General features: G+C 41.5%; 6 protein-coding genes across 7 annotated transcripts in view; 5 read left to right on the top strand and 1 right to left on the bottom strand.

Annotated features, from left to right (window-relative positions):
- The first annotated feature begins 49,242 nt into the window (after positions 1-49,242).
- On the top strand, positions 49,243-57,235 carry nus1 (NUS1 dehydrodolichyl diphosphate synthase subunit). The gene is made up of 5 exons (XM_084030520.1): positions 49,243-49,922; positions 50,894-51,025; positions 53,189-53,341; positions 55,503-55,602; positions 56,370-57,235. Exons 1-5 carry the CDS (start codon positions 49,523-49,525, stop codon positions 56,458-56,460), a joined length of 876 nt encoding a protein of 291 aa, XP_083886646.1. The 5' UTR covers positions 49,243-49,522; the 3' UTR covers positions 56,461-57,235.
- Positions 57,236-59,365: 2,130 nt separating this feature from the next.
- On the top strand, positions 59,366-67,550 carry slc35f1 (solute carrier family 35 member F1). The gene is made up of 8 exons (XM_084031280.1): positions 59,366-59,588; positions 61,558-61,733; positions 62,031-62,158; positions 63,703-63,862; positions 64,383-64,539; positions 64,991-65,043; positions 65,140-65,294; positions 66,174-67,550. The coding sequence occupies exons 1-8, from the start codon at positions 59,494-59,496 to the stop codon at positions 66,402-66,404; spliced, it is 1,155 nt and encodes a 384-aa protein (XP_083887406.1). The 5' UTR covers positions 59,366-59,493; the 3' UTR covers positions 66,405-67,550.
- Positions 67,551-69,533: 1,983 nt separating this feature from the next.
- On the top strand, positions 69,534-75,232 carry serinc1 (serine incorporator 1). The gene is made up of 10 exons (XM_084030953.1): positions 69,534-69,690; positions 70,402-70,563; positions 70,880-71,073; positions 71,283-71,362; positions 71,796-71,933; positions 72,127-72,296; positions 73,140-73,230; positions 73,503-73,644; positions 73,797-74,021; positions 74,221-75,232. Exons 1-10 carry the CDS (start codon positions 69,652-69,654, stop codon positions 74,357-74,359), a joined length of 1,380 nt encoding a protein of 459 aa, XP_083887079.1. The 5' UTR covers positions 69,534-69,651; the 3' UTR covers positions 74,360-75,232.
- Positions 75,233-80,169: 4,937 nt separating this feature from the next.
- Positions 80,170-128,581, top strand: nt5dc1 (5'-nucleotidase domain containing 1). The gene is made up of 12 exons (XM_084029953.1): positions 80,170-80,541; positions 81,446-81,537; positions 81,903-81,974; positions 82,336-82,445; positions 82,544-82,623; positions 82,716-82,797; positions 108,867-109,041; positions 112,740-112,837; positions 117,049-117,170; positions 124,346-124,519; positions 126,594-126,762; positions 128,468-128,581. Exons 1-12 carry the CDS (start codon positions 80,449-80,451, stop codon positions 128,578-128,580), a joined length of 1,380 nt encoding a protein of 459 aa, XP_083886079.1. The 5' UTR covers positions 80,170-80,448; the 3' UTR covers position 128,581.
- On the bottom strand, positions 82,908-88,365 carry col10a1b (collagen, type X, alpha 1b). The gene is made up of 3 exons (XM_084029944.1): positions 88,207-88,365; positions 87,640-87,772; positions 82,908-85,403 (listed from the first exon to the last, which is right to left on the bottom strand). The coding sequence occupies exons 2-3, from the start codon at positions 87,755-87,757 to the stop codon at positions 83,548-83,550; spliced, it is 1,974 nt and encodes a 657-aa protein (XP_083886070.1). The 5' UTR covers positions 87,758-87,772; positions 88,207-88,365; the 3' UTR covers positions 82,908-83,547.
- A 5,932-nt stretch (positions 128,582-134,513) lies between the features above and the next one.
- The window catches only part of dse (dermatan sulfate epimerase), a 19,451-nt gene continuing 9,785 nt past the window's right edge, over positions 134,514-144,179 (top strand). The window contains exons 1-3 of one of the 2 annotated variants that reach the window (XM_084029931.1): positions 134,514-134,669; positions 137,114-137,582; positions 142,182-142,435. In XM_084029931.1, the coding sequence (XP_083886057.1) occupies positions 137,158-137,582; positions 142,182-142,435 (679 nt within the window). In that variant the 5' untranslated portion in view covers positions 134,514-134,669; positions 137,114-137,157. Of the gene's footprint in view, positions 134,670-137,113; positions 137,583-142,181; positions 142,436-144,179 lie in introns of those variants that run through there. The other variant, XM_084029932.1, reaches the window with a different exon arrangement.

Genomic DNA, 144,179 nt, shown 5'->3' with positions numbered 1-144,179 from the left:
TCACTTTAATCATTAATACCTTGCTATATTAATCAACAGCTCCACTGTTATACAGTGCAGAGACTCCAAAAATCACTACATACACCAAGGGTCTCCTCATTGTCATACTACAACAGCTGTTTTGATAAAATGTGCCTTTTTATAATTTTGGTGATTTTTTTATGGTATTAAAGTGATGGATCAGAGTAAAATGCACCCTAGGTAATTTCCACCAAGACATCCATCCAAATACCCCCTCGGAAGCATTTTTAGCGATGGTCAGCATTGGTCAAGATAGGGCGATCAGCCGAATGGCTTAGTAATAGCGCAATGGTGCACAGTGTATATCTCGTAAATGTGTCCACTAATAATGCATGGAATGTTACCAAACTTCTGCAGTAGTACACATAGGGTCCGAACTCACAAAACGAGGCCTTTCAATGTTTGTAAGTACATCAGGAGTTTATTTAATTGAACACTTGCCTGATAGCTTCTACTGCTAAAGCTACCGCTGATGCGTAGACGGCACTTCCGTGTTTACCCAGCTTTTTCTTCTTCTTCGTTGGTGTTTAATGGCAGTTGGCGTTTACCCAGCTGTTTCCGTGACACGAGTTTCACGCCAGAGTATGAAAAAGTTTAGCAGATTTTTTATAAATGCTTGTATTATCATGTCAACACTTGTCGACCTGATAATAGAAGCATTTATTTTAAAAAAATTAAGCGAAACTTTTTCATGCTCTCACGTGAAACTCGTCAACACCAACGAAGAAGAAGAAGAAGCTGGTTAAACACGGAAGTACCGTCTACGCAACAGCGGTAGCTTTAGGAGTAGAAGCTATCAGGCTAGTGTTCTTTTGAATAAACTCCTGATGTACTTAATAACTTTAAAATGCCTGGTTTTGTGAGTACAGACCCTATGTGTACTACTGCAGACGTTTGGTAACATTCCATGCATTATTAGTGGGGAAATTTCCAAGATATATACTATGCACAATCGCGCTATTACTAAGCCATTCGGCTGTTCGCCTTATCTTCACCAATGCTGACCATTGCTAAAAATGCTTCCGAGGGGGTGTTTGGCTGGATGTCATGGTGGAAATTACCTAGGGTGCATTTTACTCCGAACCATCACTTTAATCATTAATACCTTGCTATATTAATCAACAGCTCCACTGTTATACAGTGCAGAGACTCCAAAAATCACTACATACACCAAGGGTCTCCTCATTGTCATACTACAACAGCTGTTTTGATAAAATGTGCCTTTTTATAATTTTGGTGATTTTTTTATGGTATTAAAGTGATGGATCCGAGTAAAATGCACCCTAGGTAATTTCCACCAAGACATCCATCCAAATACCCCCTCGGAAGCATTTTTAGCGATGGTCAGCATTGGTCAAGATAGGGCAATCAGCCGAATGGCTTAGTAATAGCGCAATGGTGCACAGTGTATATCTCGTAAATGTGTCCACTAATAATGCATGGAATATTACCAAACTTCTGCAGTAGTACACATAGGGTCCGTACTCACAAAACGAGGCCTTTTAAAGTTTGTAAGTACATCAGGAGTTTATTTAATTGAACACTTGCCTGATAGCTTCTACTGCTAAAGCTACCGCTGATGCGTAGACGGCACTTCCGTGTTTACCCAGCTTTTTCTTCTTCTTCGTTGGTGTTTAATGGCAGTTGGCGTTTACCCAGCTGTTTCCCTGACACAGGTTTCACGCCAGAGTATGAAAAAGTTTAGCTGATTTTTTATAAATGCTTGTATTATCATGTCAACACTTGTCGACCTGATAATAGAAGCATTTATTTAAAAAAATGAAGCGAAACTTTTTCATGCTCTCACGTGAAACTCGTCAACACCAACGAAGAAGAAGAAGAAGCTGGTTAAACACGGAAGTACCGTCTACGCAACAGCGGTAGCTTTAGCAGTAGAAGCTATCAGGCTAGTGTTCTTTTGAATAAACTCCTGATGTACTTAATAACTTTAAAATGCCTGGTTTTGTGAGTACAGACCCTATGTGTACTACTGCAGACGTTTGGTAACATTCCATGCATTATTAGTGGGGAAATTTCCAAGATATATACTATGCACAATCGCGCTATTACTAAGCCATTCGGCTGTTCGCCTTATCTTCACCAATGCTGACCATTGCTAAAAATGCTTCCGAGGGGGTGTTTGGCTGGATGTCATGGTGGAATTTACCTAGGGTGCATTTTACTCCGAACCATCACTTTAATCATTAATACCTTGCTATATTAATCAATAGCTCCACTGTTATACAGTGCAGAGACTCCAAAATCACTACATACACCAAGGGTCTCCTCATTGTCATACTACAACAGCTGTTTTGATAAAATGTGCCTTTTTATAATTTTGGTGATTTTTTTATGGTATTAAAGTGATGGATCGGAGTAAAATGCACCCTAGGTAATTTCCACCAAGACATCCATCCAAATACCCCCTCGGAAGCATTTTTAGCGATGGTCAGCATTGGTCAAGATAGGGCGATCAGCCGAATGGCTTAGTAATAGCGCAATGGTGCACAGTGTATATCTCGTAAATGTGTCCACTAATAATGCATGGAATGTTACCAAACTTCTGCAGTAGTACAAATAGGGTCCGTACTCACAAAACGAGGCATTTTAAAGTTTGTAAGTACATCAGGAGTTTATTTAATTGAACACTTGCCTGATAGCTTCTACTGCTAAAGCTACCGCTGATGCGTAGACGGCACTTCCGTGTTTACCCAGCTTTTTCTTCTTCTTCGTTGGTGTTTAATGGCAGTTGGCGTTTACCCAGCTGTTTCCGTGACACGAGTTTCACGCCAGAGTATGAAAAAGTTTAGCAGATTTTTTATAAATGCTTGTATTATCATGTCAACACTTGTCGACCTGATAATAGAAGCATTTATTTAAAAAAATGAAGCGAAACTTTTTCATGCTCTCACGTGAAACTCGTCAACACCAACGAAGAAGAAGAAGAAGCTGGTTAAACACGGAAGTACCGTCTACGCAACAGCGGTAGCTTTAGCAGTAGAAGCTATCAGGCTAGTGTTCTTTTGAATAAACTCCTGATGTACTTAATAACTTTAAAATGCCTGGTTTTGTGAGTACAGACCCTATGTGTACTACTGCAGACGTTTGGTAACATTCCATGCATTATTAGTGGGGAAATTTCCAAGATATATACTATGCACAATTGCGCTATTACTAAGCCATTCGGCTGTTCGCCTTATCTTCACCAATGCTGACCATCGCTAAAAATGCTTCCGAGGGGGTGTTTGGCTGGATGTCATGGTGGAAATTACCTAGGGTGCATTTTACTCCGAACCATCTCTTTAATCATTAATACCTTGCTATATTAATCAATAGCTCCACTGTTATACAGTGCAGAGACTCCAAAATCACTACATACACCAAGGGTCTCCTCATTGTCATACTACAACAGCTGTTTTGATAAAATGTGCCTTTTTATAATTTTGGTGATTTTTTTATGGTATTAAAGTGATGGATCGGAGTAAAATGCACCCTAGGTAATTTCCACCAAGACATCCATCCAAATACCCCCTCGGAAGCATTTTTAGCGATGGTCAGCATTGGTCAAGATAGGGCGATCAGCCGAATGGCTTAGTAATAGCGCAATGGTGCACAGTGTATATCTCGTAAATGTGTCCACTTATAATGCATGGAATGTTACCAAACTTCTGCAGTAGTACACATAGGGTCCGAACTCACAAAACGAGGCCTTTTAATGTTTGTAAGTACATCAGGAGTTTATTTAATTGAACACTTGCCTGATAGCTTCTACTGCTAAAGCTACCGCTGATGCGTAGACGGCACTTCCGTGTTTACCCAGCTTTTTCTTCTTCTTCGTTGGTGTTTAATGGCAGTTGGCGTTTACCCAGCTGTTTCCGTGACACGAGTTTCACGCCAGAGTATGAAAAAGTTTAGCTGATTTTTTATAAATGCTTGTATTATCATGTCAACACTTGTCGACCTGATAATAGAAGCATTTATTAAAAAAAATGAAGCGAAACTTTTTCATGCTCTCAAGTGAAACTCGTCAACACCAACGAAGAAGAAGAAGAAGCTGGTTAAACATGGAAGTACCGTCTACGCAACAGCGGTAGCTTTAGCAGTAGAAGCTATCAGGCTAGTGTTCTTTTGAATAAACTCCTGATGTACTTAATAACTTTAAAATGCCTGGTTTTGTGAGTACAGACCCTATGTGTACTACTGCAGACGTTTGGTAACATTCCATGCATTATTAGTGGGGAAATTTCCAAGATATATACTATGCACAATTGCGCTATTACTAAGCCATTCGGCTGTTCGCCTTATCTTCACCAATGCTGACCATCGCTAAAAATGCTTCCGAGGGGGTGTTTGGCTGGATGTCATGGTGGAAATTACCTAGGGTGCATTTTACTCCGAACCATCTCTTTAATCATTAATACCTTGCTATATTAATCAATAGCTCCACTGTTATACAGTGCAGAGACTCCAAAATCACTACATACACCAAGGGTCTCCTCATTGTCATACTACAACAGCTGTTTTGATAAAATGTGCCTTTTTATAATTTTGGTGATTTTTTTATGGTATTAAAGTGATGGATCGGAGTAAAATGCACCCTAGGTAATTTCCACCAAGACATCCATCCAAATACCCCCTCGGAAGCATTTTTAGCGATGGTCAGCATTGGTCAAGATAGGGCGATCAGCCGAATGGCTTAGTAATAGCGCAATGGTGCACAGTGTATATCTCGTAAATGTGTCCACTTATAATGCATGGAATGTTACCAAACTTCTGCAGTAGTACACATAGGGTCCGAACTCACAAAACGAGGCCTTTTAATGTTTGTAAGTACATCAGGAGTTTATTTAATTGAACACTTGCCTGATAGCTTCTACTGCTAAAGCTACCGCTGATGCGTAGACGGCACTTCCGTGTTTACCCAGCTTTTTCTTCTTCTTCGTTGGTGTTTAATGGCAGTTGGCGTTTACCCAGCTGTTTCCGTGACACGAGTTTCACGCCAGAGTATGAAAAAGTTTAGCTGATTTTTTATAAATGCTTGTATTATCATGTCAACACTTGTCGACCTGATAATAGAAGCATTTATTAAAAAAAATGAAGCGAAACTTTTTCATGCTCTCAAGTGAAACTCGTCAACACCAACGAAGAAGAAGAAGAAGCTGGTTAAACATGGAAGTACCGTCTACGCAACAGCGGTAGCTTTAGCAGTAGAAGCTATCAGGCTAGTGTTCTTTTGAATAAACTCCTGATGTACTTAATAACTTTAAAATGCCTGGTTTTGTGAGTACAGACCCTATGTGTACTACTGCAGACGTTTGGTAACATTCCATGCATTATTAGTGGGGAAATTTCCAAGATATATACTATGCACAATTGCGCTATTACTAAGCCATTCGGCTGTTCGCCTTATCTTCACCAATGCTGACCATCGCTAAAAATGCTTCCGAGGGGGTGTTTGGCTGGATGTCATGGTGGAAATTACCTAGGGTGCATTTTACTCCGAACCATCACTTTAATCATTAATACCTTGCTATATTAATCAATAGCTCCACTGTTATACAGTGCAGAGACTCCAAAATCACTACATACACCAAGGGTCTCCTCATTGTCATACTACAACAGCTGTTTTGATAAAATGTGCCTTTTTATAATTTTGGTGATTTTTTTATGGTATTAAAGTGATGGATCGGAGTAAAATGCACCCTAGGTAATTTCCACCAAGACATCCATCCAAATACCCCCTCGGAAGCATTTTTAGCGATGGTCAGCATTGGTCAAGATAGGGCGATCAGCCGAATGGCTTAGTAATAGCGCAATGGTGCACAGTGTATATCTCGTAAATGTGTCCACTTATAATGCATGGAATGTTACCAAACCTCTGCAGTAGTACACATAGGGTCCGAACTCACAAAACGAGGCCTTTTAATGTTTGTAAGTACATCAGGAGTTTATTTAATTGAACACTTGCCTGATAGCTTCTACTGCTAAAGCTACCGCTGATGCGTAGACGGCACTTCCGTGTTTACCCAGCTTTTTCTTCTTCTTCGTTGGTGTTTAATGGCAGTTGGCGTTTACCCAGCTGTTTCCGTGACACGAGTTTCACGCCAGAGTATGAAAAAGTTTAGCTGATTTTTTATAAATGCTTGTATTATCATGTCAACACTTGTCGACCTGATAATAGAAGCATTTATTAAAAAAAATGAAGCGAAACTTTTTCATGCTCTCAAGTGAAACTCGTCAACACCAACGAAGAAGAAGAAGAAGCTGGTTAAACATGGAAGTACCGTCTACGCAACAGCGGTAGCTTTAGCAGTAGAAGCTATCAGGCTAGTGTTCTTTTGAATAAACTCCTGATGTACTTAATAACTTTAAATTGCCTGGTTTTGTGAGTACAGAGCCTATGTGTACTACTGCAGACGTTTGGTAACATTCCATGCATTATTAGTGGGGAAATTTCCAAGATATATACTATGCACAATTGCGCTATTACTAAGCCATTCGGCTGTTCGCCTTATCTTCACCAATGCTGACCATCGCTAAAAATGCTTCCGAGGGGGTGTTTGGCTGGATGTCATGGTGGAAATTACCTAGGGTGCATTTTACTCCGAACCATCACTTTAATCATTAATACCTTGCTATATTAATCAATAGCTCCACTGTTATACAGTGCAGAGACTCCAAAATCACTACATACACCAAGGGTCTCCTCATTGTCATACTACAACAGCTGTTTTGATAAAATGTGCCTTTTTATAATTTTGGTGATTTTTTTATGGTATTAAAGTGATGGATCGGAGTAAAATGCACCCTAGGTAATTTCCACCAAGACATCCATCCAAATACCCCCTCGGAAGCATTTTTAGCGATGGTCAGCATTGGTCAAGATAGGGCGATCAGCCGAATGGCTTAGTAATAGCGCAATGGTGCACAGTGTATATCTCGTAAATGTGTCCACTTATAATGCATGGAATGTTACCAAACTTCTGCAGTAGTACACATAGGGTCCGAACTCACAAAACGAGGCCTTTTAATGTTTGTAAGTACATCAGGAGTTTATTTAATTGAACACTTGCCTGATAGCTTCTACTGCTAAAGCTACCGCTGATGCGTAGACGGCACTTCCGTGTTTACCCAGCTTTTTCTTCTTCTTCGTTGGTGTTTAATGGCAGTTGGCGTTTACCCAGCTGTTTCCGTGACACGAGTTTCACGCCAGAGTATGAAAAAGTTTAGCTGATTTTTTATAAATGCTTGTATTATCATGTCAACACTTGTCGACCTGATAATAGAAGCATTTATTAAAAAAAATGAAGCGAAACTTTTTCATGCTCTCAAGTGAAACTCGTCAACACCAACGAAGAAGAAGAAGAAGCTGGTTAAACATGGAAGTACCGTCTACGCAACAGCGGTAGCTTTAGCAGTAGAAGCTATCAGGCTAGTGTTCTTTTGAATAAACTCCTGATGTACTTAATAACTTTAAAATGCCTGGTTTTGTGAGTACAGACCCTATGTGTACTACTGCAGACGTTTGGTAACATTCCATGCATTATTAGTGGGGAAATTTCCAAGATATATACTATGCACAATTGCGCTATTACTAAGCCATTCGGCTGTTCGCCTTATCTTCACCAATGCTGACCATCGCTAAAAATGCTTCCGAGGGGGTGTTTGGCTGGATGTCATGGTGGAAATTACCTAGGGTGCATTTTACTCCGAACCATCACTTTAATCATTGATACCTTGCTATATTAATCAATAGCTCCACTGTTATACAGTGCAGAGACTCCAAAATCACTACATACACCAAGGGTCTCCTCATTGTCATACTACAACAGCTGTTTTGATAAAATGTGCCTTTTTATAATTTTGGTGATTTTTTTATGGTATTAAAGTGATGGATCGGAGTAAAATGCACCCTAGGTAATTTCCACCAAGACATCCATCCAAATACCCCCTCGAAAGCATTTTTAGCGATGGTCAGCATTGGTCAAGATAGGGCGATCAGCCGAATGGCTTAGTAATAGCGCAATGGTGCACAGTGTATATCTCGTAAATGTGTCCACTTATAATGCATGGAATGTTACCAAACTTCTGCAGTAGTACACATAGGGTCCGAACTCACAAAACGAGGCCTTTTAATGTTTGTAAGTACATCAGGAGTTTATTTAATTGAACACTTGCCTGATAGCTTCTACTGCTAAAGCTACCGCTGATGCGTAGACGGCACTTCCGTGTTTACCCAGCTTTTTCTTCTTCTTCGTTGGTGTTTAATGGCAGTTGGCGTTTACCCAGCTGTTTCCGTGACACGAGTTTCACGCCAGAGTATGAAAAAGTTTAGCTGATTTTTTATAAATGCTTGTATTATCATGTCAACACTTGTCGACCTGATAATAGAAGCATTTATTAAAAAAAATGAAGCGAAACTTTTTCATGCTCTCAAGTGAAACTCGTCAACACCAACGAAGAAGAAGAAGAAGCTGGTTAAACATGGAAGTACCGTCTACGCAACAGCGGTAGCTTTAGCAGTAGAAGCTATCAGGCTAGTGTTCTTTTGAATAAACTCCTGATGTACTTAATAACTTTAAAATGCCTGGTTTTGTGAGTACAGACCCTATGTGTACTACTGCAGACGTTTGGTAACATTCCATGCATTATTAGTGGGGAAATTTCCAAGATATATACTATGCACAATTGCGCTATTACTAAGCCATTCGGCTGTTCGCCTTATCTTCACCAATGCTGACCATCGCTAAAAATGCTTCCGAGGGGGTGTTTGGCTGGATGTCATGGTAGAAATTACCTAGGGTGCATTTTACTCCGAACCATCACTTTAATCATTAATACCTTGCTATATTAATCAATAGCTCCACTGTTATACAGTGCAGAGACTCCAAAATCACTACATACACCAAGGGTCTCCTCATTTTCATACTACAACAGCTGTTTTGATAAAATGTGCCTTTTTATAATTTTGGTGATTTTTTTATGGTATTAAAGTGATGGATCGGAGTAAAATGCACCCTAGGTAATTTCCACCAAGACATCCATCCAAATACCCCCTCGGAAGCATTTTTAGCGATGGTCAGCATTGGTCAAGATAGGGCGATCAGCCGAATGGCTTAGTAATAGCGCAATGGTGCACAGTGTATATCTCGTAAATGTGTCCACTTACAATGCATGGAATGTTACCAAACTTCTGCAGTAGTACACATAGGGTCCGAACTCACAAAACGAGGCCTTTTAATGTTTGTAAGTACATCAGGAGTTTATTTAATTGAACACTTGCCTGATAGCTTCTACTGCTAAAGCTACCGCTGATGCGTAGACGGCACTTCCGTGTTTACCCAGATTTTTCTTCTTCTTCGTTGGTGTTTAATGGCAGTTGGCGTTTACCCAGCTGTTTCCGTGACACGAGTTTCACGCCAGAGTATGAAAAAGTTTAGCTGATTTTTTATAAATGCTTGTATTATCATGTCAACACTTGTCGACCTGATAATAGAAGCATTTATTAAAAAAAATGAAGCGAAACTTTTTCATGCTCTCAAGTGAAACTCGTCAACACCAACGAAGAAGAAGAAGAAGCTGGTTAAACATGGAAGTACCGTCTACGCAACAGCGGTAGCTTTAGCAGTAGAAGCTATCAGGCTAGTGTTCTTTTGAATAAACTCCTGATGTACTTAATAACTTTAAAATGCCTGGTTTTGTGAGTACAGACCCTATGTGTACTACTGCAGACGTTTGGTAACATTCCATGCATTATTAGTGGGGAAATTTCCAAGATATATACTATGCACAATTGCGCTATTACTAAGCCATTCGGCTGTTCGCCTTATCTTCACCAATGCTGACCATCGCTAAAAATGCTTCCGAGGGGGTGTTTGGCTGGATGTCATGGTGGAAATTACCTAGGGTGCATTTTACTCCGAACCATCACTTTAATCATTAATACCTTGCTATATTAATCAATAGCTCCACTGTTATACAGTGCAGAGACTCCAAAATCACTACATACACCAAGGGTCTCCTCATTGTCATACTACAACAGCTGTTTTGATAAAATGTGCCTTTTTATAATTTTGGTGATTTTTTTATGGTATTAAAGTGATGGATCGGAGTAAAATGCACCCTAGGTAATTTCCACCAAGACATCCATCCAAATACCCCCTCGGAAGCATTTTTAGCGATGGTCAGCATTGGTCAAGATAGGGCGATCAGCCGAATGGCTTAGTAATAGCGCAATGGTGCACAGTGTATATCTCGTAAATGTGTCCACTTATAATGCATGGAATGTTACCAAACTTCTGCAGTAGTACACATAGGGTCCGTACTCACAAAACGAGGCCTTTTAATGTTTGTAAGTACATCAGGAGTTTATTTAATCGAACACTTGCCTGATAGCTTCTACTGCTAAAGCTACCGCTGATGCGTAGACGGCACTTCCGTGTTTACCCAGCTTTTTCTTCTTCTTCGTTGGTGTTTAATGGCAGTTGGCGTTTACCCAGCTGTTTCCGTGACACGAGTTTCACGCCAGAGTATGAAAAAGTTTAGCTGATTTTTTATAAATGCTTGTATTATCATGTCAACACTTGTCGACCTGATAATAGAAGCATTTATTAAAAAAAATGAAGCGAAACTTTTTCATGCTCTCAAGTGAAACTCGTCAACACCAACGAAGAAGAAGAAGAAGCTGGTTAAACATGGAAGTACCGTCTACGCAACAGCGGTAGCTTTAGCAGTAGAAGCTATCAGGCTAGTGTTCTTTTGAATAAACTCCTGATGTACTTAATAACTTTAAAATGCCTGGTTTTGTGAGTACAGACCCTATGTGTACTACTGCAGACGTTTGGTAACATTCCATGCATTATTAGTGGGGAAATTTCCAAGATATATACTATGCACAATTGCGCTATTACTAAGCCATTCGGCTGTTCGCCTTATCTTCACCAATGCTGACCATCGCTAAAAATGCTTCCGAGGGGGTGTTTGGCTGGATGTCATGGTGGAAATTACCTAGGGTGCATTTTACTCCGAACCATCACTTTAATCATTAATACCTTGCTATATTAATCAATAGCTCCACTGTTATACAGTGCAGAGACTCCAAAATCACTACATACACCAAGGGTCTCCTCATTGTCATACTACAACAGCTGTTTTGATAAAATGTGCCTTTTTATAATTTTGGTGATTTTTTTATGGTATTAAAGTGATGGATCGGAGTAAAATGCACCCTAGGTAATTTCCACCAAGACATCCATCCAAATACCCCCTCGGAAGCATTTTTAGCGATGGTCAGCATTGGTCAAGATAGGGCGATCAGCCGAATGGCTTAGTAATAGCGCAATGGTGCACAGTGTATATCTCGTAAATGTGTCCACTTATAATGCATGGAATGTTACCAAACTTCTGCAGTAGTACACATAGGGTCCGAACTCACAAAACGAGGCCTTTTAATGTTTGTAAGTACATCAGGAGTTTATTTAATTGAACACTTGCCTGATAGCTTCTACTGCTAAAGCTACCGCTGATGCGTAGACGGCACTTCCGTGTTTACCCAGCTTTTTCTTCTTCTTCGTTGGTGTTTAATGGCAGTTGGCGTTTACCCAGCTGTTTCCGTGACACGAGTTTCACGCCAGAGTATGAAAAAGTTTAGCTGATTTTTTATAAATGCTTGTATTATCATGTCAACACTTGTCGACCTGATAATAGAAGCATTTATTAAAAGAAATGAAGCGAAACTTTTTCATGCTCTCAAGTGAAACTCGTCAACACCAACGAAGAAGAAGAAGAAGCTGGTTAAACATGGAAGTACCGTCTACGCAACAGCGGTAGCTTTAGCAGTAGAAGCTATCAGGCTAGTGTTCTTTTGAATAAACTCCTGATGTACTTAATAACTTTAAAATGCCTGGTTTTGTGAGTACAGACCCTATGTGTACTACTGCAGACGTTTGGTAACATTCCATGCATTATTAGTGGGGAAATTTCCAAGATATATACTATGCACAATTGCGCTATTACTAAGCCATTCGGCTGTTCGCCTTATCTTCACCAATGCTGACCATCGCTAAAAATGCTTCCGAGGGGGTGTTTGGCTGGATGTCATGGTAGAAATTACCTAGGGTGCATTTTACCCCGAACCATCACTTTAATCATTAATACCTTGCTATATTAATCAATAGCTCCACTGTTATACAGTGCAGAGACTCCAAAATCACTACATACACCAAGGGTCTCCTCATTGTCATACTACAACAGCTGTTTTGATAAAATGTGCCTTTTTATAATTTTGGTGATTTTTTTATGGTATTAAAGTGATGGATCGGAGTAAAATGCACCCTAGGTAATTTCCACCAAGACATCCATCCAAATACCCCCTCGGAAGCATTTTTAGCGATGGTCAGCATTGGTCAAGATAGGGCGATCAGCCGAATGGCTTAGTAATAGCGCAATGGTGCACAGTGTATATCTCGTAAATGTGTCCACTTATAATGCATGGAATGTTACCAAACTTCTGCAGTAGTACACATAGGGTCCGAACTCACAAAACGAGGCCTTTTAATGTTTGTAAGTACATCAGGAGTTTATTTAATTGAACACTTGCCTGATAGCTTCTACTGCTAAAGCTACCGCTGTTGCGTAGACGGCACTTCCGTGTTTACCCAGCTTTTTCTTCTTCTTCGTTGGTGTTTAATGGCAGTTGGCGTTTACCCAGCTGTTTCCGTGACACGAGTTTCACGCCAGAGTATGAAAAAGTTTAGCAGATTTTTTATAAATGCTTGTATTATCATGTCAACACTTGTCGACCTGATAATAGAAGCATTTATTAAAAAAAAATTAAGCGAAACTTTTTCATGCTCTCACGTGAAACTCGTCAACACCAACGAAGAAGAAGAAGCTGGTTAAACACGGAAGTACCGTCTACGCAACAGCGGTAGCTTTAGCAGTAGAAGCTATCAGGCTAGTGTTCTTTTGAATAAACTCCTGATGTACTTAATAACTTTAAAAATGCCTGGTTTTGTGAGTACAGACCCTATGTGTACTACTGCAGACATTTGGTAACATTCCATGCATTATTAGTGGGGAAATTTCCAAGATATATACTATGCACAATTGCGATATTACTAAGCCATTCGGCTGTTCGCCTTATCTTCACCAATGCTGACCATTGCTAAAAATGCTTCCGAGGGGGTGTTTGGCTGGATGTCATGGTGGAAATTACCTAGGGTGCATTTTACTCCGAACCATCACTTTAATCATTAATACCTTGCTATATTAATCAATAGCTCCACTGTTATACAGTGCAGAGACTCCAAAAATCACTACATACACCAAGGGTCTCCTCATTGTCATACTACAACAGCTGTTTTGATAAAATGTGCCTTTTTATAATTTTGGTGATTTTTTTATGGTATTAAAGTGATGGATCCGAGTAAAATGCACCCTAGGTAATTTCCACCAAGACATCCATCCAAATACCCCCTCGGAAGCATTTTTAGCGATGGTCAGCATTGGTCAAGATAGGGCGATCAGCCGAATGGCTTAGTAATAGCGCAAGGGTGCACAGTGTATATCTCGTAAATGTGTCCACTAATAATGCATGGAATGTTACCAAACTTCTGCAGTAGTACACATAGGGTCTGTACTCACAAAACCAGGCATTTTAAAGTTATTAAGTACATCAGGAGTTTATTCAAAAGAACACTAGCCTGATAGCTTCTACTGCTAAAGCTACCGCTGTTGCGTAGACGGCACTTCCGTGTTTACCCAGCTTTTTCTTCTTCTTCGTTGGTGTTTAATGGCAGTTGGCGTTTACCCAGCTGTTTCCGTGACACGAGTTTCACGCCAGAGTATGAAAAAGTTTTGCTGATTTTTTATAAATGCTTGTATTATCATGTCAACACTTGTCGACCTGATAATAGAAGCATTTATTAAAAAAAATGAAGCGAAACTTTTTCATGCTCTCACGTGAAACTCGTCAACACCAACGAAGAAGAAGAAGAAGCTGGTTAAACATGGAAGTACCGTCTACGCAACAGCGGTAGCTTTAGCAGTAGAAGCTATCAGGCTAGTGTTCTTTTGAATAAACTCCTGATGTACTTAATAACTTTAAAATGCCTGGTTTTGTGAGTACAGACCCTATGTGTACTACTGCAGACGTTTGGTAACATTCCATGCATTATTAGTGGGGAAATTTCCAAGATATATACTATGCACAATTGCGCTATTACTAAGCCATTCGGCTGTTCGCCTTATCTTCACCAATGCTGACCATCGCTAAAAATGCTTCCGAGGGGGTGTTTGGCTGGATGTCATGGTGGAAATTACCTAGGGTGCATTTTACTCCGAACCATCACTTTAATCATTAATACCTTGCTATATTAATCAATAGCTCCACTGTTATACAGTGCAGAGACTCCAAAATCACTACATACACCAAGGGTCTCCTCATTGTCATACTACAACAGCTGTTTTGATAAAATGTGCCTTTTTATAATTTTGGTGATTTTTTTATGGTATTAAAGTGATGGATCCGAGTAAAATGCACCCTAGGTAATTTCCACCAAGACATCCATCCAAATACCCCCTCGGAAGCATTTTTAGCGATGGTCAGCATTGGTCAAGATAGGGCGATCAGCCGAATGGCTTAGTAATAGCGCAATGGTGCACAGTGTATATCTCGTGAATGTGTCCACTAATAATGCATGGAATATTACCAAACTTCTGCAGTAGTACACATAGGGTCCGTACTCACAAAACGAGGCCTTTTAAAGTTTGTAAGTACATCAGGAGTTTATTTAATTGAACACTTGCCTGATAGCTTCTACTGCTAAAGCTACCGCTGATGCGTAGACGGCACTTCCGTGTTTACCCAGCTTTTTCTTCTTCTTCGTTGGTGTTTAATGGCAGTTGGCGTTTACTCAGCTGTTTCCGTGACACGAGTTTCACGCCAGAGTATGAAAAAGTTTAGCTGATTTTTTATAAATGCTTGTATTATCATGTCAACACTTGTCGACCTGATAATAGAAGCATTTATTTAAAAAAATGAAGCGAAACTTTTTCATGCTCTCACGTGAAACTCGTCAACACCAACGAAGAAGAAGAAGAAGCTGGTTAAACACGGAAGTACCGTCTACGCAACAGCGGTAGCTTTAGCAGTAGAAGCTATCAGGCTAGTGTTCTTTTGAATAAACTCCTGATGTACTTAATAACTTTAAAATGCCTGGTTTTGTGAGTACAGACCCTATGTGTACTACTCCAGACGTTTGGTAACATTCCATGCATTATTAGTGGGGAAATATACAAGATATATACTATGCACAATCGTGCTATTACTAAGCCATTCGGCTGTTCGCCTTATCTTGACCAATGCTGACCATCGCTAAAAATACTTCCGAGGGGGTGTTTGGCTGGATGTCATGGTGGAAATTACCTAGGGTGCATTTTACTCCGAACCATCACTTTAATCATTAATACCTTGCTATATTAATCAATAGCTCCACTGTTATACAGTGCAGAGACTCCAAAATCACTACATACACCAACGGTCTCCTCATTGTCATACTACAACAGCTGTTTTGATAAAATGTGCCTTTTTATAATTTTGGTGATTTTTTTATGGTATTAAAGTGATGGATCGGAGTAAAATGCACCCTAGTAGACCTCTCAACGGGTCGGCCCAGCCCGACAAACCCGACGGGACCCGAAGTTTCGGGCCGGGTCCGGGCCGAAAAAATATGCAAATGAGCCGGGTCGGGTCGGGCCTCGGGCTTCCTTTTTTTATAAAACACATTTCATTAAAAAATAAAAAATAAAAATAAAAAAAAATTGTAGGTTGTAAATTATATATTGTTTGCTGTGAATCATCGCTGTTCACGTTTGGTCAATCTGGCTGCCTGCTTCATGGGGCAGAGTCAAGGTGCGTGTCCACAGGCAGCGGTGTTTCCCCGCGTCCCATTCATTGTCTATGTGAAAAGCTGTGCAATGCATTCTGGTAGCGTCGCGGCGAATGTCGAGAGACGGCGCGCGAGTTGGCCGCTCCTCATTTGCCTAAAGTTGAAGTCGAATCTACTTTATGCTAATCAGAGGCGCCGGGCTCGACTCGCCGCCTCGGGAACGCTCGCGAACGCTCGCAAAAAATTGTTGTTTAAAGGAGAGCGCCTGTCAATCATCCTCTAGTGGCAGCCTGCCAAGCTTGCAATACCGGGAAGCGGCGTGTCCACTCGCGTTTAAAATCGCCCCTGTGGACACGCACCTTAAGTTTCATTTGAATTCACGTCTGCTGTCTGTCTGATCGTGATAACAAGTGTATGAGGAAAACAATGCAGGCGCGCGGGGGGTCGGGTTCGGGTCGGGTTCGGGCCGACAATTCATGCTGGTGTGTCGGGCTGCGTCGGGTTCGGGTTTAAAAACCCGCGGGCCGGGTCGGGTCGGGCTGTAATTTTCAGGCCCGTTGAGAACTCTACACCCTCTGTAATTTCCACCAAGACATCCAGCCAAATACCCCCTCGGAAGCATTTTTAGCGATGGTCAGCATTGGTCAAGATAGGGCGATCAGCCGAATGGCTTAGTAATAGCGCAATGGTGCATAGTGTATATCTCGTAAATGTGTCCACTAATAATGCATGGAATGTTACCACACTTCTGCAGTAGTACACATAGGGTCCGTACTCACAAAACGAGGCCTTTTAAAGTTTGTAAGTACATCAGGAGTTTATTTAATTGAACACTTGCCTGATAGCTTCTACTGCTAAAGCTACCGCTGATGCGTAGACGGCACTTCCGTGTTTACCCAGCTTTTTCTTCTTCTTCGTTGGTGTTTAATGGCAGTTGGCATTTACCCAGCTGTTTCCGTGACACGAGTTTCACGCCAGAGTATGAAAAAGTTTAGCTGATTTTTTATAAATGCTTGTATTATCATGTCAACACTTGTCGACCTGATAAAAGAAGCATGTAAAAATTAAGCGAAACTTTTTCATGCTCTCACGTGAAACTCGTCAACACCAACGAAGAAGAAGAAGCTGGTTAAACACGGAAGTACCGTCTACGCAACAGCGGTAGCTTTAGCAGTAGAAGCTATCAGGCTAGTGTTCATTTAAATAAACTCCTGATCAGGGCCGGAGTGGGACTCATTTTCAGCCCTGGAGTTTCATACCTCAGACCGGCCCACTTTAGATCACGACCTATTATATTAAAATAATGTAATTATAACTTTACATGTTAAGCATACAATAGCGCACTGTTCTCTAAAGCCTTGTAATTCCGTGTATTTTCACACAGCCTTGTGGGCACAAGTGCCCATAGTTCGGCCGTGTTCAGCTGTCTGTTTCCTGGCTGGTTTGCGTGCGGCGCGTCTTGGCGTTTCGCGTTCGACGGAGAGTCCGCCTGTGTGGACTCTTGTGGACCTGGGCGGGCCGGTGTTTGACCGATGTCCGCGGGCTTTTCAGCCAGCTCTGAGGGTGATAGTCCCGACAGTTCGGCTGGGTTCTTGTGTCTATTTACCTGCGGGAATCCCCGCAACGCGTCCGAGTGTTTTACGTGTGTACGGACGCAGCAGAAGTCCGGCTTCGCTGTGCGTAATTGTGGCGTGGCGCGGACCTGGACCGGCCGGTGCTTAAGTGAGCTGCACGGGCTTTTCACACAGCCTTGGGGGCACAAGTGCCCATAGTTCGGCCGTGTTCAGCTGTCTGTTTCCCGGCTGGTTTGCGTGCGGCGCGTCTTGGCGTTTCGCGTTCGACGGAGAGTCCGCCTGTGTGGACTCTTGTGGACCTGGGCGGGCCTGTGTTTTAGTGAGGACCGCTGGCTTTTCACCATGGTCTGGGGGCATCAGGGCCGAGAGTTCGGCTGGGTTCTTGTGTCTATTTACCTGCGGGAATCCCCGCGACGCATACACGTGATACCCACTCCACTCAGTGCCATGACTGAACACCGGCACAAAAATAAATAAAAATAATAATTGAACACCGGCCCTCGCGGCCCAAAAGTCAGACCGGCCCACTGGGAATTGTCCCGGTCCTCCCGATTAGCCACTCCGGGCCTGCTCCTGATGTACTTAATAACTTTAAAATGCCTGTTTTTGTGAGTACAGACCCTATGTGTACTACTGCAGACGTTTGGTAACATTCCATGCATTATTAGTGGGGAAATTTACAAGATATATACTATGCACAATCGCGCTATTACTAAGCCATTCGGCTGTTCGCCTTATCTTGACCAATGCTGACCATTGCTAAAAATGCTTCCGAGGGGGTGTTTGGCTGGATGTCATGGTGGAAATTACCTAGGGTGCATTTTACTCCGAACCATCACTTTAATCATTAATACCTTGCTATATTAATCAATAGCTCCACTGTTATACAGTGCAGAGACTCCAAAATCACTACATACACCAAGGGTCTCCTCATTGTCATACTACAACAGCTGTTTTGATAAAATGTGTCTTTTTATAATTTTGGTGATTTTTTTATGGTATTAAAGTGATGGATCGGAGTAAAATGCACCCTAGGTAATTTCCACCAAATACCCTCGGAAGCATTTTTAGCGATGGTCAGCATTGGTCAAGATAGGGCGATCAGCCGAATGGCTTAGTAATAGCGCAATGCTGCATAGTGTATATCTTGTAAATGTGTCCACTAATAATGCATGGAATGTTACCAAACTTCTGCAGTAGTACACATAGGGTCTGTACTCACAAAACGAGGCCTTTTAAAGTTTGTAAGTACATCAGGAGTTTATTTAAATGAACACTTGCCTGATAGCTTCTACTGCTAAAGCTACCGCTGTTGCGTAGACGGCACTTCCATGTTTACCCAGCTTTTTCTTCTTCTTCATTGGTGTTTAATGGCAGTCGGCGTTTACTCCTCCTTGTCATACTACCACAGCTGTTTTGATCAAATGTGCCTTTTTTATAATTTTGGTGAATTTTTAATGGTATTATTAATTAATATCTTGCTATATTAATCAATAGCTCCACTGTTATATAGTACAGAGACTCCAAAATCACTACACACACCAAGGGTCTCCTCATGGTCATACTACAACAGCTGTTCTGTGCAATGCAGACTGCACAAACCATAAAGCATGACACCAGAGACAGTATATGTTGCAGGAAACTATTTAATTTAACAGAAAGAGTGAGACAAATAAGATTAGTGTCAGACAAGAAACTTAAATGCAAGATCAGAAGAGCTTGGTCAGATCAAGCAACAATCAAAACTGTCAGTGGAAGTAAAAACGTAGAACTGCAGAACAATTAGAATAAATTAGATGTAGACTAACAAAAAACAACAGAAACTACAGTTAAGCCTCTCAACTAGGTATAAAACTTAGGAATACACAGTCTTAGTGGCTCACTCCTCGGGTCCACACAGCTTCTTTGTACAGGGGTGTTGTTATTGTTGTCAGGGTAAACACACACACACACACACACACACCTGTTCCAGACCTAAACATTACAATCTCTGTAAGAGCTAACCAGACTCACTTTCAGTCTCTTCAGTTCGAGGTGTTACATAAGTCACAATACCATGCAGTATCTTCATTGGGTATTGCATCTGCGGTCATCCCCAGACAATCTGTATATAGCTCTTACCAGAGGTTGTAATGTTTAGGTCTGGACCAGGTATCCTTGAAAAGGAAGATTCCCATATGTTGCTAAATTGTTATTGTTAAATTTCGTTCCAAATGTTTCCTTTTATTAACTAACCTGTCATTTCATGCCCAGTCCTGGGTTCACCTGACACTCAGGTCATAAACAAATGTACCTTGTGTGTGTGTGTGTTTACCCTGACAACAATAACAACACCCCTGTACAAAGAAGCTGTGTGGACCCGAGGAGTGAGCCACTAAGACTGTGTATTCCTAAGTTTTATACCTAGTTGAGAGGCTTAACTGTAGTTTCTGTTGTTTTGTGTTAGTCTACATCTAATTTATTCTAATTGTTCTGCAGTTCTACGTTTTTACTTCCACTGACAGTTTTGATTGTTGCTTGATCTGACCAAGCTCTTCTGATCTTGCATTTAAGTTTCTTGTCTGACACTAATCTTATTTGTCTCACTCTTTCTGTTAAATTAAATAGTTTCCTGCAACATATAAGAGCCTGTCTCTGGTGTCATGCTTTATAGTTTGTGCAGTCTGCATTGCACAGAACAGCTGTTGTAGTATGACCATGAGGAGACCCTTGGTGTGTGTAGTCATTTTGGAGACTCTGTACTGTATAACAGTGGAGCTATTGATTAATATAGCAAGATATTAATGATTAATACCATTTAATTAATGATTAAAAATTCACCCAAATTATAAAGAGGCACATTTGATCAAAACAGCTGTTGTAGTATGACAATGAGGAGACCCTTGGTGTGTGTAGTGATTTTGGAGACTCTGTACTGTATAACAGTGGAGCTATTGATTGATATAGCAAGATATTAATGATTAAAAAATCACCAAAATTATAAAGAGGCACATTTTATCAAAACAGCTGTTGTAGTATGACAAGGAGGAGACCCTTGGTGTGTGTAGTGATTTTGGAGTCTCTGTACTGTATAACAGTGGAGCTATTGATTAATAGAGCAAGATATTAATGATTAATACCATTTAATTAATGATTAAAAATTCGCCCAAATTATAAAGAGGCACATTTGATCAAAACAGCTGTTGTAGTATGACAATGAGGAGACCCTTGGTGTGTGTAGTGATTTTGGAGACTCTGTACTGTATAACAGTGGAGCTATTGATTAATATAGCGAGATATTAATGATTAAAAATTCACCAAAATTATAAAGAGGCATGTTAAAAGAATTTTTCCGTAAACGAATAAATTCACCCAAGGAGGAGATCGGAGACATAAGTAAAGTCGACGTCTGACTTTAATCTTGTACAAGAGGAGCAGTTAAGTGCAACAACGTGTGAGGATGCTACAGAGGAAGTGCTCAAATCATTGTTGTGACTTGAGTCTTTTAAAGGCACAGGAGATAACGTGTCATTGAAAACATGTAATACAAGACATCATGTGCACAGGGCCCCTGATAACGGTTAGCTGTTCTGCAGGATAGCTTTAGGCCCTGTTTAGGTCATCAGTGGAAATACTAAAGTCATTAAAACACTAAAATCATGTGGTTATACAAAATTCTTATAACAAGGCACATTTTATCAAAACAGCTGTTGTAGTATGACCATGAGGAGACCCTTGATGTGTGTAGTGATTTTCGAGTCTCTGTACTGTATAACAGTGGAGTTATTGATTTTTGTTTGCAGCGTCTTGCTCTTGTCCAGCAATTTGCAGATGGTCCTTGCGCAGTCGACCGGCTGCCGGCTGAGCATAGAGGATGAATGTTCTCCGTTCCTCTCGGACTACAGCTTACTTTTGGTAAAGAAATCGGGGTTTTGGTCCTTGTACCTCGTAGTCTATGATATTACGGTGGGGCAGAGGCATCATTTGTGTTTTTAAAAACGTTTCACTTCAGATATATTGATCCCGGAAGTTCGAATCTGTGAATATTTTACCAACTTTACCGAACTCGAGAGCAGCGGGATTTGATCACACGTCTGCATTTTTATTAGAAAGTACCGGTCCGGTTCCGCTCCGGTTCCGGTTCCGCTCACACCAGAGTCTGAACAGTGCAACAGCTTATCAAAATACAGTGTCATTTTTCCGAGTTTTCAAAGTAGAAAGCGACATGGTTCAACGAGGCGGACAGTCATCAGTACAACATCAAGCGCGTAGTACACGAAGAAGAACGTAGCGGGAGCGCGCGGTGAGGATTGTTGTGGCCGCGCGTCTTGCGGAGCAAGTCTACACTGTGCTGCGCGGAGATGAGAGAGGGCAGCTCATGTCGGCCACTATACGACCAGCATTTTTTAATGTTTACCTTGTCACTTATGCTATAGATGTTTGGTCAGCATTACTTTGGTGTCATTTTGCAACATATTCTCACTCCCAACTCATGACATATAGACGTTTGGCCAGTGCCGCCTTGACATCAATTATTAATGCACTGCTACCCCCTATTGCTCCTTCTATTAGAGTCACACTGATAGCAACAGACCTTCCAGGTATAGAGGCAGAATAATCCTCTTAGGTATGGGGAATCAATGGCAAACTACCCATTGATTCTAGAAAGGGGAGATGTGATGTTTTTGTATTTTTCCAACCCATTCTCAGTCCCAACTCGTCACATATGGGCCTCCAGCCTGCACCCCCTTGGTGTGATTTTGCAATGCACTGCTACCCCTATTGCACTGTTTATTAGAGTCACACTGATAGGAACAGACCTTCCAGCTATAGAGGCAGATTAATCCTCTTAGGTCTGGGCAATCAATGGCAGTCTACCCATTGATTCTAGAAAGGGGAGATGTGATGTTTTTGTATTTTTCCAACACATTCTCAGTCTAAACTCGTCACATATGGGCTTCCGGCCTGCACCCGGCTTCCTCCCACAGTCCAAAGACATGAAGACTGGAGATAGGTTAATTGATGACTCTAAATCGTCCGTAGGTGTGAATGTGAGAGTGAATGGTTGTTTGTCTCTACATGTTGGCCCTGCGATGGACTGGCGACCTGTCCAGGGTGTACCCTGCCTTCGCCCAATGACAGCTGGGATCGGCTCCAGCCCCCACCGCGACCCTAAAAACAGGATAAGCGGTAGACAATGGATGAATGGATGAATGGATCCTCCTCTCCGTGAACCATCACCTTACCGTGGTGGAGAAGTTTGTGTGTCCCTATGACCCTGAGGGCTGTGTTGTCTGGAGCCTAGTGCTCCTGTTAGGTTTTCCCATGGCAAATTGGTCTCAGGTGAGGGGCCAGACTAAGAATGGTTCAGAAGACCCCATTGAAAATCGAGGAAGAGGAGTGACCCGCCCCGGAGGAAGATCGGAGCCCCGTCTGGAACCAGGTTTTATTGTATTATAATAATACGTTATCAATCCCATGCCGTCACATTTGGATGTCCGGCCAGCAACTCCTTGGTGCCACAGTTTAGTAAACTGCTATGCCCTGTTATACTTATTATTGAGCCACACTGATAGGAACAGACCTTCCAGCTATAGAGGCAGAATAATCCTAGTAGGTCTGGGGAATCAATGGCAGTCTACCCATTGATTCTAGAAAGGGGAGATATGATGTTTTTGTATTTTTCCAACGCATTCTCAGTCCAAACTCGTCACATATGGGCTTCCGGCCTGCACCCCCCAATTGTGATGGAGGCTCATGGGTAGGTCAAGCTCCTCCGTGAAAACGAAGTACTGTTGCTTAATGAACCAGATGATGTTAAGTTGTTACTGTAGCGCTTTAATGTGGAGCTCAAATACTATATGAAACAACTTTAACAGGTACGGTGGCTGGGCAGGAACATACGAGGCGAACTCGTACTAGTTGCTCGTACGAGGCCGCAGATATACCGGCCGCGCTGTGGGACGTCTCACTCGTAAAAACGTGCCCTCCACCTCCCCTGTTCTCCTCTCCTCTCCTTTCCTCCCCTCCTTTCCTCCTCCTCCTCTCCTCTCCTCCTCTCCTCCTGCTCTCCTCTCTCTGAAAAAAAATGTACGAAAAAGGGAGTTAAAGTCTAGAAAATCTCATAACCAGAAATGAAATGTTACTCACCTTTTTATATAAGGGTACAAACGTGCCCTCCACCTCCCTTGTTCTCCTCCTCTCCTCTTCTTTCCTCCTCTCCTCCTGCTCTCCTCTCTCTGAAAGACAAATATAAGAAAAAGGGAGTTAAAGTCTAGAAAATCTCATAACCAGAAATAAAATGAAGAGAAAAAAGAGAAAAGAAAACTAAATCTGGGTAGGATGTCAGGAACCCTCACCTTTAAAAAGACAAATATGCAAGTATTTATGTTATCAGAATTCTTACACAGTTAAATACATAATATAATACATTATATCTAAATATAAAAAGTGTTATACAGTACATATAATATGTTATATCTGCAGTCAGTTGTGATAATGTGACGTATACCGCTGTCACTGCGGGGGACTTGAATTCTATATATTGTGCCACCTTCCTCCACTCTGCCGCTCGCTTCTTGGCCACCTCCAGCTCCCGCTCAAAGAATTGAGATGCAGCAAAGTCCTTGAAAGATCCCCGGGCGCGTAAATAAAGGCTCAGGCCCATATTAGAGGATTTACGGTAAGTAATACAAGTGCTTGTGTAGTCTTCAGCAGTTTCCGTAGTGTAGTGGTTATCACGTTCGCCTCACACGCGAAAGGTCCCCGGTTCGAAACCGGGCGGACACATTCTTTATTTGCGCTTACCCCACACATGCCCAAAAGAGATCAGCAATCCTGAGGCGCCCATACTGGACACTCTACCACTCGTCGCTCATGCTTCAGATGTGTTGTCCAATGTCAGGATTTGATCAAAGTGCTGTTTCTGCCTTTTGACATTATCCCTGCAGGGTCAGCAGTTCTCCTCTATTGCTGAACACTGTCTGAAGCCACATTTACACATAGCCGAGTATTTACAGAAGATAATATTTCCCCCTCCTCCATTTTCAATAATAATGTTGTACACACCAGATCGTTTTCAAAAAAGTTTTCGTTGACATGAACCCGCATAAATATGCCGTTGAGCGCCATCATAACCATACCAAACCTATAGGTGGCAGTGTAACAAAAGGATAAAGCCGTGCAGGCCAATCAAAATCCTCAGAATCAACAACAACAACAACAATTGATGTGAGTGACTTGCTGAGGGCTTTTGCACAAAAGCAGAATTTAAATATCCAGGATAAATGATTAAGATGGGTTTGACTTTCCCGGTGAGAGTAGCCGGGCTTCATCGGTTGCACAAAGGCAGGATGAACAGCATCAACTAAGTCAAGCCAGGTGCAACTAATCAACTAACCTAAGATCGATCACTGATTCATTGATGCAATCCCAATATCCATAAGGATGACGCCTGCAGCGTTCTTCTCCCAAACTGAGCACATGTTTTTGATTGAGGCGTATGAGCGACGACATGATTTAAAAGAGGGCAGCAGGGCAACGTCATCCTCTGTGTCTCTGGTGTCGTTATCTCTCTGGCTCGGTGTGAAACAGCAACAGAAAACACCATGGAACAGACTAAAATCAGCAGCAACCAAGAATAATGTTTCCGCCCGGTTTTGAACCGGGGACGCGCGCGCGCTGGTGCTGTGTATACTAGTCCTTAACTCTCTTAAAGGAGTCATCACCTGGAAATCGCAATTTCTCTTGTTAAAACATGCATATCTGTGTTTGACCTCAGTTGAAACTTGCCTGAAAGGCTGGAGTTTGAAAGTGGCGCCGTTTTTTCGCTTCTGCTCTTTTTCCGAACAGGAATAGCACACAAGGGTGTGCATTCCTAAAGCACGAGATTTTGATTCTGCGCCTTCGGTGACGTCACCGTGGCGGCTACTTGCATAAGCCCACCCCTCTTTCACCACCCAACCCCGCCCCGTCCGCTACCTGAAATCGCCGAAGCGCCGCCATTATGTTTTGGAGTCTGCATGCAGGCAAGCCCCCCCCCCGGCTCTGTCCTTCCTGCGGCGAATCAACGCGCGCCTCATTACATATTATACAATGCACATCCGGACCAGTCAAAACCTCGCGCGTAATCTCGCGTGATAAAATCGCGGTACGAAAAAGGGTCAGAACAAGCTCAATGTTTGATTAAAATTTTTTTTTTTTTTTCTAATAAGTTTTACGAATTGATCCAAAGCGATCCAAGGGGGGCTGGATACGTATAAAACCAGGTGATGACTCCTTTAACTTTTCCCATTCATTCTCTATGGTAGTTCTTATCACTACCGATGTAATATACTTTTGGCCACAAGCGGGATTGTGGGGGCGCTGTTTTGCCCTTTGGATACAAGTACTTTTGACAGTAAAGACGCACTAAATGTCATATTAGCCTGAAATTTGATTACTTTTGTCAAATTTGACCTGTCTATTGGAAGGACTAAATGACCTAAATGTAAATGTAAGGACTACTGTGGGTCAAATCAAGGAAAATGGTGGCAGCAATCAAGAAAGATGTTTCCGCCCGGTTTCGAACCGGGGACCTTTCGCGTGTGAGGCGAACGTGATAACCACTACACTACGGAAACTGATGAACAAATCCTATCAGCATTTTCCACTATATACATATTATATATACATATATACATATATACATACACACATATACACACATTCACACACACACACACACACACACACACATATATATATATATATATATACCGGTATATATATACAGATATATATACCGGTATACACACACACACACACACACACACACAATGTGTGTGTGTGTGTGTATACCGGTATATATATCACAATATCCCTGTCAGGGTCAGCAGTTCCTCCTCCATTGCTGAACACTGTCTGAAGCCAAGGCCTGCTTTCAACTCTTAGCATTCAATCAGTTTATTTTCATACTGATGACTGTTTATTTTACTTTCATTTACCACAGGATGGAATTTATTTATTTATTTATTCATGTGAAGCACTTTAGTTTTTGCAAAAAGTCGTTATGTATTGCGTTTTGACCATTTTGAAGCACTTTCTTAGAAAAACTATAGTGCAATGTTTATTGAATGGTTTTTCAATACATTTTCAATATTATCATGTTATTAATGAGTTGTTGATTTATTCTACCACATGATTAAATACCATCTGATTAAAAAATGCCCTTAAATTGTAAAACACAGAATTCAGAAACATCTAAACGGAAAACACGGAACTTGGGGGGGGAAATAGAACAGACTTCATAGGGATCTACCATGAAATCAATGTACCATATGGATAATACTCACGAGAGTTGTCAATCAGTTTCCGTAGTGTAGTGGTTATCACGTTCGCCTAACACGCGAAAGGTCCCCGGTTCGAGACCGGGCGGAAACATTCTTCTTGTTAACTAAAATGCATGAAGCAGAACCTTCTCAGTGTGTGCTCAAGGTCACTGAAGGAGTTCTAATTTTGGGAAGAGAAAGTCCTTAGCACATACACTATACTCTGGTAAAATTAAAAACAATGTTCCACAACTGTCAACCCTGTGTATTGGTGAGATTGGTGTAATAGTCAGCACTCTGGACTTTGAATACAGTGATGTGCATTCACATCTCGGTGGAATCTGATAAATTGATAAACGGTTGTTTAATCTGAACTATGAGCCACTATAGCTTTGTGAGAATTACATTGGCAACTATTTGGCGCTTTGGCAAACGATGAGCCTTGAATTCATTACAAACAGCACTTTATTATATTGTTCCCACTGGTTACCCCAGTTTAAAATCAGGTTCCATTGAGATTTGAACTCAGATCACTGGATTCAAAGTCAAGAGTGCTAATCATTTGGCCATGGAACTGCGGGAAACGCCTGGCTCTCGCCTCATCTACGAGCTGATTGGCTCTTAGTTTTGACAACAAATAGCAAGTTTAGTCGAAAATGCTAATTTCCTGTGTGAGTCTAATATTTAACACTAGATCGTGGGCTGCTGGTCTCATGTTGTGCAATTAAAGTTAACATCTGTTAACAAACATCTCATGTGGTTGATAATAATAACTAGAAAATGCATTTCCTGCGGAAATACGTGGAAATGCTTTAATGCTGAAGCAACACTGAAAAAAAAGTAGAATATTTGAAGAAAATATTAAAAAAGCTGAATATTTGAAGAAAATATTAAAAAAGCTGAATATTTGAAGAAAATATTAAAAAAGCTGAACATTTGAAGAGAATATTAAAAAAAAGCTGAATATGTGCAAAAGTATGAAAAAGCTGAATATTTGAAGAGAATATTAAAAAAAGCTGAATATTTAAAAAGTTTGAAAAAGCTGAATAGCTGAAGAGCATATTCAAAAAGTTGAATATGCAAAAAGTTTGAAAAAGCTGAATAGCTGTAGAGAATATTCCAAAAGCTGAATATGTGAAAAGTATGAAAAAGCTGAATAGTTGAAGAGAATATTCAAAAAGTTGAATATATGAAAAGTATGAAAAAGCTGAATAGCTGTAGAGAATATTCCAAAAGCTGAATATGTGAAAAGTAAGATAAAGCTGACTGTGTGCAAAATTATGAAAAAAGCTAAATATTTGAAAATAATATTAAGAAAGCTAAATATCTGCAAACGTATGAAATAAGCTAAATAGCTGAACAAATATGAAAAACCTAATTATTACAAAAAATATGAAAGGCAAAAAAATGTTGAAGAAAAGTTGAAATGTCCTTAAAAAGCTGAACATTTTAATATTTGAATGTTCTTTTTGTTTGTAGTATTAGTAGGGTACTAATAGAAGTAGAAGGAGTAGTATCAGTAGTAGGCTAGTAGTAGAAGTATTAGAAGTAGTATCAGTAGTAGGCTAGTAGTAGTAGTAGTAGTACTAGTACTACTACAAGTAGTGGAGGTAGAATCAGTATTAGGCTAGTAGTAGTAGTATTAGTACTAGTACAAGTACAAGTAGTGGACATGGTATCAGTAGTAGGCTAGTAGCAAAAGGAGTAGAAGTACTAGTACAAGTTCAAGTAGTGGACGTAGTATCAGCAGTAGAAGAAGTAGTAGTAGTACAAGTACTACTATAAGTAGTGGAGGTAGTATCAGTAGTAGGCTAGTAGTAGAAGTATTAGAAGTAGTATCAGTAGTAGGCTAGTTGTAGTAGTAGTAGTAGTAGTAGTAGTACTAGTACTACTACAAGTAGCGGAGGTAGTATCAGTAGTAGGCTCGTAGCAAAAGGAGTAGTAGTACAAGTAAAAGTTTAAATAGTGGACATAGTATCAGTAGTAGAAGTAGTAGTAGTACTAGTACTACTACAAGTAGTGGAGGTAGTATCAGTAGTAGGCTAGTAGTAGTAGTAGTAGTACTATTACAAATAGTGGACATAGTATCAGTAGTAGTACTAGTACAAGTTCAAGTAGTGGACGTAGTATCAGTAGTAGAAGAAGTTGTAGTAGTATTACGCTACAAGCAGTGGAGGTAGTATCAGTAGTAGGCTAGTAGTAGAAGTATTAGAAGTAGTATCAATAGTAGTCTAGTAGTAGAAGTAGTAGTACTAGTACTACTACAAGTAGTGGAGGTAGTATCAGTAGTAGGCTAGTAGTAGTAGTAGTAGTAGTAGTACTTTTACAAATAGTGGACATAGTATCAGTAGTAGTACTAGTACAAGTTCAAGTAGTGGACGTAGTATCAGTTGTAGAAGAAGTTGTAGTAGTATTACTACTACAAGTAGTGGAGGTAGTATCAGTACAAGGCTAGTAGTAGAAGTAGTAGTACTAGTACTAGTACTACTACAAGTAGTGGAGGTAGTATCAGTAGTAGGCTAGTAGTAGTACTATTACAAGTAGTGGACATAGTATCAGTAGTTGGCTAGTAGTAGAAGTATTAGAAGTAGTATCAGTAGTAGGCTAGTTGTAGTAGTAGTAGTACTAGTACTACTACAAGTAGTGGATGTAGTATCAGTAGTAGGCTAGTAGCAAAAGGAGTAGTAGTACAAGTAAAAGTTTAAGTAGTGGACGTAGTATCAGTAGTAGAAGTAGTAGTACTAGTACTACTACAAGTAGTGGAGGTAGTATCAGTAGTAGGCTAGTAGTAGTAGTAGTACTATTAAAAGTAGTGGATATAGTATCAGTAGTAGTACTAGTACAAGTTCAAGTAGTGGACGTAGTATCAGTAGTAGAAGAAGTTGTAGTAGTATTACTACTACAAGCAGTGGAGGTTGTATCAGTATTAGGCTAGTAGTATACGTATTAGAAGTAGTATCAGTAGTAGAAGTAGTAGTACTAGTACTAGTACTACTACAAGTAGTGGAGGTAGTATCAGTAGTAGAAGAAGTTGTAGTAGTATTACTACTACAAGCAGTGGAGGTAGTATCAGTATTAGGCTAGTAGTATAAGTATTAGAAGTAGTATCAGTAGTAGTCTAGTAGTAGAAGTAGTAGTACTAGTACTAGTACTACTACAAGTAGTGGACGTAGTATCAGCAGTAGAAGAAGTAGTAGTAGTACTAGTACTACTACAAGTAGTGGAGGTAGTATCAGTAGTAGGCTAGTAGTAGAAGTATTAGAAGTAGTATCAGTAGTAGGCTAGTAGTAGTAGTAGTAGTAATACTAGTACTACTACAAGTAGTGTACATAGTATCAGTAGTAGGCTAGTAGTAGCAGTAGTACAAGTACAAGTAGTGGACGTAGTATCAGTAGTAGGCTAGCAGAATAAGTAGTAGTAGTACTAGTACAAGTATGAGCAGTGGACGTAGTATCACTAGTAGGCTAGTAGTAGAAGCAGTTGTAGTACTAGTACAAATACAAGTAGGGGACGTAGTATCAGTAGTAGGCTAGTAGGAGAAGTAGTAGTAGTAGTAGTCAGACAGACAGAGAGTGAGACAGAGAGAGATAGACAGACTTGTGTCTACATTTTAAAGTTTAAATGGAGTTTCTAGGTGAAAGTATGCCTGAACTACAAAGAACTACAAATCCCACTGACTGCTCCTGTCTGCTGCTCCTGTCAGCCAATCAGAGCACACCTGCTGTCACTTCTAAAGATCAAAGCCACAGAGATCAAAGCCCTCTATGCGTGTGTGTAACTGCCTCTCACTATCGTTCCATTCCGGCTTTGCGGGCGCTCCGAACAAAAGCTTGCCACGCTCACACCGAAACACCCATCGCCAAAATTTTCGCACCGTTAGCGCCACAAGACTCTGCTGAAGACAATGATCACTTTTATTTTTTCCTAGTGTCAGAAATGTGGACGCTAGGGCGAGTTAGAAATGGCCCTGCTTTCAGGTTTCTGTGAAAATCTGTTTCTCAATTTGTATGGCAGCCCATTGGGAGAAAAAACCGACATGGCCGCACTTAGAGGTTGCTAGTTCAAATTCTGTAAATCTCACAGAGTTTTTGAGCACATTGATAGAGACAGGACAAGTTTGTCTACAAAATTGGAAAATATCACATCTGTAACGTGAAAATTGTGGCCGGGAGGAGTTTGGAAAGGAAAAAAATCTGAAGTATGACGAGGAGCTCTCACACTCTAACGATGATGTCACACACTCTAGCAGGCGCAATACACACCCATTGTAAACTCTGATCAGGTCTTAAAAAACCATCAAACATAAACTGTGATTATATAAAAACTGTAAAAGATATAAAAAAACTGAGTAATAGTGTTATAGTTCAAAGTCTTGTAGGTTGTTTAAAGTTTAAATGGAGTCTGTAGGTGGAAGTATGTGAAAGTATTCGGAGTTCAAAGAGGAGGATGTTAAAGAGGTTTTCAGGCTGATCTCCATAGGAATGCATTGAAAAAAAAATATGGAAAAGGCTGAATATTTTGAAAAGTATGAAAGGTAGAAAAAAGGTTGAATTCAGCACAAAAGAGCTGAAAAAGCTGAACATTTTGATAGTTCAATGGTTTTTGTAGCTGAAAGTATGCAGAAGTTAGAGACGACCAAAAAACGTACGGAAGAAGAATAAAAAAAACTAGAAAATGCATTTCCTGCGGAAATACGTGGAAATGCTTTAATGCTGAAGCAACACTGAAAAAAAAGCTGAATATTTGAAGAAAATATTAAAAAAGCTGAATATTTGAAGAAAATATAAAAAAAACTGAACATTTGAAGAGATTATTAAAAAAAAGCTGAATATGTGCAAAAGTATGAAAAAGTTGAATAGCTTAGGAGAATATTCAAAAAGCTGAATATGTGCAAAAGTATGAAAAAGCTGAATATTTGAAGAGAATATTAAAAAAAGCTGAATATTTGAAAAGTTTGAAAAAAGCTGAATAGCTGTAGAGAATATTCAAAAAGCTGAATATGTGAAAAGTATGAATAAGCTGAATAGTTGAAGAGAATATTCAAAAAGCTGAATATTTGAAGAGAATATCAAAAAAGCTGAATATTTGAAAAGTTTGAAAAAGCTGAATAGCTGTAGAGAATATTCAAAAAGCTGAATATGTGAAAAGTATGAATAAGCTGAATAGTTGAAGAGAATATTCAAAAAGCTGAATATTTGAAAAGTATGAAAATGCTGAATAGCTGAAGAGAATATTCAAAAAGTTGAATATGCAAAAAGTTTGAAAAAGCTGAATAGCTGAAGAGAATATTCCAAAAGTTGAATATGCAAAAAGTTTGAAAAAGCTGAATAGCTGTAGAGAATATTCCAAAAGCTGAATATGTGAAAAGTATGAAAAAGCTGAATAGTTGAAGACAATATTCAAAAAGCTGAATATGTGAAAAGTATGATAAAGCTGAATGTGTGCAAAATTATGAAAAAAGCTAAATATTTGTAAATTAAATTAAGAAAGCTAAATATCTGCAAACGTATGAAATAAGCTAAATAGCTGAACAAATATGAAAAACCTGAATATTTGAAAAGAATATGAAAGGCAAAAAAATGTTGAAGACAAGTTGAAATGTCCTTAAAAAGCTGAAAATTTTAATATTTTCAATACTTTTTGTTTGTAGTATTAGTAGGGTACTAATAGAATTAGAAGGAGTAGTATCAGTAGTAGTAGAAGCAGTAGTACTAGTAGTATTAGTAGAAGTAGTATTAGTAGTAGCAGTAGTATTAGCAGTAATTATAGTAATGTTAGTACAAGTATCAGTAGTAGTAGAAGTAGAAGTACTAGTAGTAGTATTCCTAGTACTACTACAAGTAGTGGAGGTAGTATCAGTAGTAAACTAGAAGTAGTACCAGTACTAGTACAAGTACAAGTACAAGTAGTGGACATGGTATAAGTAGTAAGCTAGTAGCAAAGGAGTAGAAGTACTAGTACAAGTTCAAGTAGTGGACGTAGTATCAGCAGTAGAAGAAGTAGTAGTAGTACAAGTACTACTACAAGTAGTGGAGGTAGTATCAGTAGTAGGCTAGTAGTAGAAGTATTAGAAGTAGTATCAGTAGTAGGCTAGTTGTAGTAGTAGTAGTAGTAGTAGTAGTACTAGTACTACTACAAGTAGTGGAGGTAGTATCAGTAGTAGGCTAGTAGCAAAAGGAGTAGTAGTACAAGTAAAAGTTTAAGAAGTGGACATAGTATCAGTAGTAGAAGTAGTAGTAGTACTAGTACTACTACAAGTAGTGGAGGTAGTATCAGTAGTAGGCTAGTAGTACTATTACAAATAGTGGACATAGTATCAGTAGTAGGCTAGTAGTAGAAGTATTAGAAGTAGTATCAGTAGTAGTCTAGTAGTAGAAGTAGTAGTACTAGTACTACTACAAGTAGTGGAGGTAGTATCAGTAGTAGGCTAGTAGTAGTAGTAGTAGTAGTAGTAGTAGTAGTAGTAGTACTTTTACAAATAGTGGACATAGTATCCGTAGTAGTACTAGTACAAGTTCAAGTAGTGGACGTAGTATCAGTAGTAGAAGAAGTTGTAGTAGTATTACTACTACAAGTAGTGGAGGTAGTATCAGTACAAGGCTAGTAGTAGAAGTATTAGTACTAGTACTAGTACTACTACAAGTAGTGGAGGTAGTATCAGTAGTAGGCTAGTAGTAGAAGTATTAGTATTAGTACTATTACAAGTAGTGGACATAGTACCAGTAGTAGGCTAGTAGTAGAAGTAGTATCAGTAGTAGGCTAGTTGTAGTAGTAGTAGTAGTAGTACTAGTACTACTACAAGTAGTGGACGTAGTATCAGTAGTAGGCTAGTAGTAGTAGTATTAGTAGTAGTACTATTACAAGTAGTGGACATAGTATCAGTAGTAGGCTAGCAGAATAAGTAGTAGTAGTACTAGTACAAGTATGAGCAGTGGACGTAGTATCACTAGTAGGCTAGTAGTAGAAGCAGTTGTAGTACTAGTACAAATACAAGTAGGGGACATAGTATCAGTAGTAGGCTAGTAGGAGAAGTAGTAGTAGTAGTAGTCAGACAGACAGAGAGTGAGACAGAGAGAGATAGACAGACTTGTGTCTACATTTTAAAGTTTAAATGGAGTTTCTAGGTGAAAGTATGCCTGAACTACAAAGAACTACAAATCCCACTGACTGCTCCTGTCTGCTGCTCCTGTCAGCCAATCAGAGCACACCTGCTGTCACTTCTAAAGATCAAAGCCACAGAGATCAAAGCCTTCTATGCGTGTGTGTAACTGCCTGTCTCTATTCCTCCATTTCGGCTTTGCGGAGGCTCCGAACAAAAGCTTCTCACGCTCACAATGAGACTCCTATCACCAAATGTTTCACACTGTTAGCGCCACAAGACTCTGCTGAAGACACTGATCACTTTCATTTTTTCATAGTGTCAGAAATGTGGACGCTAGGGCGAGTTAGAAATGGCCCTGCTTTCAGGTTTCTGTGAAAATCTGTTTCTCAATTTGTATGGCAGCCCATTGGGAGAAAAAACCGACGTGGCCGCGCTTAGAGGTTGCTAGTTCAAATTCTGTAAATCTCACAGAGTTTTTGAGCACATTGATAGAGACAGGACAAGTTTGTCTACAAAATTGGAAAATATCACATCTGTAACGTGAAAATTGTGGCCGGGAGGAGGTTGGAAAGAAAAAAAAGCTGAAGTGTGCTGGGCTGCTCTCACACTCTAAGCGATGATGTCACCCACTCTAGCAGGCGCAATACACACCCATTATAAACTCTGATGAGGTCTGAAAAAAACATAAAACATAAACTGTGATTATAGAAAAACTGTAAAAGATATCAAAACACTGAGTAATAGTGTTATAGTTCAAAGTCTTGTAGGTTGTTTAAAGTTTAAATGGAGTCTGTAGGTGGAAGTATGTGAAAGTATTCGGAGTTCAAAGAGGAGGATGTTAAAGAGGTTTTCAGGCTGATCTCCATAGGAATGCATTGAAAAAAAAATATGGAAAAGGCTGAATATTTTAAAAAGTATGAAAGGTAGAAAAAAGGTTGAAAATCAGCACAAAAGAGCTGAAAAAGCTGAACATTTTGATAGTTCAATGGTTTTTGTAGCTGAAAGTATGCAGAAGTTAGAGACGACCAAAAAACGTACGGAAGAAGAATAAAAAAAATAAAAAAAATAACTAGAAAATGCATTTCCTGCGGAAATACGTGGAAATGCTTTAATGCTGAAGCAACACTGAAAAAAAAGTAGAATATTTGAAGAAAATATTAAAAAAGCTGAATATTTGAAGAAAATATTAAAAAAGCTGAATATTTGAAGAAAATATTAAAAAAGCTGAACATTTGAAGAGAATATTAAAAAAAAGCTGAATATGTGCAAAAGTATGAAAAAGCTGAATATTTGAAGAGAATATTAAAAAAAGCTGAATATTTAAAAAGTTTGAAAAAGCTGAATAGCTGAAGAGCATATTCAAAAAGTTGAATATGCAAAAAGTTTGAAAAAGCTGAATAGCTGTAGAGAATATTCCAAAAGCTGAATATGTGAAAAGTATGAAAAAGCTGAATAGTTGAAGAGAATATTCAAAAAGTTGAATATATGAAAAGTATGAAAAAGCTGAATAGCCGTAGAGAATATTCCAAAAGCTGAATATGTGAAAAGTAAGATAAAGCTGACTGTGTGCAAAATTATGAAAAAAGCTAAATATTTGAAAATAATATTAAGAAAGCTAAATATCTGCAAACGTATGAAATAAGCTAAATAGCTGAACAAATATGAAAAACCTAATTATTACAAAAAATATGAAAGGCAAAAAAATGTTGAAGAAAAGTTGAAATGTCCTTAAAAAGCTGAACATTTTAATATTTGAATGTTCTTTTTGTTTGTAGTATTAGTAGGGTACTAATAGAAGTAGAAGGAGTAGTATCAGTAGTAGGCTAGTAGTAGAAGTATTAGAAGTAGTATCAGTAGTAGGCTAGTAGTAGTAGTAGTAGTACTAGTACTACTACAAGTAGTGGAGGTAGAATCAGTATTAGGCTAGTAGTAGTAGTATTAGTACTAGTACAAGTACAAGTAGTGGACATGGTATCAGTAGTAGGCTAGTAGCAAAAGGAGTAGAAGTACTAGTACAAGTTCAAGTAGTGGACGTAGTATCAGCAGTAGAAGAAGTAGTAGTAGTACAAGTACTACTATAAGTAGTGGAGGTAGTATCAGTAGTAGGCTAGTAGTAGAAGTATTAGAAGTAGTATCAGTAGTAGGCTAGTTGTAGTAGTAGTAGTAGTAGTAGTAGTACTAGTACTACTACAAGTAGCGGAGGTAGTATCAGTAGTAGGCTCGTAGCAAAAGGAGTAGTAGTACAAGTAAAAGTTTAAATAGTGGACATAGTATCAGTAGTAGAAGTAGTAGTAGTACTAGTACTACTACAAGTAGTGGAGGTAGTATCAGTAGTAGGCTAGTAGTAGTAGTAGTAGTACTATTACAAATAGTGGACATAGTATCAGTAGTAGTACTAGTACAAGTTCAAGTAGTGGACGTAGTATCAGTAGTAGAAGAAGTTGTAGTAGTATTACGCTACAAGCAGTGGAGGTAGTATCAGTAGTAGGCTAGTAGTAGAAGTATTAGAAGTAGTATCAATCGTAGTCTAGTAGTAGAAGTAGTAGTACTAGTACTACTACAAGTAGTGGAGGTAGTATCAGTAGTAGGCTAGTAGTAGTAGTAGTAGTAGTAGTAGTACTTTTACAAATAGTGGACATAGTATCAGTAGTAGTACTAGTACAAGTTCAAGTAGTGGACGTAGTATCAGTTGTAGAAGAAGTTGTAGTAGTATTACTACTACAAGTAGTGGAGGTAGTATCAGTACAAGGCTAGTAGTAGAAGTATTACAAGTAGTGGACATAGTATCAGTAGTTGGCTAGTAGTAGAAGTATTAGAAGTAGTATCAGTAGTAGGCTAGTTGTAGTAGTAGTAGTACTAGTACTACTACAAGTAGTGGATGTAGTATCAGTAGTAGGCTAGTAGCAAAAGGAGTAGTAGTACAAGTAAAAGTTTAAGTAGTGGACGTAGTATCAGTAGTAGAAGTAGTAGTACTAGTACTACTACAAGTAGTGGAGGTAGTATCAGTAGTAGGCTAGTAGTAGTAGTAGTACTATTAAAAGTAGTGGATATAGTATCAGTAGTAGTACTAGTACAAGTTCAAGTAGTGGACGTAGTATCAGTAGTAGAAGAAGTTGTAGTAGTATTACTACTACAAGCAGTGGAGGTTGTATCAGTATTAGGCTAGTAGTATACGTATTAGAAGTAGTATCAGTAGTAGAAGTAGTAGTACTAGTACTAGTACTACTACAAGTAGTGGAGGTAGTATCAGTAGTAGAAGAAGTTGTAGTAGTATTACTACTACAAGCAGTGGAGGTAGTATCAGTATTAGGCTAGTAGTATAAGTATTAGAAGTAGTATCAGTAGTAGTCTAGTAGTAGAAGTAGTAGTACTAGTACTAGTACTACTACAAGTAGTGGACGTAGTATCAGCAGTAGAAGAAGTAGTAGTAGTACTAGTACTACTACAAGTAGTGGAGGTAGTATCAGTAGTAGGCTAGTAGTAGAAGTATTAGAAGTAGTATCAGTAGTAGGCTAGTAGTAGTAGTAGTAGTAATACTAGTACTACTACAAGTAGTGTACATAGTATCAGTAGTAGGCTAGTAGTAGCAGTAGTACAAGTACAAGTAGTGGACGTAGTATCAGTAGTAGGCTAGCAGAATAAGTAGTAGTAGTACTAGTACAAGTATGAGCAGTGGACGTAGTATCACTAGTAGGCTAGTAGTAGAAGCAGTTGTAGTACTAGTACAAATACAAGTAGGGGACGTAGTATCAGTAGTAGGCTAGTAGGAGAAGTAGTAGTAGTAGTAGTCAGACAGACAGAGAGTGAGACAGAGAGAGATAGACAGACTTGTGTCTACATTTTAAAGTTTAAATGGAGTTTCTAGGTGAAAGTATGCCTGAACTACAAAGAACTACAAATCCCACTGACTGCTCCTGTCTGCTGCTCCTGTCAGCCAATCAGAGCACACCTGCTGTCACTTCTAAAGATCAAAGCCACAGAGATCAAAGCCCTCTATGCGTGTGTGTAACTGCCTCTCACTATCGTTCCATTCCGGCTTTGCGGGCGCTCCGAACAAAAGCTTGCCACGCTCACACCGAAACACCCATCGCCAAAATTTTCACACCGTTAGCGCCACAAGACTCTGCTGAAGACAATGATCACTTTTATTTTTTCCTAGTGTCAGAAATGTGGACGCTAGGGCGAGTTAGAAATGGCCCTGCTTTCAGGTTTCTGTGAAAATCTGTTTCTCAATTTGTATGGCAGCCCATTGGGAGAAAAAACCGACATGGCCGCACTTAGAGGTTGCTAGTTCAAATTCTGTAAATCTCACAGAGTTTTTGAGCACATTGATAGAGACAGGACAAGTTTGTCTACAAAATTGGAAAATATCACATCTGTAACGTGAAAATTGTGGCCGGGAGGAGTTTGGAAAGGAAAAAAATCTGAAGTATGACGAGGAGCTCTCACACTCTAACGATGATGTCACACACTCTAGCAGGCGCAATACACACCCATTGTAAACTCTGATCAGGTCTTAAAAAACCATCAAACATAAACTGTGATTATATAAAAACTGTAAAAGATATAAAAAAACTGAGTAATAGTGTTATAGTTCAAAGTCTTGTAGGTTGTTTAAAGTTTAAATGGAGTCTGTAGGTGGAAGTATGTGAAAGTATTCGGAGTTCAAAGAGGAGGATGTTAAAGAGGTTTTCAGGCTGATCTCCATAGGAATGCATTGAAAAAAAAATATGGAAAAGGCTGAATATTTTGAAAAGTATGAAAGGTAGAAAAAAGGTTGAATTCAGCACAAAAGAGCTGAAAAAGCTGAACATTTTGATAGTTCAATGGTTTTTGTAGCTGAAAGTATGCAGAAGTTAGAGACGACCAAAAAACGTACGGAAGAAGAATAAAAAAAACTAGAAAATGCATTTCCTGCGGAAATACGTGGAAATGCTTTAATGCTGAAGCAACACTGAAAAAAAAGCTGAATGTTTGAAGAAAATATTAAAAAAGCTGAATATTTCAAGAGAATATTAAAAAAAGCTGAATATGTGCAAAAGTTTGAAAAAGCTGAATAGTTGAAGAGAATATTCAAAAAGCTGAATATGTGCAAAAGTTAGAAAAAGCTGAATAGCTGAAGAGAATATTAAAAAAGCTGAATATGTGCAAAAGTTTGAAAAAGCTGAATAGTTGAAGAGAATATTCAAAGAGCTGAATAGTTGAAGGGAATTTTGAAAAAGCTGAATAGTTGAAGAGAATATTCAAAAAGCTGAATAGTTGAAGAGAATTTTGAAAAAGCTGAACATGTGCAAAATTATGAAAAAAGCGAAATATTTGAAAATAATATTAAGAAAGCTTAATATCTGCAAATGTATGAAATAAGCTAAATAGCTGAACAAATATGAAAAACCTGAATATTTGAAAAGAATATGAAAGGCAAAAAAATGTTGAAGACATGTGTAAATGTCCATAAAGAGCTGAACATTTTAATATTTGAATGTTCTTTTTGTTTTTAGTATTAGTAGGGTACTAATAGAAGTAGTAGGAGTAGTATCAGTAGTAGTAGCAGTAATACTAGTATTATTAGTAAAAGTAGTATTAGTAGTAGCAGTAGTATTAGCAGTAGTACTAGTAATATTAGTACAAGTATTAGTATTATTAGTAGTAGTAGAAGTAGAAGTACTACTAGTACTAGTAATATTAGTACAAGTATTAGTAGTATTAGTAGTAGTAGAAGTAGAAGTACGAGTAGTAGTAGTCCTAGTACTACTACAAGTAGTGGAGGTAGTATCAGTAGTAAACTAGAAGTAGTACTAGTACAAGTACAAGTAGTGGACATGGTATCAGTAGTAGGCTAGTAGCAAAAGGAGTAGTAGTACGAGTAAAAGTTCAAGTAGTGGACGTAGTATCAGTAGTAGACGTAGTAGTAGTACTAGTACTACTACAAGTAGTGGAGGTAGTATCAGTAGTAGGCTAGTAGTAGTACTAGTAGTACTATTACAAGTAGTGGACATAGTATCAGTAGTAGTACTAGTACAAGTTCAAGTAGTGGACGTAGTATCAGTAGTAGAAGAAGTAGTAGTAGTAGTAGTAGTACTACTACAAGTAGTGGAGGAAGTATCAGTAGTAGGCTAGTAGTAGAAGTATTAGAAGTAGTATCAGTAGTAGGCTAGTAGAAGAAGTAGTAGTAGTAGTACTACAAGTAGTGGAGGTAGTATCAGTAGTAGGCTAGTACTAGTAGTATTAGTAGTAGTACTATTACAAGTAGTGGACATAGTATCAGTAGTAGGCTAGTAGTAGTAGTACTAGTACAAGTACGAGCAGTGGACGTAGTATCAGTAGTAGGCTAGTAGTAGAAGTAGTAGTAGTAGTAGTCAGACAGACAGAGAGTGAGACAGAGAGAGATAGACAGACTTGTGTATACATTTTAAAGTTTAAATGGAGTTTCTAGGTGAAAGTATGTTTGAGCAGACGATGTTTGACAAAAAAAACTACAAATCCCACTGACTGCTCCTGTCTGCCGCTCCCGTCTGCCAATCAGAGCACACCTGCTGTCACTTCTAAAGATCAAAGCCACAGAGATCAAAGCCATCTACGCGCCTGTGTAACTGTCTAGAGCCTGTCTCTATTCCTCCATTTCGGAGGGTCCGAACAAAAGCTTCTCACGCTCACACCGAAAGTCGTATTGCCAAAATGTTCGCACCGTTAGCGCCACAAGACTCTGCTGAAGACACTGATGACTTTTATTTTTTCCTAGTGTCAGAAATGTGGACGCTAGGGCGAGTTAGAAATGCTGTTCATATCAGGTTTCTTTGAAAATCTGCTTCTCAATTAACATTGGAGCGGATGAGGAGAAAAAAAGGACTTGGCCGCACTTAGAGGTTGCTAGTTCAAATTCTGTAAATCTCACAGAGATTTTGAGCACATTGTGAGAGACAGGACAAGTTTGTCTACAAAATTGGAAAAGATCACGTGTGTAGAGTGAAAATTGTGGCCGGGAGGAGTTTGGAAAGGAAAAAAATCTGAAGTATGACGAGGAGTTCTCACACTCTAACGATGATGTCACGCACTCTAGCAGGCGCAATACACACCCATTGTAAACTCTGATCAGGTCTGAAAAAACCATAAAACATAAACTGTGATTATAGAAAAACTGTAAAAGATATCAAAACACTGAGTTATAGTGTTATAGTTCAAAGTCTTGTAGGTTGTTTAAAGTTTAAATGGAGTCTGTAGGTGGAAGTATGTGAAAGTAGTCGGGGTTCAAAGAGGAGGATGTTAAAGAGGTTTTTAGGCTGATCTCCATAGGAATGCATTGAAAAAAAAATATGGAAAAGGCTGAATATATGAAAAAGTATGAAAGGTAGAAAAAAGGTTGAAAATCAGCACAAAAGAGCTGAAAAAGCTGAACATTTTGATACTTGAATGGTTTTTGTAGCTGAAAGTATGCAGAAGATAGAGACGACTGAAAAAGGTACGGAAGAAGAATAAAAAAAATAATAAAGATTAGGATAACATAGGTTGGAAATGCTTTAAAGCATTTCCACCAATAAAAAAAATAATAAAGATTAGGATAACATAGGTTGGAAATGCTTTAAAGCATTTCCACCAATAAAGATTAGGATAACATAGGTTGGAAATGCTTTAAAGCATTTCCACCAACTAGAAAATGCATTTCCTGCGGAAATACGTGGAAATGCTTTAATGCTGAAGCAACACTGAAAAAAAAGCTGAATATTTGAAGAAAATATTAAAAAAGCAGAGTATTTGAAGAAAATATTAAAAAAGCTGAATATTTCAAGAGAATATTCAAAAAAGCTGAATATGTGCAAAAGTTTGAAAAAGCTGAATAGTTGAAGAGAATATTCAAAAAGCTGAATATGTGCAAAAGTTAGAAAAAGCTGAATAGCTGAAGGGAATATTAAAAAAGCTGAATATGTGCAAACGTTTGAAAAAGCTGAATAGTTGAAGAGAATATTCAAAAAGCTGAATAGTTGAAGGGAATTTTGAAAAAGCTGAATAGTTGAAGAGAATATTCAAAAAGCTGAATAGTTGAAGAGAATTTTGAAAAAGCTGAACATGTGCAAAATTATGAAAAAAGCTAAATATTTGAAAATAATATTAAGAAAGCTTAATATCTGCAAATGTATGAAATAAGCTAAATAGCTGAACAAATATGAAAAACCTGAATATTTGAAAAGAATATGAAAGGCAAAAAAATGTTGAAGACATGTTGAAATGTCCATAAAGAGCTGAACATTTTAATATTTGAATGTTCTTTTTGTTTTTAGTATTAGTAGGGTACTAATAGAAGTAGTAGGAGTAGTATCAGTAGTAGTAGTAGTAGCAGTAATACTAGTATTATTAGTAAAAGTAGTATTAGTAGTAGCAGTAGTATTAGCAGTAGTACTAGTAATATTAGTACAAGTATAAGTATTATTAGTAGTAGTAGAAGTAGAAGTACTACTAGTACTAGTAATATTAGTACAAGTATTAGTAGTATTAGTAGTAGTAGAAGTAGAAGTACTAGTAGTAGTAGTCCTAGTACTACTACAAGTAGTGGAGGTAGTATCAGTAGTAAACTAGAAGTAGTACTAGTACTAGTACAAGTACAAGTAGTGGACATGGTATCAGTAGTAGGCTAGTAGCAAAAGGAGTAGTAGTACGAGTAAAAGTTCAAGTAGTGGACGTAGTATCAGTAGTAAACGTAGTAGTAGTACTAGTACTACTACAAGTAGTGGAGGTAGTATCAGTAGTAGGCTAGTAGTAGTAGTAGTAGTAGTACTATTACAAGTAGTGGACATAGTATCAGTAGTAGTACTAGTACAAGTTCAAGTAGTGGACGTAGTATCAGTAGTAGAAGAAGTAGTAGTAGTAGTAGTACTACTACAAGTAGTGGAGGAAGTATCAGTAGTAGGCTAGTAGTAGAAGTATTAGAAGTAGTATCAGTAGTAGGCTAGTAGAAGAAGTAGTAGTAGTAGTAGTAGTACTAGTACTACTACAAGTAGTGGAGGTAGTATCAGTAGTAGGCTAGTAGTAGCAGTAGTAGTAGTACTAGTACAAGTACGAGAAGTGGACGTTGTATCAGTAGTAGGCTAGTAGTAGAAGTAGTAGTAGTAGTAGTCAGACAGACAGAGAGTGAGACAGAGAGAGATGGACAGACTTGTGTATACATTTTAAAGTTTAAATGGAGTTTCTAGGTGAAAGTATGTTTGAGCAGACGATGTTTGACAAAAAAAACTACAAATCCCACTGACTGCTCCTGTCTGCCGCTCCCGTCTGCCAATCAGAGCACACCTGCTGTCACTCTCAAGATCAAAGCCACAGAGATCAAAGCCATCTACGCGCCTGTGTAACTGTCTAGAGCCTGTTTCTATTCCTCCATTTCGGAGGGTCCGAACAAAAGCTTCTCACGCTCACACCAAAAGTCGTATTGCCAAAATTTTCGCACCGTTAGCGCCACAAGACTCTGCTGGAGACACTGATGACTTTTATTTTTTCCTAGTGTCAGAAATGTGGACGCTAGGGCGAGTTAGAAATGCTGTTCATATCAGGTTTCTTTGAAAATCTGCTTCTCAATTAACATTGGAGCGGATGAGGAGAAAAAAAGGACTTGGCCGCACTTAGAGGTTGCTAGTTCAAATTCTGTAAATCTCACAGAGATTTTGAGCACATTGTGAGAGACAGGACAAGTTTGTCTACAAAATTGGAAAAGATCACGTGTGTAGAGTGAAAATTGTGGCCGGGAGGAGTTTGGAAAGGAAAAAAATCTGAAGTATGACGAGGAGCTCTCACACTCTAACGATGATGTCACGCACTCTAGCAGGCGCAATACACACCCATTATAAACTCTGGTGAGGTCTGAAAAAACCATAAAACATAAACTGTGATTATAGAAAAACTGTAAAAGATATCAAAAAACTGATAAAGAGTTTTATAGTTCAAAGTCTTGTAGATTGTTTAAAGTTTAAATGGAGTCTGTAGGTGGAAGTATTTGAAACTAGTCGGAGTTCAAAGAGGAGGATGTTAAAGAGGTTTTTAGGCTGATCTCCATAGGAATGCATTGAAAAAAAAATATGGAAAAAACTGAATATATGAAAAAGTATGAAAGGTAGAAAAAAGGTTGAAGGTGAGCATAAAAGAGCTGAAAGAGCTGAACATTTTGATAGTTGAATGGTTTTTGTACCTGAAAGTATGTAGAAGTTAGAGGCGACCGAAAAACGTACGGAAGAAGAATAATAATATGAAAAATAAAGATTAGGATAACATAGGTTGGAAATGCTTGAAAGCATTTCCACCAACTAGAAAATGCATTTCCTGCGGAAATACGTGGAAATGCTTTAATGCTGAAGCAACACTGAAAAAAAAGTAGAATATTTGAAGAAAATATTAAAAAAGCTGAATATTTGAAGAAAATATTAAAAAAGCTGAATATTTGAAGAAAATATTAAAAAAGCTGAACATTTGAAGAGAATATTAAAAAAAGCTGAATATGTGCAAAAGTATGAAAAAGCTGAATAGCTCAGGAGAATATTCAAAAAGCTGAATATGTGCAAAAGTATGAAAAAGCTGAATATTTGAAGAGAATATTAAAAAAAGCTGAATATTTAAAAAGTTTGAAAAAGCTGAATAGCTGAAGAGCATATTCAAAAAGTTGAATATGCAAAAAGTTTGAAAAAGCTGAATAGCTGTAGAGAATATTCCAAAAGCTGAATATGTGAAAAGTATGAAAAAGCTGAATAGTTGAAGAGAATATTCAAAAAGTTGAATATATGAAAAGTATGAAAAAGCTGAATAGCTGTAGAGAATATTCCAAAAGCTGAATATGTGAAAAGTAAGATAAAGCTGACTGTGTGCAAAATTATGAAAAAAGCTAAATATTTGAAAATAATATTAAGAAAGCTAAATATCTGCAAACGTATGAAATAAGCTAAATAGCTGAACAAATATGAAAAACCTAATTATTACAAAAAATATGAAAGGCAAAAAAATGTTGAAGAAAAGTTGAAATGTCCTTAAAAAGCTGAACATTTTAATATTTGAATGTTCTTTTTGTTTGTAGTATTAGTAGGGTACTAATAGAAGTAGAAGGAGTAGTATCAGTAGTAGGCTAGTAGTAGAAGTATTAGAAGTAGTATCAGTAGTAGGCTAGTAGTAGTAGTAGTAGTACTAGTACTACTACAAGTAGTGGAGGTAGAATCAGTATTAGGCTAGTAGTAGTAGTATTAGTACTAGTACAAGTACAAGTAGTGGACATGGTATCAGTAGTAGGCTAGTAGCAAAAGGAGTAGTAGTACAAGTGAAAGTTCAAGTAGTTGACGTAGTATCAGTAGTAAACTAGAAGTAGTACCAGTACTAGTACAAGTACAAGTAGTGGACATGGTATCAGTAGTAAGCTAGTAGCAAAGGAGTAGAAGTACTAGTACAAGTTCAAGTAGTGGACGTAGTATCAGCAGTAGAAGAAGTAGTAGTAGTACAAGTACTACTATAAGTAGTGGAGGTAGTATCAGTAGTAGGCTAGTAGTAGAAGTATTAGAAGTAGTATCAGTAGTAGGCTAGTTGTAGTAGTAGTAGTAGTAGTAGTACTAGTACTACTACAAGTAGCGGAGGTAGTATCAGTAGTAGGCTCGTAGCAAAAGGAGTAGTAGTACAAGTAAAAGTTTAAATAGTGGACATAGTATCAGTAGTAGAAGTAGTAGTAGTACTAGTACTACTACAAGTAGTGGAGGTAGTATCAGTAGTAGGCTAGTAGTAGTAGTAGTAGTACTATTACAAATAGTGGACATAGTATCAGTAGTAGTACTAGTACAAGTTCAAGTAGTGGACGTAGTATCAGTAGTAGAAGAAGTTGTAGTAGTATTACGCTACAAGCAGTGGAGGTAGTATCAGTAGTAGGCTAGTAGTAGAAGTATTAGAAGTAGTATCAATAGTAGTCTAGTAGTAGAAGTAGTAGTACTAGTACTACTACAAGTAGTGGAGGTAGTATCAGTAGTAGGCTAGTAGTAGTAGTAGTAGTAGTAGTAGTAGTAGTAGTACTTTTACAAATAGTGGACATAGTATCAGTAGTAGTACTAGTACAAGTTCAAGTAGTGGACGTAGTATCAGTTGTAGAAGAAGTTGTAGTAGTATTACTACTACAAGTAGTGGAGGTAGTATCAGTACAAGGCTAGTAGTAGAAGTAGTAGTACTAGTACTAGTACTACTACAAGTAGTGGAGGTAGTATCAGTAGTAGGCTAGTAGTAGTAGTATTAGTAGTAGTACTATTACAAGTAGTGGACATAGTATCAGTAGTTGGCTAGTAGTAGAAGTATTAGAAGTAGTATCAGTAGTAGGCTAGTTGTAGTAGTAGTAGTAGTAGTACTAGTACTACTACAAGTAGTGGATGTAGTATCAGTAGTAGGCTAGTAGCAAAAGGAGTAGTAGTACAAGTAAAAGTTTAAGTAGTGGACGTAGTATCAGTAGTAGAAGTAGTAGTACTAGTACTACTACAAGTAGTGGAGGTAGTATCAGTAGTAGGCTAGTAGTAGTAGTAGTACTATTACAAGTAGTGGATATAGTATCAGTAGTAGTACTAGTACAAGTTCAAGTAGTGGACGTAGTATCAGTAGTAGAAGAAGTTGTAGTAGTATTACTACTACAAGCAGTGGAGGTAGTATCAGTAGTAGGCTAGTAGTATAAGTATTAGAAGTAGTATCAGTAGTAGTCTAGTAGTAGAAGTAGTAGTAGTAGTAGTACTATTACAAGTAGTGGACGTAGTATCAGTAGTAGAAGAAGTTGTAGCAGTATTACTACTACAAGCAGTGGAGGTTGTATCAGTATTAGGCTAGTAGTATACGTATTAGAAGTAGTATCAGTAGTAGAAGTAGTAGTACTAGTACTAGTACTACTACAAGTAGTGGAGGTAGTACTAGTACTACTACAAGTAGTGGAGGTAGTATCAGTAGTAGAAGAAGTTGTAGTAGTATTACTACTACAAGCAGTGGAGGTAGTATCAGTATTAGGCTAGTAGTATAAGTATTAGAAGTAGTATCAGTAGTAGTCTAGTAGTAGAAGTAGTATTACTAGTACTAGTACTACTACAAGTAGTGGACGTAGTATCAGCAGTAGAAGAAGTAGTAGTAGTACTAGTACTACTACAAGTAGTGGAGGTAGTATCAGTAGTAGGCTAGTAGTAGAAGTATTAGAAGTAGTATCAGTAGTAGGCTAGTAGTAGTAGTAGTAGTAATACTAGTACTACTACAAGTAGTGTACATAGTATCAGTAGTAGGCTAGTAGTAGCAGTAGTACAAGTACAAATAGTGGACGTAGTATCAGTAGTAGGCTAGCAGAATAAGTAGTAGTAGTACTAGTACAAGTATGAGCAGTGGACGTAGTATCACTAGTAGGCTAGTAGTAGAAGCAGTTGTAGTACTAGTACAAATACAAGTAGGGGACGTAGTATCAGTAGTAGGCTAGTAGGAGAAGTAGTAGTAGTAGTAGTCAGACAGACAGAGAGTGAGACAGAGAGAGATAGACAGACTTGTGTCTACATTTTAAAGTTTAAATGGAGTTTCTAGGTGAAAGTATGCCTGAACTACAAAGAACTACAAATCCCACTGACTGCTCCTGTCTGCTGCTCCTGTCAGCCAATCAGAGCACACCTGCTGTCACTTCTAAAGATCAAAGCCACAGAGATCAAAGCCCTCTATGCGTGTGTGTAACTGCCTCTCACTATCGCTCCATTACGGCTTTGCGGGCGCTCCGAACAAAAGCTTGCCACGCTCACACCGAAACTCCCATCGCCAAAATTTTCACACCGTTAGCGCCACAAGACTCTGCTGAAGACAATGATCACTTTTATTTTTTCCTAGTGTCAGAAATGTGGACGCTAGGGCGAGTTAGAAATGGCCCTGCTTTCAGGTTTCTGTGAAAATCTGTTTCTCAATTTGTATGGCAGCCCATTGGGAGAAAAAACCGACATGGCCGCGCTTAGAGGTTGCTAGTTCAAATTCTGTAAATCTCACAGAGTTTTTGAGCACATTGATAGAGACAGGACAAGTTTGTCTACAAAATTGGAAAATATCACATCTGTAACGTGAAAATTGTGGCCGGGAGGAGTTTGGAAAGAAAAAAAAGCTGAAGTGTGTTGGGCTGCTCTCACACTCTAAGCGATGATGTCACCCACTCTAGCTGGCGCAATACACACCCATTATAAACTCTGATGAGGTCTGAAAAAAACATAAAACATAAACTGTGATTATAGAGAAACTGTAAAAGATATCAAAACACTGAGTAATATGGTTACAGTTCAAAGTCTTGTAGGTTGTTTAAAGTTTAAATGGAGTCTGTAGGTGGAAGTATGTGAAAGGAGTCGGAGTTCAAAGAGGAGGATGTTAAAGAGGTTTTCAGGCTGATCTCCATAGGAATGCATTGAAAAAAAAATATGGAAAAGGCTGAATATATGAAAAAGTATGAAAGGTAGAAAAAAGGTTGAAGGTGAGCATAAAAGAGCTGAAAAAGCTGAACATTTTGATAGTTGGATGGTTTTTGTAGCTGAAAGTATGCAGAAGTTAGAGGCGACTGAAAAACGTACGGAAGAAGAAAAATAAAAAAAATAAAGATTAGGATAACATAGGTTGGAAATGCTTGAAAGCATTTCCACCAATAAAAAAAATAATAAAGATTAGGATAACATAGGTTGGAAATGCTTTAAAGCATTTCCACCAATAATAATAATAATAATAATAATAATAATAATAATAATAATAATAATAATAATAATAACAATAAAAGAGGTTATTTATATAGACCTTATCAAAATGAGCAATTACCCTACGGTGTGCTTTAAGGGGCAGACATACACACACACAAACAAACAAAAAACAGATACACATTTAATACAATATAACTGTCAAACTTTACTTATGTGCACTATGCATACTACTTCAACAGCAGATACACTACTATACCTTATAGTGTTTTATACACGTACATTAGGTTCATACATTACTTCTATTTAGTGGCATTATTGTATACATTATATTTTATACTTATTTAACTCTTTCTTCTCTTTCTCTTATAAAGCAACTGCAGCTGTATAATTTCCCGAGGGATTAATATATTATTCTGATTCTGATTTCCACAGAAATGTATGGACAAAATATAAATAAATGCAAATGTGGTCGCAAACTAGATACAGATCGCGTCTAACAGGATGTAACTTTTTCTATGACTTCCTGTCAAATCTTCGAAGGCCGATGGAAACTGGAGCGCAGTGTTTAGGCTCCGCCTCCTGCTGCTCCGCCTGCTCTCGTCTACTTTCCAGGCGAGGCAGTTCATCTCCAACGAGCCTACTATTTTAGTTGGTTTTCTTTGGTGTTTATTAGCGGTTGGCAAATCTATTTAAATGCGCATTACTGCCCCCAATTGGCCTGGGTCAGTTCGTTGGTTATGGCGGCTCTGATTATCGCGTCACTCTTATCTCGTCCAATCAGCGAGCTACGTGTATCACGCCGAGGGGTTCACAGGTCAGGGGTTGCCAACGAAAGAGGAAGATGGCGGCGAGGCGGACTGGCTGAGCTGGAGGCAGCGATGAAACAGGTTTAGCAGGCGGATATAATACCGAAGAGCAAAGCGCCTGTACGGCACATTCTGACCGCGATCCTTTAAGACTCTTACAAGGAATAATGGCGCTGCTTTACGGACTGTTATGGCGGCTCCTGTTGGTTCTGGTCCACATCAACAGAGCGCTCGTCTGCTGGCTCCGCGTCTGGCTTCGGAGCTGGAAAGGTCGGATGTGGGAGCGAGCCATGGCCGCTCTGCTACTGCCGCTCGCCCTGGCTGGGTTCCCGGACCATCAGAAGAAGTTAAACCCGAACCCCGGCGCTAACGCCAACCCGGTCATTGGAAACCGCACCGCTGGCCGCCGGATGCGGTGGCTGTCCGACGGCAAGTCTCTGGAGAAGCTGCCGGTCCACATCGGCCTCTTGGTGACGGAAGAAGAACCCAGCTATACGGACATAGCGAATCTGGTGGTGTGGTGCATGGCTGTCGGTATTTCTTATGTCAGCGTCTATGATAATCACGGTAAACATTTCACTTCTTTATTAACAGCCTCTCTTCGTTGACTCTGCTCGTTGTTCTGGCCTTATAAAGGTTATTTAATTGACGTAACTGCGGGGTGCCGGCTCTCCTAGCGTTTTAAAGTCAATGAATCTTCTGAAACTGTAACGTGTGCACCTGAACAGTCTAGAAGACTGTCTAAACTACACAATTCTTATCATTTATGTTTGTAATCGGTTGTGATACGTTTGTTTGACTTTCGCAATGTTTCATTAGTCATCTGACCATAATTTACCCAAGTCAGAAATACCCCCCCCCCCCCCCCCCCCGTCTTTTTACAGTAATGTCATGTGATTGTATCGGTTTGTTCCACATCATGTGCCTCGCTTGTAAACGTTGAGCTGGAAACAGAAATGAGCCTGTTGGAAATGTGATACTTATGATTTTGAGGCTATATTATTTTCCAGATTTTTATTTTATTTAACATGGACAATGCACTAGCTTTTAGATGTATGCACAAGGACCAGAAAACTGGTTCATCCCCCCCAAAAGCAACTTAATCCTGCTTGATTGCACTGTAGTTTAGAATCTGACCAAATGATGCAAATGGCTTTTATTACTTTATACGTGGATATCTGTATTCTCTCTTCTGCATGCTCACTAACAGCCCCCGTTGATGCCTTCTCTTTTCCAACGGATGCATCTCTCTTTGAGTATGTGGTATTCTGGAGTACTAGGAGACTTGGGAGTCGATGTTGCACATCACATGGCGTTCTGTCTGATTGTTGATGAACAGAACATCCGATCATTCGACGTAATATGTTGCATACTTCTGTGGGCTGGACTGTTACAGTCAGAGCTGAAATGTTTCATCCTTCATTTGCTGTTTTCTCCTCCAGCATCCTAGCGACTAAAATACAAAAATGTCTTATTTTATTCTGGTTTGATTGATGTACTTTTCCTTGGTTTCATTGCTTGGTCTCTTTTTCACTCAGGTATCTTTCGGAAGAACAACTCCCGTCTGCTGGAGGAGATCGTAAGGCAGCAGCAGGACTTGCTGGGTGCTGAAGGATCCAAATACAATGTGGAGTTCCTCAGCAGTAGCAGTGACAAATGCCAAGACCATGGTAAGGACTTTGCACAGCTGACTCTAATGTGTCTGTCAGTAAGTTTACTTGCACTTAAGTGAACTGCTTTCTTCAGTGTCATATAAAGGAGAAACCTGGTTTCCATAATATGGGTGGGGGATTACAGAAAACTGATTTCCCCCAGCAAGATCTCTCCTCGAGAACAATTGATTTCTCTGCCATGGTTACATGGGCAGAGAAATCAATTGTTTTTAATCAGCCTTTTTCAAATAAGTTATACGTGCATAAGAAAAGACGGAAGCAAATAACATCATCAAGGTGTTAAAATATTCCTTAATCTTGCCCTCAAATCTTGCATGCTCAAAAAAATAATCTAGTCCCAGTGTCTTTGTAGCACACACCAAGATGGTTGTGTAAATGTGGACATGAGTCGTTTATCGCCTCCCTCGCACCAGGCTTCAGTTTAGATTTAGAATGACAGAGAGGAAGAAGAGCGTCTTAGTTTTCACCTCGCCTTTCCCAACTACTAGATTGCTGCAACTGGAAGGTGGTTCAAGACACGTACAGTTTATATGTAAACACAAATGGATGTATGCAGAAATCAATGCCATAACCTTGTTATCTGTTAATGTGACGGCATCATATTCACTTTTGAGGCATTGAGAAAGAGATGAACCTTTCGCAGGATGTCACCATAACGACTGAAGCCGTGATCCGAGCTTGGTGTTTGACGTCTCTTCATGTAGGAGATTTACTGCAACGTATGGCTCCACGTGTGATTTACGTGGCCTCGGCACAACATGAAGTTTATCTTTGTCTCTCATAACTGCTTTGTTCATTAAACTAAAACATTATATAGAAAAATATCTTGTTAGTTTACTTACAGAGGGGCTGTTTTATATATAGTTTTCTCAAGCTTCACGAGCGGGGATATCTACTGTTGCATTAGCTGCAACTGGGTGCTTTTTCATTCCACACAGATACGTGCCACAACATTTACAGAGCAAAGGGCATGCTTGTGTAAACTGGTTGACATGATCAAGTTACCACCTGTTTGATATCGTCTCTTCTAATCATTTTGGATGAATTGACCTCAAATCTCTCGCCTTTGACAAACGGCTATATACCGAGTCTAAGGAAAAGACCATGATGGAAAACAACACTTTATTTTCCCCACCTTCCCCTGACATTCTGTTGGATAAATACCAAGATCAGTATTACATTCCTTTGTGTCGTCTTGTAGTTTTCCAGGATTTTCTTCCAGGACACAAAAGACAGAAAACTGACACTGCCAGCTAGCCCACAGAAATCCACAGGTTTCTATCTCCCACTAGTCCATACAATGAAACTCAGACGCAGTGTTGGGGTTGTATTGTGGATTACAAATTCACGATTGCAGTTATTACAAGAAGAATTATGCAAACTAGACTCGTGGAATGAGTTTCTGTCAGGCAGGTACCATTTAACCATTGTCTCAATTAGTGTTGCCTGGTACAGATACAGTGTTTTAATGAGTTGATGTGCGACAGCGGGGCAGTGATGTGTGTGAGCAGCGCTCTGCTAGTGAACTGAATAGAAATGTTTAACTTTGCAGCAGTCATGGTGCATTCAAGTGTACCACTTAAAAACTCCTGAGAAACAAAAGCAGTTGTTAAAACAAGCCATCATATGGATCTTTTTTGTTTGTGCGTTCCCAATAGAGTTTATTGTTATTACATGTTAAATAAATTACATAGATATCACCATATGGCTGTAGTTTGGTACTCTGAAATATGTCTTGCTTGTATTTTAGTAATTTTTTCTCCCCACTCGTAAAATGTACTCTCTATTCTATATAATGCACATTCCGCTATTATTATTATAATTATTATTTTAGTGGCATCAATCTTACCACTGATTTTGTTCCCTGCAGCCGAATGCTACGTCAAAGATGGTTTCATAGAGGAGAAACACCACTCTTTTGTTTTTATTTAAAAACATCGACAGGATTTTCTTTTCTTTGTATGATGGCACATATTTAATTCCAGTTTATTACACATAAGAAAGTGGAATACACAAATAAGTGACCAGGACCCTAGCAACAGCGGCAGTCTGTCTCACTTTAAATATGCAGGATAATATAGATTTCTTTTTGCCGTCTCCCTTTTTGGAGGTGTGAAAATAGTGGAAGGTGGTCATGTGTGGTGTGTTTGTCTCCCTCAGTGGTGTCCTGCAGGCCCACAGTGAAGGTGTTGTCTCCGGAGGACGGGAAGCAGAGCATCGTCCAGGCAGCGCAGCAGCTCTGTCGCTCCGTGGAGAACAAAGAGAGGAGCTCCAAAGACATCAGCGTCTCCATGCTGGACGTAGCGCTCCGAGGTACCATTACACGTCCACGCTTCGAGGCCATTTACAAACGGAGTCCCCGTTAAACAGTCCACCAGAGAGCGCTCTTGAGTAGATTTTTACACTGAGATGTCCAGCTCTGTTTGTATCTTGGTCACAATTGTTTAAATCAACAATCTGTATGAAGGTTGTTGGTCATGTTGTATGTTATGCATGTAACGAAAATGTGCTTCAAGACATTTAATTAATGTCGATGGGGAATGGATTTAGTTCCCAAAAGTTAATATGCAGCAGGGCAAACACAAAGCTTATGTTAACCGTTCCTAATTATTATCTCCTTTAGCTCAGAGAACTCTGGACCATCCTTTACCACAGGAGATAATCCTGTCCCACAATACCTTGCAGCAAACCCATGTCAATACCACCTGCCGTAGGATGAGACGAAAGCCTGAATTAGGATAACTGACATGAGATTTTCATCGCGGCCCATGCCTAGTTTGCAGTCATATTGTTAAGATATGGGGTCAGTTCAGTCAGCACAGAGAAGGATTCACAAATGTATTTTGTTATTTATATATAAATGACTCTCTTCTCACAAATACATTTCGTTTTAAATAAATGTCATATAAATCCATAAATATATGAATTAAAAAAATATTTGCAATTTTCATCAAATGTATTTGTATGTTGTTACATTTATATACAAACTGTTAAACTTGAATTTAAAAGACGCTTTTCATTTGTGAACTTGTTTGCATTTGTTCGTGAACTGGTCTGCATTTATTTGTGGATTTTTGAGACTCTCCTGACGCGTCTGGATTCACAAATGCATTTTTTTCAACAAGGAACTCCCTGTAGCCAATCAGATGCCTCCCTCGTTTTCAGCCAATCAGATGACTGCATTCCCACGAGGGGTACCTCACCATGGCCAGAGCACAGCTTTTTCTCTGCGCATTTTGTGTTGCTTTTCGGTAAAAGAAATAAGAACAAAAAGTATTTTAAAAAGTGATTTTATTCTCTCTCTAGCCAACGTTAGCTTGTTTGTAGCTAGCTAAATCCATTAGCTAGCTAACGTTAGCTAGCTCTTATAGTCAGCACTTTGAAACCAATGTAGTAAGCAATTTACCTATTAGTTATTATGGTTTGCTTGTAACTTATTTTTGCATCCATTAACGGCAGGTTAGTTTTAGAAAGCAAATGACCGATACATGTGATTGGCTGAAAACGAGAGAGGCATCTGATTGGCTACAGAGAGTTCCTTGTTGAAAAAAACGAATTTGTGAGTCCAGCCACGTCAGGAGAGTTTCAAAAATCCACAAACAAATGCAAACAAGTTCACAAATGAAAAGCGTCTTTTAAATTCAAGTTTAACAGTTTGTTTATAAATGTAACAACATACAAATACATTTTTGATGAAAATTGCAAATATTTTTTTAATTCATATATTTATGGATTTATATGACATTTATTTAAAGGAGTCATCACCTGGAAATCGCAATTTCTCTTGTTAAAACATGCATATCTGTGTTTGACCTCAGTTGAAACTTGCCTGAAAGGCTGGAGTTTGAAAGTGGCGCCGTTTTTTCGCTTCTGCTCTTTTTCCGAACAGGAATAGCACACAAGGGTGTGCATTCCTAAAGCACGAGATTTTGATTCTGCGCCTTCGGTGACGTCACCGTGGCGGCTACTTGCATAAGCCCACCCCTCTTTCACCACCCAACCCCGCCCCGTCCGCTACCTGAAATCGCCGAAGCGCCGCCATTATGTTTTGGAGTCTGCATGCAGGCAAGCCCCCCCGGCTCTGTCCTTCCTGCGGCGAATCAACGCGCGCCTCATTACATATTATACAATGCACATCCGGACCAGTCAAAACCTCGCGCGTAATCTCGCGTGATAAAATCGCGGTACGAAAAAGGGTCAGAACAAGCTCAATGTTTGATTAAAATTTTTTTTTTTTTTTCTAATAAGTTTTACGAATTGATCCAAAGCGATCCAAGGGGGGCTGGATACGTATAAAACCAGGTGATGACTCCTTTAAAACGAAATGTATTTGTGAGAAGAGAGTCATTTATATATAAATCACAAAATACATTTGTGAATCCTTCACATTATTAATGAGACTGAACTGACCCCATATTAAGAGTTTATTTGGGTGCATTGGTTGACATGCTGCCTGTCTTTGTGCTCGTCTCAGAGTCCATGACCGTCCCAGACCCCGAGCTGGTGGTGAAGTTTGGTCCTGTGGACAGCACACTGGGCTTCCTCCCCTGGCACATCAGACTCACTGAATTCATGTAAGCTACTCTTTCACTCAAAGGACCCTACCAGTGTTACTATATCATTGTCCATCGGCAACATTGGCCATCGGCCTTTCTTTTTTCCATATTCAATAAATGTTACAGACTGAACCTGAAAATGTTTGTGGCGGTTCGTTACAAACTCACATCCTCGTTAAAATCCTCCTTCTAGCTCAAATTCCAGTTAGAAATTCAGTTCTTGTTAGGAACTATTTCTTCAGGCGTAATGACATTCGGCCCAACAGCTCTCTTGGCTCTGTTGTGATTGACAGCTCAGAGGGAACCAAAGTATAAAAGAGGTCACCGATTGGCTGAAAGTTAGGGTGCACTCTCACTAGGGTCTTTGATCCGTTCACACTGCTCCAAGCCCAACAGGGCCTAGGCATGATTGTCTCTTATGTCATCACGTCGTTATACGACAAGTCACCAGATTGAATTACATAAACCCAGTCTCGTACAGTGTTTTTAGACACCGTTTCAATGGTTAAAACGGGTAAGCTGAGCTCTACTAAAGTAGAAACTGCAAACACTGATGACTTAATATCAGCTAATGGAGAGAAGTCAGAATTAGACTGGCATAGTCCTTAAAATATATCAATGATGGAGGAACTAAGAATTATGACCTGGGCTGATTTTGCAGACACAGGTTTATATACCATTTGTAATATGAATCTTCAACAATAACAGTAGATGGCACTGGTGAGCTGTGTTCAGTTGTGTCCATATTTCCTGTGTTTAAAGTGCGTGTCCTCGTGTGTCCTCAGCTCCATGCCCTCCCACAGAAACGTCTCCTACGAGGAGCTGTTGGCCGTCCTGCAGCGGTTCGGTTCTTGTCAGCAGCGGCTGGGCCAGTGATGTGCAGGCCCCGAGTCAGGCTCTTCAGATGGGAAGAAGCGTGGGGGTTCGCACAGTCAAATAGGAGAGTGGTGACCCCCTCCATGCTCCGCTGTGTCCCTCACCACTCTTCTCCCCCCACTCTGTCCATCTCCTGGATCATTTAACGGACTCAAAAGACGACTCACAAGTGGAAACCAGGAGACCAGCCAGCTCACTTCCTGCCACCAGCTCTTGTCTTATAATGAACTGACATTCCAGGACTTCTGGAACGTGGTCTCCAAGCCAGGGAGGGGGGGGGGGGGGGGCACATCAGAGACCCATACTGACATGAGAAGACTGTCTGCACAGATTCGGTGTTCCACAAACCCCGGTTCTGTCCTCTGGCTCGCTGTTTGGCATTCAGTCTCCAGCTGCTGTTTTCTGCTCAAGACTTTAGGAAAGAAATGTACTCGCCTTCACCCAGCAGATAACAAAGAAGAAACAAGGCTTTGTGCGCGTCTATCGCGAGGCACCCGGGGAACACTACAGCTGCAGTCCGGGGTGGGGGGGGGGGGGATCTTGCCTCCCAACAACACGTAAGCCTAGGAGCGGAAGTTGAGCTCGGGGACAGAGTTAATAATGTGTAAATATGAGAAATTGATGTGGCTCTGTGTTTGTCCCCTGTGGCCTCCAGCTTTGCAGTCGTGTGGTCATGTGTAAGTGTTGCTTCGGACACATACAGAGGTTTGTTCAAGGCTCCTGTTTGACTGACCGAGCTCTAAAATAAAGACGTACACTGTCTATCTTGTCTTTGTGACCCTCAGTCCATTTTACATCGGAAACATAATTCCCACGACAAAATAACCTGAACTCCCCCAAACATTAACTAATCTTGACAAACACATCAGCTGGGTCCAAATTCAGCGGCCACAAAATATGCAACCTTCTTTTCTCGGATTTGGAGGATCCAACTGATGGATTCTTCACAGCCCAAGTTATCCCAAGGTTCATTGCAAGCCGGCAATGATTGTAGTTTAATCAACAAGGCTTCTATGAGCCAATCAGCAGCAGGAGATTCAGTAGAATAATTTCTCATCCTGAAAGCATATCCTCCATCGCAATATAAAATAGAATAATAAAAAATATAACATTTTCTGGATCCATTTTAATCGGATAACGTTAGTTATTAGTTACCTATTCTTTGCGCTTTCTTCTCAACCGCAGCTGGTTGCTAGGCAACGGAGGCGGCAAAGGGTGGTGGTGAAGCAAACGGGAAAATCCTCTGGAGACCAGACTCCCATTCCAGAGACCGCTTACTTTGGACGTTGCGGTTTATAAAGGATACGGCCGCTGATTTGGGACACGACAATAGTTTCCTTAAAGTCGAGGTGAAATGAATACTTCAATTTTCAGATTAGGGTTGCACGGTGGTGTAGTGGGTAGCACTGTCGCCTCACAGCGAGAGGGTCCTGACTTCGATTCCCGGGTCGGGTTCTGGTTCCTTCTGCGTGGAGTTTGCATGTTCTTGTAAGTGTGGGTTCTCTCCAGGTTCTCCGGCTTCCTCCCACAGTCCAAAGACATGCAGGATGGGGACCTGTCTGTCTCTATATGTCGGCCCTGTGATAGACTGGTTACCTGTCTGTCTCTAAATGTCGGCCCTGTGATAGACTGGTTACCTGTCTGTCTCTACATGTCGGCCCTGTGATAGACTGGTTACCTGTCTGTCTCTACATGTCAGCCCTGTGATAGACTGGTTACCTGTCTGTCTCTACATGTCGGCCCTGTGATAGACTGGTTACCTGTCCAGGGTGAACCCTGCCTTCGCCCAATGACAGCTTTGATCGGCTCCAGCCCCCCCGCGACCCTGAATACAGGATAAGCGGTAGACAATGGATGGACTTTTTAGATCACATCCCCACTCATATTGTTCACCCATTCAATAACGTATGCCGAAATTGTTTTATTTCTTTGTATTTTTAACAAAAAATCCAAGATCTTTCTTTCCCAGGAAAACAAAATATGACGTGTGCTTACATCAGCCAGCACCAACCAATAATATCATTATACCCATCATTCAATCAGCTCTAGAGAAGGAGATGAGTTAATCTTTTCAAGGATCAAATAAAGTCCTCTCAACGTTACGTCCCGCTTGTCTGTCCTGTTTACACTCAGAGATAAAATGTACTTAGAGAACATTGTTTAAATGGGAGCCCAGGTGTGTGCAAAAGGCTAAATGTTCTAGATGGTTTTTACTCTGAAATAACGTTTCACCTTGACTTTAACTGAGTTATCACTTGACACAGGTCCATATTTGAGTCTAGTGACAACTGACACTCATGCAGATCATTAGATGATCATTAGAAGATTAACTCCAGGTAATGTGTTTATCTGCTTTGAGTAGAGTTTTGTCAAACTACGATTTGAATATATATATATATATATATATATATATATATATATATATATATATATATATATATATATATATATACATATATTTCTTTTCTTATTATTGTTATTTCACTAATTTCTTACATGAAATAAGTAAATACAAATTATAATGTATAAACAATATGCAGGAAGAAAAACATTTCTAGTTGACTGTGATGGAGGTATTTGGACTCATATAATTAAAGGAATTCATACAGTGGTGTCATTTCATAGTGACTGAACCACAGAATCGTTCCGGTTTTAAATAATAGGTGATGACATAATTTGAAAGAAGTTATTTTGGACTTCTACGTTGTTCATACATCCGGATGTATTACGTCTTCTTCCCTTGAGGCTGCCTGGGGTGAAAGGGCGCCACCTGGTGGTAAACTGCGCTTGTCCGCGTTAGATGCAGGAGGACCAGGTTCTGAATCGCCGTAGTCTGTGATCTGGAAAGGGAAAGGCATCCACGCAGCAGGTTAGGTCCACCTCATTAACGAGCACCGCTGCCTGCAACACGGAGACCAGCAGGGTCCGCTGAGGTGAGACTCCCCGCCCCCCTCCTCCTCCTCCCCCTCTTCCTCCTCCTCCTCCTCCTCCTCGGAGCAGAATGCGCTGATCTCCGCTCAGTCTGGGGGAAGGATGATGTCTGTCGTCTCCACTGTGGAGAGCGTTCCCAGCGGTACGGGCACCCCGGCGCCGAGCCTTTACCAGCGGATCAGGAGGGTCTTAACCAGGTAAGATGATGATGATGCTGATGACCGCGCTGATCCGAGGCGAGCATCCCCTTTGCATGCACCCCACGCTCGGCAGCGGCTCATCACGGCAGACACCTTTTGTTTCAACCTGTAACATCAGCCTGTCGTCTCCGGTCTGCTGCTGCGGGAACGAGCGTGTTGTGCAACAGATGTGTTAACATAACAACCGTACAGCATCTGCCTTTTGCATAAACATCCCATCACGTGTGTGTGTGTGTGTGTGTGTGTGTGTGTGTGTGTGTGTGTGTGTGACTGGGGCATTCCTGCACCCCCTGGTACTGGAGCATGGACTGGGAGCGCTGGTTTCAGTGCCTGCTGGCTGCCACGGTGGTTTTGTCAGCAAACACTGTGGTTGTGCTGCCGATGGCTCCTGCATCTCCTCCGTCTACACGCCTCCCTCTCACTCTCTCAAACTCCCTTTGTTTTTCTCATGCACCTTGTCTCTTACCAGGGGGGTAAATATAGACAGTGTGGTTGCACTGGGGCCCGTGGGTGTGTGTAGGGCGGGGGGGGGCTTGTGACTGACTCATGTTAAAAGAAGAGCTTAAAATAACTTTTTATGGTGCTAATTGCTAAATATGCCCTGGAAAAAGCAAAACCATATCCTTCTGGGTTTGGTTTTCTTTTTTTAACTTACAAATCTGAAGCAATCTATGACAAAAATCATGTGCCGATTCTACACGAACAACAAAAACTATAAACTTCCATCAAATTCATCATTTCTTTTGTATTTATGCCATATACAGAAGTGCAATGACGACTGCTGATTCCTGTCAAGTCTCTCCCTGATCACGTGACATCTATATGCTTAGTAGCTGATGGGCACTAGAGCCCCTCTGTCTCCCTTTCCTGCCATCTGCTGTTCTGTCATCCCTGGTCTCTCTTGTGATTGTGGAGTCTAGCTGAGTTTGACACCAACCAGGTGGAAACCTCCAGAAGCCAACACTGAAGTGGCTTAAACTTGCATTATCTCTGCTGGCCATCAGGGGGCAACTCCTCTCTGATTGCATGGAAGTCTATGACTAAATGACCCTACTTCTCTCTTGATTTATTATCTCAGTAAACATGAGTTTATGGTCTCAATCTCTACTTTCAAGTCTTCTTCAATACAGCATGATGTTCATTTAGTAAATTATGCTCCATTTAGACTCAAATAGACCATAAAGCAGGGTATGCTTTAGGACGGGGCTACCTTGTAATTGACAGGTTGCTACCATAGCATTGTCCGGGCTTAAAACTTCAACCTTTACACAGTGTGTTTCTGAAACTTAATTGACATATTTTGGTCACCAAAATAATTATTCAGCATTCAGTTGTCCTCTCATGTCACTTTTGGTTGCAAAAAAAAAGATGTTGAAGGCCAAAATGCCGAACACGAGGCTTAAAACCGTAGTCCACAAACCGATAGGTGACATCACGATGACTGCGTCCCCCTCTTATATAAATGGTCCATGGTTCCACGGCTACAAGAGCACAAACTCAACCAACCTGGACAGAAACGACCTCCACAGTCAGCAGAGGTGCCGAGGTGGAACGGGACATTCGCAGCATGAAGGCAATGTGTCAACATGGACAAGAAGTATCGAAGCAATGTTACCAACAATTAGCTGAATTAAATTCACAAAGAAGTCAGGCCCCGCAGCACAAGAAAGATGTACCTAATAAAGTGACACGTTTGTAAACTAGATATATCTTTGTAATGTTGCTCTGTAATATGGAAACAAGATTATCACATCACCTTGGAAGCTGGGGATATTTTTAATTTTGTGTTCACGGCTTGTTTCTGCTGCCCCCAAGTGGCCAAGATGCAGGTTTGACTATGACTTCAAGGATGACGTGTTGAACACGAGAAACTGCTGATGTATTATTGAGACTACCACATTGCATCACGATCGTGATGTAAAATCATCCTTATTAATGAAGCACTGATGTTTCCTGTCCCCTGCAGGGACCTGCTGGTGACCCTGGCCATGGGTCAGGTCCTGTCCTTGTTGATCTGTGCCATCAGTCTGACCAGCAAGTACCTGGCTAATGACTTCCACGCTAACACGCCAGTGTTCCAGAGCTTTCTGAACTACATCCTGCTGTTTCTGGTCTACACCACCACACTGGCAGTCAGGCAAGGTACAGTACCGACCCAAACTGAGGTGTGTACAGGCAGCGCCCATCGGGTCTCAATAGTGAAGCCGACACTGATGTGCCTTAAACCTGCATTCTCTCTGCTGGCCATCAGGGGGTGACTCCGCTCTGATTGCATGGAAGTCTATGAGAGAATGACCCTACTGTAAAGGCAGAATCAGTGTTCATGCTGGTCTGTTGATGCTCGCCGATTTGCTTTTGTATTTTCATGTTTCGCGCTCTCTCTCTCTCTCTCTCTCTCTCTCTCTCTCTCTCTCTCTCTCTCTCTCTCTCTCTCACCAGGCGATGGGAACCTGCTGGCTATTCTGAAGGAGCGCTGGTGGAAATACATGATCCTGGGTTTGATAGACATCGAGGCCAACTATCTGGTGCTTAAAGCTTACCAGTACACTACGCTCTCCAGTGTGCAGGTGAGTTTGTGCATGTTGTTTTCCACACGTAGCATCAAAAGGAACTTATTCTGTGATACTGCTGTTCACACACATCAACACGTCCTCATCGTCGCGGTCGTATCCAGGTGGAAATCTCCAGTTCTGAAAGCTCAAGCCAACTCTGAAGTGGCTTAAAATTGCATTTTGTCTACTGGCCATCAGGGGGCGACTCCTCTGGTTGCAAAAAAAAAAGTCTGACTAAATGGAAGGATATGAGAGAACAACCCTAGTTGACCTTGAATTATGAAGCTAACGTTGTTAACAGCTTCACACCAGAATCCAGATGGATCCAGATCCAGTAAGGTTGCTGCTCGGGTTCTGCTCTCTGTGTTTGTCAGATCCACCTGTCGCTCCTCCACAGTTCAAATATGGTCACAATAATAATAATAATGATCCTCCTCCAATACTTTGGTACTGCAGAACGAATGGATATCCCATCAGCCTCAGCTGGACTTTGACTTTCTGAATGGGTCAATGTATGCTGAATATCACATGTATGAGAGAGTTACTGTGCTTTTAATCGTCTCTTGTGAGTCCCCCTAACCCAATGGAGCACAATACTGAAAGTCCCAAATACCTTTTATATGACTCACATTACATAGTGCCTATGAACACACATGAGATGTAGTTCTTTTCCCAGGATGTAATTCATTTCCTGTAAAAGTTAAGCAATAAATCCTTGCAAATTCAATATTTGACATTACATTCAGGCACCGAGGCTCTTATCTGTTTTTGAATGAAGGAGTCGGCTTACGTTCCGCGGATCAAAATGATAAGAAATCGATTGTGCTGAAAAGGACCACGTAGATGTGGCAGCATCCCTGCAGGAGGGACAGGCCGGGTTCAGAGCCCCTGGAGTGGCTTTTAACACGACTGCCAGAAACACAGGAAGATGATACTGTTGCACACAGTTAGTGTATCTATATATACACACAAACACATACAGTACATCGCACTCTACCTGTCACATTATCACAAAATGTGTGTGTGTGTGTGTGTGTGTGTGTGTGTGTGTGTGTGTGTGTGTGTGTGTGTGTGTGTGTGTGTGTGTGTGTGTGTGTGTGTGTGTGTGTGTGTGTGTGTGTGTGGAGCCAACAGTCCTCCATAGCTCCCTATAATGTTAAATTGAAGGATTGCCCACAGCTACAATGTTAGCCTAGCCTACCCCCGATCGACCCAAACTCCTTTTGGAAAACAAGCTTTTTAAAAGTTGTCTACTTGTCGTCTTGCAGACAGACCTCACACAGCATGACTTTGGACTTTTTTTTTTTAATTTTGGGTTCATTCAGCTGTGGTAAACCAGCCGATGTGTGTGTTGATAGATACAGTGAATACAGCTCAGTTAAATTCACAGAGCACTTCTGGATGGTGTTATGAACTCAATCAGGACACAAGGCGAGACTGTGCTTTGCGTTTGGTGTGAACGCACCTTTATGCCACCAAGGAGGAAGAAACACTGAAGTGAACCATCAATAAAAGAACTCACCGTGTCTGTATGTGTTCGTCTCTGTCCTTCCTCTCAGCTGTTGGACTGTTTTGTCATCCCAGTGGTCCTGCTGCTGTCCTGGTTCTTTCTTTTGGTGAGGTACAAGGCCGTCCACTTTGTCGGGGCAGGACTGTGTCTGCTGGGTGTCGGCTGCATGGTGGGAGCTGACGTCCTGCTTGGTCGGCAGCAAGGCCTCGGTGAGTACCGACGAAGTGCCACCGACCACGTGGCCTGCCTTTGTATGCATGTTGAAGCTCAGGGTGCAGGTACATGAGGTAGCCAGGGATGGGACGATGTAGGATTTTATATAGCAGTCATGGTGAATTTCCATCATCGTAATGAAAAAAACGTCATTTTAAAATCATCACAGAAAAGTCGACGTGGCGTCTTTGACGCAATAAGAAAAATAATAATTAGTTGCACAATTAATATTGCTGATTGAATTATGTTCTAATTCTGATATTTTATGTTAAAACAAACGTAAACATACAAATAACATTAAATACAGTAAGAATTGAGTGTATTTTCCTATGTTCTTATGGGTTGGCTTATCTATTCTGCAATACCGATATTTGTGATTCAAGGATGTCTCAGCGTCTTTTTGAGAGTTTTAAGGGTTTTTTGATGACTATCAGGTCCCAGTTTGTCGCAGTTAATCTAAAGCCTTGCTCGTTTGCTCAAAGCAGCCATGTTTACCTCGTGGTTCTCACCTATCAGGAGAGCAGAAGCTGTTTGGGGACCTTTTGGTTCTGGGAGGGGCAACGCTGTACGGGATCTCCAACGTCTCTGAGGAGTTCATCGTGAAGAACCTGAGCCGCGTGGAGTTCCTCGGCATGATGGGACTGTTTGGATCCTTCTTCAGTGGCATCCAGCTGTGAGTTTATGTGGCGTGGAGAGATATACAGAACGGTGGCATACATGGCAGCTGGGCAGCAGGTGGAACTCCTATGTTGTTTACTTATATGTTTTGGGAGAACATCTTAAAGTTACCCTGACATTTCCACCACAAGATGTGTTTCATTTTCTGAGTCCTAAAACTTTGGGGGGGGGGGAAGCAATTTTTGCCGAAATTTTCGACTTCAAACTTTTTCAAATCACAGAATGGATTTTTTTTTCTATGATGCTGCTCAAGATCTTGGTTAGTTAATATGGTATTTTGGGGGGATTTCTGATCATTTCGATTAACTTTTGAGCATTTGAAAGTGGTTGAATTTAGCACCAAATCTGTGTTACAAATGTACCAGTCCCAAAATTGGTGCAACTAGATGTTGAGCTTGGGAATGGACATGGGAGGTGAATGCCTGTGTTTTGTGCTCCTTTTGCAGGGCCATCATGGAACACAAGGAGCTGCTGAGGGTACCCTGGGACTGGCAGATCGGTGAGGACACATACACACACAAGTGATATTATCACAAAATGCAATTACAGTAACTGGTAAGTTGCGTGAAATCATTTGCTCCCTCTGTGCTTGCAGGTCTGTTGTACGTTGGTTTCAGTGCCTTCATGTTCGCCCTGTACAGCTTCATGCCGGTGGTGCTGAAGAGAACGAGCGCCACCTCGGTCAATCTCTCGCTGCTCACGGCCGACCTGTACAGCTTCTTCTGTGGCCTCGTCCTCTTCCACTACAAGGTAACAGCAAACTGCCGGGAAACATTGGTCTGGGGACGTGCAGGTCAACAGATACGCAGACATTGTTGCGTAACACAGAGGGAGGTGTTGGTGCTCGGGGTTGCATGGTGGGTTATGTTAAAACGCGTGGAACAAAGGGGGGAAAAAGGTGCTAGCTGTTTTGCATCGCTTTTTGAAAATATGTTCCCTGTTATATATCGAGCAGACACACCCAGAGACTGGGTCGCCAAAAAAATTTCTTCCAGACTTTTTTCTTCCAGACTTCTATTTAACATTTATATCTGCAGTGCACCTTTGAGCCACACGAGGGAGCCTGAATGTCCGTATTGTTCTGATAACCGACAGTCCCAGTGATATTATAAAGAAAAAGCAGTAAAACATTATGGTAGTCTACGATAATGAGGCTCCAGTTTCCACAGGCCACGTGGGATAGTCAGATCTGGTCTCATTAGGTTCAGCTGAATTTGGTTTTGCCATGACTGGGATACACTGTTTTTAAAAGCAGAGCGACTCACATCTTCTCTGCTATTACGTGAACAATATCTCATGTTTGAACATCATCTGCATGGATCATTAAAGCACCTAGAATAAAATTGTCTTGACTATAATTTGTATTATTATAATACCTTATTTAGTGGACTCAAAGCATTTCACCATTCATCTTGGAAAGTAGCATACAAGCGATACATCATATTAATTGTTGGTGGTCCACCTGCAGCTGTTGATCTGGCACGACGTAACAAACAGCCCTGAGTCATTCATTTTACAGATGAGCTCACTACTTAGTCCTCTACCTCCCTGGATAGTGAGTCATTGATCCTTACACACTGATTGATATCAAGAAGAAAGGATTGAAGTCAGCCTGTCTCTGTGTTGCAGTTCTCTGGCCTCTACTTGTTGTCGTTCTTCATCATTATCTTGGGCCTGGTCCTCTACGCCACCTCTTCTACCTATGTGGCCCAGGACCCGCGAGTCTACAAGCAGTTCAGGAACACAGGCGGCCAGAACGCCACCGAGCGGCCTCCGCTCAGCACTGGAGTCCTGGAGCCCTCCGTCACCTACACCAGCCTGGGTCTCGAGGGGGACGAGCTTCCTGTACGCGTCGCCTAGAATCTGGGAGGGCGTTTTTTTGTTTTCAGGCTGGCGAATCGGTGAGCCAGCTGCAGCCTCCAGCTTTGCGCCCAGAGTTGTATACAGAGAAATAGTGGTGTCTGTATCCGGTCTGCTGAGCAGGGCAGCTGGGTAGGTTTTCGTTTTATGGCGTGCGTTGTGGCGTGCGAGTCTCCATGCACTCAGCCACCAAATTATCTGAAAAATGAATGAGCAGAATGTCATTAAAACAAAGAGCAGTGAAACTGTTGAGTTCACTGTGATCAAAGACTGTGTGTAGACAGTAGTGACTGATCATTCATGTAAATAGTTCGTACTGTAACTTTGCTGTATTTAACCTGCGTTCTTTTTTTTTTATATATACGTCAAGAATCTTTCTGCATACGCTAAACGTTGTGTTCATTTCATTTCTTATTATGTGATTGGAATCTGTTTCTAAATACACCTGCTCAAATTCAACGGCAAGCTCATAAGTCACTCGCCACGGGGTCGCTGAAATCCAGCTCCTCTGGTAAGTGAATATTGTATCCGCTACTGAAGGTTTGTCCTTCATAATTTTTCCTCATGATGGATATTTTATAGGCTGGTACAAATACATCCAGAATTAACATATCTAAAGGTGCTTTCACACCAAAAGCCAAGTGAATTTTCCGCGCGGCACTAATGCATATAAAGTCAATGCAAAGACACGAATAGGCGAAATTTTCATCTAAAAATTGTCTGTGACGCGACGATGCTGAAGCCTGTCAGCGGTGAGATTCTCCTCCTGTTGTCACTGAATCAGAAATGGAGACAAAGCATATTGTAGCAGTCTCTGGTCTCTGGTCTCGAAACCATTACAGAAGAAGCTGCAACAAGACGAAGGAGTTAAATGAGCGACGGCCAAAGCTCAAACAGGGGAAAAACAATGTAGAAAACTCGATGGAAATGCAACATTTCTGTTTGTTTCATGTATTCATGCGAGGAAGGTCACATCTGTGTCAGCCGATGAATCTGCCGCCTTTTTTCATGTCTTCACCGAAGCTCCAGTGAAAGCGGAAGTCACGTGACTCACATACGTTGTCATGCATTCTCTACTCTCACACTCCGTTTCCATTGCAATATTTCAAGATATTTTTTTTAACAGCAGGCATTTCCACTCAGGTTTTTTTTAAAACGGGTTAAAACAAGTGAATGGAAACGCACCTACTGGCTCCATATTCGTTTCCCCCCTTAGACAATGTTAAATGACTCATTCTATCCTTGAATGAAACAAAAAATCAAAAAATAATGATAACTGCATTTAAAAATATACAAAGTTGAACAGGTACAGAGTTCTGGAAATAAAAACTTCAACTACGACGCCCAAGGTGCATTCTGCCAGAAACATCCAATCACAGACCTTAAAATTCTGCTAATGACAGGTGGAAGCTAAAGCTAGCTAGCTGTGGTGATTCCCGCCTCTGACTGGCACTCCTCCGTGCCAGTGGTGGCTTGTGGGTATTGTAGGATTTAGACACACCTGTCATGCTAAAATTACACATAACATGATCCCTCAGCAATTGAGTAACTTTAAACTGGTGGCCACAAATAAAGGTGTTGTAAGACAGATTAATGTTGTTTTAAAGAATGAAGTGAAATACAGAACGGGTGAAAACACTTCCAAAACCACTCGGCAGTTCCAGCAGCACCCTAACCGTGCCTGGTAAACACCCAAAGTCTTCCTCCTGTTGTGTGACGCAGGGTTTTTCATTTTTCCTTCAATCCCAAACCGAAATAATCGGGCGCTGTGATGTTGACAAAGCTAGCAGCAGCACACACAACAATAAGTAGAGCTAACTACGAAATGACGAAACTTTAGCAAAACTGCTGTTAGTTTTTTCAACTAAAAAACGGATGAAGATATTCAGTCGTGTTCTTATTGTTTTTGACATTTCACTGGGGAAAGCCGATCTGAAAACACAGAGCTATATTTCCATGCATGGTGTGTTTTCAGGTTTATTAATATGAGTGTGGCCTTTGTTTTCATTGAGAAATGAGTGAATAGTGTGCTCCATGTCCGAGAGCATAATTTTTAGTCCTAATTCTGTGGAAAACGTAATGTTGGAAGCAATATATTGTCCTGTTGATTACCAGGGGGGACATCACAGGGTTACTGACGATAAAACTGTACAGTTGGTCTCCTTCTTTGCTCTGTATATAATCTCCTGTCTGGATTATTTACAATGGAGTGTCATTATTCTAATCGTTTAATGGCCTTTTGTATCCTGTTTGATGTAGTGCATTGGAGTTGCTGTCAACATTGTGCTTACAATGATGTTACTTGCAGTAAAATAAAGCATCTTTGTCAGAACACCCAGCGGACCAGCTTTTGTGAGCAGAAAATGAACACTTGTGAATGGAGCTGTGATCTTTGTTTGGCTAATGGAGCTGGCCTTGAGATCCAAGTGTGAAAGGTAAAGGTAAACCAAAGGTAAACTAGCCAACATAATGTCTCTCCATCGGGCCCTTAGTGGGACTGTATTTTCCTATTTTACAAACTTGTTTTAGAATTCGTCACTACTGTATTTATTCCAATAAGCTACTTTTATTTGTTTTATTTTCACCTGCAATTTCTGCAAAAATGTCTGGTTGTAATAATTCAAGGTCAACTTCACAGTGTTAAAATCTTTGTAGCTAAGTGCATTGGTAGCAACGGTAGCGTCCCGTCAATCACAAGGGAGCCCGCCCTAAAGCATCCCCTGCTTTATGGTCTATTTGACTCTAAATGGACCATCATTTACTAAATGAACATCATGCTGTATGAGACCATAAACTCTGTCGTTTATAACGTTTACTGAGATAATAAATCAAGTGAGAAGTGGTAGTGTAATTTTCTCATAGATTCCATTCAATCAGAGAGGAGTCACCCCCTGATGGCCACCAGAGAGCATGCCAGTTTATAGCACGTCAGTGTTGGCTTCACTTTTTCAGAACCGGCCTGAAGTTATTCATGTTGGTGTAAAGAGGTCACGGGAACTCTACAATAGATTTTTCTTGCTCTATAACTCAGCCTTAAGCGAGGATCCCGTAACTGTCAGGGCTGCATACATGTTGTGTGTTTGTGGGTCCTATAGAGGGCAGCAAACCGCTTATGTGCGTCTAAATCAGCGGAGCTTTTAGAAGCAGAAGAAAAAGCAGTCTGGGTAGCGCATCATCCATCTTCTGGGAAAGCACGAAAACACCAGCCATCTAAAGACAGAGTAGAAAAGAAGAAACATAGGCCATCATGGGAGCCGTTTTGGGATTGTGCTCCATGGCGAGCTGGGTAAGTGGCAGTCTTTATTTAAAAATGACATTATATGATAAAATGCGTTATCGCCGTTATTAGCCTCCTTCTCGCCTTTAATGCTGTCATGACTGCGCAATAGCAAACGGTTAGCAGGCCGTCGCTCTCATTAACTGTGGCGCAGACGAACATGAACGCAACATAGCCAGCCAGCCATAGTTAGCGCCCGCTCACCGTTCTCCCATAACGCGAATACAAAAGGTTTATGGTTAATAACGTGAGTCGTGAGGTGACGGAAGCGGGCGACACGGCCGTCTGTCTTTGTTTGGAAACAGGCTAGCGTTAGCCTAAAAATAACCACAAAAACACCGAGCATCGGTGCTTCGTCTCCGCCAACCGCTGTGTTGTTTTTTTGCCATCTAAACGAAATGTGAAGTAACGGCACGTTGCAGCTATTTTGTATTTTGTATGTGTGTGTGTGTGTGCGTGTGCGTGTGTGTGTGTGTGTGTGTGTGTGTGTGTGTGTGTGTGTGTGTGTGTTTCCCCTGTTTGTGAACATTTGTAAACAACGCGCAGATGTCGAAACATGTCAAGGCAGCAGACGGGCTGTAACGTTAGCCGGTAGCTGTTGCGTCACTGCAGCCATGTAAACAAGGTCGGATGTCTGCTGGTGGTGGAAGGATTCCGCCTGCCTGCCCGATAATAACAGCAATGACTAAGTAATTAAACGCAATGCTGGTGTGTGTGCAGATCCCGTGCCTGTGCGGCAGCGCCCCCTGCCTGCTGTGTCGATGTTGCCCCAGTGGAAATAACTCCACGGTGACCCGCCTCATCTATGCCTTCTTCCTGCTGCTGGGAGTGGGGGTCGCCTGCATTATGCTGATGCCCGGCATGGAGGGGCAGCTCAAGAAGGTATGAAATAAAATATGCCTTAGGGTGGGTTAAAAATGACAGTCTGTGTTTCTGTATTCATGTTACTGCTGTTCAACCCAAGAACCGTTCACAGACGTGCTCACTGAGCAATGAAGAGCTGAATACATCATCAATAAGCTAAATCTGAATTTTCATGACCAATATAGTTTGTATGCCACCTGCTAGACCTGGGTTTGATCCCCAACTGAAGTTTGTATGTACTGAGCAAAACAATAACTTGCCTGCTTTCTAATCTTAAGACATGTAAGGTCGTCCTGGAGCGGCATCACAGCTTCTGTCCTGTGTGCTGCTGCAGATTCCAGGTTTCTGTGAAGGAGGGATGGGCACGTCTATACCTGGCGTGGAGGGTCATGTGAACTGCGATGTGCTGGTTGGCTACAAGGCCGTGTACCGTGTTTGCTTCGGCATGGCCATGTTCTTCCTGCTCTTCTCTCTGCTCATGATCAAAGTCAAGAGCAGCCAGGACCCCCGAGCTGGCCTGCACAACGGGTGAGTCAACATCCCTCTATCCACCCACCTATCCACTCACACGTCCCTCAACCCATCCATTCACCCACCACACATCCCTCCATCCACCCACACATCCATCCAGCCATCCCTCCCTGAATCCATCCATCACTTCAGCACCAACCCCCCTTAAGAATTGAATCCTGTTTCTTAGAATCCGTGACTGATGTAAGTGTAATTGTTGTTTCCAGGTTTTGGTTCTTTAAGTTTGCTGCAGCTGCTGCCATCACTGTTGGATCGTTCTTTATCTCAGAGGGTCCCTTCACGACTGGTGACTCTTCTTGTCTATTATTCTCTTTTCCCTCTCTAATGACATGCAACGTAACATGCCAGTGTTTGTACCTCTGTGACAGTAGATTAAGACTTCATCATAAGTGATTTACAAAACCCCACATAAACATTTTAAAGAAAAACCTGCTGTCTATCCAGTGTTGTCCAAAGCCATGTCTAAAACATAATGAAGCATCAAGAGTTTTGAGGGCCCTAAAATGTTTATTATTATAATAATTATTATTATTATTATTTTATTAGCTCAAAGGCCTTTACACAACATTTTTGTCATGCAAAGTCCCACCAATATATACCAATATAATATAATGAACTGAGGGACGGGGTATCTGGGATTTCACAACATGTACAAAGCAGCAATGGTGGTTATTTCAGCCATGATTGATGAGACGTTGTCGGCTCTGTGTCTTTCACAGTGTGGTTCTATATCGGCATGGCTGGAGCCTTCTGCTTCATCCTCATCCAGCTTGTTTTACTCATCGACTTCGCCCATTCCTGGAATGAGTCCTGGGTGGAGAAGATGGAGGAGGGCAACTCTCGCTGCTGGTATGCAGGTACGGCGACAGTGCAATCAGGAGGCTAAGCATGCGGATAAACGTTTATTACTGTGAGGAAGAGATCTAAAGAGGATAAAGATAATATATGCATGCATACAGATTACATTTTGTCAGATTGTCTCGTAGCTTTCAGGTGAAGGGCTTCTTATGAACGGCCTGGTTAATGGTAGTTGTTGTTTTGTGTTCACAGCGCTGCTGTCGGTCACCACGGTGAACTACTTGTTGTCCCTGGTGTCACTGGTCATGTTCTACGTCTACTACACCCACTCTGATGGTTGCACTGAAAACAAAGTCTTCATCAGCATTAACATGCTCCTCTGTGTCGGCGCCTCCGTCCTGTCCATCCTGCCTCAGATCCAGGTGCTCTCTTACATCCACGTCTCGTGCTTTTCCCAGAGCGGTTTGAGGTTGCGGAGGCGCTACGATACTGTTTTGTATCTGATATTGTCAGGACGCCCCAGTCACGATACGATCTTAAGATGAGATTAACTTTATTGATCCCGCTACATGGAAACTGACATTACAGAAGCTCATGAGTCAAACAGAGGTAGAAAAGTTTAAATAAGATACAAAATCAAAATAAGATGAGACAATAGAATAAAATCAAAATGTAGTATTGCAATGTAATATATGTATGACCTTTTTTTTAACTGCAAATTATGCAGTTTCATCTGATCAGTAGTGCTTCACCTATTGTTTTTGTTTTTTTGATCGATTAATTGATAATACCAATATGAAAAATATAAGAAAAAATCCTCTTCCTTTTAAAAACAAACAAATGTAAAAAGATAATCAACACTATTTGTCGGATGCCTGATCATAAAAATACTGGACCTGAATTTCAAAAAGAGAAAATTCATTGTCATATCATAGCAACCATTTACCTGAACTGGAGGATCAGTATTTTTACTTTTGTCCTTGTCTTAAAACCTAAATGGGTTATGACGCAGATGTGTTTAATCACTGGAGTAATATGCAGTTAAGACACTCAAATGTATTTTTGCATCATTGTGGGAAAATAATTGAAACGCTTCACAGATTGTAACCCCAGTCAGTAAAGTTTGTTTGAGTCATTTCCTCACTGTTAAATACACAGAAACGGATTAATAACAATAAAATCACGTTACATTTACCGCAATGCAGTGTTGTTCAGTTGTTCTTTGACTGATTTTCTGACAAATGCCTGTTGTTCTCTGTGTGAAGGAGTCCCAGCCCAGGTCTGGCCTGCTGCAGTCCTCCCTGGTCACCATGTACACCATGTACCTGACCTGGTCTGCCATGACCAACGAGCCCGGTAGGATTACAGCATCCATCTCTCTCTCTCTCTCTCTCTCTCTCTCTCTCTCTCTCTCTCTCTCTCTCTCTCTCTCTCTCTCTCTCTCTCTCTCTCTCTCTCTCTCTCTCTCTCTCTCTCTCTCTCTCTCTCTCTCTCTCGCTTGCTGTTACCACGATGATCACTGATTCTTGTCATCTGTCATTATGTATGATGTCTCAACACTTATTTTTCTGTATTGCAAGAGACAACTGTGTTAGATTGAATTGAACATTTTCCCTTGTGTTTCACAGACAGGAAATGTAACCCAAGCCTTCTGGGTATTATCGGACTGAACAGCACCAGTCCTGCTGGTCAGGACCATGTGGTCCAGTGGTGGGATGCCCAGGGGATTGTGGGATTGATCCTTTTCCTCATGTGTGTCCTCTACTCCAGGTGAGGAAGTGCTTCAATTATCTTTCAACTTGTGAAGGAACTCAGTGTTATTACCGACGTGCAGGCTGCTTCATGAACTGCATCCGTGCGTCTCCTTGTGTTGCCGTTTGGCAGGTAGTTAATGATCTCTCTCTCCTCTGATTGTCCATCAGTATTCGTAACTCGTCCAACGCCCAGGTGAACAAACTGACTCTGACCAATGACGAGTCTGCTCTGATCGAGGACGGTCCTCAGACCGACAGCTTCGAGGAGGGCGCCAGCGTCAACAGAGCTGTGGACAACGAGAAGGACGGCGTCAACTACTCTTACTCTTTCTTCCACTTCATGCTGTTCCTGGCATCTCTCTACATCATGATGACGCTCACCAACTGGTACAGGTAAGCATCACAGAAAGATGAAGGATCGTGTTGCCCAGAGTAACTGTGGAGCTCTATGGCACAGAGGAAGAAGGGCATATTCTTAAATGAGGCGTTTTTCTGAGGCATGAGGTGTTATCGTTCTGTTATTTGAGCATTTTCTATTCTGTTGAACCCAGGCTGAGAGTAAACGTCAGCTGATGTGTTTCTGTCTTTGCAGCCCCGACGCCAACTACGAGGCCATGACCAGCAAGTGGCCGTCGGTGTGGGTGAAGATCTCCTCCAGCTGGATCTGCATCGCCCTCTACGTGTGGACCCTGGTGGCTCCGCTGGTCCTGGTCAACAGAGACTTTGAATGAAACACACACACACACACTTTTCATGCTAACATTCACACTCTGCTTCACCCCTGTGTTTTTCGTTTAAGTAAAACAGTAGCTAGCTAACCCCGCATCCGTCCAGCTGGAGGGGCCAGGGGAGGAGGGGCTGTCCCAGGACCGGTTTAGTGTGGTGGCTGTTGCCTGGCTCCTCTGCTGGAATGTCATTGTGAATCGTCAAGCAGCCCGGTGTCGTGGTTTCCCCCTACGCCATCGCCATTGTAAATACATCCTGTGTACTCCTAGTGGGTGGTTTTATTTCTCTAAAGACAGAGCTGCATGCTTTTCCTTTTTAAAAGCCTGATGTGACATGTACAGTAGCTGTAGCTTTTACGAGAAGGTGGACAGCTTTGAGTGGGCGTTCAGCAACAGCTGACTGCAGTATTACATATGGACATGCCGTTACGTGTTAATTAAGGCTCGGCTCACGCCGTTGTCGGACAGACTCGGTTGCGTATGAGCAGGACTTCGGCCACGACGCTGACAGATGAGAGCAGCTCGTTCACCAACTCGTACCCATCATCAGACATGAGCACCGCTGTGTAGCGTCGTGTGTGTGTGTGCGTGTGGTGTTATAGTCATCCGCTATCATGTGTGCGTCCTCTGCCGCTTGCACATACACAACAAAGGCATTCCTGTATTTTGTTGCTTCAGATTTGTGTTGAATTTTGACTTGAAATGTAAAATTGAAACAGATTGTTTGAAACTTCTAGATAACTTATTTGGTAGTGATTAGCATAAGCATGTAGTTTCTCTCACACGTTTGTATTATCGTCTCACCCTGTGCTTTTATCCCAATATGATTTTTCTCTTGACATGTAAAAGAATATTGTAACTGGTTCAATAAAACGCAGGAAAAAGAAGTCGCTTTGTTTCTTGCCTGTTTTGCACTTTTTTATGACATTTTTCAACATGCTATGCTGCCGACTTCCGGAGATATTGAATTTGAGAGAACTGGTTGGACCTGTGAGGTCACAGTGACCTTGACCGTTATCGAGGGTGTGAGGTGCGAAGTCAGGAGAAAACTCAGAGCTTCATATATATGATACGTCATCCTGAAGACTTTGAAAACTGGATGACAGATTTACATGTAGGTAAAACCAGATTTGATAAACGCATATGCAGATCTGATGGAATCTATATAATGTCTGTAATTCAGTTGTTTTGGAGTCATTCAACATCACAAAGACACTTTAAATATTTAATGAATGACCTGAACATACTTCAGAACAGCAAAAAATAACACTATAAAAAAAAGACAAAAGCTGACAACAGCAGTCTCAGACTTGCAGATTAGATGTACTGCTACCAGAAAGGTGCTACTTACAAAATGATCCACAAAGATACAATGTGTGTGTGATGTGGGGTATTGATTTAATAAAACCTCATCACTGGTATGAATCATATTCCCTCCTGATTTCACAGTTTAAACCTGATGTTCAGATGTAAATGTTCCCTCAGACCTTCACAAGCTTCTAATCAAGTCTTTTTTTTTTCATTTGGGTCACCAGATACATTTTCAGAATTTCTTCTAATCTTTTATTGAACATTACTATATGCAGTGCAACATTTAGCCACACGAGAGAGCCATACTGTTTTCATTGTTCTGATAATTGTAGCCTACCTCAACTTCAACTTCAACTTTACTTTATTTATAGAGCACTTTTCATACATGAACATGTAACACAAACATGTGCTTTACACACATAAAAAAAAAACAGAAAAATAGAAAAAACAACTACAAATAAAACCCCTCCCTCCCACCCTCCATACTACACACGCGCACACACAAACATATACACACACACCTGCACACTCTCACTACTGACAATAGGGAGACATGGCATGACACTGATGATTGAGGAAACGTTATCTTTGGGGCCATCCACACTGGGAGGAGTCGTAGGCTGTGCCACAGGGGGCACCAGTGCCCAGGCCCCCCAACCCCAACAGACAACAGTCAGCCGAGCCGAAGGGACCCAGGGACAGCGCCCCCAGCAGCAGCCCAGACACAGCTCCCAGTGTGGAAGACCCCCCTGAGGAAACACTGGAGTTAAAGCTAAAAACTAAAAGCATAAAATAGGATTAAAAAACCATGAAAAAATAAGTAAATAGAGTGACCAGCTTAAAAGGATAAAAATATATAAGATAATAAAATAAAACAATACCAATGATAAGTAAAACAACTAAAATTATTTAAGATCAATATCATCTAAAAACAAGATAGAAGCAAAAATATAAAATAAGATAGAATCACATAAGAACGTAAGAAGAATTTAAAATACTAGTTAAAAGCCTGATTAAAAAGGTGTGTCTTTAACCTTCCTTTAAAAATATCAACTGTCTCTGCGGTCCTGAGGCTCTCTGGCAGGCTGTTCCACAGGTGGGGGCCATAGTAGTTAAATGCCGCCTCACCATGGGTTTTAGTTCTGGGTTTTGGTATGGATAAAAGGCCGGTGCTGGAGGACCTCAGGGTCCGCGAGGGTTGATATGGTAAAAGCAGGTCAGCCAAGGCCGTTAAGACATTTAAAAACTAGTAAAAGAACCTTAAAATCGATCCTGAAGCGTACAGGGAGCCAATGCAGCGACGCTAAAACTGGTGTAATGTGCTCCCGCCCTCTGGTCCCCGTCAGCACGCGTGCGGCTGAGTTCTGTAATTATTGGAGATTTAAAATACTCTTTTTGGGAAGACCAGAGAGCAGGGCATTACAATAATCTAAACGACAGGAGATAAAAGCATGCATCAGCACCTCCGTAATGGCCTGAGAGAGAAACGGGCGGACTCTGGCTATGTTCTTAAGATGATAAAAACCTATTTTCGTCATATTTTTGATATGTGGAATAAAATTCAGCTCAGAGTCAAAAATCACGCCCAGATTTTTTACTGACTGTGCTGGTTTAAGATCTTGTAGTTTTGGTAAAAGTTTCTCTCTCTGGCCTTCAGGACCTATAACTGAAACCTCAGTCTTGTCCTGGTTGAGCTGTAGGAAGTTCTCTGCCATCCATGACTTAATGTCTAAAATACAGTTAAAAAGGGCATTAATTGGCCCTGTGTCATCAGGAGACACGGCGATGTACAGTTGTGTATCATCAGCGTAGCTATGGAAGCTGATGCCGTGTCTCCTGATGACATCCCCAAGAGGAAGCATGTAAAGATTAAAAAGAAGTGGACCTAAAATTGACCCTTGGGGAACCCCACATCCAATTTCATGGGTTCCTGAGGAACATGTATCCATACTTACATAAAGGCATCGGTCTGTGAGATAAGAACAAAACCAGTTAAGAACAGTACCAGAGATGCCCACCAGGTGTCTGAGCCTATTTAATAAAATGTGATGGTCTACTGTATCAAAAGCTGCGCTTAGATCCAGTAGAACCAACACTGTGAGCTTTTTATTATCAAAATTCCACCTGATGTCGTTTAAAATCTTTAAAAGTGCTGACTCGGTACTGTGGTTTTTCCTAAAACCAGACTGATGCTTCTCTAAAATGTTAATTCTGTTTAAAAAGTCGTTAACTTGGTTAAAAACCAGTTTTTCTCAAATTTTACTTAAAAATGGTAAGTTGGATACAGGTCGGTAGTTATTAAAAACACTTGGATCTAAATTGCTCTTCTTCAGAAGGGGCTTCACCACCGCCGTTTTAAAGGCGGTGGGGAAGACACCCGTCTGAAGAGAGCAATTCATGATGTTTAAAAACTGTTCCTCGAAGAATCCATAAAACGATTTTAAAAGTGATGTGGGAATGGGATCTAAAAGGCAGGTTGTTGGTTTTACTTGGGAGAAAACTCGACCAAGTGTCCTTGCATCAACCAGGGCAAAACTCTCCAGTGTTACCTCAGGCAAGGACATCAGTTCAGTGTTAACAGATAAAACTTGATGGGATAAAAGGCAGGATCTGATGTCCTTGATTTTGGTTCTGAAGTGGTCTGCAAAGTTCTCGCAAAGATCATCTGTGGGTGTCTTAAAAACTTTATTAGAATTAGTGCCTGTTAAAATATCAAAAGTGGAGAAGAGGAACCGGGGGTTGTTTTTATTGATGGTGATGAGTTGTGAGAAATGAGAAATTCGTGCCTTTTTGACTGTATTATTGTAGGTTTTGAGATTTAAAATCTCGTAATGAATTGTCAGTTTACTTTTCCTCCATCTTCTCTCTGCACTCCTGCATTTTCTTTTCAGTTCATTGATTTCAATGTTTTTTCTCCACGGGGGTATAGGTTTTCTTTTTATTGTTTTAGTTAAAAGTGGAGCTACTGAGTCCAAAGTTGACTTCAGTCTGCTGTTAAAATGATCAACGATAAAATCACAACGTGCAGGTAAAATTTCAGCAGGAGTGCTCTGTAAAATCTCCATAAAATTTGCAGCCACTTCAGAAGTAAGGTAGCGCCTCCTCACCGTTCTCACCGGGGCCTCCTCTTGGTAAAAACTGGTGATGTTAAAAAATACACAGTAGTGGTCAGACACAGCCAGGTCGACAACAGAGGACACACCGATGGACAGGCCATGGGTTATGACCAGGTCCAGGGTGTGTCCTCTGTTGTGAGTTGGCTGAGCGACGTGCTGCTTAAAATCAAGACAACTTAAAAGATTTAAAAACTCTCTGGATATCGGATCCGAGTATCGTCAACATGTAGATTAAAATCACCAGTTATTAAAATCCTGCTAAAAGAGGTGTGGATAATTGATAAAATTTCAGAAAATTCACTGATAAAAGAGCTAGAGTGATGGGGTGGTCTGTATATAGTAAGGCAAAGAATTGGAGGACTGCTAAAAGTAAAGGCATGGTGCTCAAATGATGAGTAACTGTTAAAAAACACTCCATTTGAGGTCAATGAGTTGTCTGTAATCGATGCCGTCCCTCCTCCTCTTCTACCCTCTCTAGTAGAAAATAAAAAATTTAAATTTGGTGGGGAAGCCTCGGTGAGAACAGCAGGTGCGTCAGTGCCAAGCCATGTCTCAGTTAAAAGAAGACAGTCTAACTTGTTATCTAAAATCACATCATTCATTAAAAAAGTTCTATTTAAAAGAGAGCGAACTTTAAAAAGGGCCAAGTTTATGGTGACAGGTGGTTTGTTGACTGGAGTGGTGGATTGTTCTGTGAGTGGTCTGAGATTATGAAAGTTCACAGAGTGGGTGTGGTAGTGTCTGATGTGGTGGTGGTGTGTAATGATTACGGGAATGGGTGAAGTGTTGGTGTGAATATGAGGTCCAAGTCCGGTGTTGTATGTATGGTGATCAGAGGTGGAACTGAAATCATAGGAGCATGGACTTCTACTATGAATGGCTAGTGTACAGTATATGCTGCTTTTACTGACGAGGAAATACCTGTTAACTCCAGCTAAATGTATAACTGATGAGAGGAAATTAAAATCCTGTTAAATAGGCCTGAATGCATTTATTTATTTGAGGTATCCATACTTAACTACGGTAATATGTTTTCAATATGTAGTTGTGAACGTGTGTTGTAAGTGGCCGGTTGTCGTGTTCAAGTATATACGTTGTGTATACGTTGTTGTGCACAAATTTACTCTTCTCGCGATTCATATTTTTCATTATTCTTTTGTGAATTAGGTTGCCTTGGTTTATCATTTTTAAAAAGTGGGTCCCCATAAAATAACACTGCTTTAGATGGGGTTATGTTAACGATCAAACTGGGCCTAGCATCTGTTTTTTTTATATTTATAATTGAATGCGCATTCCAAATTCACTTTTGCGCATACACACCGTGCGTTACGGTTGGGCTCCGCACCCGGAAGCACTGTACGCGCTCCCCCGCCGCCGCCGCACTCGCTTCTTCTCTGCCGCTTTTTTCTTCTTCTGGCACGCAGGAGTTTTTAACTCCTGGCTCCGTAGGGGGGTGCAACTCATTGACGTTAACCGCTCGGTCGTTATCGATTCGTCATCGGGGGGAGGAAAAAGCGGCCTCGGTGTGTTGTGTTTTTTCGCGGTAAGCACGAGCTGAAGGCAGAGCGGCGCGTGTCCAGAGCGGGTGACATTGACACATCGGTGGCGTGTGTGAATGTGTGAACGGCGTCGTCGCGGCTCCGGAGCGCGTTCACTGCGTCTGCGACAATGAGCGAATACTTCAGCCTGTCGGACAGCGATGTTATCGGCTTCGACCTGGACCACACGCTCTGCCGCTACCATCTGAAGGAGACTTCCAGGGTGAGTGTGCGTGCGAGCGTGCGTGTGTGTTTGTATATATATATATATATATATATATGTGTGTGTGTGTGTGTGTGTGTGTGTGTGTGCGTGTGCGTGCGCGCGCAGCGCGTGCAGCTACATAATCATACGGTGGCCGCGTCGCTTCGATCCGCAACACATCTGTATTAAAAATAACCCGTCAATACGCTCCACGGTCACACTGCACGGACAGGCTGTGTTTCAGTGGCGGAGATGCTGTTGAAGGTGCTGATGCTGCTGCTGCTGATGCTGATGCTGATGCTGCTGCAGCTGCAGTCGCTCCGCGTGACTCACCGGTTGAACGTCGTTTGAATCCTCCCCGAGGCCTATTGGCGACAGCATCCTATGTCACTGTGGGGGTGGAGGGCACAGCTAGGTTTTTATAACTGACTCACAAAACCTGAATCCCAGTCCTTCATTATGGTCTGGATCATCAGGCCCTGGGGTTGATGTGTGCATGTCATATTTCTGTCAGTGCAGAATCCCAGGGCTGGCCGTAGCAACGATTTTTGATAATAATATTAATAATTACACATAATAATAAATACTTCAAGAAACTTTTGAGAACTGTGAACGAGAATACAAGAAAATGCAAATACGCAAAAAAAGTGCAATGATAGACTTCCCTTTCAACATGCCTTGACTGTAAAACGATATCAATACAGAAAGTAGCTTTGGTATATAATAAAAAAAATATGATATTGGTTACTTGCATGTTGCATCACGTCGCAAATAGCAGTCGGTGTTCATCATGTTGCCAATTTGTGTAGTTGGAAAAGAAAAACAGTATATTCTTGGCATTCAGTGGCACACAGTCGCCTTGTTACAATAAGTGCTGCTCAGTCTTGTGAGCGATGATGTCATTTCCTCTTTGTTTTTGCAGCTGATCTACGAGAGCTTTGCCAGGTATCTGGTGGAACATAAAGGCTATGACAAGGACCTCCTGAACCTAACCCCGGCTACCTGGGATTTCTGGTGAGTCAGCAGCAGCAGCACTGTCTGTTTATCTTTTTAGAGAGTATTTTAGTATAGTGTAGTGTAGTGTATTAAGAGAGCTTTAAGAGGATGAGAAAACCTAATTTTACTGCAGCAGGATCTGATTGAGAGTCCAAGTTCTGGTCCTCCCATGTGCCCCTTCCCTTCAGCGGGCCCAGCACTGTGGCCCGGGCCTCCAGCAGCATGGTGGCTCCCGGCGGGGGGCGAGGCGGAGCACTGCTCCGGTTAACTTATCACTACTGCACATCGAGGAGAAGTGTCGCTCTGTGATGGTTGCCACAGAGTTGTCCTGGCTGAGTGCAGGGCAGCAGTGGTGATCTGTCTTTTCTGTGCTCTATTTCCAGTTTTAAAGGACTGGTGGTGGATCTGGAGGATGGAAACCTTGTGAAGCTGGCTGAGGATGGAACTGTCTTGCGGTATGCTCTAGATCTCAGCTCTAGAATAGATCTGCCTCCCATGACATATCTTCTAGTGGTTGACTGATTTTTGGTTGATATTCAGCATTTTCTATGGTAAACAGCCGTTTTTTTTTTTAAGCCAATTGGTACATAAAATGATTGTAATATAAAATGTAAATTTAACTTTATAAAACTTAAAGAAAGTTTTGTGTTATTCTAAATATGAACACTTTTTCATTTACTACAGACAAACATTGGTTTCAAATATGGGTCTCCTATATTAGTAATCATCGGCCCTGAAAAAGTCAACCCCCAATGTCTTCACTTCCTTTGTCAACGTTGCGTTCACTGACCGATAGAAATCCCCTGCTTGTTTTAGAGCGACACATGGAACCAATGAACTCAGCACAGAAGACATCATCAAACATTACGGGCCAAAGAGGGAGTGGAAGCACTTCAATAGCCTCAACACGTCCTTCACAAGATCTGGTATGATGTTCATCTCCACATTTGTCACCTAATATCTGTATGGCTCTCACATCACCTGTAGCTAGGTTTCTTTGACGTTTTTGTTTCGGTCGTTGCAGCAAAATACTATTTCTACGACAACTACTTTGATCTGCCCGGAGCTCTCCTCAGTGGAAGAGTCGTGGACATGTTGCACCAGGTACAATTTCAAAATGGAATATTTGACATTTTCATGTGGAGAAGAATAAAAAACATGTATTAAAATAGTATCTTTTATGTCTTTGTGAACAGCGAGGAAACGAGGTGAACTCCGACTTTTGGAAAGACATGGTCGCTGCCATCGATCACAATTACAACACGTCCGCATTCAAAGGTAAACCTTTTAATTCTAAAGCACCTTTTTACTTAATTTCTCATTACTAAAAGTCTTGTTGAGGACCCCGTACTGTAAATATGAATGACACACACACAACACACAGGATATTTTTCTTTTTCAAACTAGATGTTTTATTCTGGGTTTTTGGTCAGAAAGTGGTACATAACTTAACACATCCAATGGGACACAGTTGTTTTTGAAAAATGTCTCATCCTGTGTTGTTTTGCTGATCACAGTGCTCGTGAGAAGGCGCTGATCTCAAATAACATATAGTACATATATGAGTATTAGGGATCACAGTTTTGCAAAGACTTTGTATGTAAATTACAGGAAAATTCTTAAAACAACAGACATTAATAAAAACAAAACACAGATAAAAAGACGTGCTGTAAATGTTACAGGCGGGTTGTAAAGCACCACTTGAGATATCATCCAATGTTATTTCATGTTTTCACGTAAAAGATTGCAAAGGCACAGACATGGAGAAATGGGGAACGGGATCAATTTGAACCACATGTTCTAAATCTTTTACTCAGCATTAGAACCTCTGTCAGTCGAGTCATTTAGATTTTTACTTTGTCAGCAATTTTAAGACTCGAATGAGGCAGTTAAATTTGTTAAAGTTACAACCATATATAAAATATTTAATCTTCAATCTCAATTTGGAATTTTTCTAAACTGATCCTTTTCTCTGAGCAGTTTGAAGTTGTTGTGTAAGGTTTTGAGGTTTATTTGTGATTTATGAAATCACGTTGAGGCGATCAGGAACCCGGAGAAAGCGCAGTGAACATTATCTGCTGCAAATATGCCGTTACTCTCCTCATCGGGGACCTGGATGTAGACTCTGTCGCCGGGGTTCAACATGAGAACAGTGCTGCCTGACATCTGATCCAGGAAGCCTTTGTTATACTCATCATAGGTGAAAAGAATTGGCTCCTCGTTTTTATAGAGGGCCACCAGTGCGTTGGCACCATTGACATGCACATGATAGCTGAAATAGTAGAGGCCTGGGACCTGGCAGGTAAACACACCAGTGTGCTCGTCATAATGGTTCTCCCCATTGTACAGGACCTGGTTGAACTGAATAGGGGTTGCAGCTGAGGGGTAGGCTCTGGTCAGCACAGCACTGAAGGCGGACATGGGGGCCTTCATCATCTCATGAGACATCACAACCTCGTGGGACTTCATTGGCATGCTCTTCTCACTGTGGTAGACCACCTCTCCTGGTGGGCCAGGTGGACCAGGAGGACCTGCAGACCCTGGGTGACCATCTTGACCTCTGGCACCTGGAATTCCAGGTGGACCATGAGGACCAGAAACTCCCTTAGCTGTCAAGCCAGCTGGGCCAGGTGCGCCTGGAAGACCTGGATGGCCCTTAAGTCCAGGGGGACCTGATTGACCAGGGGCCCCGACTGGTCCCATGGGTCCTGGCCTTCCATTCTCACCACTTTTTCCGGGTCCTCCTGAGAGGCCTGTGTGTCCTTTAAGTCCTGGGGCACCATTTGCACCTGGGAGTCCTGGCGCACCACTATGGCCTTGTACACCCTTTGGACCCTGATGGCCATTATGCCCTGACATTCCTGAAGGACCTACTGCCCCAGGGGCACCTGGTTTTCCAGTGAAACCCTGAGCTCCCTGCTCACCCTTTGTTCCCCTTGGGCCTGGTGCACCTACCATACCAGTGTCGCCTTTGGATCCTTGTGGGCCTCCCTCACCCTGGAATCCTCTTGCACCTTGTGGACCAGCTGGACCAATAGGGCCAGGAGCACCTGACTGACCAGTGAAACCAGTTGGGCCTGGCTCTCCTTTCTGACCAGTGGTTCCTGATGTACCGGGGGATCCTCTGCTACCTGGTATTCCAGATTCACCTGTTTTGCCAACACCTGGCATGCCAGGGGAGCCTGGCTGACCAGCTGGACCCTGTGGACCTTTAGAACCCATAGGTCCAGGCATACCTGGGGTACCATTCTGGCCTGGTTTGCCTGGAGCCCCTGTACCTGGAGCCCCGGTATGACCCTTTGGTCCTTGCATACCCATTGCCCCAGGAGCGCCATCTCTTCCTGGCACACCACCCTTGCCAGATTCTCCAGGATAACCAGTGGCACCAGGTATACCAACTCCAGGTTTCCCAGGCATTCCAGTTGGGCCCATTGGTCCAACTGCGCCTGATGGTCCTTGAACCCCAGGAACTCCAATGCCTCTCTCTCCTTTGGCGCCGGGATAACCAGGAATACCAGGATGTCCCTTCAAACCAGACTCTCCCCTTGGTCCCATTGACCCAGGGATGCCAGCTGGTCCAGGTTTTCCAACAGAAGTAAGTCCAGCAGGTCCAGGTGTTCCATGTGAACCAGGTGCACCTCTGGGACCCATTTGTCCAGTTGCGCCAGGTTCACCCCTCTGACCAGGGAGGCCAGGGCTACCTGATTTTCCGTGGCCACCTGGGGAACCAGGTTTACCTGCTTGAGAGTAGCCAGGGGGCCCGGGGGGACCTGCTGGGCCTTGTGGTCCAGTGTGTCCTATACCATTCTGTCCAGGAGCTCCAGGTGGTCCCATTGGTCCTGGCTCTCCTTGAGGACCTTGGGGACCTGGTTGGCCTGTGACGGCTAGGGAATAAATAAATACATAGACACGTGATTTAATTATTCAGGTTTCATGATGACTCAGGTGTCTTTCTTTAATCAATTTGGTTCTTTTTGATGTTTAGAATTCTATTCAGTGAACTGTTGTGGGCTTTAATGTGAAAATGGTCCTGCACAGTATTCCACAAGTTGTATAAAATACAAATACAAGCACACAATATTTACATAACAGACATTAAAAGCATCTTTATTTTTCCCCATGGAAATGAAAAACTGAACTGAAATGTACATTGTGATCAAGAAAGTACGTAATTTTGAAGCTATTTTTTTTTAACGCATTACGTAAGATCCCTTTTGGTCCTTGAATAACCCTCGGTTCTACTGATTAAGACCACAACCTGAGTGAAAACACCACTCCCTATGATTGTAGGGCGGGTTGTGGGGACTGCACTCCTTTTTCCCAGGATATTCTTTCCCTGCAACTGCCGGTCTGAGGTGATGTTCTCACCAAGCTCATGTCCGATGGCGTGGGACTTGACCCACCAGCTCCTGTGCATTTCAGTTTTAATTTGCCGGCTCTATACTGAATGTATAGTTAGTGGTCTGTATGTTGTCAGCATCACCTTAATGCATTTCCTGCCACATATAGCGCAGCGTCTACAGGCCAAGGTCAAACTGATGTAACATTGGTTTGTTATTTTACTGGAGGTTATTTCTCACTGATCCATATTTCTCACTGAAGTCAACATAAAAAACGACAGTTTTTTATTTTTGTTTTTTTTACATTTTAAACTTGACATGAGAGGACATGAAATGAGTCCTCATGCCAGCCTGCATTGTACTTCTGGTGCCTTAAAACCAAGTTGTTTTCTCTGTTTCTCTATTTTATTGGTGAGGAATGAAACATTAGTTGCCATTTATTTAATTCTACAAAATAGCTTATGGATATATAATATCTTCTCTGCATTGCTGATAAAAAATATTTTTTATATGCCATAATTCTGGATGCATTATTTCCAACACAGAAGCATCAAATCCAATAGTGTTGAGCTCTCCTTTGAGTTGGTGTTGTGAGAGGAAAAGCCTTTGACAGGGCTGTTATTTTCAAGCCACAGCAGGCCGTGCCTGAAACCCCACACAGGATATTTGTGCCAGAGGTAGACTTTTCGGCAGCCAGAGATGCCACAAACAGGAGGTGATGACACCAGCCAGAGTAGCTGAACCACGTATGACCCGCTTGCAGAGAGCTACTCAGAGTTGCACCATTTTTTATTTGGTTGCCCCCTCAGTCTTTCTCCTGTAATCCTTCTCTCGCCCTCGAGAAGCTGTTGCTTATTATCTCGCCTCCAGAGTGAAGCTACATTAAATTTTGCTGTGGTTTGATTGTTCGTTAGATCCACCGAGCTGTTTTCTTTCTTTCTATCTAATTATGCGCTGTGAATTCATCACCACAAGGCAGTTTGTCGGGGCGTGCCTTCAAACTCGGTTACAACATCTGTTTTGGAGATTTGTCAAATTTATGCTCTTATTGTTGACTCTTGTTCTATTTTTACACGTTGAGGCAAAGTAGTCAAAACCACTTCAGAACCTCTTTGCAAACGAAACCGGGAGAAAATTAATTCTCCAGTGTCAGAGGCAGAATTTAAATCATGGTTTAGTTGGAAGGTGTACGTCATCCTGGCATTTACACTGTGACCACTGCTTTGTTCTTTTTAATTTTTTTTTCTCACATGCAGAACTGCTTCCTTTTTTATTTTATTTTTTAAATAACCTTAATTTAGCCGGGGCATGTGCTCTTTTACAGCTGTTTGCAGCAGGTCACAGTGACTTATTAAGTAATTGAATGACGAGAGTAACATATGACTTGTTTTGTTTTCCCCACTAAAAAGTGCAGTTATATGCAAGTGTAGGCTGGAACCCCATATTTTATTTTGCCCTCTTTCTGTTCAGGTAGAAGTAAAAGCCATTCAAGTGCAACTTGCACTTTAATTCGTCTCAATTTGCTTTAACTTTTCAACAAACATTACAGTCAGTAAGCGGTTTTACTGTGTCAGCCTGCAGTGATTTGACATGGACAGTGGGCTTAGCGGGAGTTTTAATTATTATACTGAACACAAGTAGATGTTACTCTTGATCATATCTCAGGGTTTAATTTGAACCTCCTGCATAAGTGATCATTTCAGCATATCCCCTTAACACTGCAGTATCATGATCGTTATTATAATAAAAACCCTGGTGAGAGCAGACATTCGTGACTCACCTTGACTCTTCACAGGGTAGGGAGACTTGCTCACTTTTGGCACATGGTAGTATCTATCAGGGGTCGCCTCAGCCAAAGCTAAGAGGACGAGGAGAACGCTCGTCAGCCTCAGATCCATCTCGGGAAGCAAAACCTGCAAAGACAGAATCCGTTTGTTAAAAGGAGAAAATCGTCGGCAACCAAAAGACCATGCAAGACGATCTCGGAGTGGAGCGCCTGTGTTGCTGCGCTTCCCTGACACTTGACAGTCAAAGTGAAGTGCATTGTGGGTGGCGCATCGGTTTAGTCTGAACAGAATTGGGAGATGGCTGCAAATAAAATTAGAATAAGTTGACAACATTACACTTTTCTATCAGTTTCCAGCCACTATGTAAAAAAAGCATCTAACACCAATCAGAACTTAACTTCGCCCCAAAATCTCTCCCAGTGTAAACACAGCCACAGCACATGGCTCATTACACATGCAATGCCATCAGTGCTCCATCAGCGACAGCCAGGCTGCATTTGGGAATCCCCCAGCTAGCTCTGACCTGGAATCAGAAAGAATAAGAAAAAAAGCCACCTTACCGGCAAGGTTTAAGCTCCAGCAGAAACAGCAGTGGAGGGGAGTCGGGAGGCTGCTGTCCCGGCACTGTGCTGTTATATCCTTAGATGTGGAGTCCGTCTGTCTGAGCGGCAGCTGCTTCTTCCCAGGGCACCGGGCTCAAGGTATTTATACCAAGCCGGTCTCCAGAGTCGTGGAGGATTTACCTTGCGTGGAAGGCCCTCCCTGCTCTGATGTCATCCTTAATGATGGGTGCCGTGTCTCGAGAGGGAGGACCGTCACTCTGAAGTGACAGGCTCTCCTTCCCTCTCCTCTGCGTCTCCTCTGCGTCTCCTGTCTCGCCCTTCATCTGGTTCCCTCTGTCTGTGTGGAGCAGCGAAGAGAGATCCCTGTCAATGTCCCTTTTGGTGACATTTTAACATAAGTTGGTTTCTTCTTGCTCTCCTTGCTTGAAGTTATATCTGTGACATGCGGTCATGTAGATTTTGAAGTTAAATTCCATCAGTCACATGCACACATTAATCACTGTGTTTGCACTTTTTTGACAGATGAGTCAGGAGTGTTGCACTTTTATTTTTAGCCTGGGTTTGCATTTTTTACTGCACAAACACAGACGTTTATGGCTAAAAACATCATGTTATTGACAATGTGGCTTGAGTTTTTTTCTGGAAAAGTAAAGACTGTGCAAGTCTGATGATATTTTCTTCCAGTCTGAAGACTCTATATTGGCGAGGCTGTGGTAGACCCCATGCACCACACTGCTATTATGTGTTACTTTTGGTTCAATCCGAAATGACGCCCAGCTACTTCTGTTTTTTCACAGTTTTGTTTATTTAAAATTTCCGACACACACGTGGATCAGCAGTTCACTATTGAGGTTTAAATGCCCATTTCCAGACAGTACCGAGGTGAATACCTCTATACATGGGGAAACAGAAAGACAGTATATTGAAAATAAGCTGATGCTGTGAAGTTGTGTAATTTCAATGTTTGACAGACAGCAGGCATTTGATTTTGTTCGGATTGAAATGTCCCATCGGGAAGTCTGTCATGATGCTGGCAGGTCTGGGTAACCTCTCTGTGATTTGTGCAAACTGGTGTGTGGTTTGCTGCAGAGATCCACTGTGCAGCTTTAGGGCACTAGGGGGCAGTAGTGAGGTTTTGTTCTAAGTTGCTACCTGCTTCGTCCTCTCAGGAGCTTCTGGTCTTGAGTTCAGATTCACTGAGCTGCAGCAGCAGAGGAGCTCACAGTCGTGAATGTACAAACACGTAGGTTTTAGTCCCCAGCAGGTATTTTCTTGCGTACACTGAGGTAGTAAATCATAATTTCATCGTCTGGAATCGTATCATAATCTCTGTTTCCAGACTTTCTCAAAAACATCATTGGTCAGTTAATATTGCAGTCTTGTTGTTACTTAAAGGCGCAGTGTGTAATATCTGGTAACGTGCTCCAAATAAACAGGGGCTATAATGCAATCTCTACTACAAGGTCCATACAATCTATCAGGGCAAGAACATGCAATAGTCGACCAAACTGCTGAATTGCTACCTTTCTTGGTGCGTTAACTGTTGATCAGCAGATCTGGCAGGACTGTGTATTGTTTCACCCAGCTGGCTAGCTTAGCATAGCACAAAGACTGGAAAGAGAGAGAAACGGTGAGTATTTCATGGCATGAAGCGGTGGCTTCATGGGATCTCAGCTCGTTGCCTGAATATAATATAATATAATATATATATATATATATATATATATATATATATATACATATATGTTTCTGATATTTGTCCCAAAAAGGAGTGAGAGTACAAATACATCAACAGCTATTCTCTGCATAGTGAAATGGTGTGATAATTTGTCTGCGATGAACAAATCTCCAGCTCATGTACTGCAGAATCTGCCTTAAAGCTTCTACATGTTCCCTGTGAATAGTTTTTACATGTATTAATAGTTTGTGGGTGCTGATCGAACATCACAGATATTAAGGTTATTGTTAATATGATAGCAATTTATTTTCCAGCAATCGTGGGAGCAGCAGGTTGCTGACTGCGGTCCAATAATAATGACCAAAAAAACCCCCAAATAATGTGGTGAATTGAAAAGAAATCTACTGCCAGCATAAGAATATTCTGCATTTCCAACACAGATCAGCTTGTTTCAAAAATTTGATCAAGAAAGAGAGTTTGAAAGTGGGAGGTGGGGTTTGCATCGTAAAAATAATTTTAACCTGGTTTTTCATCTTCATCAACTTTACAACAGCCCTAATTGGTCGACGCTGCTGTGTAATTTATCCTTGGGTTTGGAAAAAGCTCATCTTCCCTTCATTTAAACTGTCAACGTCTCAGCAGATGAGTGCTCAGCGAGCCATGGGCATCTTTGGTAAACTCTTAGAATTAAATGACAGAGCAGTGTGTGTGTGTGTGTGTGTTTGGGGGGTGGTGGAGTCAGCACTTAACAACTTTCTAAGATGCCGATATGCCACCGCATCTCATCATGAAAGTGGCCGACACCGCAGTGAGGCACGGCTGCTTTTTTCATTTCATTTGGGTCTTTTTTTTTTTTTTTTTTTGGTGTGTCAGAATTAATGCCTCTCCTATCTAAATCTGGACACAGTGAGGTTTAATGTAAACGGCTACTTAGATTTCTGGTTAAGCTCGTGCTGTGTACGGAGAAAAGTGCATAAACATGTCATTAGGATGAGAAACCTTTACGGTATGGAAAGCGGTTCAGATAGAGCCTGATGTGAAGTTCTCCTGTGTTACCCTGGACACCTTCTGACAGCAGGGTGGGTGGTTTTTCTGGGAAGGGTCTGCTTTAACTATTGTTTTTGCCCCTTCCAAACGTCTTTACATGCTGCTGCTGCACGCCAGACATGACTTAATACTCCGTCAGTGGCTTTAATTAACTCTGCTGATGACGGGGTCGTCCTCCAACATGCACAGCCTCTGTTTTCCACATCATGCTGAAACAATGCATGTGCTTAAGTCACAATGTGCCTTAATTATTTTTGATGGAGTGTATTTTGTACCCTGGTCATTTAAGGAAACCAAATCAAACTTGAGCTTTCATTTTCTGTTTTTTCTGGTTTTTTTCTGAACTTAGCGACATAAAAAAGAAAGTTTATTTAAGTTATATTGGTGTTTATTTAAGTAATATTGGTTGTTTTGTTTTTCTTTGATACTTTACATATCTTTCATATATATATATATATATATATATATATATATATATATATATATATATATATTTCAATTCAATTAAAAAAATGTATTTGTCCCCCGGGGGGCAATTAAGGTAATAATAAATATTTCCGTCACAATTTAGTGTTATTTTCTTTTTAATTTATAAAGGACACAGGTTTCATGTTTTATACAGATGGTGAATATATTCCAACAAACCATATTTCCATATAATGTATTTTGGCAGTGATGCCCAATATAGATATTTCCGTAGTTGTATTTGTCAGTTGTTTGACTGCGTCGTTGTCCCCAGTTGAGTTTTTTGTTTGTGGGGGGGGGGGGGTAATTGCAGGTTGATGTGTGTATTCCAGCAGAGAAGAGTGGGAAGTAGGAGCTAAAGATAGAGTGTTTGAGCTGGGAAGTGACGGTGGTTCAGATTTAACGTTTTAATATCCAAATGCCACTAAGAGGCACTTAGAGCTTTATGAATGGAAGGACCAAAGCTGGACCTCCTGGGTTAGTGTTAGCTACAATTACAGAGACCCAAAGACAAAAAAAATCCTGGTTGAGAGTTTGACCAACCTGAGGCTAGCTGGAATTCAGAATAGCAACCAAAAAGCCTTCACTGCATCCCTTACCCAAGTCATTTTGACATTATGGAAAGGTCGGTCTCATGAGAAAGAAGAATTAAAGTCAGAGACCCTGAATTTGTTTGGTTGCCAAATTAGATTTTGCTCTAGTTTCAGGATTTATTTCTGGAGCTGGTAATGGGTTACTTTAAAGCCAGTCTTCTTAATCAAAGCCGAAGTAAGTGCTATAATGACCAGCACTTTTCATTTTTACTGTTCCTCCCACAACAGCTCATTGTCAGCAGCTTTTACTGCGTCGGTGTTGCAATTCCTTCATCCAGCAGCTTGAAGAAGAAGATCTCCAAAGCAATCTTCGTCTTCGTCTTTGTTGCCACAAGTGTGGGAAATTACCTTACCCCACAATACTTTTTTTGTATGACACATAGGACACACATCTTATCCAGTGAAAAACAACAAAACAATCTTAAATGAGGTGATCATAAATCTGAGGTCATATATAAAAAAAACAGCAACATTGTCTGACGATATTCACGATTATCCCGATAATGGAAATTCACCACAACATCAACTTATTTCCATTGTGGTCCTCGATGAAGATGACAGACGTGCATTTGAAATTGTTATGAAGATAAAAGTACGTGCCCAAAATAAGCACCTATTCACTATAGTGCTCTACATTTACCGTCCCCCATTTCATTTGAGCATCAGCAAGTGTGTGTCCGCTATGTTGTGCCCTCAAGGATTCCATAATGCTTAAACGCAATAAATTATACGGATGATTAAAGTTACTTGCAGCGGCTCATGTAGTTTTATTAATGCTGAATTAATTCATTATGAATCAGAAGGGCACTTGGGAGAGCGCAGATCTCCACCAAGGCCATTTCCACAAGTTAAATATAATTTGTGTGTCCGCCCTGTGATTCGGATCCGCTCCAGGACCTAATGAGTTCTTCCTTGACCCATGCTTCAACCTTCCAACTGTGCATCATGAAAATCAGGGCCTGTAGTTTTGCTGCGATGCTGCTGACAAACCAACCGAAAACACAACCTCCTCGGCAGAGGTAATGAACACAGATGTTAGCCCCATCTAAGTGGACGTGTGTTGAAATTAAGGAAATGTTGCGTGGAGAAAAAGGGGGCTAAATATGTGCAAAATTTAAGGAGCTGAAAAATGCAATGAGGTCATCCAATAACTTCAATAAACAGGGAGGGACGTAAATGCAGGCTTTTGGCAGTTTCCGGGGCACCATAGCACGTTAGAACTGCACAAGTCTATCGTGAGATCCTTCTTTCAATGAAACTCCTGTAGGTTTTACAACGACAGGCGACCTGCTCGCAAACTGAAGGGTTGCTGACCGCCGCATCCTGTTGGCCCGCTCTGGGATCGGAAACAATAATGTTTACCATGTGCTTCTATGGTTTTTACGCTTGGAACTTGTCCCGTGTATGGGATTCCATAGTCCACTGTAAGAGAATGTCAGTTTTACTGCTGCAGGTAGGGATGTCACGCAGGGGGAACACAGATGCTAATTAATAACTTTAATTACGACCCTGTTCCATTAAGGTCAGCCGGATCCCTGGTATTGTCCCCGCTGATTCAATGGAATGGCTTTGACACGACAAGGAATGGGAGCATAATAAAGTTAATCAACTACACCTACCTTGCAGTTATGCGTCACAGTGGCTGCTGTGAAAAGAGCATATCATGTTGAAATCAGCAGGAGGAGAGCTAATTAACATTAGCTGTTAGCAGCTAGCTTACGGTAGCTGGTAGCAGCTAGATAACGTTAGCTGGTAGCAGCTAGCTAACGGTGGGCGGCACAGTCCTACAGAGCTAACCAGTAACGTCAACGGAGGTTGCATGGAGTTTCGCTATGATGCGTTCAAGCTCTGTTCAGTAAAAACTAGCATTAAATTAAAATGTTTTCATAAAGTGGTCAAATGTAATCTTGTAAAATGTAGTATGGAATTATTACTTTTCTAACACTAGCTCTAAATGTTTGTTGTTTTGTTTTGTCTGGGTTTTTTCACTGGTGTTGGTGTCACTTCGGTGTCAGACCTTTGTAGTTGTCCCTGGTCCTGGTCCTGGTCCTAGTCCTCCAGCGTGTCTGGGCAGCACACAGGACTCAGTGTAGAGGTGTTGTTAGTGGCGAGAAAAGGTGTCAGGGGCCAAACCCAACAGGCTTTAACAGCTCCAACGCCATTATGTTTATGTTTCTCTGGAAGGAGTGTCGGTGTTTACCAAATTATGCAGAGCTCAAAATAATTATGGTGCACAAAGATAAGAATGGAAAGAGGGATGCTTGGAGCTCCTGTGGACATCATAGGCAAACATATTCAAGAGTCTTCCGTTCTACTGTTTTTTATGGATTTTGAGACGCTCTGGAAACGTGACGGGGAGCCAATCATGTGACAGCACTGTTGTTGTTGTTTTTGTATTCATTTTTCTTTCCTTTCACACTCAACGAAATTTAAGGTGACAACTACAATGTTGTCAGCTCCAGAAAATTCACAGTGTCCAAACCTTTCCCTGAATTGTAATGAACACAAAAAGACTGAACGGATGTGTCGGCCCAGTACCACAAACGAGTCCTCGAATCGTGATTGACAGGTCGCTACCACGGCTGCTGCCACGGCTGCTGCTGCCACGGCTGCCAATGCAATTAGCTGCTAAGATGACTTTACCACTTAGCTGTAAAGTTGACCTTGAATGATGAAGCCTACTTTGTTAACAGCTTCACACCAGAATCCAGATGGATCCAGATCCAGTAAGGTTGCTGCTCTGGGGTGCCGCCCTGCCGCTGTTTATTTTATTGCGACAGTTTTCAGAATGTAGTTCTTTTTTACGCTAAAAGAAATGGAAAGGAAAATTGGAGGTGTTGTTATTTATGTTATTATGCAACGGTCCCGTTTGTTGGGCCCACTTGGGATCACATTGGGGTGTATGTAGCTGGTGAACTTAAACTTAAGGTCAGAGGGCGTCATCTATTGTATTGGTTGGAAAAGCCCTCGGAGACTAATCTGTGATTTATACAAATACAATTGACTTTACATTTATTTTGACACCAAGGAATCTTTTTAATAAACTGAACCTTCTCAAAGCCATAAATAGTCTCACCCGAACCATCCCTTTCACCTGACAGATGTTTATTTGAATCAACGTACTGAGAGTGAACTTGTGTCCTGGTTTCCGAGCGTGTTTTCATTGGTCGTCATGGTATTGTGAACCCAGTGCTTATCAGCCCCGGTGGCCTGTGTCCTAAATATACTGGAATCTGTGTGGATTTCCCTTTGCTGGGGCCACTCTCCTAGCTCAGGTCGTGTTGTTGTTTTTGTTGGTCTGGACTTTATTTTAGGTGTTGGGTTGGGAAGGATTCCTGAGAACCGTTCTTAGTATGGTGGGAAGAATGTATAAGGAAGTTCAGAAGCCCTCCAATCTAAAGAAACCCTGCATCCCTCAGTGGAAATGAATAAGGAGCGAGTCACGAATAGCATTTATCTCATGGGCAGTATAAATATCTCTGGTTTGATTTTTACCACAGTTGATGAATAGATAGTACGAATGGACATGGATTTGGATGTAGTACAAGATTTTATGCCCATTAGAGTGGCTTAAATAAGACTAAATGTGTACTCCTAGGGCAAATATGCATAGCGCCAAATTAGTGGAATGGCGTTTATTCTTTATGTTTTTGGTCGGTCGTGCGTCACAGAAGAGGCAACATCTGGATGTAGATCAGCATCTAAATGGGTCTATTTTATCAGTGTTATTGTGCAATAGTTCAAATAGTTCTGTACTCCTTCTGTAGCTTTTGGCTGCAGTCAGTTAAACTGTTCAAAATGGGGGGAAAAAATGAAAAAACATGAATGTATTCGTTTGTTTATAAGGGTACTTGAGAAAGAACAGAGTGAGTCTGTGGAAGAATAAATCAAAGATGGGCTGAGACACGTAAACACAGTCTGAAGGTTCATGCTATTCCCAAAAGGAGGGGGTGGGGGGGCTTCGTGTTTCCAACAGTTTTACCGCCTGGAACGCTACGCTGTCGACACTGACACCGAGAGTATTGTGTCTTTCAGCTTATCCTCTCTTGTGCAGAAAACACAAAGATGAAACAGGACAAGAATGGATTGATTAGGGGGAGAAGAAAAAAAGGCTGAACGGCGGGTACTTTTTAATGATGTGTTGTATGACGTGTCGCGTGACCACGTCTCAAAGGGAAGGGTGTTTGGTGAAGAGCCTGCCATCATCAGCCTCCTCCCGGCTCTTCAAGAACTCTTTGTTGTCTCGACACAACAGATTTTACAGAAGGCACACACACGGTGCATTTAACATAATTAAATGCAACAAAATGGTTTTACCTGCACTAAATTCTTTTTTGTTGTTGTTTTTGTACCGCTTTATTTGATGTATTTTTCTTTCTTCAGTGATACTTATAGCGTAGCTAGGGATGAAAGGATGGAAGGAAAGGGAGAGCTTGCTGTCATGGTGGAAATGTGAAACATAAAGCCTGATTAAAAAAAAACAAAAAACATTCCCGGATCATCTTACTTACTATTTTTTATTTTTTTCCCTAAAAATGTTTTTCCCCTATCTGTGATGCAATTCAAATATTTCTTTCATTACAAAGTGTAAAGAGGTCAGTTAACCTCGGACAGAAAACATCTATTGGTTTAATTTATAAAAGATGAATGATGGGGACCTTTTTAAATGTGTTACAGTAGCATTTGAGTTGACTCCTTGTGCAGTGAAACGAGGCCACTTCAGCTGTTGTGTGGCTTGAGAGATTTCAACTCTTTTCATAAGCGTGGCAGTCTTCTCCTTAGTCCTCTAGTATATAATTACAATGTCCTGATCGTGAGAGAAAACTGCTTTTTTAAATGATGTTGCTGTGCAAGTTGCCTATGTGGTTGTAATACAACTACATATCCATTGGGGATTGCAATGTCGATGTCATGATAGAGCTTAATGTTAACTTTATTCACAAAAGGTAGTCGACCTCGAGACCAGGACGTTGCCTTTGAGACAAAAGTTGCCTTTGAGACTTTTCTCCAGTCGATGTGGAGGACGTTCAACTCCTACCTTACACAACTATACCCTGTGGAGGATTTGACTCATTTATCATACAGGGGGCTGCCTGCAGAACTGTAATGACCACTGGTTAGGTGCCCTCAACCAACCCTCCTCTCCACTATAATTACTGGGAGGACATTAAAGCCACATTCTCTTTTGAGAAAGAAAATCAAAACAAGTTTTTGGGCCATTGGCTTTGTGTATGTGGACAACACACATACGATGTGATCCACGCTTGTTGCTGCTGCTGGGAGTGATACCGAGTAGGAAAAGCAACTGATTTTTATACAGAACATTTATTTTTAAACCACTGGATTTGGGTTTGTTGCAATAAAAAAATGAAAAGTATAAAAAACATTTTATTTGCTAATACATTTTTCTTTTTTTTTTTGCACGTACACATGTGCCATCCAGCTGTCTATTTTTTACATCAGCCAATATCTCCCAGCATAGGTGGAGCAAGTAAAGAAAAGTTGTGTCTAATTTTCTCAGTAAACTAGTGGACAGCCGCGGTGAAGGGACATGTGCATTGGTTTTTATGGTAATCCAGCAAATCCAAAATAAGACGCCTTTTTAAGTCAGCAGTTTCATTCCAAACATGGTATTAAGCTGCAAAAAATACCAAAATGCTCTCATCAAATCCACCACGTCTCCACCACTCATTCACCTCAGTGTCCACTGCTAAATTGACTGCTGAATTTGTTTAGCGCCACATGGAGTAATTGTTTCGAGCTTCCTGTCTGATAGCATGGCGGCTTTCTGGAGTCTCTCTTTTAACTTCAGAGCTGCGGTTTGTTGTTTGATTCTCCAGCTGCAAGCTCTATTTCCACTCACACTTTTCAAAGCAACCAGCGGTGTGCACTGTCATTTACCTGAAAAGTGGGTTCACATCAAAGGGTGCAAACTTTAGCCTCCTGTTACTTGCGCAATTGTGTTTATTCACGTCACTCACGCTAGATACACCAAAGAGTAGGCAGAGACGGGGCTTTCCTCCATCTGGGCACCAATAATGTTTCATCAATCAGGCTGAAATAACTGCTATTGCTGCTTTGTATATGTTATGAAGCCCCAGTGATGCCGGAAAACCAAACACCGACTTGTTGCGGTGGTTGTTGTTGTGATTCATGACATCACCCCGAGGTGCTCGTGTATTTCACTGGGCTGTATTCAAAGTATCTATCAAGACACGTCGGCAGAGTTTACCACAGCGGTATAAGTCCAGAATAAACTATTTAGCTGTGATTTAACTGCAATAAACAGATAAAAAAGGATGCTGAAATAACAACATAATGACGCCAATTTGTAAATGGACCGAAGTCATGCTTCGTTAGGTCGTTTGCAAGACGACAAGCTAACAACTTTAAAATGCCTGTTTTCTGAATGGAGTCTGGAATGATGGATGCTAGGCTATGCTAACATTGTACCTGCTCCATCAACACTTACAATAATGAAACTACACATAAATATGGCAGCAACCTTGTTGTTTGGACCATAGACAGTCTCTGGTTTCTCCACATAGTCTGGTTCCTTCTCTGGACTAATGTGAGGTTCTATCGTAGATCTCTGGGGGACCACAGACCGCTACGTTATGTATTTGTCACCATTAAACTGATGTTGCAAACAAACTTGTTTTGGTTATCTAACAAAAAACCCATGAGAAAATACCCGTTGACATTAAGACAAGGGGACTGGAAGTGCTAAAATACTAACTTGAATCTTGCGTCTCCCGGGTGACTCTAGTGTTACATTAAATACACGGTTGTCTTAAATTACCTTGTCAAGGAGGGAGCATGTACATGTGCCACTCGTATGTTGACACAGCAACTGTATCCATGTTTTGAAACCTTCACAAAGATTTAAGTTAGACGATGAAGTCATCCACGCCACAAGCCTTTGATTTAAATGTGGTCTGGAAAGTGACACAGTTAATTTGATCTCTTTGTTTGCATTTTAAATGTGCTCACACAGCAATGGCTTTGAAATCTGGTATTTTCTTAATGAGGAACTTGTATAGAGGGATAAATTATCCAAACTCTGTATATTATCTGAAATATTTGGCCACCTTCTTGACCAGCTGCCTTCTTTGCCATCGTTTTTAATTCAGATGTGAGAAAAAGTGATTCATCGAATCTGTTAACCAGAAGAATTCACTTTGAAAGATCTCTGAGATTTCTGCCTCTACCCCCAATGCAACATAAGTGCTGGAATCTAATTTTAGATGTTCACACAGGAAACAACCTCTGCTTCTGAAAAGTGAAGCTGATGCTGAAGTGCCTTAAACTTGCATTCTCTCTGCTGACCATCAGGTTATGGCTCCATTGGTTGTAAAAAGTATTCTGATTGCATGGAAGTCAATGACAAAATGACCTTACTTCTCCCTTGATTTATTATCTCCGTAAACATTGTATGAGTTTATGGTCTCAATCTCTAGTTTCTAGTCTTCTTTAATACAGCGTGATGTTCATTTAGTAAATTATGGACCATAAAGCAGGGTGCTTTAGGGCGAGGCTACATTGTGATTGACAGGTTACTGCCAGGGCATTGGTTTCGACTCAGAGCTTTAACCTTTTTGCAGTAGGTACCTTTTGGTTGCCTAAAAATCAGGATGGCAACAGCCAAAAACCAAAATAGCGATGGCCAAAATACCAAACTCTAGGCTTCACCACGGTAACCCACAAACCAATGTGTGTTGTCACAATGATTGCGTCCACTTCTTATATACAGAAATACGATCTCATTCAATCGCCGAGGAGTCTAGTTCTTTTTGACGTGTGTTTCACAATATATTTTTAATCAACCATTTAATTGTGGGGCAAGATTGCTCTGTTAACGTGAAAGTTGCCAGAGGGCGGCAGTCGTCACCCTGAAAAATGTCATTTGATTTTCGGATTTGGAGAAACCTTCATGTTAAGGAATTAGCTCAGTATAGTTTTAATTGGGGATAGTTGTTCGGCTTTTGTAAAGCTGTGCGCACCGTTGACGTCACGAGATACGCCAGGAATATTTTGCAGAATCATTTCGGACTCTTTTTTCAGTTTAATAAATGTATTTAGACAGAAAATGAATGTGAAATGAATGGAAAAGGCACTGGTAATTTTCTGTGAGGACATATAATATATCACTTTTTTGTAAGTACAGCTTGACATCAGGACAGCTCAGCACACCGTGAGTGGTGAGACGTGATCTCGTTCTTCTGTTTACAATGTGTGTTCAGGAAATTTACTTCCTCGCCTCCCATCTCGGCCCTCCGTCTCCGAGGACGGGGCCATATGTAAACATCCACGACTGAGATTTAAATGCCGGTTCTCCTCCGTCAACCCGAGTTTCATGTATCAAATGGTCGGTTTGGTATTCGAGTCCCATTGTCGTTACCTCGTAGCTTTGGAACAAATGTATATTCCACGGAAAGACATCACGCATCAGGGCGGGGATGCACACTGTTATGTCTGACTGGCTAAATTACGTTGTGGTGACATTGCTGCTTTGATCTGGCCCTTTTTATTTTCTTTCTCCCAGATAAGCGAACATTTCTGTTTTGCATGCAACAATAACAGTAAAAGCACATTCTGCAGTGGATCAAATAAACAAACAACACTCCAACGCTGATGAACTGGCTGGCTGGGTTACATTGGATTTGCCCTGTGGAGTATGGATTTCAGCGTTCACACATAGATAGACCTGATGTGCAGCCATGAGCAATCGGATGTTTATCTGTATTTCAGTCTTCAGGACTAAGGAACATTATACTCACCGAAACTGAAAGAAATATAATTTTCATGGTATCCAGAAGGGTTGTCAAAAGATACCATTAGATACTAACTTGCAAAAGTATCAATGCCAACAGTGCCGTCTTCGCTGCACACAGGGAGCTATAGCTACGTCCCTCACTAGCAGAGTGTTGCTGCTGGAAGGCCTTCGCTGCCCGTTTTAGTAGAAAATGAAAAAAGCAAAAGTGCCGTTTTTAAGTATTTTGCATACAAAGCTAACTAAGGATGTCAACAAGCCGATGTGCTAAAGTGGTAGCACGAAGTTGGCGTGTCTAAGATCTTGTAGTATTAGGATCTTCTAGTATTATGACCACCCTAGTTTCCAGTGCTTGAAGTGGGGTGGGGGATGAAAGTGTTTTATAATACACTGATAATATTCCAGGTGGTGGCGTGTTTGTATATTTGCCATAGTTTCAACACCTAAAGTGCTTCCCTGTGTTATTTGTGGCATACCCGGGTTTTTCCCGACTCAAATGAGGCGGACTTGGTGCCGTCATCTTCCACAGATGTCTGAGAAAATTGATTAAATATAAGAAATAAGATTAAAAAAAAAACACTTTATTTCCCGACACAAACATCAAACATCGGATAGGCTTTCCACATTTATAATTGATCATGGAGTGCCGCCTTTTCAGAGGCAGAGGGAGTCATCCTCCAATTGGAAGATCAGGGGTTTGAATCACAGCTCCTCCAGTCTACCTGCCGAAGTGTCCTTGGGCAAGATACTGAAACGCAAATTGCCCCCGAAGGTCGTGCCATCGGCGTGTGAATCTGTATTAATGAGTTAGATCCTGATGTGCAGGCGGCTCCTCTGCCATCAGTATATGAATATGTGAATGAGTAAAAGTGACTGAATGTAGTGTAAAGCGCCTTTAGTAGCTAGAAAAGTGCTATAGAAATGCAGGTTCTGGCGTTATGCATCGCCATTTTGATTCCAAAATAATACATTTGTAGAAGTGGCGGTACTGTGTACTGGTGAGCACCACTTGGAGCTCTGGTGGTAACACAGGGATGGTGTAAGGACCTGTCAACCTGATGGGAGATCAGACTTGTCTTCATATAACAACAGAGGGGAACCTCTCTACTTGTTTGTGAGTCATCATGTCTGAGACTGAAGTGTGCAATAACACTTTGTGCCTGATGAAAGCTGGTAACACCAAAGACCGTATTTAATGTGCTTTTCCCCCGAGGCAACAATAGCTGCAGTCGGTTTAATAAGCTTTTAAAGGCCCCGGCTCACTGTTATGTGGTTGTGAATGGCACAATGAATCTGTAGGCGGTTTTACACAGAGATCCTGCTGTAATCACAGAAAGGAGAGCCCTCGTTTATGAAGAACTTGGGTAACCGTCGTTATTGTAAAAGGTACTTTCATATCCCACAACTAAAAATGAGAAATAGATACATTCTGAAAAAAGATAGATGATAGAACACAGATTTGAGCTTAAATACATTTGAATAAACTAAACAGGACGGTCGGGGTGTAGAAATATAATGGCCCTTGTTTCCACGTGTTGACTCCCAGCATGCTCCTGGTGGCCCCGAAGCTATTGTTTATGGAGATTGCACCTTGTGATGGGAGGATCATTCATCACCCAAGTGCCACACACCCCCTATGATTAAACGGAACCTGGTCGGACTTGCTTAGGGTTTTTCCCGCATTTTGGCTTTATGTGTTTATTTTTTTCTTTTATTGTTCTTGTGTTAGACACTTAACTATATATATATATATATATATATATATATATAATGGAGAATTTAACTTCTTATTTAACTTAAAAGCTACAGGGATATTTTTGAATCATTTCTTTTTTGATGTATATCGGATGCTTCTGTGTGTGTGTTAAGGTGCAGAATGTGTGATGTTATGAGAGGATTCATGAATCAAGATGTGATCCAGATCAAGGCCTGGTAGTGTGAATCATTTTTCTTAAGATAGCTCTGGCTAAATATAGTTCTGGCTTCGGTGTAATGACAGATTGCAGTGTCCCTCACGTTCACTCAGAGGGGAGGGCGACTGGGCGACTGGCGTCACCCCCCCCCCCCACCCCCCCCCCCCCACCCCCCAACAACAGACGTCCAAAGGAAACCACCGTCCCTCTCTTTTTCTCAGCTGGCTTTGTGTCGCCTTTTCACTTTGCTTCAGCAGCATTTCTTCAGACGGCCACAAATCTTTGGATTTTGAAAACTTTCAGACTAAAGTTGCCATTAATGAACGAATCACCTATCGAGGTGGTGCAAAGAGACGTGTGAGTAAGGGCTCAGTGTCGCTGCTGGTTTCCTGAATCGATTTCTGATTCAAAAATCTCGAACCTGGCGCATTATTAAAAACATTAATGTTTGCAGTGCATGACCCAAACACTACAGAAGTCAACGCGTCTTTTTTTTGGTTGGTTTTGGACGGATTTTGTGCTGTGACGAAAGCTGTGGCACATGCCATGGAAATTTTCAAAATAAAGGCCAGGTCTACATTAAAGATGATATATGTTGTTTTGCATTGATGATATGGGTTGAGCATTGCAATTTTTTGCCTTTATTCAGAGAGGACAATGTGAGAGTGAAAGGGGGGAGAGAGAGAGGGGGACGACACGCAGAAAAGACCACCGGTCGCAATCAAACCCGGAGCCGCTGCAGTGAGGACTTAGCCTCGGTACCTGGGACGCCAACTCTACAAACTGAGCTATCCACCGCCCTGGTTTTTATTTAGTTTTATTGCATTTTTGTTATCATTTCAAGATTCTCTTCCTCTGTCACAGACCAAAGACATAAAAAAGTGTGTGCACCACGAGGGACATGATGCAGCAATTTGCGGTCAGTCTGCTAAAAATGGAAAGTCCACAGACAAAATGGCGGGGGCCACTGTTTTCCACGTGGTTCCAACAGGTGCTGGAAAACACGGCTCGTCTGGATACTTAAGAGAAAACACTTCAGAGATCCTCTCCATGTGCTTTATTTATTTATATATATATATATATACAGTATAAATACACACACACACATAGAGCCGGGCTGCACGGTGGTGTAGTGGGTAGCACTCTCGCCTCACAGCAAGAGGGTCCCAGGTTTGATTCCTGGGTCGGGTTTGGGTTCCTTCTGTGTGGAGTTTGCATGTTCTCCCCGTGTAAGCGTGGGTTCTCTCCGGGTTCTCCAGCCTCCTCCCACAGTCCAAAGACATGCAGGATGGGGATAGGTTAATTGATGACTCTAAATTGCCCATTGGTGTGAATGTGAGAGTGAATGGTTGTCTGTCTCTACATGTCGGCCCTGTGATAGACTGGCGACCTGTCCAGGGAATACCCCGCCTTCGCCCAATGACAGCTGGGATCGGCTCCAGCCCACCCGTGACCCTGAATACAGGATAAGCGGTAGACAATGGATGGATACATAGAGCCTGATGGTCATTATGTATAATGAGGAAATGGATACATGTAATCGTATTTGTTTTGACAGCCTTTTATCTTCCTCATCTAGTTGCAGATAAAGAGAACTAACGTGCCACCAAACCCGGTCCCCTTCATCACATTTGGTGTGGCTGTTTGTGCTCGCCCTTAATTTGCACTGCAACTGTTGATTTGTGTATCCTGTCAGGCCCCTTTGATGTGTGAGAGAGATCGAGCCGCTGCCGGTTGTGGTTCTCTCGCTTTCTGACGTTGGGCTGCTCTCCAGCCGTCCAGGCCCGGTGCCCAGCCACAGGCCCCTGTGGGCCCTCAGGGGCACTTCAGTCCTACATTCACAGCCAGGCAGCCTGCAAAAGCACATTTTAGTTCGCCGCACACACATGCTGTAGGTAGTGAGCTGGCACTTGTAGAACACTTATATCTGTGGCACTTGTTGCTCTGTTCCAAAATGCACCACAGTATTAGCCTCTACACGAGGTGTGATCATTTGTGTTTATTCACACTAGAGAGGAGGCTGGGCTTACCTCGGTGTAGACACTGAAGATTCATCAATCATGTTGTGGAAGTCCCAGATACGCCGGGTAATCAAAGGGCATCCAAGTTCATAACATCACCCAGAGATGCACTGTGAATTTCACTGAGCTGTATTCACTGGATCTAGCAAGACACGTAAGCTGGTTAACTACAGCTGGATGAACCAAAAATAAACAATTTTGTTGGGATTGAATTGCAATAAACTGATATAAAGGATGATGAAATAACTACATAATGATGACGATTTGTCCAAAAGTCCGAAGTCATAGTTTGTTAGATCTGTCTGAAGAACGTTAAGCAAACTATTAAAATGCTGGTTTTCTGAATGGAGTTTGGCTGCAGCTGCTCCGTCAACACTTAAAATAGCATCATCTAGACATAAATACAGCAGCGACCTTGTTGTTTGTACCTGGACAGTCTCTGGTTTCTACACATCGTCTGGTTCGGTCTCTGTACTAATATGAAGTTCTACCGTAGAGCTCTGAGAGAGAACAGACGGATGTGTTTCGTCTCCATTTCTGATTCTGTGATGACAGGAGGAGAATCTTAACACTGATAGGCTATCGCATCACAGCCTAACAAGTTTCTGCCCGAGTTGCAAAAATGTGCTTTGCGTTTGGTGTGAATGCACATTCAGCCTGATGCCGGGCAGAATGACATCGGACATCATTCTGCAAATTGGAAGTTGTCTTGTGGTTGCACTGAGGTCAAGGGTGGAGTTACAACATTTGCGGTCAACATGTTCACACGAGATAGAACTTCTCAGTAGACTAATTTTTCATAACACAAGGACAATAATGCAGGAAGAAATGGATCAAAGAAGAGGCAGAGGTGCCAGTTTCCAGCAGCAACAGATCAGGGTTTACCCACCTGCATCCACATAAGCAGTCTCTGGGTCCAGAAAATCTGAATTCAGTCCTGATGTCACTTCCTGTATAGCCTCTGTTCACTGTGGTCTGTCTGTGGATCTCCCACTGGGAGTTTCATACATGGAGCTTTGTGGAAAAAGTAATTTTTTTCCTGCAGTTTTCTGTCTATATTCTAAAACAAAGCATCCGCTTCTAGAATGCTACTAGAATTTGTGGTAAATTTTCCAAATAAACCCTTTGACCAGAATCTTAATCCGTATTTGTCTTTAGGCTAGAGCAAACAAAGTAAGAAATAAAAAACACGAATAAAACAGACAAAACGTTCCTCATCCATTTCTGTCACCTAAAAAAAAAAAAACTTTTACGTTTAATTGACAAAAAAATAATTTACAGAAGTATTTCATAAATAAGTACCAAATGTAACGGATGAATGGATTTTCATTGATGACAGTGTTTTAAAACCGATGTTAAAAACGGATGCACAAAATGTCATTGCAACACCTGCATCACATATAACAGCCCTCCAATTTGGAGGTCTTTACTTTTAAGGTGCAAACCTTCGTGTCTTCCTCAGTTGGGCGTTTTGACAATTTTTACACAAAATCAGCGTCTTGCTTTGATGTGGTACGACATGGGTGGACCCTTACCCTGGGACCTTGTTTCAGCCGTGTACTTGGGTGGTAAACTTCAGGTCCCCTGTGGAATAAAACGGTAAATGTAACACAAAAGACGGTGGCGAGGTCAGCTGTTTATCCTCTCGCACACACAAGATTAGTGTGATGTGGGATTTTGCTAGCAGGGGAGCTCTCTTAGCCTCCCTCAGCTGACATCCCTGGCTGTTGGTAATGAGGCAGGACAGGATTTCTGCTGCCGACTCCCAGCGGAGAGGAACTGCCCATCCGAAGGGCTGAATGTTGATTTGCCGACCTGCTTTTTTTCTGTTAAAATTGAAGGTGTAATCGTTTGTGGAAGTAATAAAAAAAACTTCTGAAGGACGGGCCGAAGTGAAAAGGTGTGAACCTGATTGAGATCTTGGCATTTGCTTCTTTGCGTTTGTTCCCATCGCCTGGTTAGAAACTGTTACTGCCTTTGTTGAACCTAAAAAAGAGCCTTTCCCTCCCTCCCTCGTGCTAGTCTCGTTTTCCGCCACATGAGGGCAGCATGTCCAAACGCATCTTACTCTCACTTCATGAGCCGCTTAAATCCATCATCCACATTTTTGGTTCATGCACAAGAACCGAGTCGGTGATGGTGATTTGGGGGCGCAAAAAGACGCAAGACATACAGAGAAAAGCAGATGAGCTTATGAAGCATAGCGTAAAATACAACCCCGCTAAAGGACAGTGATATTTATTTAGAAAAGTCCCGACCTGTCCCCCCCAGACCCAAATCCCTCGGTTCCAAGTTCAAGGTTTCCCACGTGATCCTAGAGGCCAGTTGTTAATCTCCTTTCTTCAAATGTTTAACACAACATTGTTTCTTTGAGGAGATTGAAGGATTAAAGAGAAATAATGTTTTTAGTTTGGTTCAAATGGTCTCATAAGGAATCTACAGGTGAGATCATCAAGTTCAGGATCACATGTGGTTCTTGTTCACATCAAGGACCCCTTAAACCCAAATATAGACCCTCGTTTGATAAGATTTTGTCCCTGGGTCTCCCCGTCCCATAGTGTATGCTGAACTCACAGAACCTTTCAACATGAGCTGAACACAAAGTGTGCAGGGAGCAGCTTTATTATGAAGTTGAACAAACAAATAAATAAAATAGTTCCCTGAAGTTTCATACAGTTAAAATGAATAAGATGTAGACCACAGAGTAGTGACTGCGCTGCATCAGAGTGGCACATTTTAAAATTATTATATTTTATTTATATCGGCATATCGGCTTAAAAAATGACTGATAACCATTAAAAACCCCCTACATTTAAGCTCCCATGAGGATGAACCCTGACCATTTTAAAATGGCACCGTGAGTTTTCCTTCTCAGGTCAAAATGTCATCGTGCACACAAGATATTCTGCAATGGAACAGGCTGGTTGTCATGCTCCTGAGAGGATACACCCATTTGATTTGCTGCAGAAATGGTTTTCCTCCCATAATTCAGTTGTTCTACGGGGGTTCAAACATCAAAGCTTTGGATCTGTATTGTTGGTTTGCCACAAAAATGTAACCACTGATGAGAAAATATAAGAACTGCTTAGTTTTTTTCCATCGTTTTAATCAAACTTTTTTTTGGTTCACATCATTAGATCATGCAGCATAGCAGATGAAAGATTGAAACGTTTTTCAGTGTAACAAAAAAAAGTCTTATTTCCTGTAATTACAAAACCCCAAGAAAGGTTTTATCGAGTTTCCTTTCATTGCCAAGAACGGTAAACCTCGTCTTCACACAGGGATGTACCATTATGTCGCCAATCAAGAGCCTCTAGTTTATGTTTTATTCATAAGGCTTTGCTGAGAACATTAGGTCAACAGTTATATTCTGTGATGGACTGGGATTATGTAACGCAGATCAGAGCATTGCCATATTTAGCAGTATGCTGGCAGGATGTACTGAAGGGCAGCTGGGGAGGGAGGGGGGGGCTTCAAAGTGAGGATAGCCCGTCGACAATGCCTCAGAAGTGGGAAGCGTGACCCCAAACTCCCCTTTACCTCCGTGGAGGATTAAGCAGGACAAAACTTCAGCTATAAACCGATCACATAACTTGTGGAGAGACAATAAAATGTTGGAAGCGCAGTTTAAATTTATGGCCTGTTAATATTCACCATGCAGACGTCGATATATTTGGTGATTTGTCAGCAGAATCCATCCACTCAGGCCTGTTCAACATTAAACCCCAGCAGCTCGTGTATATATATATATATATATATATATATTAAAAAAAACATTAAGTCATTGTTCAGCCTTGGCTCAATCTGTAAACATTTAGTTTGTAAGAGTGAAAAAATGGAAGCATGTGTCTGTCTTTGATGTCTGTCTCCTAAAAAACCCAACTCATTACGTTAAGTTTCATGGGATTCTGTGAACAGGCTAATCCCTGGAGATTCGGTTTATATCAACCAGCAAAACCAGATCTGTCCCACTCAGATTCCATTCAAATGCATCGCTTTTAATCTTGCAGTTATAAATGCTGGCGTGACCAGACCATAAAACTTTTATTTCCATTATTTCTATTTCTTTTATTATTTGCTCGCATGTAGAAATGTAATTTCATAGGCTTAAGCTGGTGGTGATTAGCATGTAGCGTTGTCTGACTGTGTGTTGGTGTCTCCGTCCAGAGGATGCTGGGACGTACTTCCCCAGCGTGAAGAGGGACCCGGGCCGGTACCTGCAGCCCTGCTCGGACTCTGTCAAGACCTGGCTGCGCAGCATGAAGAACGCCGGGAAGGTCCTCCTCCTCATCACCAGCTCCCACAGTGACTACTGCAGGCTCATCTGCGAACACATCCTGGGGTAAGGCCGACTTCACAGACTGGCTGTCTCCTTAACAAGACCGGGACCACGTCTGCGGTGCTTCGCCCCCCCCCCCCCCAACCTCAAAAAGTCTCTGCTCAGTCAAAGCTGGCAGTTTGGGGGGGTTTTCCTTCACCTCACAACATTCCTTACAGCTCTTGCATGTCGTCAGTCATTCCTTTAGTCAGCGCTGGCTCACAAGTCTTAGCTGAACAACATCATCATTACACACACACACGCACACACACACACATTATGCCTCACTCCCATCTCACCCAGCAGCCTCCAGCAACACGCTCTCAACGTTAAGCCGTTGACATTTTTCTTCCTCTCCTTCTTTTTCTCTTTGCAGAAGTGAAAAAGAGGCTCATTTATCGCTCAGTTGTAAATTCTCAAGAGGAAAGGTTAGGAAGGATCCCGCACTTCCAAGGGTTTAATGTTATGTCTGTCTACATTTAACACAAAATCCAAAAATGAGTATGCACTTTGTCAAAAAGCTAGCATGCCTTAAATCTCCAAAGGTTAATAAAAGCTAGCAAAAGCTAATGAATAGACCTTGAAATCATCTTATTTTATACTATGTGTAATCTCAATGGTGTGATTTATGACAAACCACAAAGAAATATCTCTAGCTCTGGATTTTAGCATCGCACTGGTTCTCTGAACAAAGAGCCAATGGGACTTTTTTCCATTTGGATTTAGGATCATTGTAGATAATAAGTATAATCATCACAAACAACCAGCACTTTTTTAAAAGTTTAAATGAAGTAGCCAGAAGTTAAAAAGCTAACGTCAGGCTGTAAACAGACTACTGTGTTTTATGTCATAGAAAACCTTAAAATCTCTCCAGCTGGTGTCGACTACAGACCTTATTTCAGGCATCTTTTTAAAAATATATTCATTTTTTATTTCGGGTATCTAACCAAAACTCAGTCGAAAAAGCCCACGACTTTGAGACAAACAACAAACCGAACAGATCAAGCTAAAGAACACAACTTATTTCTCTGTAGAGTCCTTTCCATAATGTTTTCAGACATTATGGAAATAGGGGCGATCGGTGGCGCAGTGGATAAGGCAGCCGCCCCATGTACGGAGGCTCGGCCTCGGCACGGAGATTAGGGGCTCGACTCCCGGCCCGGCGATCTCTTTCACGCATATCTTCCCCCTCTATCTCCCCTTTCCACACTGTCTCTCTCTACAAAAACAATAGAAAGGCTTGCATGGCACTCTAGCCAAAAAAATAATCTTTAAAAAAAAAAAGACATTATGGAAATAGCAATCGGAGCATGTCGGCGTGAAAACCAAGAACTTTTAGTGGACGTACATTTAAAATTGCTATTCGCTTAGACCCAAAAACATGGGAAAATAGTCGGGGATTGAAGTACCAACGTTTCCCTTAACGTACGTTCATTTTTTACTTTGGAAATAGGAGTTTGATAAACAATGCTTTTCTACTTGGTTACAACGTAAATAGATTTCAACTATCAAATGATCTCCCGTTAAAAGTTCTGAAAAAGCTACTTGAAGAATAAACCTTACAACAACAACAAAAAAACAGCGTGTCTCCACATTAAATCCATTAGTTTTGCTGACTTAAATGTCCTGCTTCATGTTTCTTACGATTAACACCCAGCGCTTCATTGTGTAATTGTAGGTGTGCAGCAAAAGTAATTGTTGTTCCAGCGAGCTGTTTGTAGTTTTAACTCTTGGCTTTGTGCTCGACAGGCCTCCCTCTGTTTGCACGCTCTGTGGTCGAGGCTTATTTTCGTAGCCTAAGCCCCGAGTTATACACTCGATCAAGCAGCACGAGAGCCTTGGGAAAAAAATTCACAATGTCCATATTAGTGCGGTGCTCTAAGCAGTGAGGCCTTTGTAAGGTGTCGCTATCTCACCCTGCGCTCGCCTGCACAGGTGGTCTGCTTTATCGCTTTTGGTGCTCAGAGCCGATTGTTCTCTGTAGTCCGGCAGAGAGCATGTCGAGGTAAAGCCGTTTTGTTTTGCTGTGGAAGGGCCAGGCCTCCCACCCCCCCTCCTCCCCCGATCCACCCACCCTCACCATTTCCTGTTTGGCAGCAAACAGCCTGGTCAATTTCTGTTGGTCCTCACCCCTTTTCCCTTGCTCCCCTGCTGTTTCAACCCCCCCCCTCGGTCTGTGTCGCCTCCCCGAAGAGATGTGAACGAGCATGTGTGTGCTCCAAATCATGTTCAAGCCGTTGCTTTACAAGGTCGGGGGATGCAGATTTATGTCGCTGCGAGAGGAAGTCGGCTTCACTCTCGCCAGAGGTTATGTAGCTTTGTTCACACGTTTGGCTCTTGGCCTGTTGTTCCTGCACCTTGTGTTCATCAACTCTTACACTTCCCTCATTCTCTTGGCGTCTCATCGTGTCAGTTTGTCACTTCGTTGTGAAAGGCGCCCTCTCAGTGTCTTTTTCAAGAGAAAAACCGCCACCGATTTCCAGCCGGCTTTAGCGTGGCGAGCTGGCTGGAGGCCATCGACAGTCGTCCGTCAGAAGTAGCACGGCGAGGCCAGAGTTGTCTGACAGGAGGTTTCTGGCCAACAACCAACAAGCTGTCCAGAGAAGCTGCTCTCCGGCACAACGAGATAAATGCATGTTTCGCTTCAGGGCTGCGTACTTCATTGATTTATTCGTTGATGTGTTGACCTTCTCTTCTGGATGAAATAAAGCTACAACAGTCAGATAAAACTGATGATTCAGGATATCTTCAAACACATTTTTAAACCATCACGATAGCTCGCCATTAGGAAGTATCGATACACTTGAGAATACTATGTTTTGTGATACCGTAGCGATTCATAGTTTTCACACCAGACAGTTCAGCTCACGTAACAACGCAAACTGAGACAGGAAGTAGTGTAAGGGCGCGCCGTTAATGTGTCCCATCCTAGCGTTCATTTTGTTAACTCAACACTTAGCTGTAAAGTTTACGAAGCTGTAAAGTTTACGTCAATTATGGAAGCTAATAAACGGATCTGTGGATGTGACGAACACGTTCTGCCCTCTGTGGTCGTCAGATCTTGTGGTCCTTGAGGTCACTCCTCCGCTGTCCAAATATGGTCACTTCCGTTTACTGGTTGCAAAAATTCCAATATGCCGACGGCCATATGTGTGACGTCACGATGACAAGTCTATGGTTGAATACAGGGAAAAGTACATTTTTATGTGTATAGCAAACTTAACTTTCAAGTCATAATATGATCTAAGCTAATGGTCATATCAGTCTATTTAAGTTATACTGAGTGAGCTATTCTATCTTATGATAAATACATATGACACGAGGGCTCACCACACACACTCTCTCATTCATCAAACCGATTGGTTTACATGTTTCTCGGTTCCCAGGAAGACTTTTTCTCCTTATATGGAAGATTCTATAGAGATCCTCATTACATATATATACATACAGTACTGTCGGTCTCCTAGGAGACACCGTCCTCCACATGCTCACTATCACTTCATGACTGTGTTTATTGATCTAAGTCTCCCCCCTGCAGCTGTAAGCAAGCGTACACTGTTTATTGCTCCATGTTCTCCATCATCCGTACAACTGTTTAGCTTCACACAGCTATTTGCGCTTTTGCAACTCAAGTGTGTTTGGATGCCGTCCAGGCATTGTCCTTCACACGGCGGCCAGGCGCCTTATCGCGGAGGTTAATGCTGTTTCTCCGGATGTTGCAGGAAGGATTTCGAGGAGCTATTTGACGTCATCATCACAAACGCCCTGAAGCCCGGTTTCTTCTCCTTGGTGCCCCAGCAGAGACCCTTTAGGACCCTCGGTGAGTACTGGCCTGCTGCTCTCACCGTATTTTATTTAATTTTTTATAACTCACAGTAACAACATACAGGTTTATAAATAAAACCGAGACAAAGACAAAAGAAAAGTTCATAGTTGTCAAGAAAATTAAATTATTATAAAATTAGCATCATTTATCACAATGTATTCACTCGCGTAGCCGCCTGTCTCAACAACCATCACGACCTCATATCGCTTTGATATCTAACTTTTGTCACAATAGAAATGGGACACCCATTTCAGGTCATATCCTCTCACAGGAAGTGCCAGTATCAACATCTCCCCAGTCAGCTGTTCGCCATCACATTCATGTTCACCTCCTGTCTTTTGTTTAGCTTAAAATCATCTGTTCTCTCTCTCTAAAACATGGGGGAGTTTTGTGCTGTGGTTATTTCTAGACAAACAAACGGGGGAAGGGTATCGCTGCAGATTTCCTGAATCGATTCCATATGAATTCATTTAGAGATATTTCTTTTTCAATTTTGGTGTTGCTTGGTGATGAGGGAGATTTTCACAGAACTAATGCTGCAAAAAAGATGGACCTCTCTTACCTAGTGTATTATTAAGAATATTAATTAAACGGTCATGGGAGACCAACGCAGAGGATACAGGAAATGGCATATATTAAAAGAGTCAGAAAATCTGTTTTTTTTTTTAACCCAATCCCACGACCAAATCGATGTAGTGCAATGACTGTCCATCGTGCCCGGTCTAAAACTAAAAGCAAACATCGTCATTTTAATCATTTGTTTTTCACTCACTAGTCACGTGAGTTGTGAGTCGACAAAGTAATTTTTTTTGCCTAAATCTAACTTCCTGTGAGGATTGAAGTTTTCTTGTGTGTTGTTTTGGTCTGCTGCTAATTTTACATGCTTTTTAATAAATGTTTTAAAATCTTTTGGCAGTGCGGACTAAATTCCATTAACCTCCATTGCATTGAGGAATCTTAAAACCTGGGCACATGAAACCTATCTGCATAGCTAGATACCACTTAAGGGAAAAAATACAATATTTAACTGGGTGAACTGACGAGTGGCTCTTAGACATTTGCAGTATGGTGCATACCTTGTGTTATTTCAGGAGTACATCGTAAGGAAACTGTCCAGCTGTGATCTCTTCAAAGGAGATTTCAAACAGCTGTGTGAGATTGATATCAGTCGCCAACATTTCATTGGCTGACTCCGCCCTCCCTGGGCCGCCCTCCCTCTCTCTCTCTCACTAGCGCGCCGTCTGACCCTGAACGCTCACGTCGAAGGTGAGCGCCGGCAGGGCCCGGCCCGTTGGAACGCTGCCCTCATCTGGATCGTATTCCCGTCAGTGAAAATGCATTTTGTGTGAAGACAGGATGATCCACTCTGTGGAATATTCTCTACTCTCTCTGCCTTGCTCCTCCTCAGTTTTGCCACGTTGGCAGAAAAGAAAGCATCTGTTCTTCCTCTGGCTACTCCTTTTATTTTGGACAAACCCTTGTTGTTCTGCACTCTCAAAATGTTCTTTTTTTAATATCTCTTAGATAATACATTTTATCTGGAAGCATTCGACCCAGATGCTGTACCATAAGACTTGATTATTTAACCGTTTCCAAGCATTTGTAACAATGACATGCAGGACATGGCTGCTTATAATCATTTTTGATAGTAAACTCCACAGAGTTGGCATCCAGATGAGACCAGGATCACAATCAGGAACAGTGACTCTTTATGTTGTGTGCGATAAAACACACACAATCTCCATTGTTAAGATAATCATAAATAACGTCACGATTGACATGAAAAAGCTGTCTAGCTCGCTGGCATTGTAGGAGTGAAAAATAGAGCCTGATTCTTTTTTAAATAACAGGATACAAAAATGAATTTTAAAAATGATTAGTTTTATCTTATTATTTATTTGATTACTTTTCACTAAAAAGGGTGTTCATTAAAAAGATTTGCATCTCATCCGTGATGCAACTAAAAAATGTAAAGTGATACCAGGATGTTTATGTGCTGTTTTGATCATATTTTGATGATTAATAGCGTGAATCACAATTATTTTAATACGTCACACTATCGCCAACGCCGTTGGTGCTACGCGTCACACTCCCTCTGTTGCAGCGTTAAACCACAAACCAAAGTTCAGTATAAACGGTGCGATGGCGTCTTCTTTCCTTCATTACAGCGGGATCTCTGTTTCGAAACGCCTCCAGTCAGTGAAAGGCGTTCATCATAAATCAAGTCGTGACCTCGGGCTCCACGAGGTCTTCAAAGCCACTGCTCATCTCGGCTGCACAGTTAGCACCTCTCCGAGCTCCGGACCACATACCTCTCATTCCTCTTCCTCCAGCGGCCGCACAGCTGTTACCTCCAGTGGGCGAACGCTCGCATGCGTGGGTGCTCGTCCCCGTTCCTTCACTCTCTCCTGTCACAATATTTATAGCATATTTAACCTCGGTTTGAACCCGTGGTGGTCCTGCAGAACAGTGAGGATCTGCTGCTGTTGCTCTTATAGAGCAGTCGGACCCAGAGCAGCAATCATCTACTTCAAAGAAGGTGGCCTATAGATCCCCAGATTACAGGAAAGCCACCACATTTAAAAGGCTATTCATTAGTTTAATTAAGAATGTTCACAGCTGCTGCTGCAAATAAATCACATTTATGTATTTCATAAACATCATTTCACATTCATCAGATCCTTCAGAGACATTGAAGCTATAAGACAACTATTTCCTCATACTGAGTTCTGCTCTCCATGTTTAGTAAAACTGATCTTCGTCTGCAAAAACTTTGAAAATTTAGTAGGAAGCCATTTTGCCAGTGACAAAGATAGAAAGCTTTTATTTTTTGAAATTATGTTCTTGGAAAGTCGAAACCTAATTGTGCTTAATTGTAATCACAGTAATTACGTGTTTAATTGCATCACATATTTCACTCGTGTCTCGTCTTATCTCTGTGTTTGCAGACAGGGACTTTGAAATAAGCTGCAGTATGTGCTCCACAAACCAGACCATCCCCATCCAGATAATTAGGGACGCCTGCAGACATGTCTGTGCCAACTTCATAGATAACTCATGTTTCTGGTTGTCATTAGGTCACTGACTTAAAGTTAAAGGAAATGTCTAAATCACATGAACCCATGTAGACCGTCAGGTCCATCCTCTCTCGTTATGTTCTTCAGCCCCCGTTTATCCAGAACAAATACTATAATATTGATTATTTCAAGGTAAACTGAAGAAATGTATTTCTTGGGAAGATTAAATGAAGAAGAGAAGTAGCCCTAGGTATTACTCTCTACCCTTCAGGTAGCTGTTTTTTCCCCCCGAAGCCAGAATATGTATGGAGGTTATTCTGGCCATCTGAGACCGTCATCTCATATTCACAATATTGGAGTATCCCACACATAATGTGTTTGTATCGACATAAACATACCCACTGTTGAAACGGCCTTATATAAGCTGAGTCCATGTTAATCAACGACCATTTCTTTTCTATGTTGAGAGTTCGCTGCTCAACTTTCTCTATGAGAGTATAGAGTCATGGTTTTGTGAATACAGTCTGGTCTGTATAACTCAGGATTAGCTGCAATAATTCATATTGAGTGCCACGTCTGGTGAGCGTTCTACAGCTACAATTATTTTTTGTATGTAATGGCAAGTCAGCCTGCAGGGCAAAGCAGCTTCTGTTTGCTCTGGATGAGTCTTACCAACACATGAATCAAGCTGCCACATGATAAAGCATATCACTGTTGTACTTTTGCAATTATTTAAATGCACAACAGTAACGATGAGAAGGAGCCACTTTCTCCTGGACTTAACCGGACCAGTCTGGGACACTATTCTAAAAATGTTTATAAAAATATATTTTTTAATCACAATATCTAACTTTTAGTCCATAAATCTCATTTCATTGGCTGACACTACTGGCTAAGACACAATGCTACTGAAATGCAAGATGCTGCTTATTAGACCTGAATGAGTTAAATGATCTGGTAATTCACAAGAAAAAGATTTGAGAGAGAAAAAAACCTTCCTGTTAATCATCACAATCCCTGAGATTTACCTTTTAGAGAACCACAGTTTTACTGGGAGTGTTGGGAGCTCACAGTCCAATATGATTCTGAGCTGTAGTAACATTTAGCTGACGAGGTTCAGCGCTGGACGCTGTGCGGTCGTGTGCTGGCTGGCTGTGTGGTCAAACTGTGGTGTCTGATTTCCTGCAGTGAACGACGTGGAGGAGAGCGAGGGGCTGCCGTCGCTGGACAAACCCGGCTGGTACTCCCAGGGCAACTGGCCGCACCTCCACGAGCTGGTCAAGACCATGACGGGCAAGCCAGAGCCCAAGGTAGGCCAGCCTCATCTTACTGTGTGTCAACAGGAGCGAGCGGTCGGACCTCTGGGTCAACGACGTCTCGGGCTCGCTTTGAGGTCGACTCCAACTTTGTTTTTTTGGCCGAGGCTGAGAGAGATGAGGGCTTCACGATAAATAGGCTCAGGGAAAATCACACCGGTGTGATGGAGAGGAGGAACGTGGACGTTGGCACGGCTGTCGACGGGGCGGCTGTGTGCCAACATGCCGGGAGCTCACTGATGAAACAGGCCAGATAGTGCAGCCAACTCCCCTCATAATGCTTTTCTACAATGCTGTCCATTCTTAGGGGCGGTTTCTCCCAGGATCAGAGCTGCTTTTTTAAATCTCTCCAGTATGATGGAGAAACGTAACTTGATAAAAGCAAGATTCACCTTTTCTAGAGTCCCATGCTACAGTGGTTATGTTCACAAACAATTCTCAACTGAGAACAACCAAGGTGAGCTAACCCTCTGAACTCAAAGCAGATTCAGGTGTTTTTTTATTGCTATTTTCACATTGCAATATATAAGTCCTGCTCCTCTATGGATAACAACATAGTCATGGTGAGAAAACAAAATGTGTATTGTCTGTAGTATAATACAGTTATAATACCATTAATAATAAAGGAAGAAGAAGAAAGTGCAAGTGGGTTATTCTGATTTTGACCAGTTATGATACAACTGATCGGGGGACCTGGTGGCTTCAAAATGAAGCTCAATACGGGAAGTAATAAGTGGTGTAAGAAAATATCAATTAAACTTGAGTATGGCAATATATTATCAATTCTAACACTAATACATGCAGAAATGTGTGGCTGGCAGTGGTCCAGATTGTACAAAAAGTAGTTCCATGTTGTTACAGGAAATGTGGTAAATGTACTGTTCCGAAAAAAGTACAGAATGAAATGACTTAGGTTTTATGCTATGACGGTTTTCCTAAAATTAGATTTTTTTTTTTAAGTGTGCTACATCACCTTGCTTACAGTTAAGAAGCATTTTTCCTGCATATGAGTGTCAGCAAGTGAAGAACAAGTGTTTGAAGATTCAATACCGTGCCAATAGTTCCTAAGACTTTGTTCTACTTTGCTTGTAATAATAATAATAATAATAATAATACATTTTATTTATAGGCGCCTTTCTAGACACCCAAGGACATCGTACATTTGTTAAAGCAACACTTAAGAAGTTTTCCTCTTCGGCCCCCTTACAGGTTGGAAGGGAATTGTCCATTACTGCCATCGTAAATAATTTAGCCTACCGTCGCACGCACGTTATTTGTTTGTATGCAGAACCGGCTCTGGAAACGATGAAGGATTTAAACGATGTCCAGTGACAAGGTAGAGTAGCTAACGCCTTAGCTAAGATTAGCTAACATGAGCCATAGCGATAGTTAAATATATATTAGCACAATAGCTAACGCCTTAGCTAACATGAGCCAATAAAATAATCGACAATGTATTGTAATGATTACCGGTATTATTTTATAAGTCCAGCAGCAACAAAGCCAAGTCACCATCCGTCTTGCATTTTGTAGCCTCCTTCAGCTCTCGCCAACGAGTGTGAGCCGGTCCGATATTCACTCTCGTTCGAGCTCTTTCTTTGTCATGCTCCCGTTTTCTTTCCTTCGCCTCATCGGACATTATACTCCTCCTTTTCTTTGCAGGCTCTGCCATGACGCCAATTTAAAAACTACCTAGCTGCAAGGTATCTTCCACGCACCTGCCGGGTGTTCTCCCTCTGATCTCCATGCAGAGCCTCCACCTACCGGCTTTTGTAACGCTTGCCGTAAAGCAGGTCAAATTCGTAGTCTCATTAGAACTACAAAACCACTACCCGAGGAGGCAAAGTTACATAGTGCGGTTACAGCCAATAGAGGGCCGCAGAGCGAATGCTGAAGTGCCGTTCACCCAGTTTTGAGGTGATGAACCACTGAAACTATTTTGGAAACGTTTTAGGCACTAAAAACTCTTTAGTGTTGCTTTAAAAACAGCGCAACAAAAAATGGGGAGTAAAGAAAATGATCAAATCAGGTGAAAATAACAGCAGCACAGTGCAAATGAGATCAAAGGGAAAGGCAGTTTTGAACAGATGGGTTTTCAGTTTGGATTTGAAGTGAGGTCGTGTTCCTGAGTTCCGGTGGTAGGAGTTCCAGAGACGGGGAGCAGAGCGGCAGGGCACAACACTACAGAGTACAAATAGAAGGACAAGAATAACAATGCCGTAGTGATTTGTAGAAAAAAATACATATGCAGACTCATCTGAGCCCTCAGCATTCTGAACGTGAGCCAGCCAAAGCAGCTCACATCAGACAGCATAGTGAAAGCTACTTGGCTGATGGCTTTATGCAGGAGGGAGGGGAACGCTGGAATGCCTCGTCTGTTGGGAAAATCTACGAACCGGTGTGGCGGTCCAGAGTGAGCTCAAGAGGAGTACTGTACTGTATGTGTTTTTTTTTAAATATTACTAAAAAAGTAGTGTCACAGTTTCCAAAAGTTTGGGAACCACTGATCTAAGCCACTTATTTTGAAATAAAAACAGCCAGTAATATAATCAAAACTTAAAAACCTGAAATCACGTAACCATTAGCCAGCGCAATAGTGCAAGTTCACTTTTTAAAGGTACGATAATTGGTCGAAATTGCAACTTCCCAAGCTTAACTTCCCTTGGACATTTTCCAGGCATTCAGCAGAAATTTTCCGACCCCTTACAACCCGAAGCAAGAGACACAAAAATGGAGGAAGCTGTCCTATTAGCACCATCCGATCTCATGTTACTCTCTGGGGAAGGAAGATGTGGGGCAGTTTGCAGTCAGGAGAGAGAGCAGAGAGTCTTGAATAATCTTGCTGTGCTGCTGCCAGCATGTTCCCACTTAGCAAGCATGGTTTTTTGCAGCTACTCTCATTCATGACATTGCATTCTTGACAGCTACTTATCCCTTTTTCTCCAGAATTTCGCACAAATAATGCGTTCTACAGAATAAGATTTGAATAGCTCCATTCCTTTGTGTTTATCTTCCTGGAATGACTTTTTTCTCAAGCTGTTGTCCGTTTGGTTCGTGCCGATCAGGCGGCAACCTCCGGTTCTGAAAAGCCAATGCTGAAGTGCCTAGAACTCCTCTAGCTGCAAAAAGAAGTCTGATTGCATGGAAGACAATGAGAAAGTGACCCGACTTATTACTTGATTTATTATCTCAGTAAAGATTATAAACATGAGTTTATGGTCTTAATCTCTAGTTTCAAGTCCTCATAAATACAGCATGATGTTCATTTAGTAAATTATGACAATTAGACAATAAATCTCTATAACAGTAAGGCAAATAAAACTGGTCCCATTTTATTTATTCAATAAATAAGTTATAACAAAAAAAAAGCCCATCCGAAGTTCACTCAGCAGTACTTGTCATCGTCCCCCTCCTCCCAGCTCCAGTCCCCCCTCTTCCCAGCTCCAGCCCCCCTCCTCCCAGCTCCAGTCCCCCCTCCTCCCAGCTCCAGTCCCCCCCTCCTCCCAGCTCCAGTCCCCCCTCCTCCCAGCTCCAGTCCCCCCCTCCTCCCAGCTCCAGTCCCCCCTCCTCCTAGCTCCAGTCCCCCCTCCTCCCAGCCCCTCTGCTCAATGCCGCCTCTGTTCCCGGCCACGTGGAGAAAGCTCTTGTGGAATTCAGTGTCAACCTGCACTTATAGCTGCTTTAAACACTCCTCCGGGGTGACCTGAGGCACTCTGTGTTTTCACTTCTCTCCACTTTCACCTGGCAGGACTTAATGCAGGTGGGCTGAATAGAGGCATTCAATCATCTCTGGCCACACTGCTGAAGCAGACTGGGTCGCGGCCGACCTGATCGTGGAGATTCACGCCCGATACGAGCCGCTGCGATCATTCAGTCGATGACCAAATTATGAAATGTATGAAGCCGACGAAGAAGCGGGTCATGCATTGATCGATATTTTAGCGCAGGATATAGAGGCTGAGCCTAAGTCCCGCCCCTTCCAGTTTCCGTTATTGTCATGTCATGTCAGATAATCTTGCAAGTCAAGAAAGTCTCAGTCTATCGTAGTTTAGTGTGAAACCACTAAGCGTACTACGTCTCTCGTCTCACTAGCTATCTAACTTTGCTACCTTCACTAATGTCACGTTTTCTTACCAGATGTGTTTTTTACCAGTCGGAAGAGAAAGAAGGAGCAAGACCTGTTGTTATTGTGAGTAACGTTACATCCTGGTACCCAACACACACAGAGAGACATCACTTACCTCACTGTTGGTGGAAACTCTTTACTATCACTGATTTTCACAGTCTTGTACTTTTAAACAGCTACACTACAAAAGCGATCCAACATCATGTGTGGCACAATTCTTACAGGATAAAACCATTTTTAGATCGCGATCACACTGTTCCAGTAAGTCTAAACTGTTATGAGAAGAAGTTTAATGACTGACAGTCAAGATAAAAAAAAGCTATCCTCAAAATGTCAAGTGGCATTGATTCTGTCTGGGTCTCATTTCTATTGGTCCTCCTTTTTAAAATAGAGTGAAAAGATCTTAAAGTTCTGAGAAAATCGAAGTATGGTTTTGATGATTGTTTTGGTCGGTAGGCCTCCTTATACTGCATTGAAAACATATGTAATGATCTCATTCTGTTGGCAGAATCTCTCACAACTTGGAGGAATACAACATGTTGGGACTGAATATGAGACCAAATGACAAAATGGGGTTTTGCCCTGCCGTCTTGTTACTCCAGGCCCCACACAGCGTGCAGCACAATGGCCTCATTAAGGCCCCTCTGCATGCCTGCAGCTCTGTTTACCTGGGTCTGGCTTTAGCTTTAACTGCTCCTCTGAGTGATGAGCTGATAAGAGACGGGGCCCCACACCGCATGTCATCTTACGCCTGCAGGAAGCCGTTTCTGATAGCAAGAAACGGCTCAAACAGAGTCAGGGCAACGCGCCTTGATGAGGTACATCACCGCTGAGACATCCATCAGACCCAGAGCCACTCTGGAGTCCTCGTCCTCCACCTGTTCACTGTGTAGCAAACCAGATGTTGGACTGTCAGCACCATCTTTTCATTGGGGAATCAGTGACTAGACCGTACATTCTCAACCGTCCTACACAGCCGATGATGGCTGATTCAAACATGAAGCAGTTTAACCAGCTCAAATGGAGTGGGACGTGCCCGAAATGCACTTTAGTCATGAGTCATAGATCATTATAATAGCGCCCATGGTTTCATTAACCCATGTATAGCGTTTTTTTATTTTCCTGTTTGATAGCTGAGAAAAAACCCCACCCACACCAGTTTTATTGTAACGCAGTGAAAAGCTGAATTGTTGATTCCAAGCATCCCGTAGTAAACCCAAACAGTGAGTTGATGAAAAGCTGAATTGTTGATTCAGGACTCAATAAATTGAAATAGTCTGTTTTAGAAAGTATAACTGAGATAAAGTCCTTTTTAATGCTAATAAGTTATCTGACTATACAGCCTGCCGTTTATTTTCTTATTATTCTTGGGGTTAAAAAAGTATTTTTCGGGAGCCAGATACCAAATTAGTCATTTTTCTTCAAGTCCAAGTCTAAGCTGAGTCTTAAATTGTCGTTTTTGATAGTCAGCAGACTTACAGAATAGTTATTGCACCATTCAGAACATTTGATTTAATTCTTAAGTACATGAAAAGATTTGGAACGAGGCAGTGACCCTCATCCAAGCTAAGTATTCAACTCCATCGGTAGTCATTAAAGAGCAGGAACACACAAACATGTTAACGAGACCTCCTACCAAAGCACTAAGCTGTGTATTGCTGTATTTCCTCCAATGAAAACGGGTGATCAATTAAAAGGCGAGCCTGCGATAGTTTCTTGGACCCGGTCTACTCCAACAAATCCCGGCGCTCGGGAGACATTAACAATGATCTTGCAGTTCTTGATGATGATGTGGGGGGGGGGGGTAATAACGGTCACTAGAGACGGGACGATACAGGATTTTGTGGTGGATTGTTGACCATGATGAGTTTCCATTACCCAGATAATTGTAAATATCGTCACAAGAAGCTGTCGAGCTGGTTATCGTGCTCAGAGTTAAAGATGGTGCAGTGTCCTGTTGTGTGCATGTGTTTCTGCTGGTTTCTGTCGGCTTCAGGCTGATGTAACTGTATTCCTCCACAGTGGATCTCGTGCTCTCCTGTGCTGGAATCCTCGGCCTCTGTAAATATTTCTTGCAGTGATCCCATGACTGTGGCAGCAGCACTGCTGAGCAATGAGAAGAGCGGGGCTTTTTGGGGGGCTACGTAGACCAGCTGGTGGTAGTTCTGGGAAAAGTCTGGTGGAAATGTGATTCCCTGCAGCAGCAGCAGTTCCTATTAGCCCCGTGTGTTTGTTTACATGTGGAAGGGCCGGCCTCGAACGCAGCACAGCTCTGTGAGGGGGGAGGGACGACACGCAGCTACTGGAATGCCTTACGTCCTTTTTACGTCCTTTGGCGGCTAGAAAGGGTTTACACGATGCCACTTGCATAAAAGGTTTTTCAGGTGATGATATGGAGCGTGGTTTTCATGTTTCACACACATCATTAGTGAGCCTGAATGCAAAGTTCAGGTCTTCACATTCCATTACATGAGATATAAGCGTTGGTTGGTTGGTTGAGGGGGGAGAATGTTACAGATTTGATCTGAATTATTTTGGCCAGGATATTCGTGACATGAAATGTTCATATCGTCCCACTCGTAGTGGTTTAATGTATTAAAATAATTTGGAAGCATTCTGTATGAACAAATCTAAATCTCCCATGTGTTCCCCTCTGTCGGCCCTTGTTACTATCAAGCCTTTTTCCTGTCTTGTCATTTTAGTGTCCGGTGTTACTCATATTTCCTCTCCCCTTTATAAGGGAATAGAAGGAAATGGTTGTTGAGATGAGATTTGAAGCTTCGAGCGCCTGCACTTCAGTGTTGGAATGCATCTCAGGGAAGCCTGCCTCAGCTTGCTTTTCTTTCCAGACGCGGAGGACAAAAGAGATTTGATGGTCAAAGGGCTTGTGATGAGTTTTGCAGACTCATCGTGTCTGGTCTAGTTCATCCTGGGGGGGGGGGGGGGGGGGGGGACTTTGACTGCTGCTAAAAGAAGATGTCTTTACCACAGCACTTTAAGTGTTGTGTAAAGTTAACAAGCCGTCCTCTCTGTCTGCCTGCAGGTGGTGTATTTTGGAGATAGCATGAGGTCGGACATGTTCCCCGCCAGCAGCTTTGGGAAGTGGGAGACGGTGATGATCGTGGAGGAAATGGAGGGGGAGGGCGTCCCGAAGAGTGACGCGGCAATGTGCAACGAGGCCCAAGTGGAGCCGCTGGAGAAAAAGGGAAAGTTTGAGGTAAGTTCACTGAAGCAGCTGTTTCCGTTTAGCAGCGAGCTCACCGGACCTCTGGAGCTCGCTCCTCTTCTCCGCTGGAGGCTATCTGTGGTCACGTTGCATTGTGGGTAATGTGGGTGCCCCAAAAAAAAGAGGCCAACTCTGGTTCTAACGCATCGATTTCAGCCTTTTGTTCAAACTGTCTAATGTGAGGGTGTAATATCAGTCAGTGGTGCCCTCTGCCTCTCAGAGCAGCAGGATGTCTTTTCAAAATAAAACGGGCTGTTCAAGGAAGAAGACAACATCATCATTGGAGAAATGTTTATATGTAACAGGGACGGGATGATAGAAGATTTTATTGCGGATCGGGATAAAAACAGTTGCAATTAGTTGATTGTGGGGAATTTTCACGAGCAGGATCATCGTGAATATCGTCACGACGAGTGTCTTGAAAAAGCTGTCTAGCTCACTGTCATGGTGGAAAGTGGATATGATATGAAAGAGAGAGAGCTTATTGGACGGCTGTTAACACCTGTAAAGTTAGATTTATTGTCCTTTGGTATTGGAATTATCTTAGCCTCTTTCCAAATCTTTGGACAAACCCCGTTAGTTAAACATCTATTAAAGATGTGACAAATCGGAGCTGATATGTGAGCAGCTGCAAGTCGTAGCAGTTTACCGTCTAGGTTGTCTGTACCGGCAGGTTTTTCAATTGGTAGGGATAGTAATAGTTTATTTATGTCCGGGACAGCAGTCTGCACAAAGACAAATTTACCATTTTTATTCTTCATCATACATTTCTCAATTAGTGTGCATGAGGAGGATCCATCGCTTGGCATTAAGCCTTTTCTGAGACCATCAACCTTGCTTAGAAAATAATTATTAAAATAATTTGCAATTTCAACAGGTCTTTGAAATTGCAAATTCTTGTAAAAGTCTTTAATTTTATTCTGGTAATATTCTTTCTTTTTGCATCTATTCAGTTTGGTCACCAGATTTCTTAATTTGCAGTAATTCTCTTTATCACACGTTAAGCCACTTGAATCAGCCACAGTTGTTTTTTTAAAGGTGCATGTTTGTGTGCTATTGGCATAAATAATCTCATGAAGATACTCAATGCTGAATCCGGGTCCTCCTCATTACACACAGTTGACCAGTTAGTGTTCTTTACGTCCTCCACAAAAAGCTCCTGCTGAAAGTGCTTATATGCTCTTTTATATATAATCCTACCAGCTGTTTTGGGAACCTTGGTTTTCCTCTTTAGTGCAATTAAATTGTGATCGCTAAAACCAAGCACAACTGAGACTGCTTTAGAGCACTGTTCAGGACTATTAGCGAAAAAGAGATCTATACATTTAGATGATGATCGTCCGTTTTTATTTGTGTTGATTCTCGTCGGTAGTGTAATAGTTTGATATGATGACCATGTGATGGTATATGAATGTTTTCAGGGACTTGCTCTTCCCGTGGCCGCCTCTTCATTTATCAGCCTCATCTCAAATACCCAAGCTGATGTCACGACAACACCGGAGCGCTCTGAGCTGTTGCATTCGCTGCAATGCTGCAGAGGAGCAGCGGAGGCAGGCAGACTAATGAGCGGTATATTTGGTGATGAGTGCTCTCATCTGGGTTGAATTACATGTAGGTCTGAGGTTTCTGCTTCAGCATGCTCGGATTCCTCCTCGAATAATCTATTTAGAAATATTTGCTACAAATCTCCATGACAACGCGGTGTGTTATCTTTTCATCTTCTCATGTCATGTAACATTTCCTGATGCCATAAGCTGATAATGTTCAAAGCACGAACCTGTCGTTTTGGCTTGTGTGGTTTGCATGTTATTACATCTTTCAGACTCCACATCCTGTTGCTCTCTCTCTGTTTAAACCCGATGGATGTTCTCAGAGTGATTGTGGCTAACAGAGCGGGGGATTTCTCAGAAACGATGATTCAGGCTGTAGCCAGAATAATCCTCAGAGCCGCTTGGGTTAGAGCCAGTTTGAAGTCTCGACTCCCGTTATCGTGTCTGCACACGTCTGCCAATGAATCTCGACATTGTTACATAGTTCTGGTGTTGTGTGTGGACTGTCTCAACAGGAGCGGGGCATGAAGTCGCCCTCTGACGTGTCCAAGCAGTGGGGCTCCTACTTTGTCGACGTACATAGAAGCGGAGGAGGGGACGAGGAGAGCCAGAAACTGACCTGGTGCTGCCACTGCATTCACAAATACAGCACCATGGCCATCCCTAGTGTCGAGCACATAGCAGGTATGTGGCACCAGGAGACAAATCGTACAGATCTACAGTTATGAGGAAGCAAAAAAAAAAAAAAAAACAGTAATAATCATTATACAGTTTTCTCTAAACAAAAGATACAAAATGCTTCAAAACATAACAAATAGTAAGAAAGTCTATGTAAATAGAGTGCAGAATAAAAAAAGGAACCATTTAAATCAATAAAAAGTGACAACAGAAAATAGGGAAATAAGCAGAATCAACTTAAATCAGGATAAACTGATATAATAATAGCGGGTCAGCGAAGCATATCTTCTCAGGCAGATGTTTCCTGAGAGAAAAGGTTCGTTCACTGAGGATCTCTGATGGTTCATGAAATGCTTCAAAAGTGAGCAATAGCATTTTTAAATAGAAAATAATTTATACTGCAAGATTAATGTTGCAAGATAACAAATATGCTGGAGGAGGTTGTACCTCGTTCAGAAACGGATATCTGTCTTGTTTGAGATTAGATAAAGAAAGTTTCTACCATTTAAAACAGCATCAACTGCAAATGAAACTGGTATCAGCCTGTGGCTCGTATACAAAAATCGAACCCCATATTTTCTTTTTTCTTCAGCCAATATGTGTGCCAGTCTGTTCCCGTAAATGAGCCCACGTGCTGCACAGAACATGACCGGGAATGAAACCCTCGGTTTGAAAACAAGAAAAACAATCCGACCTCTATTCCCACATCTAACATTCTGCACATCATTTGAACGCAGAAACATTCACAAGAATCAGACGAGGACTGAGCAGACGCAGATGTGGAGACAATGTTAGAATTAACCATCTCAGCAGCGGAGCGGTTCTGGGAAAACCGAACCAGTCTCCGATATAACGACGACGAGGGCTCATTTCACATTGTTGAGTCAGTTGTTGAGTCTAAACGTGGTTTCATTTGCAGTTCCACCATATCTTGATGCACTGATGCCTGAGTGCTTCTGTCTAAGTGCAGGCGATATCATACTGAGGTCTGAAACTTCTTGGTAACAGATTTTATCACAACGTGCATCATCTTCTTGCAGGGATGAGATTGCACGCTAACCACACGGCGGTTGAACTAGAAGTCAGATAGCTTCAAACGAACGAGGTAGAAGTGTTAAAACCTGCTCTGAATAGCCACATTCAGTGGCCTGAATATAATTCAAGTAATGCAACATATATACAATTTGTAGTGAAGTACTATCCAATCAATGCACCAATATCAAATACTCATTCTGTGAATCCTGAAGCTAACTTTGTTAACAGCTTCAAACTAGAATCCAGATGGATCCAGATCCAGTACGGTTGCTGCTTGGAGATGCAGTCGGAGATTCTTTGTATTGACGGCCAACAGCAGCTGCGATTTTAACAGAAACTGTCAAAGCTGAACAACATGTGTTGCCCACAATACTTCATTTAAACTTTAAAATTAGATTCTACTGCTTCAGTTTTGTTTTTTTGTTCTCCCCCAGCCCAGTGCAGGCCGTGTTATTGATGTTTTATTCCAGAGTTGTGTCTTCGGAGGCAGAAGATCAAACAGGAGTCCAACATTCTGAGTGATTACTGCCTGCTGTTGAGAACAATGTGCACTTTTCCAGTGAACAATGAATTATTGCTCTTGAACACTTGCTGTTGCCTCTCAGTGGGAGCAGTGCAATAAACGTTAAGACGGCTCTGCAGTTGACTTTCCCTGTTTGATTTTTACCCTTTCTAGATCTCCCTCTGGATTACAAGTTCCCCAGGTTTTCTCCCGACAAGCCCTGCACCACCGGCTACTACCCTCGGCCCCCGGATTCCCTGCTGAAGAGGTGTGAGAGTCTGTCGTAAAGGAAAGGGAAAAAAAGGGAAAAAGTAAAAAGAAAGTTCTCCTTTACCCCTCTGCCTCAGGAGAGGAATGTGCCTCCATCTTTTTTGCCCGTAGTCTCCCACCTGACCCCGCCGCCATCCGTGGAGCACAGGACGCATACACACCTCGCCCATTCAGAGAAACCATGTGAATGTAAGCCACAGTATCTCTCTGTAATAACACCTACATCTGAACGTCGTTTTGTGGTTTAGTGTACCGTACACGTGGAAATACGACAAAATAAGTGTCTGCGCGCGTATGTGTGTGTATGTGTCTGCATACAGTAATATTAGGAAATGTAGTGTTTTTATTGTTTCGTGTGTGAAGGCCCTTGTTATTTTTTTATGGTAAATTGTTTCAAAATTCTTCAAACTTTTCTGAAAATAAAGTGAACATTTTACTGTCTCTTTATCCCTCGAAGTGATTACCTCAAGAGCGTTAGGTTACCGTCAGCACCCAGATGGTCACAGTGTGTTTGTCCCTAAAAGATTGTGTCAGTATTTCCCATATACACCGTTATTGTGAAGTCCTTTTTTCTTTTAATAAATATTGTTTTGCTGTATGCATTTTAATGACCTTAACGTTCTACCTGTGTCAGTTACGTAGAAGGTGTTAATCTTCAGGTCATTGTTGCAAAAGAACTGGAACAATGCCGTCCTCTGTGTTGGCTGTCCCCAAAAAACACAACTTTGGGAAATATTTAATAGTAATAATAATAATAATAATAATGGATGATGAAGACTATGCTAGATGTTCTCTGTATTATTTTCAGTGCAACAGTGACATGTGCTCTTTGAGTGGTTGTGTAAAAACGTGGACTACTCGTGCTTCGTTCATATGCAGTGCCAGATTGCGATACGCTTCACCGACTTCTGAATGGATTATCTTTGTCGGTGAGCGAGTTGTGCCATAATATTCAAGAACCGCTCTGTGAAAGTTTGCCTTTTTCTCTCATGTTGACGATGATCAATTTTTTTTCTCTGTGCATTCTGGGAAATGTTTAGCCTAGCTTAGCACTAAAAGTGGTCCAATGTTAGCCTCAGTCCGGCGTGGAAAAAATAGGACTAGCAACTACTCCAGAACTTTAATATTTCATCTTTGATCTTGAGCTAGCGGGCTTGTTGCAAAAAACAAGAGTCCTTTGGGTTTATTTGACAGCAGATTTGGGACCATCTGCAAACCATTGCTGGTCGATTTGGATCATAGTGATTTGGAAGCGACGCAGGAACCCAGCTGTGCCAGTCCCAGATTATGTTCTGAATAAAATAGGGTGCGGTCACATCCCATCCCTAAACCTTGGGTCCACATGTCAGTGTGTCGAACTGGATCCAAGTGGACTCAGTATTCTCTATCATTCAGCCCAGGTGAACTGCATTTTTATCATTGGTCTATTCTGCTCAAGTCTGCTCTCTTATTCTGAAAATGAATTAATACACAATAAGTGCGAATGAGGAAGTAATTATGGTAAATCATTTGAAACAAAGTCAGCGAACTGATTTAACTTTGTCTAAGCATTCTTCCATTTTACTTGATGCCTCCAGTCATCCAGCGCATCTCTAGTTTTGCGCTAGCAAAGGGAACAATAATAACTACTTCCCGTCCATTGGAAAGCAAGGTACGCCTGAGAGGTACATACCGAATACATGCTTTTATTCGGTGTCTTTATTGTAGATTGAACAGACTTAACTCAGGGGACCGCCGTTCGTGTCCTGTGTGAAACCAAAAAGTTGAGTTGTTTTTACCAACGGCATTATGAGGCTCCGCGACTGAATCGCACAACGATGCGATATCTAGCCTAAGTTACATAATGAGCCTAACCGCCACTGTTTCACAACGTTAACCATGTGTTACAACGTTAACCGCGACTATTTCTCTATGTTAACCACGTGCAAAATCTTCTGCATCAAGATACGAGGCAAAAGATCCGCCCAAGTGGCACAATATGACAGGGTGGGGATTAGGTCATGTCGTCGCTATAGACAAGCTACAAAATGTTTTTGTTTTGTTTTTTTAAGTACTTTAGACAGAGCCAGACTAGTTTTTTTGCTAGCTGCTAGCTAGTTTCTTTTAGCCTTTGTGCTAAGCTGGGCTGAACTTCCCGGACCAAACTCTCGGTTGGAGATGATGGCTTGAATCCTCTCATCCCATCAAACGAGGATTTCCAAAATGTCCTCTTAGACGAACATTGTCTCATTAATGAAGAGATAATATTTCAGCGCATAGCATCACGTGGGCGAGACTGGTCCTCCAAAGTGAATTATTACTTTTTGCCGTGTGTGCAAGTGTTTTCATGCGTATAGCTGTGGTGATTGTACTCTTCTTTTCTCGTCTGACCTGGAAACGTTAACATGCACATTTGCCTTATGTTGAATTCATTTGTGGTCTTTAAGTTCTTGAAAACACAGGGAAAGTTGAATTCTGTGTTCACGTGTACTGTCGATGAAATAAAATGTTCTACAATTTTCTTATACGGGGTTTTCTCTTTTTGAGTTTTATTTGCAAACCGAGAATCAGTTCTGTACAGTTGAGTTTCAAAGAGGAACACATGAAGCTAAGTCTGAGACGTGACCTAGTTTACTCCCCATTTACAACAACTGCTAATTTATAGAACTGGTAAGATATGTGACAGGGTATTTTTTAACAGTTAAAGGGATAGTTCAGAATTTTGGACATAATACCTATTTTCCAAGTGAGCCGGTGTGTTCGAGACATCTGCAGATGTTTTCAAGAAATTTCATTCAGTTCTTCTAGTTGCCGAGATCGCTTATGCTATGGCTAGCGCAAGTCAATGGTTCTAGTTAGCATGGCATTAAAAACACTCATACCGACTCCACAGTGCACCCGAGGCAAATCAATTGTAACGGCAGACTATCGATGTACATATCTGTGTTGATAGAATGTTTGAAATAAAACCAACCTTGCATTTTTAAGGATTTATGTCTCAGCAGCAGCAGCAGCGTGTCATACTTCCTAGTAGGCTATGGCAGCGGCGGAGTGATATCACCTATACTTATAAGTTACCGGTTCTATAATAGTTTGTTTACCTGCTGTCATTGCTACAGACGCAGAGTAGCCTGCAGTGCTAGTTTCTTCAATGTCACAGAAATGGACACTTTTGGAGAATATACTGAAACTTTTGAAGACTCTGATGAGGAGTTTTTTTTCACCCAAACCCAACCGTACCTGTATGAGCCTGAATATACAGAGGAAGAATTGCGCGAGAGGGATGCTCAAAGGGCAGAACGTGAACAAGTGTCTGTGGAGACCGAGATAGCCCCCGCTGGAGCTGAGAACCGGGACCGAACAAACGGAGACTGGTGGTGCTAGGAGGGAATCCCCCGCAACGCGTCCGAGGGTTTACGGTTCTACGGACGGAGCAGAGGTCCAGGTTCGCGGTGCGTAATTGTGGGTTCGCGTGGCCGTGGGCTGCCCGGTGTTTGCGTGAGGTCCAAGCGCTTTTCACCCAGGTCTGAGGGCATTAGTCCCGACAATTCGTCCCGGTTCGATTGCCTATTTACGGGCAGTATTTCGGGCGGTGCTTCTTAGAGTTTTGAGTCCGACTGAGAGTCCGCATGTGTGGATTTGCGGAGCCGCCCGCTGCCCGGTGTTGGTCTGCGGTCCAAGGGCTTTTCACCCAGCTCTGAGGGCACGAGGCCCGACTATTAATTGTGGGACTAATTGTGGATTTGCGTGGCCGTGGGCTGCCCGGTGTTTGAGTGAGCTCCGAGGGCTTTTCAGACAGCCTTGGGGGTATAAGTGCCGACAGTTTGGCCCGGTTCGATTGCCTATTTACGGGCAGTATTTCGGGCGGCGCGTCTTAGAGTTTTGAGTCCGACGGAGCAAAGTAAAGTTCTACTGCTGCTGAGAAACTAGTTCCTCAAAAAATGGATGATTCATGCGATGCGAGGTTAGTTTTGTTTCAAATATTATTCTATCAACACAGATATGTACATCGACAGTCTAGTGTTTTAATTGATTTGCCTCGGGTGCACTGTGGAGTGGGCAAGACTGTTTTTAATGCCTGTCTAGCTAAGAACCATTGACTTGCGCTAGCCATAGCATTAGCAAACTCGGCAACTAGAAGAACTGAATGAAATTTCTTGAAAACGTCTCCAGACGTCTCGAACACACCGGCTGACTTGGAAAATAGGTCTTATGTCCAAAATTCCGAACTATCCCTTTAAAGTACTTTTTTTTTTTTTTTTTTTTTTTTTTTTCACCCCGTTATTGCTGTAGTTACAAGCTTTTAGTTTTTTCATCTTTGACATTTGTGTTAAATTTTAACATAATACAAATATATGAGCTATCTGACCGCATGTTGACTTTATGCAAGAGTTAAAATAAACAAAGCCTGAAACAAAAGTCACAAGGAAAAAGCTAGTTATGATAATCAATGCATAAATGAATATGGAAAAATAATTCAAACAATACAAAAATCCATATATGTACATACATACAAACTTCTCAATACCTCATAATAAAGAAAAGAAAATAATACTTTTTTCACTACTCAATCATCAGAATCCTATCCATCACCATGTAGGTTATCTTCTCCGTTGACATGTTTATTACCTTTTTTGTCAACCAACTATGTACTTGGTGTATTTCGGATTGTTTTAGTTGAGTGTATTCCAAACATGTAAAATAAAAAACAAATGGTAACAAAAAATAAACTGAACTGTACACCACACCAAACTCAATATAGAAAATGATCATAAACAACAAATAAACCAAAATAAAAATCACACGTCGAGAAGCAGCAGGAATTAAGAGGAACTGAGGATGCACCTAGAGAATTTCCCAAATATTTTTGTCCAGCTCTGGTAAAGCTGGTGGTGTGGGTTCGGTTTCAGGTTCCTTCTGTTTGGAGTTTGCATGTTCTCCCTTTGTTAGCGTGGGTTCTCTCCGGGTTCTCCGGCTTCCTCCCACAGTCCAAAGACATGCAGGATGGGGATCAGTTCATTGATGAAATTGCCTGTAGTTGTGAGTGTAAATGTTTGCCTGCCTCTATATGTCAGCCCTGTGATAGTCTGGCCTGTCTGGTACCAAGCCCAACACTGGGATCCCTGACTGCGTTGGATAAAATCATTCTGATTCTCTCAAATCGGGTAATGTACTTTCCAATCTCTTTCCAATCAGGGAATATATTTTTCAGTGTGTGTCTTACATCGTGTTAGTTTTCTCCAGCTTGGACTGAGTGGTGACGGTGGATCTGATAAACACAAGCTCAGAGCGCCACCCTTACTGGATCTGGATCCATCTGGATTCTGGTGTGAAGCTGTGAACAAAGTTAGCTTCATAATTCAAGGTCAACTTTACAGCTAAGTGTTAAAGTCATCTTAGTAGCTAACTGCATTTGTAGCATTGTAGCGACCTGTCAATCACAAGGTAGCCCTGCCCTAAATCATCCCCTGCTATCTGGTCTATTTGACTCTAGATGGACCATAATGTACTAAATGAACATCATGCTGTATTGAAGAAGACTTGAAACTAGAGATTGAGACCATAAACTCATGTTTGCAATGTTTACTGAGATAATAAATCAAGAGAGAAGTACGATAATTTTCCACGTTATCAGACTTCTTTTTACAATCAGAGGAGTCGCCCCCTGATGGCCAGCAGAGAGAATGCATGTTTAAGGCTCTTTAGAGTTTGCTTCAGCTTTCAGAACCGGATGTTACCTTCTAATGTTAATGATACAGTTCTTAAAGGAGAACCAATAAAAGCGCACTAGAGGAGCATCTTGAATCTCTGGTCGGCTGTGGAGCTCTCTAAGTGGGAGGAGGTGCAGCAGCAGCAGGAGCAGCCCTTTAATTCATTAGGTCTCCTTTAAGTCTCTCTCTCTCTCCCTCTCTCTCTCCCCTGCCGCCCCTCCTCACTCTCGAGCATGACGTCCCCCTCCGCCGTACTGGCAGACTCTCTCTCTCCCTCCCCTCCCCTCCCCTCTCACTTCGTTCCGTCCCCTAAAACAAACTTTTTATTGATCATATTTATTAAAACAAATCAGCGCGGCGCCGAGAAGAAATGAGCGTTGTGACCGTTGGGGATCTGTGAGCGCCGCTTCTGACAGGTAAACGGCTCCTTCTTCCTCTTCTTCCTCCTCCTCCTCTTCTTCTTCTTCTTCTTCACTGCTGCCGAGGTCGACGCCAACGAGGCTACTTTTATGCGGTTTATCAATAGCATCGATAACTGATATATTGGGCGAACTTTCGGCGACGCGTCACCTCGCCGTTTGGTGGTTTCTAAAACGTGGGGAAAGGCGAACAGAAGCCGCCTGATAGGAAATAAAACCGAAAATGACTTTAGCTGAAGGAGAAGTTGGTTTGGAAACGATGAAGCAGGAGAGTCTGGAGGGAGGGAGGCTTCAACCGTAACTGACTCTTTACCTACAAAATATTAAGCTGTCATAACATTTCTGTAAAATAATACAACACATAATTGCTATTTACATAAAGTCCATGAAAGTGGCCAGTAAGGCCCGAGCCACGGTGTAAATGTATGTCTTTTTTCATCTAATAATAATATAATTAATAATCTAATTATTCCCTAATTAACTAAAGACGACTATATGTAGATATATAATTACATTACATGCTTACAACAGTAAATGTGCAGTGCATTGTCATATCACACTTGATATATATTGAAAGAATACACAATATAATGAATGTATTAGGACACTATAAATATACCAGACTACAACAACTACAGTATAAAATATATATATAAAAAAGATAGGATAAACATAGGCCTACTACGGAAGACAAATAGGGCCACATGTGACAATATTATTTCTAAATTCAAAGGCTTTTAATCATGACTTTAAAAGAGTGCAAATCTGCTGCTTTTTTAAATTAATTAATTAATTAATGCATATCACAGCAAATCAAGAGCTCAGTGTCAATGCTGCCTTGTGTAAAATATATGACTCAAAGTGAAGTAATGTGTGAAGCAGACTCTTTAAACGGGGCACTGAGGTCATGTCTTGTGTGTGTGTGTGTGTGTGTATATAATGTATTTCTTTCCTGGGCTGTTGGGGGTGGTGCTAACAACAGTGTGTGAGTTTATTCTTTTACAATTAAAAACGCACATGGCAGAATCATCTGTCTGATTCTGTTGTTTAGATTTAATATACTTCAATTTGATTATTTTGGGGCGAAGAACAACTAGATTAACTATGGGCTATAGGTATTACTATCAGTATCAGTAATTGATACACTTGGCTACTCTGTGCTACAGACACATAGTGGTCAGTATTTAGTGAGGTTTGATGCTTTCACCTGCGTTTGGAGAAATCAAATTATTATTATTTTTTATGGAAAAATTCCCGTAGCCAAAGGGGCATGTCTTCAAATGTCTTGAAACCTAATTCTGGTTATTTTTACAGGGATATAACAGGAAAAATGGAGTAAATCTAATGCTGGAATGTGCATATTAAATTACTTTTGTTTCGTAATTTATATAATTCACGGAAAAAGTAATTAATCGTTTGAGGGAATTAATAAAATATGAAGATGTGGGCTGAGAGCCTCAGTCATGGACTCTAACGATGCTGTGCTAGTAGACCTACTGCAGCAACAACAATAATAATAACAATAAAGTTTAGTTCTATTACACTTTCTTACTAAGTGCTACAAGTACGTCAAGTCCCCACCAAAATATTGAAATCCAAGTTATTTTGGGATCAGTCTAATTCAGTCTTAGCTTTCCTCAGTGGAAATAGACTTCTGACACAGTTGCAGCTTTAATGAGGAATTAGTCCGGGATTGTCTTGATGGCTGCGAGTCCACTCGTCCTCATGTTCACCTCAGAGGAATGTGAAGGTCAAATGTCAAACTTGACTTCAGGAGAGGCAGCATTTTCTTTTTTTTTTTTGTATGCGTCAACCTGAGCTAGCCCCGTTTATCAAACGCAACGCAAAACACACGCACGCCACCAGACGGCCCTCTGCAGCAGAACGGACTCCAGTCTAGACGCCATTGAAATCACCAGCGAAGGGTTTTCCAGCAGGCCTTTGCCAAGAGCTCCGCTAAGGTCATGGAATTTACTCCCATGTTCAGAGCAGACACGGCGGGCCAGCTCTTGTCTTTCTGGGTTTAGAGGTTGTTCCAGCAGGCCGGGGTATAACGTCCAGACCAGCTCCGTCTCGCCATCTGGGTGTGTGTGGCGAGACTTGTCTGACCAACTCAGAAAATCAACCCTGGGAAGTGAGTATTAGGTAACGACGGCGTGCAGCGGTGTAACACGACCGCCAGGTTTTGGCTGTGACGTGGAAGTGAGGAGTTTATGGCAGAAGGGGTATCATTATATTTTTGGGAACCGCAAAGAAGTTCTAACGGCAGTAACTCGTATGTCATCGGCCGGTAGTGTTGTGAGTTCTGGTATACATTTCTGTGGAAAGCCTGCATCATCAGGAATACAGCTGTATCTAATTATTCAAGGAATGCAGGGCTTTTGTGAGAATATGGGCTGGCTGTGTTTAATGCTTCTCTTCCCCCCACTGTTCCTTCTCAGCTGAGCTCCGTCGGCAATGCAACAGTCCCCTGTCTGATGAGACGATGAGGACCCACACCCGCGGGGCCCCCACAGTCTTCTTCCTAAGTCTGCTGTGGCCCCTGCTCGCCACTGCAGCGGCGGCGGCGGAAGTGGACCCCAGCGGAGGAATCCCCTTCATGGGAGGCAACTACAATGGTCACCCCATGCTGTACTTCAACCGGGGGGACGTGGAGGAGCTGCAGTACGCGGCGGCCGGAACTCACCAGGACATGGCGAGGAGGATCCGTGACGCGGGCGAAGCCATGCTGGAGCATCCCAGGATGTACCTGCCGCCCTGGAGCCCCGCAGAGTTCAGCGCCCGCTGGAACGAGGTGTACGGAAACAACCTGGGCGTGCTGTCCATGTTCTGCGTGCTGTACCCACACAGGACCGGGGCCCTCGACCTCGCCAAGGACTACATGGAGAGGATGGCGGCTCAGCCTAGTTGGTAGATTTTCTGTCTTTTTATTACTGTATTTACTATTAGTGAGACATGGGACGATGTGAAAATATCACGTCACCCTTATCCCGGCCGAAATAACCACGATTCACGATGTTATCCCGATAATCATCACGAGATGCTTAAAACGCTTGAAATAACACTAAAACATACTGGAATAAAAAACAATCATATGATGTTTAATAAGATGATCATTCATCATAAGAGCTGCGTCCCAATTCAGCGGTCGTTGACTCGATTATTAAAAGATTATCTCTTTTGGATTTAAATATAATGATAATTTCTCATTCAAATATTTCAAACCAATTCCTATTTGATACAGATACAAAAAAAATGAATAATCGATTATAGACTTCACTGCATTGATGCAGAATCATTCAACAAAGCATGGCGATGCATCGTACAATCAAACCGAGCTGTTTTGCTTCTCCCGTCACCTAGCAACCAGCTGTGGTTGACAAGAAAGAACACAAAAGAGGTAGATGTTATGTTTTGATGGAGTTTTTGTATTTGTTTTTTTTTTTAAAGCTAGACAGCTTTAACAGGTCACTCCTGGTGATATTTACGATTATCCCGATAACAAAAATTCACCACGCTCAATTAATTGTTTCTTTTTTTAAATCGCCCCCTCTCTATTATAAGTTCATCTTCAACACATAAGTAACCAGACCAGAAAATACATTTTGTTAATGATTTAATTCATTTTTATGTTTTAATTTGTATGTGTAATGTATTTTGAATTCAACAAAAGAAAATATATGAACTGAAGAATAATTGAATCGGCTAAATGAATTGAGCAGCTTATGGCTGTCGTATTGTGATAAAAGAGGACTTTCTGTGACTTTCTAGCAAGGCCCCTAGTGAGGTGCTCCAGGAAATATGTTCAGCAGCTGTTTGCTGAACATGAAAGGAAATGAAATGTTCAGATGGGAGTTGAATCGTCCACTGCAGGGCTGCCTGAGCTAGGACTGAAGCTCCTTCTCCAGGTGACCAGACTGGGATTGTCTCCATTCTGCTCTGACTTTCAAAGTTATGTAAAATCCCCCTTTTGTTTTGAAATAATGTATCCTCCAAAAATGCCCCCAGGCGTCGTACGTTTCTGAAAACAACAGATGTGTTGAATGTAGACGTTTTTTGACCCATTCGGTCGGTTATTGAAAGTCACGTGGTGTAATCATCCGTGGTATAATCAGCAGTATGATAAGTCCACTATGGTGGGTCAAACAAACACACGACTTTCACCCAGGAGACTGTTTGTGTCCCGTTGGAACCCAAAAGTAAACGTTGCACTTGTTACTTGACATTATATTAGAAAGTCGTTTCCCAACATTCACCATGTGGCACGTTTGTGCAAGGAGCGTGACAAAAGGCTGATATGAAACATATTTATGGAATCTATTTTTTGTTATGAAACACGGACATTCACCCGTGGTTTGCAGAGATGAACAATGCCAGCTGTTTTCTCCTTTTTTTGTGGTGACTGGCATGTTGGCACATATCTCAGAAGGAGCGTTGGTGACATCAAGTAAAGCTGAATTCATACGGCCATTTCAAAAGAAAATATTGAAGGGTCATAGGATTTACTGTGGTAATCTGATTTAATACTATTAAATGTAGAAAGTGTGTGCAAGGTAAGCACAAATGAGCTAACATAGGGAACTTCTTGAAGCTACATATTGATTCTCAAGACCAGAGGTGAGAAGTAACAAAGTACAAATACTTTAGGTATCTGAGTACCAACACAAAATGCAGATGGTACCCAAGATCCTGGTCTGCTCCAGATTTCTGCCTAAAGGTCTGTTATGGATTCATTGACTCAAAACATCATGAGCATGTTCTAGTACTTCTCTTTCTGAGATAACGTTTGGTGTGATATGACACTATAAATAAAATGTAATTGAATAGATGATTGAAATTATTAATAAGACACGAGATTCAGTCAGCCTTGCAATAAACCAGCCAGTAGAAATGTCCCTCATAGGGACTTTAATTTATACCTTGAGTACGTTTCAGAGCCTGTACTTTTCACTTTTACTTGACTGAAGAAGTTGTACTTCTACCTTGACCAGATTAATTTTGAGTATCTGTACTTCTACATGAGTACAGGATGTCTGTACATTAGATGTCTGAGGTCCTCATCACCTCCTTTTGATATCACGCTGTCGTGGTGCTTATTCCCACACAAAGGTAGTGTTGATCCTTTTACCACTAACCACGAACCTTCGGTCCTGTTGGAACAAAGATAACGTGTATTCCCTGAAACACCCATATCACTCAGTTCCATGGATTTAAATCACAAATTTATACCAAAAAAATGAAGAAAGGAAAAACCAAACCCATCCCTGCTGTGCTTCATACCGTGAGAAGTACGGCCAACAAGTCATCTGCATCCATTCATTCAGCCCGTGTTTGAATCCTCTGGGCTTTTCATAGTCTGAACCTCATGCAGCCATCAGCCGTCCACGGCGCTGCCTTATTTCCCTAACAATTTGATTTAAGGTCAATGAACATTAGTTCTGCCTGCGAGTGCAAAGCGGTGGAGAAGTGGATTACAGCCATTCACTGCTCGGCGGCTCTCCACAGCCTTTTATTCCCAAGACTAAAGGGATGAAGGTCTGAGAAAATGACGCTCGGAGAAGGCGGCTCCATGCCGGCGTCCATGGAAACCTACTGTTCCTTCACATACATTCACATAATCTCACGCAGTCAGTGCTCACCAGGTGGCTCTGGTGATTCAGTGACATCAACTGTCTTTATTCTGGGTCTTGTGTTTCTTTTTATGTATGAAGATCTTTTTTTATTGCTTTTTTTATTGTAGTGTACATATAAGGAGCCAAAAGTCCACAGAGGCAGAGCAAACATAAAAACATGAACCTTGAATTTACCTTCAGTTTACTGTGGAAGCAACAGATTGTTGACGTTCAAAATGACTCCTCTAAAGCCAACATTTTGTATTACAAGCAGGTTTTTTTGGTCTGTTATCAAAGATGACATAATCCTCCTCGTGGCCGCTGTGTTGGCTCCAGCAGGAAGGGGATTGTCTTCCCGTGGCTCATTTGGGTGGGGGGGTGAATGCGACATCGATGCAGACATTTTTCACAACATGGTGTTGTGCGCCACAGTGCAGAAAGGAGAAGCCACTGAGCATGTGTTTTCACATCTCCAGAACACACTGTGAGTTTTCTCCTTGGCCGCACTTTTCTTATGGTCACTGAACCTCTGAAGGTTTGTGCACAGCGGCTCCAGGAATCTGCCAGCTGTGGTATTCAGGACCTTCAATTATGTCTCCGACAGGACCATGAACCATGTTCTTATAGGGAACTTCTACTTTGTGGCAAACTGGTGCCTGCTTTTTCTTTTTTTCTTTTCTTCGTCTTACACAGACTGTGCAAACATACAGAAGTGAGATTTTGTTTGCTTTGGCATAATTTTCTATACAGTCCAACTGTGACTTTATTATGGTCTTCCTTTTTGCCATACGGACAAATTGCAACATAAAGAAGCAATCAATTTAGCGTTCATCTGCGTGACAAGACAGGAAGTGACTTTTAAAATAAACCTCAATGGCCACTTAACACGTGAAAGTATTATTAAGTAAGAGTTTAAAGTACAGACTCTGGTCAAAGTAGAAGTACCAATTCAAGTACTTTGAAGGACATTTCTACTGGCTGTTTTTTTGTCTGTTGCAAGGCTCATATTAATAAGGAAAAAAATAATACATTCCCCCCAAATGCATAAAACCTTTCTTTTTTTCATAACTTGGTATTTTATTTTCTCTCTGCTGACCAAACTATTTAGTGACAGAATCATTCTAGCAACCTTGTAAGATTCTTCCAAAAGTCACGTTTTATATCTGCGATATATATGTAAAAAAAATAAATAATAATACATGTATTTATAAAGCACTTTCTATGTGATGTACAACAAGAACAATAAAGTAATAGAGTAAAAATGTTTAATTAAAAACAGTTCATAAAAACAAATTCAGAAAGAAAACGTTAAAATTAATAAAAGTAAAATGACAATAAAAAAATAAAAAAACACAACTCAGGACTCATATGTAGCAGTAAACAAGCTGCTAATATTGGCCAATTACAATGGCCTGACTGATAAATCTTGAGAGCATTTATTTTCCCCACAGAATCACGTGTACATCTCAGCGTGATTCACTGAGTCATCAGATGAACTTCCCTTTTCTCTTCAAACGAGCTGCATGATTTCACGACACCTTTCGCTCTTTTACAACGCCATCACTTCAGCAGTCAGCACTCTTCGATGCTGTTAACCAGGAGAGAATCTGCAAACGCCACTCTTTCTAATGTTTCTTTATTGGTAAGCAACGGTGCAGCTGTTGTGGTGTAAAATGCTACTTAGCATCTTTTCTTTATGTTGCTTTTCAAAGTGAATAGACGTTCTACAGCTGTGGTCCGGATAATTCAAAGGCTTAGCAAAGAAAAATGGCTTCTTCTTCTTCACATTAAAAGAGTGACATTGTTGCACCTGATCCCCATTCAATGTTTATTTTCCACGTGCTCCACATGTGTTTGATGCCTTACCCGTAGCTCTGTGTTTGCTTTTGTGTTGCAGGTTGGTTAAAGACGCCCCCTGGGATGAGGTGCCTTTGGCGCACTCTTTGGTCGGGTTCGCCACCGCTTATGACTTCCTGTACGAGTACTTGAACAAGGACCAGCAGGAGCGCTTCCTCCAGGTGATCGGCAACGCGTCGCGCCTCATGTACGAGAAGTCGTACGTCCGAGGGTGGGGCTTCCAGTACCTGCACAACCACCAGCCCACCAACTGTGTGGCTCTGCTCACAGGAAGTCTGGTTTACATGACCCAAGGTTAGTGGACGGGGATTCAAGTCTGTGAAATGGTCACGCAGGAAGTGCCTTCAACTTGTATTCTTACTGGTGACCATCAGGGGGCGACTCCTCATGTTGAGTTTATGGTCTCAGCCTCAGGCATGATGTTCATTTAGTTAATTATGATCTATTTAGAGTTAAATAGACCGTAAAGCAGGGGATGCTTTAGGTCGGGGCTACCTTGTGATTGTCCGTGTTTTTCTCTTACAACTAGTTCTTTCACAGTGTGTGTTCTTGCAGTTATCGTCACCATTTTGATCACCTAAAAATGTCTTGTTCAGCTTTCACGGTACTCAGCCCCACCCAAGTGTCAGTTGTGATTCCAAAAAAGCCCAAAAAACAAGACGGCAAAGGCTAAAATGCCGAACTCGAAGGCTTCGAAACGGCAGTCCACACTCACAGTAAAATAATCTAAGTTTGAATGGTGAATTTTCATTATTGGGATAATCGTAGATATCCTGATGAGCAACTTGAAAAATCTATATCTTACTATAACGGTGGAGAAGTTAAAAATGGACCCTGATTTAAATATGATATGTTTATTTTGGCCGGGCTTATCGTGACATTTTCCTATCATAAAATGCCAATAAAGCCTATGTTTTTTTACCCTCGTGGAGACGGGGCCTAAAGATGAGCTCGTGGGTCAGTATGTCCGGGGGATTCCCTGTGTTTTCTGATATTATCAATAACCTGTTTACCTGCAGCTGTCTCTGATATGATACGACCAAAGTATTGAGATCTCCTTCACTCATTCCAGCTCTGTGTGGGAGCTGTAAGGGTTAGAAACCTGCCTTGCTCAGCATTAAGAGGCTTCGACTCGACCTAGTCTGGTTTACTGTGGAGGTTTAGTCGTGCATGGTCTGATTCGGAGGATTTACACCCTAAGGATCCAGCAACTTGAGACGTACAGTCGTGAGGCTAGTTTTGACGTAGAACACCATTAACTATTGATTTAGAGTGTAAGCTCACAGTTATATTTGAGGCTTTGTTTTTAGAAAACTCGATCACATCTACCTCCAAGAACCTTTCAGCAGGTTCAGATACGGCAACTTCTTCAGACCACGTTAGACCACGTTAATAGTCCTCAGTGAACGTGACTTTGTATTTGCTGACTGTGCCTTATAGATTTAAGGTTAAGGTTAGTAGTGCTGCAATAAACTATTTTTATTATTGAAAAATTACTACATTAATTTATTATTTATAAAAAAAAATTGTAGTCAAATTAGCTCTATAATGGCTTTCATGCTCAGTGACACAGCACACCACCTGGTCTTCAGTATGAAATATACCCACATATACATGTAGATATTATATATATATCTGTCAATAACACATTTCTACTGGCTGTTTTTTTTGTTTTTTTTGCAAGGCTAACTGAATCTAGCGTCATATTAATAAGAAAATAATAATCGATAATTCCATTGAGCCTGTTTTGAAAATATGGGGATTAGAAAGTACAGCTGTTTGTTATAAAATGTAGGGAGTAAAAGTTCAAAAAAGTTAGAGAAATAAATACTTAAGTAAATGTACAGATACCTGAAAAGTCCAGTAACAAAGTATTTGTACAGGGTCGTGTCTCCTAATTTACATGGTGAGACTTGCCATACTCAGTTTGCTCATTAGAGACACTTGGAGTGGAATTTCAGTGAAGTCAGCCTGAGGTCATCCGCTCATAGCTGCACTTAATCCTCGTGAACTCTCTCTCCAGATGAGGTTCCCCACA

Source organism: Eutrigla gurnardus (assembly GCF_963514095.1).
Source record: "Eutrigla gurnardus genome assembly, chromosome: 16".
In the NCBI taxonomy this organism is placed as follows: Eukaryota; Metazoa; Chordata; class Actinopteri; order Perciformes; family Triglidae; genus Eutrigla; species Eutrigla gurnardus.
The sequence above is the reverse complement of the archived record's forward strand: the minus strand, read 5'-3'. Positions and strand labels throughout refer to the sequence as shown.

Coding starts and splice junctions, on each gene's coding strand:
- slc35f1 (XM_084031280.1), top strand. CDS start 59,494: ATGATGTCTGTCGTCTCCACTGTGGAGAGCGTTCCCAGCGGTACGGGC. Junction 61,734..62,030: donor CACACTGGCAGTCAGGCAAG/GTACAGTACCGA, acceptor CTCTCTCACCAG/GCGATGGGAACCTGCTGGCT. Junction 63,863..64,382: donor TGGTCGGCAGCAAGGCCTCG/GTGAGTACCGAC, acceptor CTCACCTATCAG/GAGAGCAGAAGCTGTTTGGG.
- nt5dc1 (XM_084029953.1), top strand. CDS start 80,449: ATGAGCGAATACTTCAGCCTGTCGGACAGCGATGTTATCGGCTTCGAC. Junction 82,446..82,543: donor CACGTCCTTCACAAGATCTG/GTATGATGTTCA, acceptor CGGTCGTTGCAG/CAAAATACTATTTCTACGAC. Junction 124,520..126,593: donor AGAAAAAGGGAAAGTTTGAG/GTAAGTTCACTG, acceptor CTGTCTCAACAG/GAGCGGGGCATGAAGTCGCC.
- col10a1b (XM_084029944.1), bottom strand. CDS start 87,757: ATGGATCTGAGGCTGACGAGCGTTCTCCTCGTCCTCTTAGCTTTGGCT. Junction 85,404..87,639: donor CTACCCTGTGAAGAGTCAAG/GTGAGTCACGAA, acceptor TTTATTCCCTAG/CCGTCACAGGCCAACCAGGT.
- serinc1 (XM_084030953.1), top strand. CDS start 69,652: ATGGGAGCCGTTTTGGGATTGTGCTCCATGGCGAGCTGG. Junction 71,934..72,126: donor CTCTCGCTGCTGGTATGCAG/GTACGGCGACAG, acceptor TTGTGTTCACAG/CGCTGCTGTCGGTCACCACG. Junction 73,231..73,502: donor TGCCATGACCAACGAGCCCG/GTAGGATTACAG, acceptor TGTGTTTCACAG/ACAGGAAATGTAACCCAAGC.
- nus1 (XM_084030520.1), top strand. CDS start 49,523: ATGGCGCTGCTTTACGGACTGTTATGGCGGCTCCTGTTGGTTCTGGTC. Junction 49,923..50,893: donor CAGCGTCTATGATAATCACG/GTAAACATTTCA, acceptor TTTTTCACTCAG/GTATCTTTCGGAAGAACAAC. Junction 53,342..55,502: donor GCTGGACGTAGCGCTCCGAG/GTACCATTACAC, acceptor TGCTCGTCTCAG/AGTCCATGACCGTCCCAGAC.